The sequence below is a fragment of the Felis catus genome, chromosome C1, assembly GCF_018350175.1.
Source record: "Felis catus isolate Fca126 chromosome C1, F.catus_Fca126_mat1.0, whole genome shotgun sequence".
Classification (NCBI taxonomy): Eukaryota; Metazoa; Chordata; class Mammalia; order Carnivora; family Felidae; genus Felis; species Felis catus.
Window position 1 is genome coordinate 192,649,821 of NC_058375.1, and position 116,289 is coordinate 192,766,109.

Sequence of the window (116,289 nt, forward strand, 5' to 3'; positions counted from 1 at the left end):
CTGACAGCTCAGAGCCTGGAGCCTGCTTCCAATTCTGTGTCTCCCTCTCTCTCTGCCCCTCCCCCGTTCATGCTCTGTCTCTCTCTGTCCCAAAAATAAATAAACGTTAAAAAAAAAAATTTAAGGGGCGCCTGGGTGGTGCAGTCGGTTAAGCGTCCGACTTCAGCCAGGTCACGATCTCGCGGTCTGTGAGTTCGAGCCCCGCGTCAGTCTCTGGGCTGATGGCTCAGAGCCTGGAGCCTGCTTCCAATTCTGTGTCTCCCTCTCTCTCTGCCCCTCCCCCGTTCATGCTCTGTCTCTCTCTGTCCCAAAAATAAATAAACGTTGAAAAAAAAATTTAAAAAATAAAAAAAAATAAAAAAATTAAAAAAAAAAAGAAAGTACCCGTGTGTGAATGGATTGTATTTTATAAGGCGATGAATTGTCCTCACCCATGTCTTTCTTCCATCCTTATTAAGAAAGCCATCTGTTTTTTTCCAGCCAAACTGAATAACAAAATCTTTGTCCTGATCCATTTGACAAGTATAAAGCCAAATTTCTCATTCCCAAAAGCCACTGACAGTTGGCCCAGAGCACCAGAGGGGGAGCCAAATCAAAACCAGGGATGTACAGAGCCGTACCAGGAACCAGGAGAAAGCGGTGGTAGGTTATTCCCAGAAACTGTGTCACCGTGACAGCAAAGGAACAATCCAGGGGGGGGTCTTTGGGAGATAAAGATGCCAAAAACCAAGAACCAGTTATCATAACCAGGACAAAGAAGCTAGCTAATGAGAAGCAAAAGTGTTGGGACTGTCATCTTCACCATCATTCTACAAACCTACAGTCCCCTGTCTGAACCCCTGAGCCCTAGACGCGTCCTGGAATTCAGAATTTTGGGTTGTAGATATGGCAATTAAATTAGTTATAATGCATTACTATTTCTGCAGCAAAACACAGTAAACGGGATTCAATGGAGCCAGTAAATAACCTCGTGTCAGTCCAGGGTCTGGCTTTGCCACCATATGGATCTTGACACCAATGTATACACAAACAAAACAACTTTTGTGTTTTGTTTTGTCGTGGTTTTTTTGTTTTGGTTTGTTTTGTTTTGTTTTGTTTTGTTTTTGCTTTTTTCAAATTTGGGGGCTTTCAGAGTGACAAACGACACAGTGGACAAAAAGAGCACTTAGGGAATGTGAAGTTACGGAGTAGGTGAGGACCTTCACATACCCGGAAGATTGGGTCTTGGACGATGAGCGTCAACTCTGCTGCAAAAAGAGGAAACTGAGGCCCCCAGAAGTTAACAATATTCTCATAGTAATCTTGTAACCCGCTTACAGCTTGCAAACCACAGCTATAGGTGGGTACAGGATTTGGACGTATGTAGGAATCCTCCTTTTTCTGACTATAAAGGGAGTCACATGGCAAAGCCATTTGTATGCAGTGAATCCAGGTTTCCCAAGAAAATTTTCATTTGATGTTGATCTAATTTAACTATCCTCTGGAGTCTGTGTTCATCTCATATCGCTGCTTTATGGGTCTTGCCCATTGCTCCGAAAGGTCTCTATCTTAGAATTCTTCCTCGATGACTTTGGGTTACAGTTGAGTAAACAGGTCCTCTTACTCTGATACTCATCATTCATGCCAGTTACTCCATTTTTTCCTAACGACTAATTTTAGGGATTATATCTAAAGTTATTTAAAAACTCATTTGACTCTGCAACATCACCAGCAATTACCTGGACTTATGGTACCATGAGGCCTGCAAGAGAGAATTTTGTTTAAAAAACTAATTTTTTTTTAATGGTCCAAGAAGACAAGGCGATCGTGCTGTCCTCTCTTTAGTATGCAGATCATATTCGTGCATAACAATTATGGAAGTGCAACCAGACAATTACATGTCTATCCAAGCACGCAGGAGACAGCTTTACCGACAAGTATCACTATCCCCGCGCATTTGTGCCTTGTTCCCTCGTCTGATTCTCACTTCCTCCTGCAACCATCCCTCTAGACAGGGTGCCGCTCCAAAGTAGAAGTGCTGTGGAGTCAGATCAATGGCCTTGGCCCCCTCCCTATACTATCCTAATGATGCCTCCCCTCAGAATGACCAACTCAGCTGAAACCATGTAGGGAAGGACAGGAGGGCAGATAGAGAGGCAGAAAATATCCATTTACCCTACCCTCTCCCCTAAGCCTGCTTTCCTGAGCTTCCTGGGCCATCTCATCTATGACCTCACTTCTACAACCAGGCACTAGTCAGAGCAATTTAAAAAGACGTGACCCCTGAGGGGATTTATCATTCAGAGGCTTCTCCAAGTTTCCCGGTGCGTGTGCAAATTTCTCCCTAAAGTGGACAGATCCTTTAGGAAAAGAAACACCTACTGTTTGGGACTTGTTTTCCCCAACTATTGGTTTTCTACCACATAAATCATTAAGTCATTTGCTGCATCTATTTCCCTTTGGCCTTGAATGCTCTGAGAAGCTGGTTTCTCATCCTTGAACCCGCAAAAATGCAGTTGGCAGAGAATGGGGTATAGGAAGGCTGGGGGAAGAAGGAATAGTCCCCTTGCTAGTGTGTGTGAAGGCTTTCATTTGACTACTATTAATCCTAATGAGGGTTCTCCACCAAACTCCCTGTGCACTGAGATGAAAATATATGCTCTGGTATAGAGATTTCCTGTTACACTGTTGATAATTCATTGTATGATGTGATCAACTTATACTATAATAATGGCACTTATACATCACACTTTGAAGATGCTTTTTATTGACTTAATGTGAATATTATTGCCATCGTTTATTACAGAGAAGTATCTTGTAGTAATTGAAATACAATATGGTGTCATTAATCATCCTGAATACAAAATGTTAACTTTAAACTGGTCACACTGTATTAAACGCTCCCCTAACCGTAAAGCAATTTGATTTGCGAGTCTGTAAAAAGCTGGATGTTTAGGATTTAGTGTAACGAGCACGTGGAACACATTTCTCTATTCGATTTCTCAACAGTTTGCTTTACCTGAAGTTAAGTTTTACTGTTTTGTTTGGGTATGTTTTCCCTTCACTGGATACGGTGATTCGTTAGAAGTCGTTTTCCGGGGCGCCTGGGTGGCGCAGTCGGTTAAGCGTCCGACTTCAGCTCAGGTCACGATCTCGCAGTCCGGGAGTTCGAGCCCCGCGTCGGGCTCTGGGCTGATGGCTCAGAGCCTGGAGCCTGTTTCTGATTCTGTGTCTCCCTCTCTCTCTGCCCCTCCCCTGTTCATGCTCTGTCTCTCTCTGTCCCAAAAATAAATAAACGTTGAAAACAAAAAATTAAAAAAAAAAAAAGTCGTTTTCCTACAACATGAAAACAGGACTGTTTTCTTAATCTCTCTGTATTGACACTGAGGACTAACTAAACTACCTTACCCACATTTTCAATATTTAACACATTAGGACATTACATAAAGTGGAAAAAAATCACTGGAAATGAGACGGCGGGGGTGGGGTGGGGTGGGGGTGATGATTGCAGACCTCTATCCACACATCACTCTGGTGTGCCCTGTTCCAGAAACCCCATTTGTTGTCAAGTATTGACTGAGATTTTACAAGTTAAATGATGTGGGGTCTTATGTTTCTTTTCACACAGCTAAGTGTATCTGATGACCGTTGTGGTGGAAACATTTCCTCTTTTGTCTTTGGGCTGAGTGATATACAAAGGGAGAGTAGTTGTTTAATTTTGGGTATAATATTTACCTGGTTACTAAGAAACATTCCAGTCCATCTTTAACTCACCTTTTATATCAGACAAAGATTTCTTAGGCATATGACACTTTGTCTACATTATTAAATAGTTTTCTTTATTCCAGTCATTTATAAAAATAACTCATTGGGTGGCATTTTCATATTTTAAAAATCTGTACTGTAATTCCATTTCTGTTGAAAGTCTTTTTGTGGATTACAGAAGTAATGCCTGCTCGTTATAGATAGATAATCTGCAAAATACAAAGAAAAACTTAAATCACCCATGATGCCTCCAGGCAATATTTTCAAAGGCCCATGTAACCATTTTGAATCGTACAGAGATGTTTAAAACGCTCATTGAAGACGGTTTCCTTTCCTTTTCATTTGGAATAAACCGCTAAGCAGTTTAGGACCCTCTGTGTGATAGGTAACAGAGTGATTCCATGTCATTTTAAATTCAACTTTTGTCAGTAGTACCTCTCTTCATGGGGACGTTTATTTTTGACCACTTTGCAACGAGATTAAAATGAAAATGTACGAAGTGTCCCAGAAGGTAGTCTGCTTTGAAAAGCTGTTTACTTGCCTCAGGCGCGATTTGGGAGGGTAAAGGTCAAGGATGAGTCACGAGAAAGCCCCATGGGCTGTCCATTCAGACGGGCTCAATACTCTTTCATTTCTCTCTGTTTTCGTTGACACCAGCTGTGTCTACCTTAATCCTCCCTGTGAGTTTACATCTTTTTTCTTAATAATCTATAAGCAAACCATAGAAAAGGGGCATGTGTTGACTAGAAAGTAATGGTGGGGGAGCAGGTGATAGGAAGAAAAGGCAAGGAAAAAAAGTGTAATGGGTAGCAAATTCCTTTTTATACAATGTCAGAGAAGCCAACCGCATATTTAATGAGCCTTGGTTTGACTCAAAGCATTGGTGGAAGCTACGGTTCTTAAACATTAACCAATACCCGAAACAAGGGAATGTTAACATCCTAAATTTCTTATAAGAATCTCAAAGCACTTCCCGCAAATTACCTTTTCTGTAAGTGTAATAGGGGACACATACAGTTTCACGATTTTGAAGGCGTTAGTGACCATGAACGTTGAATACAATGAGCCTAGTAGATTATATGTAAGGTTGGTATTTTGCGTGCCTGCTTCCAGTAAATAGCACTACCTAAGTAAGATGTGCTGCCCTAAGCGCCCCCGCCCCCTTTCGCAAAACAGAAAAAAGTAGGGATGAACCGGCATTTTAATGGATTTCTGAACCCTTCAGTGTGAAAAGAATGGGAAGTCGGTGGTAGAAGGAAAACCGGCGCATCTTGGTCAAATCTCTTGGTCAAAAGGATATGTGAATGCGCTGACAGGATAAGAGGAGAATGTTTAAAAGAGAGAAAAAAAAAAAAGGAGAAGAAGAACAAAGACAACAAAAGTCCTGAAAATACACTGCCATGGCCAACTATCTGAAGAATCCAATTAAGAACTTATTAATCGAGTGACATCGAGGTTGGTACATTCACTGATGGACAATGCCTGATTGTGGCTCCACCCGCAGAAGGCAGCAGGTTGGAACCCTGTTTTGAGGTTTCTAGAAAAAGCGGTGCTGATGCTGTGATCTACAAGGAAACACGGGGCAACAAAAGCATCAAAGACAGAGAATACCCTAGGCAACAGCTAGGGAATTTTCAGCATATTATTATTTCATTTCTCGTTCAAAGGAAAAAAACAATCTTTAATATGAGCCGCCAAGGTGGGGGTGGGGTGGGGAAAGGAGGGAAGGGTCGTCTCTCCGGAGAGACAGGAGCACAGCCTGGAAGTGATGGGTAAGGCTGAAATGCTGAGTGCTCCGTAGTAACCCGTGGCAACAGCCATTCCCAGAACAGCTGTCAAGCAGTGACTTAAATGGATGACCCCAGTGCTGGGTTTGTTTTTATTTGGTTGCTTGTTTTTTAACCCTGATATATGGCTTTGAACACCGAGGAGCTCTCTTTTCTAGGAGAAATAAACTGGCAAATATTTTAGGTTCTGAATGCACCTTTTCTTAAATACCCAAGGGAAACAATTTTACTTCCAGAAGCACCAAAGAACCGGCTAATGTATTACCCTTAAAAGCCCAAATCCCAAAATTTAGTACATGCCATGTGCAAGTACTATCATTCTAATTAATGCTTTCTGCCACTTTCGAGAAAATAGTGCTGCGTGCCCCATTTCTCCCCTCCTATGCTAGCCCAGCAGAGGCACATTGCCTGGACCTGAGCCCTAACTCCTCCCCCAGATATTAGCCATGTATTTCAAGGCAGCCACGGACTGTCTCCGCACCTCAGTTTATATATCTAGAAAATGCGGGTAATCATGTGACCTACCTCTTAGCAATGCTGTAAGAATTAAATGAGTGCAGGTAAAGCACTCAGCACGGTGCTTGGCTCATGAGAAATGCCCAGTATAAGTTAGCTAGCTATTATTACCGTATTTTATCAAATGCAAAATGCCATCCCTTGTACAAATAAACCATTATTTCATGTGCCACTGAGAAAGGAACATTGGGGCGCCTGGGTGGCTCAGTCTGTTAAGCGGCCGACTTCGGCTCAGGTCATGATCTCGCGGTCCGTGAGTTCGAGCCCCGCGTCGGGCTCTGTGCTGACAGCTCAGAGCCTGGAGCCTGTTTCAGATTCTGTGTCTCCCTCTCTTTGACCCTCCCCCGTTCATGCTCTGTCTCTCTCTGTCTCAAAAATAAATAAACGTTAAAAAAAAAAATTAAAAAAAAATTAAAAAAAAAGAAAGGAACATTGATGTCAATACACAAGTAGGTAACACAATACTTTCTTGCAGTCCTTCATTTTATACTGTGTCAAAAGTTCTTCTAAACTTATTAGATACATATTTTATCACAGATCATTCTTGTACATATGTCACAAGGGAAATGTAAATTAAAGAAATACTTGAATGTATTCCTCAAACTTCTCAGCATTAGGGCCTGATTCTACTGAATCTCTTTTTGAATTATCAGAGCTCTGTACCAAGACCACCGTGGAACACTGCTGATCACACAAAACTGGGTTTATTAAACTTGCTGAGCAAGAGAACGCACCAGCTTGATAGCGTCTTAGCAGTGTTTTCAAGAGAGGAGTCAGGGGAGGTTACTTGTGGGGCTCAGGGAAGTCTGCAGTAGTCATAAGGTGGGTTGGGGCAGAAGATAGTGAGGGTTGGATGAGAACAGGTCAGAATTTGTAATGAGAGGAGTCGCTGGAAGCCAGTGATCTTAGCCAGGCGCGAATGGGTCAGAACAAGCTGATGTTAAAACACTTTCAACTTGGGGCGCTTGGGTGGCTTGGTCGGTTAGGCGTCCGACTTCGGCTCAGGTCATGATCTCACGGTCCGTGAGTTCGAGCCCGCGTCGGGCTCTGTGCTGACAGCTTGGAGCCTGGAGCCTGTTTCGGATTCTGTGTCTCCCTCTCTCTCTGCCCCTCCCCTGTTCATTCTCTGTCTCTCTCTGTCTCAAAAATAAATAAACGTTAAAAAAAAAAAATTAAAAAAAAAAAAAACACTTTCAACTTGGTTTGCTGTGCCTATCACGGTCTGTATAGTTTGTCTGCTTTGCCAGTCATTATGGTTTTGCAAGCTGTGGTTTCTGTTTTATTTCCTACCCATTGTCATCAACATCCATATTTTCCACCAACATCATGTTCTGTGTCCTTACAAGTGTGGGTGATGAAGGGGCACCTGGGTGGCTCAGTCGGTTGAGCGTCCGACTGCAGCTCAAGTCATGATCTCACAGTTTGTGGGTTCGAGCCCCGTGTCGGGTTCTGTGCTGACAGCTCGGAGCCTGGAGCCTGCTTCGGATTCTGTGTCTCCCTCTTTCTCTGCCCCTCCCCTGCTCACACTCTGTCTCTCAAAAATTAACAAAAATTAAAAAACAAACAAACAAGTGTCAGTCTTATTGCCCCCAGGACTTCCTTTGCAGTAGCTGGCACCCATTCTGGACACTGTAATACCCGTGTGCATAGTGCTGAGAGCCCCATCACCACTGTGACCAGGCTGATGATGATTTTGATATGCCTCCTGACTTCAAAAATCATGTGAAAATATGAAAAAAAAAATGGTGCATCTTAGAATCAAACAAATGCAGAAATAATTTGATAACAATAAAATCTACTTTTCATCTTGGAGAGTAGAACCGACTCTGTGTTCATACTCCCATTAAAGAACTGGCCAGTGTGGGACATGAGGTAAAAGGTGTATCCTAAAACTACACCATAAGAAGACTTATCACCTTACACGCCCTCTCTGAGCCCTAAAGGAAGTTCTTACTGCTTTGTTCTGATCCTTATAATTTTAGTATTAATTTTGTCTCCTCAATGGAGCAACTCACTAATTTTTCAAAGCCTTGTCTACTGGGAAGGTATCTGGTTCCAGAAAGAATGATCTAAATCATGTAGACAGGAAATGTCCACTGGGTTCTGGCCATGGAATTGCCATGCCACAGGATGAAACTAGAAAAGATAAAGACACTCTAAGGTACTTTTTAAATTGGATCTTTAAAAATTGGATGGATCTGAACTTCATTTCATTGTAACTTGCCCAATGGCGAAACCTAATAAGGAGCACAACAGCTCTCAGGAAGATAAGCCCAGGAGCAGATAATCCATCAGAACCCCAACCTTTGGACTTACTGTGATTTCCAAGAGACAGTGAGTCTGTGTGCCCATTAATGTGCTGGATGGGTTTGCAGCGGGAGAGAACTGAAAATCCACGTATATTATCAATACCAGTATAATACAGTATCAATCTCTAAAAGATTACCCAAAGTGTCAGGGGTAGAGATAATGGCTGTATCACCTTATGACCAGTAGGGGTCAAGGATGAAATCCCATCCCAGGAAGCCCTTTAAAGTTTCCGTACAGTGAATAGATGTTGGGGCTCCACCACCCCCCCCCAATCTCGAATAGGAATTCACATCAAAATAACACCAAGTCAGAAAACAAGTATAAGAAACCCAATAAGGATCTGCTTTCTCCACGACTATTTTGAGACTTTTTCTGAGATATGAAAAATCTGGGTTTTTTTTTCCCCCCTTTTCAACAAAAAAATGTGAGCTACCCCTGCATTGCTAATGTCCTGAACATATGCTTTGTCTGCCTGCTGGGTTATCCACACTGGGTGGCATCTTAGTTTGCTTCTGGATCAGGAAATGCTCTTGGCTTTAGGCTGTGCAAAATGGAGACATTCAAATAAAATTGTGAACTTTTTTGTGTTCATTTGTAAGCAAAATCCCTCCCCTACCCCTTTCCTAACCCAGTGTCAAATGGATTGTTTCTTCAAGTATGATTCAGATTTTCTTCACTGCAGATTATTCACCCTGTAGGGTTTCTTTATCTGAAATTATCCTGGGGAACCTTTGTGTTTGAAGTACAAAATGATATGAAAAGTCAAGTTTAAAAAAAAAAAAAAAAAAAGGCAAACCTAAAAGCCGAAGGCGGGTGTTGGAAGCAGGAAAATCGTTCCTTGAACTCCCCAGGAGTTGATCAAAGAGACAGCCATAAATTGCAACAAAGGCAGAGATCTACTCTGCTCTGAGCGCCAGCCAGAAACACTGGAAATGTTTCATTATTTATTTCATTAATTCTGTGATAGCAATCTCTACTGACAAGATTTGCAAATCTAATCATTTATTAATGAAACGTGTCTGGTGGATTGTGCCCAAGATCTTCCTTAGGTCCCAGCCTCTGCATGGCTAAAGCCCTTTGCTAGCTGCCGGCCTGCTCTCTTGCCACGATATGACATTGGGATTTCCAAGGTCCTCACCAGGGACTCTCTGAGCTCACAGGCACATTCAAAGATGGCTGCCGGACTCAGCCCTGCTCTAAGGACCAGTATGATGGCCACTTCCTGGTACGATGATAGCCAACACGATTACTTCTATTTGTAGAAAACATTCTCTGAGAATCACAACATCGAGTGTGTGGGTTTAAGCCATGGTGCAAACAGGAATGAATCTTTCCAGCTGTATCTGCATTGTTGCTACCCACCCTGATGCAGAGAAGGCTTAACCTGACTCTTGACTAAGACATTGATTTTTCCTAGAAATTTCACCATGGTTTCAGATATTTCAAAAATCTCAGCCTGTTTCCTTGGCAACCGTCTAAGCTTTATTCCCTATGAACCAATGTGGCATGATGCATCAGTAAACAGCGAAGCAGCAGCCACCCAACTTGCAGGCTTCCTGAAGATTTCCTGGAAAGCGATCCCTGCCCTGAGCTATTTCGCAGGCACTGTTGTTGATAGTCCACAGAGCGCAGCTAAAAAAATAATAAAAGTTCCATAACCGTGTGCATGGGGAACAACAGCGTTTATGGAGATAATGAAATGCAGAAATGAAAACCCCTCAGCAAAGCCCCTTTAGATGTGCCTAAGCTCTGTTCATTAATCTGTGATAATTAGACTTATTTGCAGAGGTTAACAGCAGTGGCACATGGTAATTAAGCACTCCCTCTCTACCAGAGGGATCGAAAATGCTTCTCGTGTGACGTGTGTCCACTCTTCAGGACATTTTATGCTGGTTTCACAGCTCAGGTGTCCTATAAGAGAAAGAAATTGTATTCTAGACAGCCATGACCAGACCTTACTTTCCATAATGAGTGGCACCATTGAATTTTAGTTGCAAGCTCCCCAGTGAGAATGACATAAGGTTAGAATTACTACCTCCAATCACTGACTGGCTGTATCACCTTGGGCAAGCTGTTAAATCCTTTTGCCTTAGTTTCCCCATGTATAAAATGGGGATTAAGAATACCTTCATCCGCGTGTTGTTGTGATTATTTAATAATGATAACAATGATAACAGCTAACATGCATCGAATGTTCACAATATGCCATGCGCTGTTCTGAGCCCCTTACATATACTCATATTAAATCTCATTTTACAAATGAAGAAATTAGAGCACAATGGATGGGGTACCTTGCCCAAGACCAAACTTTGGGAGCAAATAATTTAATCCACTTGGAAGCATCCAAGTCCCTGGTGAGCAAAGTCCCTCCAAATGGGCACGGACTCGTGGTTTTGAAAAATGTATTTGCTCTCCCTCCTCTAGAATGAGAATAATATTTATGCACTAAAATGACTTTATCCTTGGCAACAGTCACCATGTGGGTTTAGGCTAGGCACAGTGGCATAATCCTATCTATGAAGAAATCCATTAATAAAGAATTACTGAAATGCAGAAAGGAGATGTTCCACTTCTCCCTAGTTTTAGTAATTGCACTTAAATGAGAAAATATATGCAAAGCTCTCACTATGGTGCTCTGTGCATACTAAGTGCTCAATAAACAGTGGCTAGTATTATTAAAGAAGTGAATGTGCAGGAGAGCTGCACAAAGGATGAAACATATGTTTCACCTCACATATGCACGTGACTATGGACATACTCGAGTTTGCAGTCATCCTTAAGTTCACACACAGTGTGATTTTGATCTATTCCAGTCAAAGAGTAGATATGTCATCTCTGGCGCCAAAAAGGAAGAAATGAACGAAACTAGACTCCTATTTACATGATACACAAGAAGCACTCAAAATGGATTAAACGTAAGTGTAAGACCTCAAGCCATAAAACTCCTAGACGAAAACAATTGGTAAACTCCATGAAATTGATGATGGCAATAATTTTTTGGATTTGCAACCAAAACAAAGGCAACCAAAGCAAAAAGAAAAATATGGGACTCTACCAAACTAAAAAGCCTCTGCACAGCAAGAGAAGCCATCAGCAATAGGAAAGGTAACCTATGGAATGGGAGGAAATATTTGCAAACCACATATCCAATAGATAAGGGGTTAATATCCAAAATATATAAGAAACTCATATAATTCAAAACAAAGCAAAGCAAAACAAAAACCACTCACAACCAGTTAAAAAGTGGGCAAAGGACCTGAATAGGCATTTTTTTTTAAAGAAGGCATACAAATGACCAACGGGTACATGAAAAGGTGTTTAATATCACTAACCAGCAGGTAAACGCAAATCAAAATTACGGTGAGATATCACCTCACACCTGTTATGATGTTTACTATCAAAAAGAGAGGAAATGCTGGTGAGGATGTAGAGAAAAGGGAATCCTTGCATACTATTGGTGGGAATGTAAACGGGTGCAGCCACTGTGGAAAATAGCACAAAGGTTCCTCAAGAAATTAAAAATAGACCTACCATGTGACCCAGCAATCCCATGTCTGGGTATGTCTCCAAAGGAAACAAAATCACTGTCTCAAAGAGATATCTGTGTACCCCTGTCAGTTGCAGCATTATTCACAATAGCCAAGGTTTGGAAATAGCCAGGGTGTGGAAACGACCCAAGTGTCAGTCGACATATGAACGGATAAAGAATACGTGGTATATGTGTACAGTTTGATATTATTCATCCATTAAAAAAAAAAAAAAAAAAGGAAACCTTGCCATTTGTGACCTGGATAAAACTGGAGGGCATTATGCTAAGTGAAATAAGCCAGATAAGAAAAACAAATACTGCATAGTATCACTTAGTGGTGGACCATAAAAAAAAAAAGAAAAGAAAAATTGAACTCATAGAAACAGACTAAGATTGTGGTTGTCAGGGTCTGGTGTGGGTGGTGGGCAGGCTGGTCTGGTGTGAAGAATGAAGTAGGGAGAGGCTGATAGAAGGACCCAAACTTTCAGTTACGAGTAAGGTCTGAATATCTAATGTATAACATGATGACTACAGTTGATAATACTGAATTGTATAATTGAAATTTGCTAAGAGAGTGGAATTTAAGGGTTCTCACCCAAATAAAGGTGAGTATATGGGGTGATGGATGTGTTAATTAGCTCCATGGTGGGAATCGCTTCACAACGTATATGTATAGCAAACCATCATGCCGTTTACCTTAAATGTATTATAATTTTGTCAATTACACCTCAATAAATCTAGAGAGAAAAAGAAGATGAAGAGAAAAAAAGAGAAGGAGGGAGAAGAAGTTGGGGAGGGATCGGGGCCGGGGGAAATGGGGAAGAGAGAGAGGAAGAGACAGAGACAGAAACAGAGAGATAGAGACAGAGAGAGAAGAGAGAGACAGAGAAAGAGAGAAAAACAGGGAACATACCTTTAAAAAACAACTAAACTTCCCAGTCCTCAAATCTAAGAAAGGGGAGTTCAAGTCTCGGGTCCTAAGAAGAAGAGAAGGGTTTTGCCTGGCTTTAAGTTGTTACCAAATCAGAAAGTGGTAACAGAATGATAGCTGCTTTTCCTCGACACGGGGTTTGTTTTCAACTAGTATTTCAGGATAGCCTCACCTTTGTTACCTTTACTCGTTATTCACGTTGTGGTTGAAGCCATGCTCATAAGTTTCTCAAGGGCAGTCTAGAATCGGGATCTCCGCAGAGACATAAAAAGCCCAAAGCCCAAGCTTGGCTGATTTTCCACACACAGCTGGTACATTCATTAGCAGTTCCTGACTTCTCTCTCTGCACCAATGTGCAAATGGGCAGCATGGCGCTTGTTTTTGCAAATCCTCTTTTTTACTTTTTTTTTTTTTTTTTTTTTTTTTTGGCTTTTGAAAGACAGGCACTGACGCTTTCCACAAAGAAAGAAAATCCCTTGCAGCACCAAGGAAAGAATGAAAGGAGCTCTAAGGAATGATCTGGGAAGGTCCACCCATCCTCATTCACATGGGAAATCTGTCCTGCACCTTCCTGCCTCCCCTCGGATTGCCCTTACCTTTGTCCTCTGACCTGAATTTCCCCTGCGAGATCAACCTCATTGACCTTGTGGGTGCTGCCACTGTCCCAGAAAACAGGGCAATGCTGACCCCAACACAGCCCTGATTGTCTTGGAGGCGGGGGGGACATCTATGGGGGGGGGGGGAGTAGTTCTCTAAAATGGCGTGTTGGGGTGGGTTTTCCATTCATACACAGAAAGGGGACACAAGATTTAACTGATCGTTTGGGAGGAGGCCTTGTCATGTCACCATTCTATGGTTGCTGAATGAACTCAACGTCGCGGAGCTTTGCAAACACCCTTTGTACACCTCTTCACGTTGTCAGATTTCCAGCACACGCAGGATACTTTCCACTTTCCTTTCATTAATTGGACCGGACGGAATGTGAATTCCAGCCTTCACCTGATAGTTAACCTGTCTTTTCATTCGATGGTCCCTTTATTTAAGATTCCTTCCCCCCGCCAAGTTTTTGACAGCAGATCTGATGATCCAGATAAGATTCTATGTGTGATTATTACAGCTGCGTGTCTTGTGTTTGAATCACGAGAATCTAAGCTGAGCGATGAAGATTGGGAGAGATAGAAAAAGATTCCTCTTGTTAAAGTAAATTAATTAGTTGGATTTATACGAGGAGACAGAAGGGAGGAAGCCAGGCTGTGTCCCATATTAATAACTCACTTGGGAGAAGCCAGATTGGATTGAAAGCAAAAGAAGGGGGTGGGGGTGGGGGGGGAGCACCGTGCCACTTTGGAAGGGAAGTAGCTTTAGTTTTCCTCACTTTGCACTCCGTAACCCTCACACACACAAACGCACATCCTCATTCCTGACATGAAAATGATGTCATCTTTCTTTTTGACTCACCAACCAGACTACATTAATCCCCTGCAGCGTGAGGGCCAGCAGGAGGCTGCTTAAGGGACTTCAGGCCTGTGAATAAATGATGACCCAGTGGTTAGGGGCGGCAGCCTAGACACATTCAGGATGCATTAAAGCAATTAGCTGGAAAAGGAGCAAGAGCACCATTTCCAATCCCCAAGAAGGACCAGGCCGTGCTTGGAACGGGGTGACGAGCTGTGCAGCTGAGGGCTGGTAAGAACCACTTAGCAGAACAGCTCCACATGAGAGGAGGCCGGTGTTCACCCCTTGGCCTTATTTGATACTAGTGCCATTTGGGGGTGTGTGTGCGGGGGGTGGGTGGGGGCGCTGGATTTCAGGATCATAGGAGCCATGAAACAAACAAACAAAAACTACTTGTGCAAATCAGTGTACCCGAAGCAGCCTCGTCACAGATGAGCCCAAACCGTGGTTCGCAAACCGGTGTCCCGCTAGCTGAGTCTGGCCCACGGACGTTTTTTTTTTCTGCTTGGCCTGACTTTGGGCCAACATGAAAAAAAAAAAAAAAATCTGGAGACTTCACAAAACCCTGGCAAGTCTGAAAATGCCGGGCTGGCATTCCTTTACGACACCAATCTGCTAGAGCTGAGTGCCAGCTTCACTCTGATACCCACCTTGTGCTCTCCCGTTTACCACCGTCCTCAGCGCTCACTACCAGTGTGCTCCCCACCCCCCACCCCCTCATTTACTTCTCCACGGACCCTGGAGGCATTTGGGCTTGAGACCTTGACCTTAAATGGCTTCTGAGTTAGGCTCGCCCAGGAAGACCAGGTTAACATCCGGAGCTCGTAAGCGCAGTTTGCCCATGGACCCTCCCCAGCTGGTGGCCCTGAAAGGTTGGCCTCTGGCCTCGCACGGTGCCTCGTACACTCGCTCGGCTATTTCAGCCCGGTCAGGAGTGGTGGCCACGAAGCGACAATTAACGACAAAGCGGTACCCCAACGCGGCTTTCAATTCTGCGACAACTGCAGGCTTGGGCAGTATTGATGCCCACCAGAAGAAGAACAGTCAAAAATGTCACGAGTTAAATAAAATGCCAGCCAAAGCATCTCGGAGATCCAGAAACCGCTTGGCATATTTTGTGACGCGTACTTCACGGGGCAGCGGGGACGTGAGAAATAGCCCCGACCGAGTAAGAACAGCCTCGCCAAGGCCGACGGTTCTGATTTCTCTGAAGCAGCCCTAGCCTCTTTCCGGGACGACCCCTGCTTCACTTAGGTCAGGAAAGCTTTGTCTAGATTTTGTTTCTCGTTCAGATGAACTTCCCATTGGAAATGTCACTTAAAGACAAAAGAGCTCCAGTGACGTATGGAAACCAAATCGCACATCTTCTATGAAACTCCCTCCTCCTTCCCACCCTCCTCCGAACCTCAGATGCTATTCTCACTTCTGGTTTGTAATCTCCCTTCTTGTCCTCCCCAACCACTCGGCCCGAATGGGACTCAAGTGCTAAGTGGCTGCTCTTCCCCCCCTCCCCCCCCTCCCCCAGCTGGCCCACATCTCGGGTGCCCCTAAAAGGCAGCTTCCAGACGGCTACTGGCACCAGAGCCCGATGTTAGCAATCCCTTTGCTGGACACTAGAGGACAAGGCATGGTTTTAAAAGGTGACCGAGAAACCCGTGCGACTACACTGCCCCGAAAGAGACTGTAACAGACTGCGGTGAAAAGTACCCGGCACAGGGTCAGGAAATGAATAATTCAGACTTCCCTCCCATGCTGAATTAACCTTGACTCGTTTCATGCCCCCCCATCACCCCGACTTCTGCTTCTCTCCAGGCTGGAGTGGGCTAGAGTCATTCAGGTGTGCATTTTAATCCCTCCAGGAAACTTCTTCTGCTCTATTTGGATCACAGAAAGTGAGAGCAGGTGGATAACTTGTGCTCGCTGCCCTGAGGGAAGGGGTGTCATATGGAAGCCTAAAGTGACAGGTCCTTGGGGCACTTGGGTCCTTGGGGTGGAAAATGAACACCAAAAGTTTTTCCACTAATACTGATAGCCAGGAGGCGAAAGCAATTTGGGGTTTAGAAAAGGCCCCTCTTCCCGGGTTCACAACACTCAATTTTGTCTGAGCATTTTTTTTCCGGCCTCCTCACTCACATTACCCCCGACAGCAGCAGCAACCTCCTTCACCCTCCACCCCCAAATCCTCCCTTCTAACTCTGCTCTTGGAAGGCCGCAAAGGTAGGGATTCCCACCTGCTTTAAAGTCACCTCTTCTGTCCCACAGTACGATGACAGAGTGTGGTGGCCTCGTCCCCCTCACCTTCCATTCACAAAGCCATACAGGGAAGCACACTATGAAAGCTGTATCTTCACCTAAATCGTATTTGCAGGCCTTTTCTCTCTGCTGAGGTTGGCAGGAGGAGTTGGCCAACCGTGATGTTCGACATCACTCATCATCAGGGAGATGCAAATCAAACCCACAGTGAGATACCACCTCACCCCGGTCAGAAGGGCTGAAATAAAAAACACAAGAAATAGGGGTGCCTGGGTGGCTCAGTCGGTTGAATGTACGACTTCGGCTCAGGTCTTGATCCCGCGGTTCGTGAGTTTGAGCCCCACCTCGGGCTCTGTGACTGTGTGACTTAAAGGATATGCCACTGAAAGCAGACTGTACACTCTGAGACAAAAATACATCAGAGTTTTGCCTTAAGAAACCTGTTCTTTTGGTAAATAACATCACGATAAAGCAATTTCTGCAGGAATCCTTTCAACGTTGTCCAACAGAACCTTCGGCAATGATGGAAGTTTTCTTTATTTTTGTTGCCCAGTGTGATACCCAGTAGCCACCTGTGGCCATTGAGAACTTGAATTGCAGCAAGTACGACTGGGGACTTGTGTTTTTTAATTTTAATTTTAATGATTTTAAATTTAAATGGCCACACAGGGCTCATGGCTACTCTATTGAACAGTGCAGGACTAGAGGTCAAGACATATCCTATTCCTTGCTCCATTTTTTAAAAACTAGTCTTAAGTATATCTAACTTCAAACACATCCTCCAGAAATTCCTTCAGTATTATCAGCAATGGGGAAAGAAGGAAGCAAACATCGGATTAAGCATCCTCTAGGCGCCAAGATTGGGAAAGGTGCCTTTACACACGAACCTCATCTGTGCTTGGTTGAAACCTTACAACTCTGTTATAAATGATATTATTCCCATTTTATAGCTGAGGAATCTGAAAGTGATGAATTTCAATAAATGGCCTAAAGTCACTAGATGAATATCGGGCAGAAATGGAATCTGAGTCTTTGGATCCTGTCCAATAGTCTTTCCGTTTTAAATAAGTGGTCTTATTCCCACTGCTGTCCCCATTCCACAGAGAGGGAAAACGGGTCATTAATTACAAAAGAAAGTCCAACAATGAGCGGTAACCACAGAGGTTTGTGGTCTTTAGCTACAAGTTTCTATCAGATCCAAGCGCACGTTGGAATATCCAATGAACTTGTACTTCTTGGTACCAACAGTGGGGCAGGCAGATCTGGAATGATAGATTCAAAGTCACCCTTATTGCAACGGAAAGATGTTTGAGACCCACAAGGAGCAGGTTGACGTGTTTATTAGGCAAAAGCTGCGTCCAGAACAAGAAATTGGAGATGTTTCCAAATGAAATGGTGTAAGAGTCAGGGAGAAAGCACCCTTCATCCAAAATAGCTCAGAACCTTGACTCGGGGAGAAAGGAGAATTACCAAGGTTTGGGCAAGTTGTTAGAGGTATTTTTTTCTCTTCCCAGGCTACAGCCAGGACCCCTGGCTCCAGCACCAATTGGAGGGTAGTGAGGAGAAAGCTTTTCTCTGCTGGTAGCCATCCACCCAGAAGTTTCCTAGAAGGTGATGTTGATTGTAATTAGAGCCTCTTCTCCGGGAGGGTGGGGGTTGTCTCAATTCCCAGTCCTGCAAATGCAGCTGGTGGCTGGGAAGTTGCCGCCTGGCACTCTCTCCAGAGACAGTCTCAGCTGCTCTTCTCGTCTAGAATCATCACTTGGTTTAGTTTCCCAGGGAAGGGGTTTTGAGGGTGGGGCAGGAGGGAAGATGGGGGCGTTTGGCCCTGGAAGGAGGCAATGACCATCACGCAGGCAGCTTTTCACAGCGTGTGTCTGCCCCTGCCCTGGCAGCAGACTTCAGTTACTCCCTCGTCCCTTGCTGGCTGTTCACTTTCTACACCAATGAGCTCTGAGGTGACAAGTTCAATTCCCAGCTCTGTCAAACCTGCATTTTCTTCCCTGACCTACTTTTCCCGCTCTGCAGTGTTTGGAACAATGCCTCTCTCTGTTCCCTGTTTAGACCCATCTTTTGCCGGAGCTGGTGCAGAAGCCCAGGCCTTTGCCAGGCTTTTTGCCTTGAATCCCTGACAAGTGTTGATGGGAAAAGAAAAAAAAAAAAAAAAAAAGGAAGAAGGAAAAAAATCCTCTCATAAAACAGAGTTCAGCTCTCTCACAGATGCCCAGATTCTGGAGGGAGTAAATGCTCCTGTTGGTAAGGCAAGAAATCAAAAGGTCCTGCTTCTCTATTCACACCTCTCCCCCTTCCCCTCCCCCACACCCCAGCCTCCCAGGCACAGTGAGAAGCAGCTGAGGCAATGCCAAGAGCACTCCTGACCCCCTGAACATCAAAAAAGCCGCTGCTGCATTTACTGGCTCTAACTGAGGCAGGGTCCAAGACTGCTCTCCCCTACACGCCCAGAGAACTCCCCCTTGGGTGAGCGGCTCCTGAAAGGAACCCTGGGCAGCCTCCCTCAAAGGCTCTTGGGTACCGTCTATGGCTCTGACACCGCCAAAAGATTTCTCAGGCTTTATAGCCACAAGTTTGCTATAAAGAGAGCAGTGTGACCAGGGACCCCGTGAGGTAGCACATGTGAAGATTCTTCAAGATCTGTACGGCAAACGTCAGATCTGCAAATACATGTAGGCTAATCTAACCCTGGAAGAGGTGAGTGGTAGAGAATAGCAGTTAAAGCATAGCCATCCTTTGCCTACTGATTGCTTTCTACCAAGATTGCTCTGTGTGTTTTCATACGTTACTGAATGCCTGCTTGTCCTAAGACCCTACGAGACAAGTATTACTATCACGTCATAGACGGTGACATACAGGGCAGAGCATGGCTAGCCAGTGGTCAGGCGAGAGGCTAGGATAGGCACCCACGGAGGCTGCCCAGAGCCTACACCTCTTCCCTCCAGCCTTGGACTCTGCACCTCCACCCTGCTAACACTACCCTCTTCTGCTCACTCTCTCCCCCACTCTCCGTCTTACACTCCAAGATGGAGACGCTGGTGTGTCCTTTCTAGCACCCCAGCATCCCTCTCCTCCCACTCCACCAAAGCCCAGCTAAGACCACTGTGGCTCTGTTCCTCCTCGGGAGCATGAAGCAACGGGCTCCCCTGGAACACCCTCCCTATTTCCGTTATTCCAGAAGTTTTCTCTCCTAAGAGGATCTCCAAATACCAACTTGGAGACAGCTCTGTGCTGGGCACAGAAAGGGCTATGCCTGAGCTAACACTTTCGGGTCCCTTCTAGTCTAGGGGTACGTGTCTGTCTAGTCAGTCCTGTTGACGCAGGTGTCAGAGGACGCATCCTCTTGCCTGCTCGGTCCGCCGCTATGTGATGACACAGAGCTTAGAGCTGCAGGCTCTTCGAACTGTGAGAGAATTTGCCTCTGACATCCTACGGGGGAAAAAAACTCGGAAAGAAACGTCCCCAGGAACTTGATCAGCGAGTTACTGTGCCAATCCTGGAGCTGGCAATTTTCAGGTTGTTTGGTGAAAACAAAACCAAACAAAACTTTTGAGTTTATACAATTAACCTACCACTGGTTGGGTCTTCCATTACTTATGGGCCAAGGCAGCCGACTGATAGGGTTACCCAAAAGCAGCCCTCCAGAAAAGGTGCTCAGTGACAACTTGTGCTCCATGTTGGCCACCGCTTGCCCCACCCTGACGTGCACAGCATCGGTTCCCCTCCCCAAGAGTCTCCAGGAAAGCTACCCTGGCCATCATCCCGCCTCAGTTCCTGGCCTTTGCAATCCCCACCCCTTCTGCAGGGAAAGCCACTCCCCATATCTTCACGGGGCTGCTTTCTTCCCTTCACCCACCTCAAAATCACCTTGATAGAGACAATCCCTGCCACCCAACCTTGAGTAGCCACCCACTAACTGTGTCTTACGCACTATGTTTCCTTCATAGAACATCTCGTGCTGTGCAAGTGTCTTCATTGTTTAAAATTTCTGTGCACTGGACAGCGTGCCCATCTTACTCACCTAGAACATCACCTGGCTCATAGCAAGTGCTCAGACATTGGTGTCCAATCCCCTGCTCATGCCCAGCTGTGTTTGTTATGGTGTCTCAGTGGCTCCTTCTCCTCCCCACCTCTTCCTCCTTCTTCCCCTTCTCTTCCTCCTCCTTTTCCTTCTTTTTTTTTTCTCCTCCCTTTCTTTTTTCTTCTCTTCCTTCTCCTCCTTTGAATCCACCTGACGCCCTTTAGCTTTCCTTGGCGGTACAGATGAGCTCTTTTCCAAATTAACCCCCCCAAATTATTAGAATTGTTGCCCGTGTTCTACCGCTGAAATCCCAGTTTGATCATTTCCAGTGAGGCTTGGTTTTTCGGCTATCACTGTAAACTGGGATGCTTTGATGGAGTGGCAATGTGGGGATGTTTTTAAGCTTCTTGTATGCGTTTCACTATATCATCATGGTGGTTTTCAATCTTTCAGACATTTTAATCTATGCTTAATTATGCTCATTCCCAGAGGCTCCTTAAAAGCAAATGACACAATTTTTTTTAATCAAATAAATAATACACACGAGGCCTGCTAAGACTTGATAGAAGCCTGTCTGATCAGCTAAAGAGGACAATCGGGAGACAGGAGATTGGGAGACTCATCACCCACCCTTCTGGGATTTCCAGCCACTCAAGAAAAATCTTCAGAACCTGGGAAGGTAGGGTCTGTGCTCACCATGTACCCTGACTTCTCCTCTCAGCTGGGATGGAATCTGCTGAACCTGATTGCTCTCGGGGATCAGTTTACTGTTCAGAAGAGTATCTGTGGTTCATCTTCCTTCCAACACAGGTAATATGGAGCCCATCTGGCTGCTTTGAGAAAAGGAGAAGGAGGTTCCATCATAGTTAGTATGGCCTGTTATAACAAAACACCACAGACTGGTAGCTTAAACAACAAACATCTTTTTCTCACAGCTCTGGGAGAGTCCAAGGACACTTCCCAAGAAGTCTGGGGAGTCCAAGATGAAGGCACTAGCAGATTCAGTGTCTGTTGAGAGCCCTCTTCCTGGTTTTCAGATGGCCATCTTCTCATTATGTCCTCCCATGGCCTTTCCTTGATGTGTATGTGGTGGAGGGAGAGAGAGCTGTTTTCTGATCTTCATTTTATAAGGGCATTAATCCCATCATGAGGGCCTTACCCTCATGCCCTCATCTAACTCTAATTACTTCCCAAAGGTCTTACTTCCAAATACCATCACCTTGGGGATTAGGGCTTCGAGAGATGAATTTGGGGGTGGACACAAACATTCAGACTCTCCTGCTATTTCGTCATAATGACAAGAGTCAGTGTAAGATTAGCATTGGACGTCCCTTTCCCGGGCAATCTGGGACCTCTCAGCTTGTGAAAGGCATCTGCTGATTTAGCCTGTCTAAACCTGCTATGCTCTGCGTGTTTCCCTTGTTTTGAGCAGTTTCAGAAGGACTATCAGCTAAGGTTCTTCACCCTTATCTAGCCAAGAGGTTGGCATGGGCCCAAGCTGGGTCAACCTAGATTGCCATGGAAATTTTAATCTTGAACAGAACAAAGACCTAAACTGAAGATGACCCAAAACCCTGGTAACTTCCCTGAAGACAGTGTCCCTTACTTTCTGCTACCTACATTCCCAGGTGCTCATGCTTTCTGATACTTGGTCTTGGGCTTTGGCTCTTAATAAATGACTACTACATATCCTTCACTTAATTGTATTCCCTTGTGAGTTGCCAGGTTAATATCCATAACTTAACGATAAAAGGACCCAAACCGCCTGGGGCACCTGAGTGGCTCAGTGGGTTAAGCCTCCGGCTTCCGCTCGGGTCACGATCTCATGGTTCATGAGTTCGAGCTCCGCGTCAGGCTCTGTGCTGACAGCTCGGAGCCTGGAGCCTGCTTCAAATTCTGTGTCTCCCTCTCTCTCTGCCCCTCCCCTGCTCATGCTCTGTCTCTCTTTCTCCCTCCAGAATAAATAAACATTAAAAAAAATTTTTTTAAAGGACCCAAAATTATAGACTTTTGAACAATGAAGCCTGGAGTTCTACACCTGCTCCCACCACTGAGGCCTCAGAGTATGTTTATGTTATACACCCTCTACTAACTCTGGTAATCAGTGTGAAAAAGGCCCAAATAATTGAAAGAAAAGGACAAAAAAAAGCCTGGGTCACTCTGTCTCTGGTCGGCGGTGTCATTTTCAAGTAGAAAACAAAAATGGTAGTTGCAAGAAACCAAGGGAAAAGGGGTCTTTAGAAAAAAAAAAAATCTTATCTGCCTTAAAAGCCATGAATGAAATAAAGGAAACAGTGTTCATAGCACCTGACTCACATGATTACTGTGGGTCAGCCATCAATATGTAGATAGAAGGAAAATAATTGGCATAAGCTCCTTGAAATTTCTGCCTACAGTCTCCCCAAGGAGGCCTTGGGGAGATTCCGACAGCATTTGAACAGCTAGGGCTTAGTAATGAGAACTGACATTCTAGCGTGTAATACAAAAGACACTTCCCTTTTGGAACCAGGAAAAGTACTTTAATCAGCCAAAAAGTTGCGACTGTAAAAAAAAAAAAAAGAAAGAAAGAAAGAAAGAAAAAAGGGAAGAGGATAAAATAACCCCCTCTTTTATTGTTTCTCTACTGTTGCGGGGCTCAGCTCCTACTGACTGTTCAAGCCCCTGTGCCATCTTCTAGGCCTACCTCATTAATGCCATTTGCTCATTGCTATGCCAGAAAACCCAGCTGATTAACAGGAAGTCCTGAGCTGAAGGTTGCCTGGGTTTCAAGTCGCTTATGCACACAATTCACACTCCATGTGTTAGGAGCTCCCTCCTTCCCTCAAATCACTCTGTGAGACTGGAGAGTGGGAAATCGGCTTTGAATTGTCTCTGGCTCCTCACTGACCGGTCACACCCCAGGGTGCCTGTGGAATATTTGATTAGTTGTAAACTCAAAACAACCATCACAAAGAAAGATAAAAGGTTAAAACCACAAGCAAGGCACCCCAGAGTGAACAGCCTGAGACACTGGAAAAGGTAAGCTGAGAAAATACTCCGACCCCTCGAAGCAGAAGCTAAAGATAAAACAAAGCATGTTCCATGCCCAAGGCAGAAAATTAAAAATTGAGCAGGTTCCATTCTGAGAGGAGTATTGCAAGGTGAGGCCTCCTTCTTCATATCCCACCCCAGCCCCTGTCATCCTCTCTGGAGTCCAGTCTTACCTACTGGCATGCTGTGTCTCCCTTTGTCCCCTCGCTTCTAGCTGAGATGAATACTTCGTTACTAATAAGTGTGCCTACAAGTGTCATCAACAGACAATATTTTCAAGGCAATCATCATAGAAAACTTGAGTGAAGCATCACATCCTGAGGGCTTTGGGTATGCACTTTAGGTATATATAGACTCCTTTGTATAAACGGCCAAACACATCCTTTAACACATTTTCAGAATCTAAAGGCTGGAATATGGCCAAGGTCATGCCCCCTTCCCGAGGGCATCCACAGCAATTTACTGATCCATGTGGCTCCCTTGCCTGACTTGAGATATCTTTGAAAATACAGTCAGCTTCAGAGTGCCCTATTTAAAAAAATGGTAGAAATATGCCATGATGGCATTGTAGTTCAACATCTCCCTCTGCTCAGTCCTGTTCTATGATTCCCTCAACGATGGTGATCCCAAGAATACTCCCCCAATAAACTTATTAAAATATTTTTTTAAGCTGGAGTAGACTGAAGTGGTCTTGGAACCCACCTTCATATTCTGTGACTGTAGAAATCCCCTCTGTGATATCCTTAAGAGAGAATCAAGCGGCCTTCCATGGAAACTTCCCCGTGTTTGGGGTTCTACATTCTCATGCAGGAGTTAAAAGGAGGTGGTGAGACGTTAGGGAAGTCCATCTCTGACACCAAAGTAGACATCAACACTGTAATGTGATAAACAAAGGACCACAAAAAAGAGGACAGCTTAGCTTCTGGAAGGGGCAAAAGGATGATATGTAAAGGTATTAAAATGTGATGGTCCAATAAATATGAGTGTCCAAAGTCTAGCCGAGAAAAATCATCAAATGGTACCCTGGCGTCCTTTTCCTTACAAAGTCGAGCTAATAAAGGAATACAGTGGGTCCTTCTGCCAAGAGTGGTATAGAAACAACACAGGGAATTTATGATAAAAGGCCAAGGAAATGGGCAAGAAAAAAGGAGCTGAAAATACAAGGACACTACAGAGAGAACCGTTAAACAAGCATCATGCCCCTGGCTTATCTCCTTTGCACACTGAGCTCCCAGAGGCTTCCAACAGAGCTCAACACGGTGAAGATTGACACAGAAAGAGTTTGGCTTGTCACATATCTAGAATAGCAGGGAAAAGTAGAAGGAGAGGCTGTGAAACATGGAGTCAGACAATTTCTAGCAGTCAATCAGGATGTTAATTTTTGCAGTGACTGTCTGCAGATATGGTCCTCAAACTTTGTGATCATGGCCTAAACCACTCTGGGAAATACCAAGATGAGGAATAAGGGAGCTGGTGATGAGTTGGTGTAGGTCTTCTTTACGTGGGAGAGCCTCCATCAAGGAGCTTCAACTGACATTCGAGTCTGGACTGTTAAAGTCCACTTAGAGGGGCGCCTGGGTGGCGCAGTCGGTTAAGCGTCCGACTTCAGCCAGGTCACGATCTCGCGGTCCGTGAGTTCGAGCTCTGCGTCGGGCTCTGGGCTGATGGCTCAGAGCCTGGAGCCTGCTTCCGATTCTGTGTCTCCTTCTCTCTCTGCCCCTCCCCCGTTCATGCTCTGCCTCTCTCTGTCCCAAAAATAAATAAACGTTGAAAAAAAAAAAAAAAACTATTAAAAAAAAAAAAAAAAGAAAGAAAGACGGCGTAAGCAGATTTGCATAAGCATGTTACTTGTCCAGGACAAGACAATAGAGAGTGGGACCTCTTCTAGTCTTGACCCAGCAAAAACATTTCCAAACCCTTTGCTGGCTAAACCATTATGTCTGTGGCTGGATTTGACTCCCGGGGTGCCAATTTGCAACCCCCACTCTTAAAGATGGGGACCTTCTGAGATTACCTGAAGCAATCACCTGCTTCTACCACTGTTCGCACTCACGGATGGATCAGTCTCCCAGCTATGTTTATGTTTTATTCCATGTCAGAGAATGGCCTCCCACATGCCCCTCTCCTCTTTGCTGCTACCCTCCCTCTCACCATTTCAGGCTCAGAAAAGTAAGTCAGTGCAACTGCCAAGATGGAGGGGAAGGAATTGACGAAGTGGAAAAAGAAAAATGTTGAATACCAGTGAGCAAAGCACAAAAAGCAGGGTAAAGACCTCCAAGATTGTTCAGATGTGATAACCCAGTTCTTTATACAAAATCAGACTTCAGCATCTAAAGATAGCTTCCTCCTTCCTTCTTGAGGAAAAAGAAAGCATGAGCATCTATTGAATACCTTAACTCTACCAAGCAAATACCCAGCACTTTACCCAGAGGGGCCCAGAGAATGTGGGGTGGGCTGGGGTTATGATCTACCCTCTTCCTTGTAGGCCATACACACTTTGATTCTCAGGCCACCCGCTCGGCTGATTCATGTCATTGAACAAGACGTTATGACTATGAAGGAAGGAGCGCAGGAACCAAAGGAACCACCTGTGCATTAAATGTTTGTAACCAATAGTAACACAGAATAAAACTAAGAAAACACAGGCTTCAACTGTGAAAAAGAGGACGAGAAACTTAGTTCTATTCCCAAAGCTCCTAAGCAAGGCTTTGTTTCACCGATGCCGTCTATACGTCGGTTAGTACTGCAGAGGTCAAGGATATCGAGCTTTAACACAGCTTCCATTTCAAACTTCATCTTTTTTTTTTAATAATTTTGCCCCATATCTGGGATTATTTGTGCCTCAGCCTCTCCCTCATTTTAACCCCTTCGACTCTTAAAACTCTACATTCATTTATTTGACAAACATGTATTAAGCACGTCACGTGTACCAAGCCCTATTTTAGGTGCTGGAGATAAAGTAGAGAGAGGGGTCAGTAGAGAACCAGGTAGATAACCAAGGAGCTTATATTCCAAAGGGAAGATGTTTGGAAGCATTCGTTGGCTAAGAATATCTCCCTTTGTTAAAGTTAATTTTTCCACGCAACTTAAACCACCTTACTCCTTTAGAAAGGAGTTCTTGCATAGAAAGAACTTAGACTTTCCTGGGAACCAGATCCAAAGACTTACAGGTTCTAATACAAAATAGTATTATTGTCACCACAGTATTAAAAATAAGAATGCTAATGCAGGTCACAGCCATTGCTTACGCTCACTCAATGAGCTCTGCACAACAGCCTACTTCAGAATCTAGAAATGTTTGGAGCATCACTGAGGGGCGCTGAAAGGGAACTAGGGACAGACTGGTGAAAGGAGAAAGGAACAGAAGAGAAAGAATGGAGAGAAACAGCCAGGAAGGAGGAAGATACTAATAAAAAGAGAAATACAGAGGAGGTGGGGCTACAGAATGAAATAGAAAGAGAGCGTGTGCATCAGAGTGACAGGACCCATCAAACGATAGGACCAGGTCGAGGACACAGAGACACCAAATTTAAAGAGGTGCTCATTCTCAAAGTCATGCACGTGCCTAAATATCTTGGTTTCCCTTCCTAATCCCCGCCTTGGCACCCAGGACCCCTTTGTAACCACATCAGTGCCACTGGTACTCAACGCTGGGCTGTAATAAGTACAATCGCGTCTCACTTTCTCCCGATTGGACATAGATGCACAAGAATTGCTGAGACTCAGGTTCTTTCTACCTCTCATGCCATCTCCTTCCTGAAGAGGCTCTCTCATTCCCCTGAGCTCTCCCTCTTTTATGTTCAGGGTTGTTGTGCTGTCGAGCTCTTAGGGGATTGCTAGCTGTTTCACAGGGGCAACTTTTGTGTCTCCAACTGATGTTTGAGCAACTGGAGGACAGACGCCACGTCTGTCCACAAGGCCAAGGAGAGTGATGGGCACACAGTAGGTTCCAATTAAATGATTAAATGAACGATTGGTTGGTCGGTTAGTGGTGGTGCTGCTGCTCAGCTGTAGAGCTAGAAATGGAGATAATAACCTTTAGCTCATTTTTTGCAGGCCACCCAAGTCACATTTCCCCTAAGCAGCTATAGGTCACACACAACAGGTGTGCGAAGATCTAAGGGTGACACTGAGGAGGTATCAGAGACCCCCCTGGATGACAGTGGAAAAAGAAAGCAAAATACAAAACAAGTGTCTGTGTGAAAAGGAGGATGAGACTTGAGTCCACTAAGAAGTGGTTATCTTTTGCTTCAATAACAGAATGCCCAGACTGTCATCTCTCCCACTTATGAGGGTGGGGGGCTACTGTGCATGCAGCTGAAATGCAAAAGAACCTAATCTGCAGAGAAAATCCCCAATTTCCATTCCGGGTAGAATATTGTTAGCTGCTATGTTAAGCCCAACACTACAAAGGAACTAAAGTCTTTGGTTCTCTTTGTGCTTATGAACAGCCCCCTAAGCATAAGGGGGGAGTTTAGCCACTGGATAACACCTGTCTGGGGTGTGTTGGTCCTCTACATCAGCCTGGCCCATCGGCAGAGCAAGCGAGATCTGGCCTGTGCAGGTGAGTAGTAGACAATCGTCGATGTTTAGGAAAATCACCACCAAACACCATTTGCTTGATCTCAGCACCACTTCTGGATCCCTGGATCTGCAACCCTTTTTAGGCCAACCTGGTTTGAACAAGATCTCACCAGCGCTTGAGCCTCAGCTGCCCTTGCTCTGGCTTTCCAAACCCTGCATCGCATCTCACGGGCAACACAGCTCTTGCCCCCTGGGACATGCCGTGCGGCTGGTATCCTGACTGAGCCAACCCTGGTGGCCCTGTGAGTGCAGTGACCCAGACACCAGGAAACCACTGACAAAGCAGCAAATAGGAATGGCAGCAATTACAAAATTCTCCACCGCGCTGGAACCAGGTCTGCGTGTGGCTGGCAGATGAGGCCAGGAGACACCCCCATCCCTGCTGGTATTTATGCCAACTGATTTACCTGGGGCCTGAGGGGACCTCAAGGGAGCATGTGATTTCTGTGTACAATCGGGATCCAAACATATGGGCATAGCAGGTGGAATGGGAGGAAGTGGGGAAGGGAAGGCACCCTGAGTCAGTTTGCATGGAGGGAAAGCAGGGCACCCGAGAAAGGCCACACAGTGACGGGAAGAGCCTGGAGTGTAAACCAGATTCAGCAACACGTGCTAAAAATCTGGGAGAAGTCATGCTTCTGACTCAGACGGGTTGCAGGTAGTGGGGTGACCCCATCCCAGCTGCTCCACGTGCATGTGCCAGGGAGAGAAAGAATTCAGTGTATGAAATAAACCCTTATGAAACCCTATCATAACCGGGGGCGTATGCAACCCTGCTGTCGGATCTTCTGTAGCTGATCGTCACATGGAAGGAGAAGGGTTCTCCTCTTTTTTACCAAAGCTGCCAAGTTGTCAAGGCCTGTGTAGCTGGGGAGTAGTGGATGCCAGGACCGAGGCCAACCAGGTCAAGGTCAGAGGCTGGGGCTGATGTGTGGGCCCTGTAAGATACCCCTTAGGCACTCTCAGGACTACACTTTGGTGAAAGGGTGCTGAGGATGGAGAAGAGCTTTGCAAACTTTCATGGAGTTGGTGGAGTTGTGAATACCAAACATAATGGTACCTATTCCTGCTCACTGGCTGGTAAAGCTTGGGGATCTATTCGTTATGCCCACGCACCAAATATCCTAGTTCCTTTTTAAGGGTGTCCGGAGATATCTGATCTACCAGAACCAGCCATGCTGGTTCTGTCCTAGTGATAAGAGGTCAATAACTAGGGCACCATCAAGGACCTTAGCTTCCATTGGTCCAGAGAAGTGGGCTCTCTCCACGTAGAGAAATAGGAAGCCCTTCCTAATCACTATGCCCACAGTGGCCCTTTTGTTCCATCATGAAACCACCTGTGCTATCCAGAGCCTTCCTTTGCTCCAGCAAAGATGACAGAAAGCCTTCACTGTACACAGACGTCCAATGTCAGCCCCATCATCTGCCACATTCCAGTATTATCTATTGTATTCTGTGCATCTCCAGCCAGAGAGGAGGACGAGCCAAGCTTTCCACAGTGTTTTTTCATGTGCCTAATCATCCCAGGCATGCCTCTGGTTTCCTCCCTGGCCCTGCAAGCTCATAGTTTGTTTCCTTCTGTGGTGAATGTGGGCACGTCTCGCAGCTCAGGGTGGAGAGCCATGAATCATGAGCAAGAGGCACTAAGAACACTGTGTTTCTGCTGCTTCCCCCACAAGTCCCAGACAGCCTCGTGGGATCCAACTCTGACCCCAGTGGAGTTCTTCATCCATGACTGGTGCCTTCAGGAATGTGTCCGTGGGCAGCAAGAAGAGTTTCAAATGCAATAGAATGGGGCCACTGACTTTTTTCCTTTCTTTCCCGGCTGGATGGCAAGAGGACCCTGAAGGTTGGTGAACTGCACGAGTAGGTAGACACCGAGGCCCGAGGCCTGCTGCTGAGTCATTTCAATCCGTTTCAGATTCGATTTGCTCAGTGCATGGAGGAGAACAAGGCTCCCAGTGGAGATATCATATAGCTAGAGCCTAGAAGTATTTTCTTAATAGATGAAATTTAGAAAGAATTTGAATCTTCTGTGCTGGGGAGGTAGGTCGCCGAGCGAAATGGTTGGGAAAAGGAAACATTTGGCTCCAGCGATTCCAAAGGACATTTCACTGATCTAAATATTTGTCCAGCTGAATTGCTATGTCCACTGTCACCTGCCTGGAATCAATATGTTCAAATCAAACACAGTCATCGGCATCTGAGCGTGGAGAAAGAACTTCTTAAACCTGAGCTGGCAACTGGGAGGGTGAGAGAGGACTCAGACAAGGAGCTAGGACAGGGGAGCGCTTTGCCACCAAGTGGGGGACCTGCAACAACGGTCAATCCCCTAGAGTTCGCATCTGGATCCCGTGATTCAATGACAAGCTTCCGATCGTCGAGGTGCGGTGAATAACTTTGATAGTCAGGACAGCGTATGCATTTTTTGAGAAAGACTTTATCTGTTGGAACAAACACTTGTTCTTTTTGCTTTAGCCTTGAACCTCTCAGGATGCAGACAGACCACTGTGCTCGGAAGGCACAGACAAAGCTGAGCATACTGTTCTCCTCACTTTTTAAGGAGTTTTCTTAAGATGCCTGTGTCAAGGCCTTTTGATTCTGAGTCATATGAGTGTTCTCCAAGGGGGTAAAAAAAAAAAGAGGACTTTTCGATTTAACACTGTTTCTCACCAAATGCATGCAAGTTGGCACAACAGGTAGCCCAGATGTTTACAGCCCCTGCAGCGGGTTCACAGAGGCACTAGAACCTTCCTAGGCCCTGCCTTACATGCAGTGTGGAATTAGGTGGTGAACCCATGACAGTGCGGGAGAATCAGGAAGGACCAGAGTCCCGCGGCTCCCATCATCGACAGAGGAGTCTGCACATTTGTGTGGACAGCACTGTGCCCAGGGGCCGGTTCCTGCCACTCCTGTCACCACAGCTATGCAGCCAAGGACACGTCGGATCTTGTGACCCACCCTCTGTGGACTGAAGGAGAAGCGCTTCTGGGCCCTATACATGCTTTTTATGTGCTTGTCCGGAAAGGAGAACGTAGCAAGACGCAGTGACCATTTTTTGTCATCGTTCTTAATGTGGTAGAGTGATTGCAAAAATGTCCCCAACTCTTCACCCTGCCACGAAGCCACACCTCTGCAGCGTGACGTTGCATTTCCTCCCGCCAGTAAGTGTCTCCCTGCGCTTGTAAATCTGGACTGGTCTTGTGACTCACTTTGACCAACAGAATGTAGGGTCAGTGATGGTGTGCCAGTTCTAAGCCTCAGCCTCAAGAGGCATTGAGCACTTGTGCCCTTTCTCTTGGACCCGTGATTCACCTATGATTGTGCTCTTTCTCCTGGACCACGGGAGCAAGCTGCGCTGCTGGATGAAAGAGACACTGCCCCGGTCCCCCTGTCACTCTCGCTGAGAGCCAAACAACTGCCAGACTTCTGAGTGAGGCCTTCCTAGACCAGGCAGCCCTTGGCCCATCTGCCCGCTGACGGCAGATCCGAGGAAGCCAAATCAGGATCAACCAAACCTGGCCCAAGTTAGCAGCACTGCCCGGCTGAGCCGTAGACCTGTGAGCAAAAGCAAATGCCTGTCGTGGTAAGTCATTAACTTCGGGTGACTTGTAACACAGCAAGAGCCAAGTGTTACACTTACTCGATTCAGGGAGAGGGCACAGCATGACGGGATGGTGTAATACCACCCTTCGGGCGTCCACGTACTCATTTATTCCACAGATCGTGGTTGAACTTCTGCTCTGTAACAGGTACTGCTCCAAATTCTGAGGATGCAAGGTCCCTGCTCTCTTCGAGTTTGCATCCCAGTCTGGGAACACAAACCACAAATAAATAAATGAGTCAATAAAATAATAAAAATATCAGCTAGCAGTAATACATAGGGCCGCTGAAAGGGCATGTGATAAAGAGTAACTGTGTGGCTACTTTGGCTTTATGGCCAGGGAAGCCTTCCTTCCTGAAGAAAGACTTAACTTAGGCGAGAGGAGGTACAGAGCACAGAGGGCTTTTAAGCCAGGAAAAGAATTAAGATTTTCATGTCAAATGCACTAAGTGAGCTATTATCACTTTTTAATTTAATTAATTTAATTTAATTTAATTTAATTTAATTTAATTTATTTATTTTTGAGAGAGAGAGAATGCATGAGAGGAGGAGAGGAGCAAAGTTAGAGGGAGAGAGAGAGAGAATCTTAAGCAGGCTCCGTGCTCAGCACAGAGCTCGACACGGGGCTCGATCCCACAACCATGAGATCATGACCTGAGCTGAAATCAAGAGTCAGACACTTAACCGACTGAGCCACCCAGGAACCCCTAGTTATCACTTTTTTGAAACAAGAGTCTAACATAATGTGATTGATGTTTAAATGAATCCCGCTGGTGGCAGACATTGTTTTGTTGTTGTTTTTTAATGTTTATTTTTGAGGGAGAGAGAGACGGACTATGAGCAGAGGTGGGGCAGAGAGAGAGTGAGACACAGAATCCAAAGTAGGCTCCAGGCTCTGAGCTGTCAGCACAGAGCCCGACGCAGGGCTTGAATTCAGGAACCGTGAGATCATGACCTGAGCGGAAGTCAGACACGTAACCGACTGAGCCACCCCGGCTCTCCCAGACATAGAGCAGTTTTCAAGGGTCAAAAGTGGAAGAAGAAAATCGGTTAAGAAGCTCCTGCAATAATTTAGCTCGGGCCATGGTTACAGTAATTAAGATTAAGAGAAATATGGTTTAGGGGAAGAAATAATCGGTCTTGGGATGAGTTACGTGTGGAGTCAAAGGAGAGACTGGAATCCAGGGTAATGTCTAGATCTTTGTTCAGTCACTGGATGAACCAAGATGGAAGACATCAGGGGAAGGGCAGGCCCGAGGGCCGGGCTGCTTGAGTCTGGGACGTCCATCCGTTAGGACAGGGAGAGGCCAAGTGTGTGGGAGGCCACATGGGCCTAAAGTCCTAGGGAGGGGTCAGCACTGCAGAATAGGTTGGGGGTCACTGGCATGCACATGCCACAGGCGTTGGACTAGATGAGGTCACTGAGGACAGTAATTAGAAAAGCAGGAAACACAAAGATAAGCCTTGGGACACACCCCCACCGATGGGCCGAGCAGCTGAGAAGTCTCCAGCAAAACAGACTGAGAAGGAACAGAGAGTAAAGGAAGGGGCAAATGACGAGGGACATATGGTGTCACCAAAATCAAGAGGGCAAAATAGAGAGAAAGGAGGTTCTACTCTATGGTATTGAATACTCCTGACTGATACAGAGGACAGGAACCTTCCTGAAACCATTGAATTTGGCAAACATTCAAATATCTTGTGCCCTCTCTAGGACAATGATACACCCCAAACATAAAACGGATTGTGAAATTATTCTCTGGTCTCTCTGTCAAAGCAGCCTTCTGTCACTGGATAGTTGAATTACTTAATACCAGCTGTCCCCACTCCTCTTAATCTCTGTTCTCATAGGTTCAGTTATTCCTCAAATTTCATGATTTTCCAAAGGCCCAGAAATATGAAGACCCCTCAGGTGAATCCCTATAGGATTCTCTGGAATCTATAAGTTTCATGACAACAAAGATGGCATCCATCCTGTTTACACGGTATCCCAGCAGCCACTGCAGTACCCACCCACAAATAAATTCTTACAAAAGTTGAGTCCATGAATAAACATTAAATCCCATTTGACCTCCTATCATCAATACTGTACATGGCTTCTTCTGGTAACCAAGCTGCCACCACCTTATCCCCCTGTGGATGGATGTGAGGCATTTTTTCAATATTCTCCAAACCGAGGCTTCTCAGGGTTAGGATCCTGTCTCGCTCTTCAATCTGTGTAGCGTCAAGTGCTGCTCTAAGGCCAGTTTCCTGGTACTGCTAGTGACTTCTCTGATGTGGACTTCTCATTGGCCGACGAGACTTTCCTGGTGACCTGCCCATCCCCACAGTGGGGACAAATCGTACCCGCAAATTATGTCTGAGGGTCCCATCTCCCAGGACTTTACCTTTAAGATTTCATGAGTGTTTCTTGCTCTGTATTCAATTCACACATATGCATGGTCTGTGTGGCTGGATGCTAGGATGAGTCTGTGTCAGCTCGGCCCAAAATGTTGTCTGTGTCTAAAAGTCAAGGTTACAATGCCTAGCACCGATATCTGGGAGCATCCATGTGGCTTTTGGATCCCTGCAAGGGTATGACTTTTACCCTACAATTCTGACCTTGATGCTTGTGTGTGACTCAGTATCAGAGTTTGTGCTTCCAATAGTTCATTTGGACCCTCTCTCAGAGAGGGGCATTCGGTAACCATTCCAAATGCACCTAGAATAAATCAGCTGCTAATCTGAGGGCAACTCTGTTTCCCAGGACAAGCAGGTGCTAGGAGGCAGAGCGCTGAAAAGTCAGCCTCAGTTGATCTGAACAAAAGGCCACCCTTTTTCACCTTTAAACTGATTTCACCTAGAATCATGAGGGTTTTGGCAACTTTTAAAGGCCTTGGTAATTATTCTGGGCTCACCCCTGTAACTTTCTGCTGCCACTTTCTACCGTAAATAACTCATATTTGCTTGGCCTGTGAAAGGAAATTATCGCAGAAACAAAATCAGATTTTAGCTGAAGTCAAGACACATATTAAATCTGATGCTTCACAGATGAATACAAGCCCCTCCACCTCTGACAGGCTTCTCCTGGCTGTGTGCAGACACTTAATAAATGCTTTTGATGAAGGTCCCTCTGTCTTAAAAGGAAATTAGATTGTTCTGACAATATCTCTTCATCGCTAAACTGCTGGTTATTATCCAACAGCTTGTGATCCTCTAGGTGTTTGCAAATTGATTGTTTAATGTTTTGCATTCTTCTATGTCCACATTTCCAGGGTCAGCAGGCACATCTACAATTCCCAGTGTAGGTGATGTGTTTGTCCTTTGCTGGTCTTTGGGTGTTTCACTGAAAACACACACACACACACACACACACACACACACACACACACACTGTTTTGTTTCAAAACAATTTCCCAAGCTCTTCCTTCGTTCACTTCTTTGTATTTACTGACTACCAAACATGTATGAACTAGCACTGGGCTAATCACTGGGGATACATTGGTATGCAAGACAGCATAAAAGCTAGTGACTGTAATTTCAGATTGTAGTTAGGACCATGGATAAAATAAACAGGTGCTATGATGGAAAATAAATGTGACAGCCTTTCTGAATAGGAACATTTTAAGCTGAGCTCTGGAGAGTGCAAGAGGGAGGGACAGCCTTAAAAAGTGAGTAGAAGGAAGTGATGAATGCAAGGGCCCTGGGGTCCTCTTCTGGTCTAGCACCTAATGGAAGGCAAATGGGAGTGGACTTTGGAAAGAGGGTGAAATGAAGGTAAGAGGTGGTCATATTATCAGGAAGCTTACAGGTTGGGTGAACATCCATCCCAGTTTGCTAAGAACAGTCCTCGTTTAGACCGTTGGCCCTGAGTAATTACTGATAAGGCTCTTTATTCTCAAAAGTGCCCTGGTTTGCATAATAAATTATATGGCCATCCTATTTTTAAAGGGCAGGCCAAAGAGTTGGGATTTTATAATACGAAAGATAGAAAATCAGGAAGGATATTAAGCAAAGATATGAGAGAATTTGATTTGTGTTTCCAGACTGTTCCACCTGTAGTCTAAAGGGGGCCAAGCATGCAAGTGAAAGAGAGCTGTAGTAAGGTTACTGTAGTGACCCCGGGAAAAGTGGATGGTCAACAGAGAATCACATTTAGAAAATATCTTATGCAGGGATGCCTAGCTGGCTCAGTTGGTGGAGCGTGTGACCCTTGATCTCAGGAGTGTGGGTTTGAGCCCGCCCCATGTTGGGTGTAGAGATTATTCAAAAATAAAATCTTTAGAAAATGTATGTATCTTATGTTAGGCAATAGTCTATCATCTTTTTCCTTTTCAAGCCCTCAGTGCTGGTTCCAGTAGACTAGACACTATGGTGCTCTGTGGAGGCCCCACCCCTTCGAGACTGAGCCCTCTCTTCCTCCAGCTGCCAAAAGTGTTAGCTCTTGAAGGCTCACAGCTAAGTTCCTCCCCAGGAATTACAGAAGGGAGCTGCCTTACTCTAGGTTATGCCCCCTCCTGGGAACAGTGCACGTCTGATTAACTGGTTGGTATAGGGGTACAAAGGCCCCATCCCCTTGTCTCAACTTGGGACATCTCTGAAGGGCCATCCCAGCTCCAGAGCTCCAGGTAAAACCCACTGAGGCCTCTGTTGCGGGTGCATCACTGTTCAATCCCCTCACCCTCCAAACAGGGGCTATTCCCACCGCACTGCCCCCAAAACACTTGCATGCAAATATCCGCTGCAGAGTCTACTGCCGGGGGAACCTGGCCTACAATCCCAGTGTTAGCACAACTTTCCATTAAAATACGTCTTTGGTGTTACCTACCCTGACATCCCCACATCTAATCAGGAGGTAAAGCTTCCCTGGTGCTTTCTGCTGGGTATATAAAGAATCTTTTCCTATTGTCTTTTATGTCCTTTGTAAATTGAATCACCTACTTTGTTTTGACCTGGATAATTTTCTCGGCAAACAGTTGTACTGGTTCATGCTACTGGCTTCCTGTAAACTGGCACCCTTCCCACTTTTTGCTGCATTCCACATGCTTATTTCAGATCTTGCAAAACAACAGCTCTTCTATAAACACCTTGATTTTTGATTACCTAAATTTAGTTTCTTCTTTTTGTACTTGAATTATTTCCTTAGGGAATGTAAAGATCGCATAAATTCCCCCTTTATTTCTTTTATTCATGAGATTATTCCTGGTATTTCTATACAGTAATTTGAAATCTATTGAATACTGAAATAAATTACAGTAGGACCCCATTCTTCATAGCTCATTATCACCAAGAATGCACTGCATCATGGATTAAATCATGCTCTCCCAAAACATAACCACAACCAACAAAAGATGGATGCTGGGTCATTAGAGGATAATAAGAGAGAGTCGGCAATCTTTACAAAGTAACACATCACATCTTCACTCCCTCACAGGCATAAGAGGGATAAACAAGCATGCAGGTGGGGGGGGGGGATTCACCCTAGGAACCGGGAGAGGAACGTCCACACACTTTGAGCACAGGGGCTTGCTGATGCAACCTGGTGAGGTCTCTTAACTTGTTTCCAGTCACCCAGCCAGTTGAAGTTTCCCCATCCCACCTTTGCTCATTGTGAAGAGCAATGAAGAGCATTGTGAAGAGGGAGGAGGCAAAGACTTGCATATCTTATTTCTCCCCATTCATTCACTCAACAAATATTCTTGAGCACCTGCCATGGTGCTACGCCCAGGTAGCACTGTACTAGGCATAGAGCATGTTGGAAAACCATTCACGCTCCCTCCACCCCACCCTTACCACCGCCACCAATCATGACATACAATGTGTCTCTTGGTCCTGAATCCCAAAACAGTATAATAATAAAAATATTCCACTTTTTTGTTTTGCTTTTAATAAGTTTCCTTTCATTAAAAGTCAAAACTTCCATTTCAGGTTATCTGTCCTTAGCACAACTTCTACTGTGGAAATCTTTAATCCTCCAATTAAACTTTCCAGTTTTAGAAAGATTAGGTCAAAAAAAGTAGCTTCTTTAGTTGACCCAGAAGCAACCATTGTACCTAATACTTTTCAATCACTTGCTTTCACTTTTATTTCTGAAACATCGGTTATATGATGCACTTCTCACTTCCAGTTTATGTCATAGTAGAAAACATGTGGAAACCAGTTAGAACTTCAGCTCTGTAATTTATGAGCTGTTGGATCAGTCTCCTTAGTCTCTCAAAGCCTCAGTTTCCTCATCTGTCAAAGGGAAAGAACACATAATTTAAAGGATTTTATGAAGGTCAAAGTGAATCCTGGCAGTAAAGGCTTGAACCATGCCTGACACGTGGTACATATTCTAACCATAGGTTCCCTTCACCTTTCCTGCCCAGAATGTCCATTCATTCATTCGACAAATTCACGTTGATGCTTAAATTGTACAAGGCACTGCTTCAGGCCCTAAGGACATAAAATGGGTAAGTAGGACAATGTACCTACTGTTATGCAGCTTCTATTCTAGTGGGAGGAGACAGGCAGTAAATAAATAAAAACATAGCAGGCAGCGATAAGTGCTAGGATTAAAATTAATCAGGAAATACATGGGGTGTGGTTGTGCTTTATGTTGTGTGGTCAGGGAGGGCCTCTCTGGGGAAGTAAAGTTTGAGCTGTGACATAAACGACAAGAAGAAGTAAAGTCAACTGAACATGTGAAAGAGGAGCTCTCTAGAAAGAGGATGTAGCTAGTGGGAGCCCTCAAGAAGGAACGGACTTGGACGACTTTCTACAAGGAGTGGGAGAGTGGTGGGCAGAGGCCTGACCATTGTGGGCTACTTGGTCAGAGGAAAGAGCTTGTATTTTCTTCTCAGTGCAATGAGGAGCCTGTGGAGAATTTAAAGCAAAGGAGGAACAGGATCTGACCTACATGAATCTGAACCATCAGGAAGGATGGGCCAACAAGAGTAGAAGGAGGGAGATCATTTAGGAGGCTCTTGCGGTCACACAGGTAAGAGATGTTGGAGGCCTGGAGCACCATGGGGGCCACAGGGATGGTGAGAGGTACACAGGCGCTGGGGAGGTCTCAAAGCAACGGTCATCTACATGTCTGCAGTTGGGCTGAATGGAGGAGAAAAGCAAGGGGCCAAGGAGGATTCCTAGGACTAGACTAGCCACAGAGGTGCCATTTACTGAGACAGAGGACACAGGGGCAGGAGCATATTTATGGGAGAAAATCAAGATTTCAGTGCTGGACATTAAAAGTTTGAGAGGCCTCTTCAACATCTAAGGGAATATGACTATAAAGCAATACATAACAGAGTATATGAGTGTGGGTTTCCAAAATGGACCAGGGCTTAAGAGTAGGGGTATACATTTGAGAGACATGACTCTAACGATGGTATTTAAAGCCACAGAACTGGATGAGATTCCCCAAAGTAAGGATGTGGATGGAGAAGAAGAGGAGTCAAGGTGCAGATCCCGAGGCAAAGCAACACTTAGGGGTCCAGCCGAGGATTCTAAGGAAGAAAAGCCAGTAGAGAAAAACCAAGAGGGTGTGAAATTACAAAAGCCAAGAGAGTGTTAAGCAATGAGGGTATGACTTACAACTGCTACAGTCACTGGGCTTACTTCACAAGAACACCATTATCAGGAAACCAGCATTATACCCAATCACCCACCTGTCAACCCCAGGAGCCATTTCAGCATTCACTCCTCAGATATATCAGTGTTATGGGTCGCACTGTGTCAATAAAATAAGTTATGTTGGAGTCCTCACCCTGGTATCTCAGAATGAGACCTGATTTAGAGATGGGGTCTTTACAGAGGTAATCCAGTTACAATGCGGCCATCAAGGTGGGTCCTAATTCAATATGGCTGGCGTCTTATAAAAAGAGAACAACAGAGATACACCCAACGCCCAGGGAGACCGCCAACGTGAAAACGAAGGTCGAGATCAGGTTGATGGAGCAGAAGACAAGGAACACCAAAGATGGTCAGCCAACCACCAGAAGCCGGGAGACAGGCAAACACCGACTCTCGCTCGCGGCCTCATGGCCTTCGGAAGGGCGCCATGTCTCAATTTTAGACCTCTCGTCAGAATTCCGAGAAAATAAATTTCTGTTAAGCCACCCAGTTTGCGACACTTTGGCCAGGCAGCTTCAGCAAACAATACAGGCCTTCAGCATGCTGTCACAGCAGGGGTCTCCTCTCCGGGTGGGCAAAACACAAGCTAGGTTTCTGGGACAGTGTTAGCCACTGTGGGATCCCTCCGTGGGCTTTGTGCTCAGGGTTTGGAAGTGGAACAGTGTCGCCAGCCCTTGTAAGAACACTTGCAACACAATCACACGAGGTGAGTAGTGTGAAGGCTACAAGCTTTAGGGTAAAAATGAAGCAATATGCTGGAGGGAAGCAAATCGGAGGGAGCATGTCTATTCAATACGGAAGAAGCGAGGAAACCTGCCATAAAAGAAAGCATCATTGTTCATGTGGCGTTCGGCCCCCAGAAGTAACCCCAGATGGGGGGGAAGGTCCCCCTCCACTCTGCCTGCCCAAATGAGAGATGGCTTGTTTGGACAATGTACACACTTCGAAAGCCTCCTCTTTCTCTCTGACTATTTCTGTTCCCACAAGGCCCACAGTTTCTCTTTTTATCCTAAATTTATAAAATGCCAAAGAAAATATGACTTTTTAGAAGATTCAAAATCTGGAAAGTACCCTTAAGGTATTGCAGTTAAGCTGTTTTTGATGATAAGGAGCAGATACCCGCAAATGCGTTCAACTCGGATTGGGGGCCAGGGGATTGAAGTCAGGAAGCCCCATGAGGTAGTAAGAGAGACATTCTGTTGAAACCAAGATCTTCTGTAATACAAATAGATCACACTTACACAGCATGCCAGGCACCGTGATACATGCTTTACGTGTGTTAGCTGATTTCTTCCTCACAATAGCCCTTTGAGGGAGATACTGTACTTCTCCCCACTATACAGATGAGGAAGCCAAGGTAAAAACAAAACAAAACAAACAAAGAGTAACTGCCAGGGTTAAAAGCTAGCAAGTAAGGAGCCAGGATTTGAACCAAAATGGGCAGGCTTCAAGGAATGTTCCTTTAAGTACTGGTTTATGCTACTCCATGGGAATCCAAATGGAATGGAAGCAGATTAAGGATTTTCCCTTTCTCCCTCCTTCCGTCTAACTTTCTCCCCACTTCCTTCTCTCTCTCCTTCTCTCCCTCCACCCTCCTCTTTCCACTCTTCTCTTTACACCTCCCTCTGACTCTCTTAGTATTTCTCTTCCCCCTCTTGTGTATATACTCTGTTCTCCTTTGCCTACTAACTAGTTTATTCTTTCTGTATGCTCTGTGTTGCCTTTTTGTACCCAACAGCTTCTACTTAATCCTAACTCCTACTCCCTTGTACCTACAGCCTGGACATGGCCCACTTTGGCTACTCCAAACTCACACTGGTCACTACCTCACTGGGATTTCTTAAGAATCCCAGCGCACAAAGTCCAATTGGCTCTGTCCATGAGCTGCCCCCCAATCCAAATGGCTATGGCTACCTACTGAGTCATAGGGAATGAAATATGGCGGCCCACTCAGGGCAGCCACCAAGAATGATGCCTAGTAAGCAAAGCATCACCTTCATTTTTGACAGAAAAACTGTCTACTGATCACGTCTGTCACAGATAAGCCTGCCAGCCAAGTCCCCACTGCTCCCTGGCCCATGCCCGAGCATACGATGCCCCTGGTATAATAATGCTCACGCATGCTGTGCGTCTCTGTGCGATGTGGGTAGCTGACTGCAAGTGAATAAATGAGAATCTTGTCTGGCTCCTTCGAGAGAAGACAAATGGGCTGGAGTTGCGAGGCATATTGGAGAGAAGGGGAACCCAGGCATCGGGAGGAGGCATAAGACAGAGAACCGCATCGTTCCGTGAAACTCAACAGAGATCTGCCCCTTCGACAAAGCAAGGTCTCCATCTGTCTTGGGAGTAAAAGCTGGACACTGGAAAAGAGAAGCTGCCTTGGTAAAAAGTCAAAGGGAACTCAGCCTAGGCCAGGGGTAAGCTCGTATTTGAACTAGAAAGAGAAATTCGATTCTTCTGGGAGAAAGGGAAAAGATGCTGAGCTACAAGGAGGCTGGGCTCACACAGCCAGATTAAGACATCTTGCCTAGAGCACATGGCGTCTCTGTATCAGACTTCTGTAGTCCCCAAACAGTGAATCAGTCTCTGCAAGAGACACCTGCACTCTCAGGCCTGGATACAGAAAGGTATGCAGAAAGCAAGTCTGCTAGCAATTTCTTTTTTTTAAAGGTGACTCTATTCCAGATAAAGTATTCAAATGATACATTATTATGTTTCCACATAATCCCTTAACAGATTTGAACAGCCTTATTATAGAGTTGGACAGGTGTTAGTATCTTGCTTTATCCCAGCCTTCCACACCTTGCAAGATCATTCAGCCTTCCTCCTAGAAATTTTGCTCTCGTCTTTAATACACTGAATTACTGAAAATAGGTTTTCCATATACTTGGAGAGCAAAAATATTTTTCTCATTAAAAATAGAATCACAACAGGCACATAGATATCTAAACAAAGGGTACCCCAAATCTCATATCCGGACAGCGAATCTATTTTTCAGGACTGCCGCAAACATCTAAAAAACTCCCCTACCGCTCAAGCAGGATTTATGGAACTAGTATAATGTGTTGATGATTAACCTTGTCAACTTACTTCTCGAATAACCCCTCCTCGTTTATGCCCTGGTAGTAAAAGATTCCCTTCTCCTATGCAGGAAGTCCAGAATGAAAAGTGGGTTGTTGCCATGGCAACAGAACACAAGGCAGAGAACTCCAGAGAAGGGGGAGGTCTCTATACCCAAGGCCACAGCCACAAGAAAGCCCCAGGCCCAGAGTGGTGGCAGCGAAGCGAAGCAACCTGCTATGACTTCACACTGCCAGATGGCCCGCTGTTGACACAGGGTTCCCCCCAACTGCTAATTATTTGCATAACTCTGGATCATTCATTCAAAGGAAAATAAGGAATTCATTTAAATATGCATTGATATACTTACCAGTTTTTCTCTTTGAACAGCGTAGCATTGGAAACTTCCTCCACAAACATTTAACACAGTGCCTTACACATAGAAGCTACTTAAGAGGGGTGTATGTAACGATTTACTGGGTCCCTTCTTGAGCCAGGTACTACTCAAGATACAGAAATGAAAAAGACAAGTTCCCTCTTCTCAGAGAGGGTAGACATGCACATATAATCAAGATCCATATAACCTTACATGCCACCTTGATGCTACAGCCTTGCCCAAGGTGGGGGGTGGGGGGTGGGGGGGGTTCAGAAGACAGCCCTACCCTGGAGGAGAACACAAGAAAGGGGAGCGAGGCGCAGAGGGTACGTGCCCCATACCGCCTGATGTGAGTCCTGAGGATGATTGAAGAGCTAAGGGTGCTCCTTGATTGTTTGCTGTTTGTTTTTGTCTGCTCGCTCTGAGATACCCATGACAGACAGGATGGCAAGAGCGAAGGCCCAAAGGTAAACAGTAGCACGGTCCATGTCAAGAAAGCATAGGCAGTTTGCCGTCCACGAACAGGAATGTGCAGGGCCGGGAATGGCAGGAAGTGAAGCTGGATGCACAGGTCACCAAAGCGTTGACGGAGCGTGGAAGTCCCTCCCCTGGGAGAGCCTGGACTGTGGTTTCTGGACAATGGAGGCACCGACTTGGCGAAGCCTGCTTTCTGGAAGGACTCTTTCGCAGCAGTAGGGAGAACTGCTTAGCAGGTAGCACCGTACTCAAGAGGGCCAGCTCCAACGGGGCTTCAGACATCCAGGCAAGAGACCATAAAAGCCTGAGTCAGAGTAGGGTATTAGGGATGGAAAGGGTGAGGATAGATTCTAGAAGCATTGAGTAAGTAAAATCACATAGCTCCTCAACATGACTCACCTCCCCAAATCCCTAAGACCCAAATCTCCACCCTCCTTTCCATACCAATTCGAACACTAAGAAAAACCTGGGCAAAGAAGGGTAAGATTGGCAGCGACTGGGGCTCCTTCCATAGTACGTGGCTTATACATTCATTGAACCACTTAAAATGATCACAGTCACTTTCAACCCTATTGGTGAGTTGATGGACAGGCAAAAAAACATTTCTTTCGTGGATTTATTCCACTACACTGTTTCCAATCATTATGGGTCATGGGGGTCAGAAACAGAAAGGAGATTTTTAGAAAGATTCTGAACGATGTATCAGTGCCAACTCAGAGCGACAGACGAAACAAAACAGATCATGTTTTGCGTTGAGATAGGATCGTTCCTTTGAGGTTCTCCTAGGTTCACAGTGAATATTAATTTTTAGAGCATTCCTATAAAGTAGACAAGTGGCAAAGGGGTTTGGCTCCATTTCAGTGGGGGAAAAAGGAAAAGATGCTAGTGCTTGGAGAGATGAACTGATTTATCAGAGGCGAGGCAGGCTGGAGGCAAGCCTCAGGACAGGGTTTGGGCTTCTCGGTTTCCTCTCCTGGTTTTATCATCTCAACCTGTCCTAATGAGGTTATTGTACTTAACATAGCCTGTCCAGATCTCATCAGAAAAGAGGAAGCAAAGACCTGGGTAATTTTCCAGATAATTTCTTTAAGAGGAAAAAAAGCAACCTCTCTTCCCTCCAAATTGTTTCTAATTGATGCAATACAGGAAGTCTCACTGCTTTTTAATGAGTTCCCAAACTCAAATTGCGCCATTTAATTTTTTTTTTTTTTTTTTTTTTTTTTTTTTTGGAAATCTACATTTGCCTGAAATATCTCGGTAATTCGAGTAGAAAGGGAGGTTTTGCCTCAATTATGAAAATGACCTCAACTTGCTTCTTGGTGCAGCGATGGAACAAGAGGGCAGTGCACGGTATCCTGGCTGTAGGAAGCGAGCCCTTCCCCTGTGGCCTAGGATGGACCCCTTTTGGTGCTGAGATGGGGGCACAGGGAAACCCCGCGCGGGGGCTCGACACTGTGATCCTTTCCGTTGTCCACTATAAATTCGTAGGTCATTTTGCATGTGCCAGGACTCCAGTGGACATCGCCTGCGTTGCTGAGCTTATCCACAGCTGAAAATGTAAGACTTATGTTAGCGACTGGAAAAAAAATGACTCAGCTCTTACTGAAAGGTCAGCCTTGGATTCAGGTTTTATATACATATTGCATTGGTGGGTAAACCGAGCTAGCAGTGATGAGGCGAGGAAAGGATTGCGTTCCTTTTTTTTTTTTTAACCAAAGCACCCATCTCCACTCTTTGTCTCACTCCAGTCCCGTTATCTGTCACGCTGCTTCTGTCCCGCCTCATTCAGCCACTCTCCCCTGGCTCTTTTTTTCTTGCACCTCTCGGGATAGAGTCACCTGCTTCTGGGCGAAAAGCCTGCCTTCCGGTGCGGTCCACGGGCAGCATTTCAGGTAAGGAGAAGGAGCCCTATCCTGAAGTAGCAGCTTTGGAGGTATACTGTGAGTCTATAGGAGGACCCCAAGAGTTTGCCTTTTCACCGGACAAAAGCTTCAGATCTTGACTATGAACAGAGGCAGCTCCTCTGGGCTGGTGTGCCGGCTGCCCTGCTTCTTCCAGCAGTCAGAAGGGCCACGGACCAAAGACGCCCGCCAGGCCACCCTGATGCCCAGCTGGAGTGTGTCCAGGTGTTCTCCACACGCTGCTCCCCTCCACCCTGCCAGGCTCCCTGCGCACACACCCTGCGTGGAATTCGTGCTCTTCTGCAGGCACCCACCTCCCAAAAGGGGAGCCCCTTTCTGAGATTGAATCACTTCGTTTTTACATCTTAAACAATTACACATGATTTCCCAAAACGTGAGAGGAGTCAGCAGACTCTCTCCAAATACTGGGCTGCAAGGCGGTAAAGGCAGGGGAAGGGGGGGGGGGGCGTGTAGAGGAGGGAGGAAGGAGGGAGACGCATGGGGGAAGGAAGGCAGAGCTCTGGAGTCTTTGTTTCTTTCCCATCTGGCTGGGAGCCAGGGGCGGAATCCAAGAGACCTATCCTTTGTCCACTGATCTGACGGCCGTCCCACGTTCCCACTCGGCAGAATCCAAGCGGAATGCATTCACACATTCACATCCATTGCTCAAAAGCTTACTGAGAAATCTCAGTCTTCCTGTGCCTAGTGGAAGCAGGATTTCTGTGCAGCGTATCTGTTTTCAAGGTCACAGCAAAATGGAGAGTTCCACTCGCTCCGGTAGAGTCTGTCATTGTTAGCACTCTCCTAGTCCTCCAAGGAGACCAAAAGCATGTGCTCTGTGGCTTTAAGGGAAGAGAGAATCCTTCCCAGGCTCTCTCTATCAAGTCTGGTTAGGTTTTAGCATGTAAAGTTCCAGGCCATAAATAATTCAAAAGGCATGAAGAAGATTTTCTTCATTCTCCATCTATCCCTGCACACAACACCCCCCTCCCCTTTCTGGCTTATAACAAATGCTAATTTAATCAACTGGCAGTAAATTGCACTGGTTGCTGACTCATGCCAGACACAGCCCCTGTGGACTTGACAGAGCTCTGCCATCCCATTTGGAAATGAACAATAAAGAAGTGCGGTCCTGAGCTGTCCACCTTTCTCCTTTTGTCCTCCTTTTGTCTCCTCCTTCTCCTTCTCCCTCCCCCAAAAAGGATCCTTCAGGAACGTGTATCCCTGCTGTACATGCAGGCGGTTCACATCCCAGCCATGCTGTGGGCAAGGGTCTGTGCTCCGTGCAAGTTGTGTGGCCTCCCAGCTGCCCCTGGTGGTGGGGAGTCCCCAGGGCTCCTGAAGGCTGCTGGCTAGATAAAGTCTGAGCAGCAGGAGGAAGGAGGCGGGGGACCAAGAAGAAGGGTGGGAAGCAGAATGAGGCAGAAAGCCCTTGTTATCCAAGCTGTGAAAGTATGTGTGCCGCAAAGACTCTCGGAAACCCCATAGATAGTGCTGGGCTGAAAGCTGATTACCGGATGGAGTGCAGGCCCTTTTTACCTCACCGAGCCAGCAGGAGTGAGGATCCTGGACTCCTGGGGACAGCTGGGAATGGCAGGAACTCCCTTAGAGACAAGACAAGAGGAGCAGGTGGAGGGCCGGGGGCAGAGAGGATGGGACAGGAAGCAATGTCCCCAAAAGGAAATGACCAAGAGATAAGAAAATATCTATGGGAAGTCTAAAGTCCATTTCCTTTTCCTTTAGCTCTTTTATTTTAGCTATAAATATTTATCTTATAAAGAAGCCTTCTCCGTCCCCACCCCACAAGGATTCCTTGAAAACCGTCCCTGCCGAGATCATCCAAATATTTGCCGAGCACTAATGTATAGGAAGGAGATGGGAGGTTGTTTACTCTCTTGTCTTCAAATGGCCGCAAAGCACTTAGAGCGTTCGAGGCAGGATCGTGCTCGTTATTTTGTTTGCTCTCTCGTTCTGACCACCCCTCCTGCAGTGCACATCTGATAGCACTGGGCCCCTTCTGCAGGCAGGCTGGGGTCCATGCACGGCCACAGCTGACACTGTTTCCCCCAGACCCTGTCTCTGAGGTTTTGCACACAGTAGGTCTAACTGCTGCAAAATTAGGCATATTCTTTATTTTCATTACTTTTTAATTTTTTTAATGTTTGTTTATTTTTGTGAGAGACAGAGAGAGAGAGAGAGAGAGAGAGAATGAGCAGAGGGAAGGACAGAGAAAGAGGGAGACACAGAATCCAAAGCAGACTCCAGGCTCTGAACTCTTAGTACAGACCTCGGTGCCGGGCTCAAACTCAAGAACCTTGAGATCATGACCTGAGCCAAAGTCGGACGTTTCGTTTAACCGACTGAGCCGCCCAGGCACCCCCCGGCTTATTTTTTATTGAGCAAATGGAGTAACAGCAAAGCATCAGAACCTTCTAAAGGCTCTCACTCATCTGGTCACCAAAGCTTAGCCACAGTGCTGACTGTCCAAACCATTTTTTTTTGGTCTGGAATCGTCAGAGTAGTTTTATGTGTAATTGTACCCCCGCCCCCCATTGGTTTATAATCTCCTCCTGTGGGGAGTTTTTATGTCTGCCACGAGGCTGATCATCCCTCCAAGACGGCAGCCCCATCCATCTCCGTTTCTTTGGCTCTTTCGTGGGTGTGCATGCATGCGTGTGCACGCGGACACATGTGTCTTAGACCAACCGTGTTGTTTGCTTCTCCTTGAGTTTTTCTAGAAGGCTCCCTGCTGACAAACCAGACTGCATAATGGCAAAGCACTTTTGCCTTAGAACTTGGAGAATGCGCAATCAACTTCCTGCAGGAAGCCCAGAAAGGGGAAGAAACAAAAGCCTTCCGGTCCTCCGGCACCCCGGTCCCCGCGCAATATTCTGCGCTTCTTTCTTCTAATTCACGGCTCCAAGATTTGGGGGTCACTGGGGAGCCAGGGAAGACTGGCCCAGCGTAGGGGAGGCTTTTGCGTCTGGCACACAGCATTCTAATGGACGTGCTTCAGTGCCAAGAGTGGAAGGCGTGGTTCACTTTGTCCTTATTTGACCAGAAGGCTCGGCATGGAATGCTGCCTCGGTGCCTCAGCTGTAAAGTCCTGGGGCGGTCGTAAATAAACGCAAGGCCTGGTATGGCTTCTTGGCTAAACGTTTGCACAGTAACTCAAATGAGGCAGCAGACATGAGTCAGGAGAGAAAAATAAGCTGAAGGAGGGGGGGGGGCGGGCAGGAAGCTTGGGCTTCTCAAGCTTGAGAGATGGTACTTTACCCGGAGACACTCGCGGGGTCCCCAGGGACAGACTGAAAGCCCTCCCCCTCCACCACACCACCTGCCAGAGCCATTTGCCAGCAGCCTATAAGCGCTGCTAAGTGAGCCAGTGGCTTGTCCATACCCCTTGCATGAGGCCAACCAGGACCTTGCACGTTGCCGAGAGGGGCAATAAAAAGACACTAAATATTTTATCTATTTTGATGATTCGCAATTTGAACGAGGGCTCATGTTCAAGCTGAGAACTTGAAGCGGAGACATAACACTGGACCTGCAAGGTTAGGTCCAGTGGAAATGTGAAAAGACAATAGTAATTTCATTCCAGTGGCCATTGTTACGTGTTGAGTAGTCAGTGGATCACCAGATTTATCCTTGCCTCCCAGAGGCAGGAGGCCAGCAGCTGGTGGGCAGAGGTTATTAAGCTTCCCTGGTATGCTTTGTTTTCTCTACTGGGGACAGTGAAAGGAAGGGCTTCTTCCAGCCTCTACGTGCTACCCACCCAGGGTCTGAAATAAAAGTATGTGCTGAATGAATGATTGCATTCCTTCCTTTATCATTCATAATAAAACCCAGGGCTGCCCAGAACTTGTGCTTCTCCATTTTAAGTCTGTCTCGCTCCACTCCTTCAACTTCAATCACGTTAACCTGCTCCAGCTGTCATAAAAAAGTACCCCAGATCTGGTGGCTTCCACAATAGAAACTCATTTTGTCACAGCTCTGGAGGCTGGAAGTCCAAGATCAAGGTGTCAGCAGGATTGATTTCTCCCGAGGCTTCTCTCTGGCTGGTAGGTGGCCGCTTTCTCCTGTCTTCACATGGTCTCCTGGGTGTGTAAGGAGACTAGTCCCAGGGGATTAGGGCCCTCCCCTATGACCTCATCTCTCCTTAATTACCCTTTTGAAGGCCCCATTTCCAAATGCAGTAGCATTATGAGGTCCTAGGAGTTACACTTCACCATATGAATTTGAGGAGGACACAAGTCAGCCCCTAACGACAATTATGACTTGTGTGTCTCAGGACCAAGGACGATAGTCTCCATCTGCATAAACATTTTGGTAAACGCAGCCCCTGTCCCTGACACAGACAGACCCAGGATCTGCCCTGCTGTCTACTGACCCGAAGGCACCACCCGCCCACCCACCCTCCAAGACGAGACCAAGCAATTCCACAGCATTTCAGGTAGTAGTACCAGAAAAGAAGGCATTTTTCGAAGCACGAATTTTCCAGTCCATTGCTTCTCTGGTGAAGGAGGGAGGAGAGCAGGATTAAGTATTCTGGGGGCCTATCAACCCCTTGCCCTTTATTTCTCTGTTCCCACCAGCAGATTGCCTCACATTGGGGGCCTGTCCCCGTGCGGGAAGGTGGCTTCTGCCTGGCTGCCTCTGGAGCAACACCACACCTGAGCAGTCTCTTTTGGTCACAGAATGAGGTCCCATTTGTTTTGAACATAAATGAGGATTCAGCATTTGACCAACCCAAGTTGTCGGGAAACTCCAAATATCAGGTTTACACCTGACTCCGTTGCGTCTTGTTCTTCCTCCAGGAACCCAGCAGCCTTATCACCATTTCTCCGGCCAAAAGTCACCTGACAGAGCCTCTTTTCCCACGTGCTGAAGCGAAAGGCTGTCCCTTTTGAGACTTATACTTGTTAGGGAAGTCAACATCCACCCACTTCCAGGACAGGGATGCTGAGAGCCCTCAGGCAGTGATTTTTGGCCTCATCACTACCGAGGAGTGAAATGGATAAGAGTCAACAAAGAATATTCCTATGTCATTTTTTAATGCTTCAAATCTCCCCTTTAAAATTGTTCTGGTCCTAAATGCATGCTCCATGTGTGTGTGTGTGTGTGTGTGTGCGCACGCGTGCATGCACGCATGCTGCCGTTGTGTTGTTGTTGCTTGACATCCTCCTCTAAGCCTGCGTGCTGGAGGCATGACAAATTTGGTATTTCAATTCATATGCCCATTTGAATTCTAGAAACGCACACTGGTAGGTTTTAAGAGCATCTCCTGGTAAGTTAAGTCAGAGGTAGATACTGATGCTGATATAAACTCAAGCAGACAAGGAAAAGTAATTGTAAGAAAGGAGTGGGAAAATATCTCCCATTCATCTCCTTCTTAGCTCATAATTCAAGCCCACATTTCTAGAGATTACAAAATATTACAACAAGAAAGTCCTAAATGACCAAGACTCCAAGCCAAAGAGTCTAACCCCAATGAACAAATGTTCTTTGCTTACCCACTGACTACACATAGTCAGTGTAGAGCTGTACCTGGGGCAATGGTTGGACGTGCCCTTCTCTGTCCTCTGGTATTGTGGAATCAGAGTACGGAAACAGACACACAAACCATAATTAATGATGGAAAGCAGAAAAGGCTGGTGGTTCCAACTAAGTGGGACAGACTCTCAGTGCTATTGGGTTTTGGAGGTGGGAATGATGGGCACAGTGAAAGGGTCTCAGAGGAGGTGTTACGTGAGCCAGATTAGGGGCTTGGATCTGGTCCTGAAGGCAGCATGGGCTCACTGAAGGCCTTCGGGCAGGGAAATGACATTATAACAAACCTAGTGTCAGAGGTGAGTACCCCGGCACAGAATGCACTGGGGCTGGTGAGAAGCAAGGCTGAGAAACCAGTTTGCAGGCTCTGGCAGTGGCCCAGGCACCAGCAACTCCCACCTGAGCTGAGGGTTGGTAGTGGTGACAAGAGGGAGAGACAGATGCTCAGGAGCCATGAAGAAGAACAAGAGAACATTGGACAGGGTCCAGGGTCCGGGGTCCTGCTCACTGGCCAGCTCTCACAGGAGGACAGCTGTCCAGAGGGATGGTCTAGTCCTGGCTGGGCTGCTTTCTCACCTCCACCCCTTCCCCACACCCTACAGACACCAGAATCACCCAGCTCCCCAGTGGGAGTCCCATGCCATCCCAAGAATGCAGCCCTGCCCTCCCTGAAGAGACAGAAAGAATGTTCAGGGCACAGGGATGAATTATGTCAGGCCAGTTTTCAGACAACTCCCAGAGCTCCCTCTTGGCCGTTGTAATCTCTTCAGTTTCAACCCCAAAACCAGACCTCCGCCCTGATTTTCCCGAAATGGACCTAGTCTGGCTATGACCTTGGATCATTCAGACTTCAGATCACATACCTCTGTCCCCTGTTGAGAATTTTGAAGTGATTTTTTGTTGACCCTGTTAAGCATCCAGTGTCTTCTCTTCCCCTTCCAACAACCTTTATTTCTATTTGAATCTCACACATGATCTTGGGGCTCATGTGGTCTAGGTTAAGCTCAGAAGGGCATCCCATCCACCTGCACTTGTTGACATATTTAAGCTCCTGGCTCAAATGTTCCCTGAAGCCAGACACCTCTAAAGTTTTCATTTGTATGAAATAACTTTCCTGTCTTGTCTGACTTCTGTATTTTGTTCCTTGAACTTAAAAAGCGCCTGGCACAGGTTCCCCATTTAATTGTGTCACTGTGGGAAGGACTTTGGGAAGGAAGGCAGAGAGAGCACTGTCCCTTGAGGTCCAACTTTTGCATGAACTGGGAGAGTGACCTTTGTCGATGCTCTTCGTCTCTCTAGGTTCAGTTTCTTCAGTGGTAACCTGAGGGGTCAGACAAGCCAATCTCTACCGATCCTTTTAGCGCTAGCAACCTGACTCCACGGGCCCCACCGTGTTGCTGAAGCCCTAGAAAACCTGACCACTTACTTCCTGATCTGCCCTCAGGTGGTCTCGCCACTGTATCCCTGTAACCCCCACCATGACCTATGGACACCAGGTGGACTGCCCTTTCAAAGAGGCTGAGGAGTCAAACGTGGTTCCAGCATTTTGAACACACGTGGACAAGGATTGACAGCGTGAACAGAAATCAAGCACCAGTGTTCTCCTTCTCTGTGGGGGGCAGGGAGATACTGGGGAGAGGCAGGATGGCATGGGTTGGGGCTAGAAAGCAGAGTCACTCATAGGCATATTGAACTGGGGTGAGGGGGAGACAGCCCAAACGGAATGTTGGACTATCTGTTGGAGATTCCACACCAGAGGCGAGGTTCCCAAACTTGAGCATAAAAATAACCAGGTGGATCTGAGGTGGGTGCAGATTAACGAAGGGCCAGAGCTGGAAAGATGGACCCTCCCCAAGATATTCTGATGGAGATAGTGACAGAGAGGTGAGAGCTGCAACTGGGGGAGTAGGGAGAAAGAAGAAAAGAGTCTGAGGGACTTAAACCTGACAGACACCATGTTTTATGAGGAAAAGGTCAGTAGAAGTGAAGGAGGAAACAGAGAAGGGAACTAATTTCTTTTTTTTTTTTTTTTTTAATGTTTATTGTTGAGAGAGAGACAGAGCATGAGCGGGGAGGGGCAGAGAGAGAGGGAGACACAGAATCTGAAGCAGGCTCCAGGCTCTGAGCTGTCAGCACAGAGCCTGATGTGGGGCTCGAACCCACGGGCCGTGAGATCATGACCTGAGCCGAAGTCAGACGCTCAACCGACTGAGCCACCCAGGCGCCCGAGAAGGGAACTAATTTCTAGAGCTGTTGCTACCTGTCAGCCTCTTCCCATGCATTGATGTGTAGAAAACTGAGAATAAGGGCAAGGAAGCCAAGGAGGAAAAGCACAGCCCAGGACAGGCATCCTTGGCTTCTGTAATGGAGCAACGGGGACCGTGCAGAAGAGGGGCAGTAAAGCTGAGTCCGGGTCAGGTCAGCAGTGCCCAGATCCTAGTGCACTCCCGGAATGATGGATCCTGCTCTTCGGCATTAGAGATGTTGACCGATCATCTGGATGCCCTGCGTCACACCCCCTCACTTCAACTCGGACTCAACTCTGACAAGGCCCACCTCACGCTTGCTCCTTCAGAGAACACTCTTGGCTCCTCTGCCTCAGGGCCTTTCCTGAAGCTATGGGAGATCCACACAGGGAAAACCCAGACCCACAGAGGGCTTACTGCTCCCTTCGCCCAACCCTCAACTCCCAAGAGACAGGAGCCAATAGAGCAAGGCCCCAGCCTCCTTCTGAATACCTGCAGGAGACACGTGAGTTATGCACCCATATGTTGGCTTTTCCCCCTTCCCTGCCTCAGTCTCTCCACTCCTGTTTCCCAAGATCGGATCCCAAATAACTATGTTGACCCTGTCGTCCTTGACCGAGACTCTGCTTTCAGAAGAACACTGACCAAGACAGAGGGGAGGCGGCCTCGTGGTGGCAGCATCTCGCAGAAGCCCAAGTGCACGTTTCCTTTAAAGCCCCGCAATGCTCAACACACAGATTGGATTTCTGCTCCTCTCCGTAATGACCAAAAACTGAGCTATGTCCCGTGGGGCAGGCAGGGATGCAGCTTTGGATCTGGTCCACAGGCCTTCGGTCATAAATCCCCTCTTGAGAGAGTGCACAGGCAGTGCTAGTTCTCAGGACTCCTGGTGGGAAACACAAGCAGGCAGGAGCCCCAACTACATCATAGCAGAGTGGCACTTCCCCTTTAGAGGGTCACCTTCCACAGGACAGGGGCCATATCCCAGAAACCGACAGCCGCAGGAAGCCCGATAATGTGTTTGTTTTAGTCTGACACATCCCCACCGTGTTCTAGAAGCCAGGGCAACTTGCTGCTTTGTGAAGTGACTTGTGGCAAGTTTAATGGCAGCAGGAGTCTAACGCTAAGGTTATATGAGGTCCTTCAATCCTTTATGCCACAGGCTGGCACCTGAGGCATTGCCTACAACCCCAACTTCAGCACGTTCGGGGGAACAGCCTTTGGCTCAGTCCACCCTTGCCCTTGGTGTTGCAGCTGTGTCCTCTCCGTGGCCTGGCGCCTAACTTCCCGTCTCCACTCCACCTTGGACTTGTCTGGTGGTCTTGCTATTGAGCGCCTCCTCCGACCTGCAACAATCATCTCTCCTTAATACCACATTGCTTCCAGCCTTGGGAGAGGGGTGGTTGAGGGAAGGTTAGGGAGCCCTCCCCATTCTCCTAGCCCAACTTGGACTCTGACCCGTTGCATAATTTTCCACCACGTTAGGGCTGTACCAGGTCACCCATACAATGAAAGTAGTTTAGGTGATCACAAGGGAGTTTCAAAAGCCAGAAAAGCAAAACAAAAGCCCGGGCTCAATATCTCTATTCCTGAGCACATCAGCGCTTGCGGGCCCCCTCCCTCCGTGTCCACGGCCCAGCATGTTGCCAAGGTTCTACTCCTTTGGTCCTTTCCTGTCCCACCACCCTCTCTCCTCCAGACTCCAGTGTTGGGCTGCTACCAAGATGTCCTTCTCTTCCCTTTTGAAAATCAATCAACCATCTTTCGGCATAGGACCTTCTTGCCCTAAGTTGCATTTTGTGTTTTAAAAGTGTTTAATTTAAGAAACTGCCTTAGTAAAACAATTTGAAGCATAGGGACCGTAGTCAAGGATATGTAATGGCAGTGTATGGTAATGGATGGTCACTACACTTGGGGTGAGCAGAGCATAACCTGTAGACTTATCAAATCACTATGTTGTAACCGAGGTAACATTGTGGGCCAACTGCAATTAAAAAAATTTTTAATAAAGGCAATTTTAACTTTTCAGTGAGCCAACATCCTTCCTTTAGAGACCTAGCCCTCGCTTTTACCCATCGACAGGATCATCTAAAGATCTTTCTTAAAGAAAACGGACTGGAGTGGTGTTATTTCAGCATTAATCAACACTCAGACTTCAGCCCTAAGCTGGATTTGATGCATTGCCACCATTCCGTTTAACCCTCACAATAACAAACACATCTTTTACCATCTATAAAGGTTGTCGAGCCTTAACATTAAAAGAGAATAAAGGAAAGCCTATGACCCAACAGGAACACTTACATTCTCCACCCAGTGCTCGTTCAAAGCTGGAGATTTGATAGCCACCCTAGAGGCAGACTGGTCTGAAGGCCAGGCATCTGCATTCAGATTTCTCTTCTGTTTTTACCTTTAATCCAATGCCGTGGACAGAAATATGAATACAGGGCTGTATGTTTTTTGGGTGATACGAGGGCTTTCCAAGGCCGATATTGAGTTTATACGATGTTCACGTTAGGTGTCGATTATAGAACCTAAAAATATCCCTCCTAAGTTGTGGCTTTTCCATTTGGAAAGCTTTCTTCAGCACGAATTTTGCCAACGGACTAGAATTTCTAAATGGCCACAAAATTTTAAATAGTACTTTTTTCTTGGTCTCACTACCTTTGGAAAGAGAGGTCAGTCCCTTGGGCCCAGAAGTGTCACCCCTCACCTTCCAGGTTACCACTTAGCAGCCTCTCTCTGGTGCAGAAGAGGGAGAGAGATGGAGAGTGGAAGCCTGGCTTTCTTGCTAACCAGCCAGATAACCTGGGGCTACAAAACTCAATATCATTCATTTCGCCTTGGCATTTGAAAGCAGAGATCTCCCTGGGCCCATCATATGCGTCCTGAATTTCCCAGCTTTATTTTGAGCCCTATTTCATCTGTCGCTGCTTATACCTCTGCTCAGGTTCATGGTAAATGGTCTGTTTCTGTCAATGACTTTTTCATCTATGTCAGGGAAAGGCCCATTAGACAAATCCAATGGGACAAGTTCAGAGATTTTGTCAGTTCCCGTCACTTTCGGGTCTGGCTGTGCAGCGGAGCACAGACGCGAAACAGACTTGTCAAGATGGGCAGCTTCTCCTGGAAGAAGTTTATCTCAATGGAGAGAAACACGTGATGGGTGAAAAACATCAAAATACTGGTGCTTCATCCTGGGAACGGCACAGGGAGCTGAAAGAGCTGTCTGGGAAGAAATTAAAATAAGTCAGAGCCTCAATCCCCTGGGCCCCGAGAGAGCCGGGAGACAACGGTACATCTCCAAGGCTATTCGGTGGGGCTTGGCAAGAGCCTGATAGAAATGAGAAAGCAGTCATTTCTCATCAATTATTTTCAGCTCATCAGTAATCCATAATTATTTGAGAGGAGAAATGAAAGACAGTATTTTATGTCTTATTTCACGGAGAAAGCAGAAAAAAAAATACCACATTTTCCCATTGCCACATTAACCAAGCCCCCTGCACCGCCCCTCCCCCAGCTGCACACCCTCAGACCAGCCTCTGCCCCAGGCTTCACTGCGGGGAGGCAGTGACCTGGGTGCAGTGTGAGAGCAGATCCTCCAGCCCGCTGCCATCCCTTCCCCCACCGCCTTGTCACACATTCACTCCCAGCACCATCCCGTGCCTCCTATGCCATCAGTTCCTCTCTACTTGGTCCTTCCTTCAGCTTACAAACATGTGACATGCTGAAGAGCTCCCGTGAAAAAACCAAAAAGCCTCTGAACTCCATTTCCCCTTTTACCTGCCGCCCATTCTTCTGCTTCCGTTTTAGCAAAGTTGCCTTCTCAGCTTCCTCCTCCTCCCGTTGTGTTGAACAACGTTCAGGGAATAAAAACTTGTTATCATGGTTACCAGTGATCTTCACTAACCAGAGTCAATGCTCCGTTTCACAGCCTTTTCCCTAATTGGTTGCTCCACGTAAACATTAGGATAATATAATGTAAAATAATAATATAATAATAATTATGTAATGTAAAATAATGTAAATAATGTAAAATAATAATATAATATAATATAATATAATATAATGTAAAATTATACAATATAATATGTACAATACAATGTAATACAATGTAATATATTTTCCTGCTTATCTGTTCATTATCTCCCCACCCGACCATGATTATGAGCCATTCTCATGGGAGAACAGCGACTTTGCTCTTTACAAGGTATCCCCAGCTCCTAGAACATTGTGCCTGGTGCATGTTAGGTCCTCAATAAGTGCCTGCCAAATGAATACTTGAATGAACAAATCAATCAGTAGATTAAGGGGTTACAACAGGGAGTGTGGCTTTGCTGGTACCTGTGTATTAGTAAAGAGTAATAGAAGTAAAGAATAAGAATCAAATTTCTTCGAGACATAGCTATTGTGTCTATAGCCTAGTATTTTTTTTTTTTTTTTTTTTTTTGCATATAGCACAAAAATGATTTCAGGAGCAGAACCCAGTAATTCATCCCCAACATGTAACAGCCGGTGCTCATCCCAACAAGTGTCCTTTTTAATGCCCCTTGCCCATTTAGCCCATCCTCCCACGCACAACCCCTCCAGCAACCCTCATTTTGTTCTCCATGTTTAAGAGTCTCTTTATCCATTCATCAGTTGATGGACATTTCGGCTTTTTCCATAATTTGGCTATTGTTGAGAGTGCTGCTATAAACATTGGGGTACAAGTGCCCCTATGCATCAGCACTCCTGTATCCCTTGGGTCAATTCCTAGCAGTGCTATTGCTGGGTCCATCACCTGATGAATGGATAAAGAAATTGTGGTTTATATACACAATGGAGTACTACATGGCAATGAGAAAGAATGAAATATGGCCCTTTGTAGCAACGTGGATGGAACTGGAGAGTGTGATGCTAAGTGAAATAAGCCATACAGAGAAAGACAGATATCATATGGTTTCACTCTTATGTGGATCCTGAGAAACTTAACAAAAACCCATGGAGGAGGGGAAGGGAAAAAAAAAAAAAAGAGGTTAGAGTGGGAGAGAGCCAAAGCATAAGAGACTCTTAAAAACTGAGAACAAACTGAGGGTTGATGGGGGGTGGGAGGGCGGGGAGGGTGGGGGATGGGTATTGAGCAGGGCACCTTTTGGGATGAGCACTGGGTGTTGTATGGAAACCAATTTGACAATAAATTTCATATATTGAAAAAAAAAAGAGTCTCTTATGTTTTGTCCCCCTCCCTGTCTTTATATTATTTTTGCTTCTTTTCCCTTATGTTCCATCTGCTTAGCATCTTAAATTCCACATAGGAGTGAAGTCATATGATATTTGTCTCTTTCTGACTAATTTCGCTTAGCATAATACATTCTAGTTCTGTTCACATTATTGCAAATGGCAAGATTTCATTCTTTTTGATTGCCAAGTAATACTCCATTGTATATATAAACCACATCTTCTTTATCCATTGATCATTTGATGGGCATTTGGACTCTTTCCATAATTTGGCTATTGTCGATAGCAATGCTATAATAATTGGGGTGCATGTGCCCCTTCGAAACAGCACACCTGTATTCTTGGGATAAATGCCCAGTAGTGCAATTGCTGAATCGTAGGATAATTCTATTTTTAATTTTTTGAGGAACCTCCACACTGTTTTCCAGAATGGCTGCACCAGTTTGCATTCCCACCAGCAACACAAAAGTTCCTCTTTCTCGGCATCCTTGCCAACATCTGTTGTTGCCTGAGTTGTTAATGTTAGCCATTCTGACAGGTGTGAGGTGGTATCTCATTGTGGTTTTGATTTGTATTTCCCTGATGATGTGTGATGTTGAACATTTTTTCATGTGTCTATTAGCCATCTGGATGTCTTCTTTGGAAAAGTATCTATTCATGTCTTCTGCCCATTTCTTCACTGGATTGTTTTTGGGGTGTTGAGTTTGATAAGCTCCTTATAGATTTTGGATACTAACCCTTTATCTGATATGTCGTTTGCAAATATCTTCTCCCATTCCATTGGTTGCCTTTTAGTTTTGCTGATTGTTTCCTTCACCACGCAGAAGCTTTTATCTTGATGAGGTCCCAACAGTTCATTGTTGCTTTTGTTTCCCTTAATCTCCAGAGACATGTTGAGTAAGAAGTTGCTGTGGCTGAGTTCAAAGAGGTCTTTGCCTGCTTTCTCCTTGAGGATTTTGATGGCTTCCTGTCTTACACTGAGATCTTTCATCCATTTTGAGTTTATTTTCGGGTATGGTGTAAGAAAGTGGTCCATGTTCATTCTTCTATATGTCGCTGTCCAGTTTCCCCAACACCATTTACTAAAGATACGTAGCCTAATATTTTGCAGTGGTCTGGGAAGTGACGCTGTCCACTCTCAGGAATGGAGTGGTGGGGCAAGCAGAGGGGAGCTAATACTTTTATATACATTTCATATACATTTCATATACTTTCATATACATTTGAATAGTCACTTTCATATACATTTCTTCACTTCACACAATCTTATAAGATGGGTGCTAGTATGATCTCCATTTTGCAGATGAAGAAATTGAGGCAAAAAGAGAAGCTAAATAGCTTGTCCGCATTCACCCAGACATGAGTTCAACATGAGGAGCCCAGGCAGTTTTCTAGCTCCTTAGTGCTCAACATTATGAATTCACATAAAATTCTGAATTCACAGAAAATCAAAGGAACTGAGCTGATAGAAATAAACATAAGTCAAGGTTTCCAAAATAAAATACACATTCGTTTGAGAATATTTGTATGGCTGTTTTTATTGTCAAAGGATATCAAAATGTCACTGAATTCAATACAACGATAGAGTTCAAAGTGATTTTATTGTTTGTTTCCTTTTCTAAGCAGACTCACCAGAGGCTTATAACCATTATTCACAGGATACATGTAGTTGTAGAGTAGCCATCTGGCTAGGGCTGCGAGATAAAATACAGGACATCCAGTTAAATTGGAACTTCGGATAAAACATAAATAATGTTTTAGCATACATACGTTGCAAATGTTGCATGGGACATACCTACTCTTAAATATTTATCGCTTATCTGAAATTCAAAACTAGCTGTCCTTCATTCCATTTGCTAAGTCTAGCAACCTTACACCTGGCCAAATGCTCCCTCACCCTTCCCAGGCATGTCCCCTCACTCTGCCAGACAGGTTTTATTGAGGCAATAAGGACAAAGAAAAGACGAGAGAGAAGGACACTTGGTAAAGACTCTGAAGCAATAAAAGCTAAAACACTGCTGTTTTGCTATTTCTGAAGGGGGGACCAGGACCACTGTGAAGTGCATTTCAAAATGGGTGAAGTTCACCTTCAGACACGTTTGAGCCCCACCCTTGGCCTCTTGGGCCTTCTGACTGCTGCTCAGAAACTGAATGACTGTGGCGATTCTCTTACATTCTCTAGTTTCCCCATCTGCAAAACAGCAGCCGTCTTTACATGTTAGAAAGGAAATAAAGCATGATAGGACTTCTGCTGACATGGTGGCTGGCCCAGACCAGCCTGAACCCCTTTTTTAAAAGTTTTATTTTTTTATTTTTTTAATGCTTATTTATTTTTGAGAGACAGAGTGTGAGCAGGGGAGGGGCAGAGAGAGGGAGACACTGAATCTGAAGCAGACTCCAGGCTCTGAGCTGTCAGCACAGAGCCTGATGCAGGGCTCAAACCCACAAACCGTGAGATCCTGACCTGAGCCTAAGTCAGACGCTTAACTGACTGAGCCGCCCAGGTGCCCCCAGTCTGAACCTCTCAAACAGAAGCTCGAGTGATCTCACGAAAGCAGCCATGTGCAGAGAGTGTATATGTGTCTGTGTAACTACAGATAAGAGAGAGGAGATGAGGCCCAGATGGGACAGCATGTACAAAATGTTTAATGGGGACAGAGGATTCCATACTGACCTGTTTTTTAACAACAATAAAAGAAACCAGATTTAGAGTAAAGTAAAAACTTGACAATTGGGGCAAAGCAAAACTAGTCTATAAATCACATCCCCTGAAGTTGATTTAAGTGGTGAGCTGAAATGCATGCTAAGTGAAAAAGAAAATATAAAGACTGGGCATAAACACAGCTTGGAGTTATGAGCAAATTGAAGTTACAACGAAATTAACCCCATCAATACCTGCTACTAGGTATCTTGAAGTAGGACGCTGCTATGAACTGAATTTGCTTCCCTCCTCAAACTCCTATGTTGAAGCCCTAACCCCCAATGAGACTGTATTTAGAGATAAGACCTTTAGAGAGGTAATTAAGGTTAAATGAGGCCAAAAGGGTGGGACCCTAATCCAATGGTACCAGTGGCCATCTAAGAAGAGGAAAGAACTCCTTCACCCCACCATTGTGCACCTCCATGCAAGGACACAGCAAGGAGGTGGCTGTCTGCAAGCTAGGAAGAGAGCTGTCGCCAGAACCTGACCTTGTTGGCACCCTGATCCCAGACTTCCAGCTCTCAGAATTTCTGGGAGAAAAAATTTTCTTGTTTAACCCACCCAGTCTGTGGCATGTTGTTACGGCAACCTGAGGAGACTAAGACAGACAGGGGGGAATTAAACTCTGTCTAGAGGAGCACTGACACACCTACTTTAAGAGCCTTATTATGTGAAAAGAATATGGAAGAAGAGAGAGAAAGGAAGTCAGTAGGATGGATAAAAACAACCTAGAAGTTAATGGAATAAATAACTAGGAACAAAGCCTCTTTTCCAGTGTCAGGACCAGCCTTGGGTTTATCAAGGTCCCAAACAAAAGGAATTGATCACGGGAAATGAGACATTTCACTTAGAGTGCACACATTGAATTAGCAAAGGCAGATGGGCAGCCCTGGGAGAGTTTTCAGCACCAATTAGAAAGATTTGAATTCCAACTTTAAAAATTCTGAGACCTTTGATTTATTAACGTATCCATTCTCATTATTCTTTCACTTGGGTTACAAAGAAAAGGAACAATCTCTTGTCCAAGGTTCACTCGTTCAAGGCATCACATTAGGAATGGGAGGATTTAAGATTTGATGACATGGGGTTCCTGCTCACAAAGATGTGCAGTTCTGTAGAGTGGATGCTCAAATCTGAGCAATGCCAATGTGGGTTTGGAAAGACGTTGGATGAATAAGACTGGATGGATGGATGGATGGATGGTTAGGTGGATGTACGAATTGGTAGATGGATGGATGAAACAGTGACCGTGACAAAGACTCACAGAAGAGCTAAAGTCCTGAAATGCTGCTGTCTGGCTATGTTCAACCTATTTAACCATAGGCATTGACCATTCTCTGAAGGATAACACCCTGTTCATGACTCCCCCACTATGAGCACCTGACAAACAAGGACTATCTTATTTGCATTTCTTTTCCCAAAAGCCTATCTTTAGCCCCCTGACCTGGGACCCTGTTAATCCCATTGACTTTTTGCCAACATGGTCTGAGTGGTCCTGTTCCCCTTGTCATTACTGGGAGCTTATTTAACAAACTCATTCATTCATTCATTCAACAAATATTTCTCAAGTGCTCGCTATATGCTATGCACTGTTCTAAGTTCATGGGATACATTAGAAAGCAAGCGTGCTTACACTCTGCTGGGAAGAAACAGAAAATAACCATTAAAAAGAAAATATGTAGTACATCAGATAAGCACTACGGAGAAAAAAGGATGGCAGAAAAGAGGGACAGAGCAAGCCAGAGTCAGGGGTGCCATGTTTAAAGGTGCGGTCAGGGAGGATTCATCAGGAAGGTGACGTGAGAGGCAAAGATCTGAAGGAGTTGGAAGAATGGCCCATGTCACCCTCTGGGGGGGAAGGTGGGAGCATGCCTGGAAAGAAAAGGAAAATAGTAGACAGACTATTGCATCAGGACAGAGGGTGAGAGGGAGAGAAAAGGAGGACATGATGTCCGAGAGACAAGACGAAGGGAGACCAGTATAGGGTCCTGTCAGCCCTGGTAAGGATTTTGGCTTTTACTTGGAGCCATTGAGGGGTGGTATGACCTGATATAGGTTTTCACAGGATTAATCTGGATGCTCGATTGAGACTGAGAAGCAGCAAAAACAGGTATTTTGATAATCCAAGTGAGACGGTAGCTCCAACCAGGTGCTGGTGGAAGAGGTGGTGAGAATCCGATTTTTAAATATCTTTGAGAAGGAGAGCAGATGAGTAGCATTTGCTGATGGTCTGGATGTGGGGTTTGAATATACGGAGATGCCCCTTCCCAGGCACCCTTGGTATCAATACTAGATGCTGTCTGGCATCTTCTACTGAGGGGCCTCAGTTAACTGATTGCCAGCCCGGTTTGAATTGGGATCCTTCCAGCACCACCAGTCCCTGGTCCCCTCTCCCAATTAAGTGTTATTTGGGTTACTGGTCACTCCATCCCTACACCTTCTCCCAACTCCTCACAGTTGTTTTTTTTTTTTTTTTTCACACCCAACCCAGGGTCCATCCTATAAACCCTCCACTTCTACAGCTCCCCACTTCCACTCAGATTCCCACCAGAATGGGAACTATGGGTTTTGAAGGAAGAAAAGGTTTTAACTAAATGAAAATGGGTCTTACTGGGGAGAGTGATTCCAAGGCAGGATAACGATTAAAGGGAAGCATTGGGCCACATATTGTAGCACCGAGATGATCAGAGCAACAAGGCCAGATGTTGAAAATTAGCACCTTTCTAGCTTCCTAGCCAACACCTGTTTCCAGATTTCAAGACACTTTAGGTCAAAATGAGATGTATACAGCTGGCATCTGAGATCAAGAATTGATACCTAAAGGTAGAGGCTCTCGCAAACTGTTAGTCTTAGTTACGATTGTTTAGGCAACAAAGAAATAAGGGAGAGAGAAGAAGGAATAATCACTTTTTTAAAAGAAAGATCGGCTCTTTCCCATGAACTGGTTTTAAAAACCAGCAATGGGTTATGATCACATTCTACACAATCTACCTAACTTTTAAGCCATCAACCTCCTGTATATGACTTGATGATTTAAGACAGGACTTTTCTGAAGCAACAGCTAAGAAAAAAGTCCTCTCGGGGAATGAGGCAGAGCAGGCTAAGTCTAACCAAACCACCTTTTGGTGTTAAACCACACACTGTGTTAAATATTTTGCCTCATACTTCATGCAGTAGAGCCTGACTTCCTGCTTTGCAGATTCCCGATCAGGATGTCCAGGCATTCAGAAATGCTGGGGGCTGTGTGTGCACGTGTTGTTGTCTTAAAGGACCCAACACTATAATTCTTGCATTTGGAACTGTTCAGTGACTTCAGTTTTGCTACTATAAACCACCGAATCCTCAAAGATTGTGCCGAGGAACTTTGGAGGCAGGCTTCCAGCCTCCTGGTGGAATAAATTATAAGATGTGATGAAGTAGTTATTTTCTAGGGCTTGTTGTGTTTTTATTCCTCCTACAAACAAAATGCAAACCACCACAAATTAAATAGATTCCTCAAGGTCCAAAGGAGGCTTCTCATGCTGTTTTTTTGTTTACTCAGCGGTACTGTTGAAAAAGATGTTAAAGGGCCAGCCTCAGAAGGAAACGATTTTAACAAAAGGATGTGAATGGGAAGCAGAGGACTTGAAGACCTTACCCCTCAAGAAGTTTGGGTAGAAAAGTGACAAGGTGGGTAAGCACGTTTCAGCCCCTTCCTAATGTCTTTAAGTGTCTCCCTCTAGGTCTTCCAGTCTACGAAAGCAACAGATTGTCCCAAATGCTGGCTCACTAGAACCTTCCACTTTGCCTTCACCTTAATTACCCAGATAACCCTGCAAACAGCTGCTACGATGACGGACTATTCCACCAGACACTACTCGTCGCCCGTGTCCCTGCGGAGGGTGACATGGCCAGATTCACTGTCAACTAGAGTTGCTGGCACTGCGCTCATGATGTTGAATTTGTGGGACCAGGACGTGGAAACCGGAACTCCAAAATCACACCTGGGCAGCATCTCCACGTGCTGACACCAGGTGCGGGGCCCGAAAAAGTCATAGTGTGGCCCATAGTGTGGCCCCACGTGCCTTTCTAGTTTCCACGTGTTGAACAAGAGGTGGAATCTCTAATGACCAGACCTCCCTTCCATACCGTGCACTGAATATAACTGGGACGCCACGAGCGTAGGGTAGCCCCGTGGCATCTCAAATAGCTCTGAGAAAGTCCCTCCCTCCTTCATTCTATGCCCCCATCTGCCCAACTCTGCTCCTGACCCTCCCTTGACATTGGCTGATCAGAAATAGAGGGTGCTGGACGGCTTTGGGGGTACCCACCTACCCCCACGCCTTTTTTAGCATCTGCCCCTCCTTAAGGCCACTGTCACGGGGCCTGATGCATATTCTCATGTTTGTGCCAAATGAAACATGCATAACAGATAACTTATTCAAAATCCAAAGTCTAGTTAGTGTAGCAATAGAAACTAATAGGCATCACATTCTTCACATTCTATTCTCCTTTAACACACCTCTGGATAGAAATTATAATGGAAGCCAGAAGTTACAAGCTTCAGTGAGCCGATTAATGAGAAACCTTGAACGTTTGGGAGACAATCAACACAGGTGTTTGAATAGACAAATCTTTCAGTGAGAAATTACATCTTGATAAATGGTTGAGAGAATTATTATGGAATATTTACATACCAGTTACCATAATTTAAGCTGCATCAATCCACTGTCTGTCCTGTATCTTAAAGCTGGGTTTCTAGGCCTGTTTCTTGCTGCAAAGAGACTTCTCACGATATGCAAAAGCGTGTCTCAACAGTTCTAAGAACTATTATTGGATAGCCTTGAAACTATAAATGCTCATTATGGGAAACCACATATATTAAAGTTTGTTTTAAAAATCTGCTGTTGGGGGGCGCCTGGGTGGCTCGGTCAGCTAAGCATTCGACTTCGGCTCGTCATGATCTCGCAGTTAGTGAGTTCAAGCCCCGCATCAGGCTCCATGGTGACAGCTCAGAGCCTGCAGCCTGCGTCACATTCTGTGCCTCCCTCTCTCTCTCTGCCCCTCCCCCACTCACACTCCATATCTCTTTCCATCTTCAAACATGAATAGATGTTAAAAAAAAAACTGTGTTGTTGAACTTTGTGGTTTATAGTAGAAAACAATGTGTGTTCAGTTTACTTGTTCTGATCTATGTTTGTTATAGGAGGTTGATAGAAACCACCAATCTTGTGATAATTAACTCAGTATTAGTTCACTCCTTTAGATCTAATCTACTTAACCACTATAAAGGGGCTGTGCTGTATCTCTTAAAATTAAGAACATAGCTAAAGGCATTCCTGCTCCTAAAGATTTATTTTACAAGTATAATGAAAGTGTTGATAACAGGGTAGCTTTTAAACACAATGAGAACCTGATTTGCCGCATTAGTAACAAGATTCTAGAGATGCCACACCACTTTCAGAAAATGGTGTTCAGAAAATGGTGTCCTCTGTGTGTATTTTTTTTTTTTAAATAAACAAGTGGGTAAGTTGAAAAACGAAAAGAAATTCCCTCAAAGGGTAAGTTTCATGACAAACTGATGAAGATGGGAGTATGGGCATGTGGGACTGGACACAAAATACCGAGCTTAGCAGGTGGTATACACGAGGTGATCGATAAATGCACGCTGAATCTGACTCGAGACCATTGAAGTTCCTTTCTACTGAAGGTAGTCTGCCTATTTCTAGAGACAGAGGTAACAAAGGTCAAATGCAAGAGTATTCTCTGGAATGTTATCTCACCTTCTCCCAGGCCTAAAATTCCTACCTTTTCCCCAAGAGGTAGGTGTGAGAAGAAAGTCTACTATCTGAAATGTCCCAAGAAGAGGACAGGTAGGTGGTTTCTTCTCTAACTTGGGTCACCTCTCTCTGCTCCTTCAGGAGCCTCTCCCAGGTCCCACAGCCATGAGCCTGGCTTGGGATACTTGCACTGCCCCATTAACCCCTTCCTCTTCCTGAATCGGAATCAGCCTATGCCCCGAATTTACACACCTGTCTTGTAGACCCTCTGCTGTGCTGCCCAGTTTCCCCTTCAAGGCAGAATCTGATGCTGGAAGTGCCAGCCACCACCCTCCTCCAGCTCTTCTGGTCTTTCTCAGCTAAAGAGACCCTCCTCACCCATGGCCACACTCTTCCCCAAAGGCCCACAGCCCTTGCTGAGGGAGGTGGCCACCGGACCCGGCTCCGATGGACAGCACTCCCACCAGCATTCCTGGCCACGCTGGCCATGGCCTTTCAGGACCTGCACCACAGCTCAGTTTCTTCCCCTGCCTGGCCCTGCTTCCAGTTCCTTCCCTTCACAGGTGTTAGAGTTGATGAGCACGCTGTTCCAGAAACTCTGGCTCAGCATCTGTTTCTAGAGAGTCCTGGGACAGCTGTTACGTATTTCAATCTCTTCATGAGATTACAGCCAAATGATCGACCTGACAAATAAATTCAGTTAGAGGGAGACGGATGTCTGGAAGCCCATGAGACTACAATAGTGGTCCTTAATGTTTGAGCCTTTCGAAGTGGAACCCTGTCTTCAAATAAGACCTCTGCAAAACTGTAAAGCAGAATTAAATAAATAAATAAATAAATAAAGTGGAGCCCCTCAGTTGAAAGGTCCCAGTGTCCCAGAGAGACGAAAGCCAATGGACTAAATAGCTCAGACATTGGAATGCACACGGGGCATTTGAAAACTACAGATGTCTGGCCCTCACCCCTGAGACTCAGTTTCAACACTGTAAGTCCTTCAGGTGAGTCTAGTACACGGCTTGGGCCGAGAGCTCATAAGCTGTAAGACACCCCACTCTCTGCAGGTCTCTGGTTCCATAACACAAGATTGCCCTTTCTCCGATATGGACATTTAAAACAGGCCTCCATCCCCAAGACTAAAGAACTAACTCTAAGCCTTTACACTAACAGAGGGATTCGGGGCGCCTGGGTGGCTCAGTCAGTTGAGCATCGGACTTCAGTTCAGGTCACGATCTCACAGTTCATGGGTTCAAGTCCCGTGTCGGGCTCTGTGCCGACAGCTCAGAGCCCGGAGCCTGCTTCAGATTCTGGGTCTCCCTCTCTCTCTGCCCCTCCCCTGCTTGCACTCTATCTTTCAAAACTAAATAACTGTCAAAAAAACTTTTTTAATACAATAAAAGTAGGGAGATGCTACGTTGGCCTTACCTGGGCTTCCCAGGGGCAAATTCCACAGCAGACTTCAGTAGGACACCTGGCTTTGTTGTCACCCAGCCTCTATCTAACGAGTTACATTGCATAGCTTTCTTTTTGAAGAAAGCTTTCCTTTCACCATTAAGAGAGTGAAAAGGAAAACCACGAAAGATATTTACAATACATACATCTAACAAGACTCATATCCAGAACGGATTCTTTTAATTGCTGCATATTATTCCATAGCATAATATATCATAGTTTATGTCTAACCCCTAGTGATGACCGTTTGTTATTTCTCTTTACTATCTAAAGCAGTGTGGAAAAGAATACACTTGTATTGAAACACCTCTTTGAGTGTTTTCCTAATAAATTACCTGGAAATGAATTCATGGGATAAAGCAGAGAGTTTCAAACCACAAAGGCCGTGGAAAGATTTTTTTTTTCTCAGATGGGTTTTCTCCCAACTTGCAAATCTCATTCTGAAACTAATTGTCTGCCCTTGCTTGAGCCTTACCGATTTTCCTTGTTTTGTTTTTGGTTTTTGGTTTTTTGTTTGGTTTTGTTTTTTGAAGGCCCTACCACAGCTTAACCAGAGTACACGGGCTTAAGGAGAAGACTTAAGAATTCTGATGAGGGGGAATAAAAGGACATAAGAAAATGTTTAGACAAGAAAACCTCCAATATTCTCTCAAAGATTTTCTTCTTGGCTTCTCAGCTTTCTAAAAGAAATTATATTTATGTTATAGCGATTGACTTGAGCAGTATGTCTTACATGTTGATGGTGGTAGGCAAGGATCCTAAGGTGATAAAATAAGAAATTTATCAAGTACCAGCTTCAATTAACTGATTAATTTTTTGGTTAGTAAAGAGAGATCAGACATGAGAGATCTCTCATTTTCACCATTATTTATGGAAAGCATTTTTCAAATGTGTATGAATCTACTTTCTTGCTTTGGTAAATATAATACCCTGAATGCAGCTGAGTGTTTCTTTATAGGTATAAAATCTTAGGATCCTCAGGATCATAAGTTGAACGTGAATCTTAGCAAACACGACATTGATAAAGAAAGTGTTCCTGGAACATTTTGCCTGATGGTAGATTCTATACTTCTTCAAGGTGAGGACTGCATTCAGATTCTGATTCCATCAGCTATAAGGTTTGTGGTCTTGAGGGAAAGCATCTGATCCTCGGTGTTCCCACCTGCATGCACTCAGATGGTTAGGAGAATGGAAGTTCCTAGTATATAGCTCATGGCTCATAGCAGAATTCAGTGAATGTTCCTTTCCCTTCTCTGAAATCGTTTTTTTTCTGGAATCAAATTTAAATGAGTGGAGGACATAGAAATGAATTTTTCTGATATTAGGGCATAAAAGAAAACAATTAAAAGGCTAACATGATTTTTTGTGAATTGCATGTCTCATCTGAAAGTGAGGTGACCCGGAGAATTCTAGCATACTGAGATTTCTAATTATTTGGTTCCCATTAGTGACTGGGCAAACCTTCAGGCAAGCACCTTGGCAACATGTATCCCATTTCCTTTGTCCCAGCAATCCTATTCTACTAATTCATCCTAAGGAAATAATTGAGCATGAACAGAGAATGAATGAACGAGGAGGTTCACTGGAAGGTTGTTATAACATTAGAACATCAGAAACTCATCAATGGGAGATTAGACAACACATTCAACAAAATATTATCAAATCTTTAGGAATTATAATGTAGCTTCATAGTTACAGACTTCTCAGATGCCCACAAAATATTGTTAAATGGATAAAGCAAGTTACAAAATAGTATATATTAAATACTTTATTCCACTTTTGCCAAAAACGTATGTAAACTGGATGTATGTACACATAGAGAAAAAGTCTTGAAAAATACACACCAATATGCTCCTATATTTATCTCCAAGTGTTAGAATCATGAATGACTTTTCCTTTCTTGTTAATACCTTTGTGTTTTACCTGAATTCTTTTACAATAAACATGTACTATTTCTATAATCAAAAAATAGTAAAGCTGCTTTTATTTGGAAACTTTAAAAAACTTTGGTTGAAAAAAAGAATGCCGGGGCGCCTGGGTGGCACAGTCGGTTAAGCGTCCGACTTCGGCCAGGTCACGATCTCGCGGTCCGTGAGTTCGAGCCCCGCGTCGGGCTCTGGGCTGATGGCTCAGAGCCTGGAGCCTGTTTCCGATTCTGTGTCTCCTTCTCTCTCTGCCCCTCCCCCGTTCATGCTCTGTCTCTCTCTGTCCCAAAAATAAATAAACGTTGAAAAAAAAATTAAAAAAAAAAAAGCCAAATGGTAATTCTGTATTAAGAAATCTGAAAAACCCAGCCCTCTACCGATCTTATCTCATTCATTCTCAATTAGAAAGGAGAAGTCTCATTGCTGCTGTATACAGCAGAATTTCTCAACCTCAGCGCTATTGACATTGGGGCTGCATAACTCACTGTTGTGAAAGATTGTCGTGTGTGTTACAAGATGTTCAGCAGCATCCCTGGCCTCTACCCACAAAATACTAGTGACACCATTCCCTTCCCTCTGACTTATGACAACCAAAAATGTCTCCAGACATTGCCAGATGTCCTCCGGGGCTAACCTGCCCCAGCTGAGAAGCACTGCTCTAAGAGAACTGGACGTCTGGGGCACCTGGAGGACTCAGTTGGTTAAGCTTTGAACTCTTGATTTCGGCTCAGGTCATGATATCTCGGTTCGTGAGTTCGAGCCCTGCGTCAGACTCTGCACTGACAGATTCTCTCTCTCTCTCTCTCTCTCTCTCTCTCTCTCTCTCTCTCAAAATAAATAAGTAAACCTGGATCCCAGGGACTGGTATAGGCACCATGAAACAGTAGTAAAGGAGAAAAATGAGAACCTTGCTTTCATGGAGCTTACCTTCTGTTGAGAAAAGCAAACCCTAATCATGTAAATTAGTCACTAGGAGTATGTTAGGTAGTGATGAATGACAGAGTAGGTACTATGGTAACGGTAGCAACTAGAAAGGTGTTGGGGACACTATATAGGTTGGTCTGGGAAGATCCCCAGAGGAGGTGATACTTGAACTAAGACCTGAATGACCATAAGGACAGAGCCAAGCAAAGATCAGTGGGCAGTATGCCCTCGGCAGAAGGAACAGAAGTGTAAAAGTGAGTTGAAGGAGAGCTTGGAACTGTATTGATGACACTACAATAGCAATTAGGAACACAATAAAAGAGCAAAAAGGAAAGAGTGTCAACTCTTGTTCTTAACAACACGGAGAAAAGGTAAATAGAAAAGTGATTTCTAATTTTTTGATAGTAGAGTGAACTATGCTGAAAATTAAACTCAGGAAAACCCTCACATCAGGACCTTCTTGAATAATGCAACTGCAAAATTTGTGTTCGGGGGAATTCTGAAAACAAATTGCCCCCCGAAGCTCATCAATGACTCCCTATCACCCTTTAGTACTAGGAGGGGGGGGGGGGTGCCAAGAAGGTGTCACTGAATTGCTAAGGCAATAAATTGAGGGGATAATCTTTTCCGTGGTTGGTATGCCCAGGGGGAGTGGGCCAGCAGATAAAATGATAACCAGATTTAGTTGACAATTTGCTTTGAGTAAAATGTCGAGCTTGTAAATAATTTAAAAATAGCCTGTCATTCAATTGCAGCGTGTCCTTTAAGAAATTTTAATCGATGCAAAACACATTTCCCAAACACAAGCTTCTAACCCCTGTGAAACTAGCCATCGGTCTAAACAAAAAGCTGTGACACGGTCAGAACAGTGTGCGCGATGGTTATGAAGGAGACTGAATTAAGCTACACCCCCGGAATCCAATATTATGACAATATCCTGCAACCTAGGAATTAGCTAGTGCGACAATCTGTAATGTGGAAACATACCACGTGCTCAGCTTTTTGCTCAAGGGCACTGAGAAGCTGAGGTTTCAATCCACTCATCAGAAACAATCAACATGCACATAAACTCTATGCGTTCTGGCTGCAAATGGGTTGTGTACTTGTTATATTTGCCAAAAGCACAGCATTACAGAGAACGAGAAAGGGAGGGAAAGGTGGAAGGGGAGGAAGACAGAGCAACTGTCTGAAATTAGGGGGTAGTGTCACCTTGGCAAGAAGGACAAAGAGGCACAGAACGGGATGTGGGGCCGGGGGCTCTCTCCTTACTCCCGTGCCATCACCAGGCGAAGCTAGTGTCCTGCTGTCCACGTTGGAATGGAGAGAAAGAGCCGTCATGCCAGATGTGAGAGGAGTGGGAGGCACCTTTTCCAGGCCAGGTGCTTTCCCTCGGTACAGCAGGAAGCAGGGGTTTCTTCCTTTGTACCTCTCCAGTGCTGCCCAAGCCCACACCACTAGGTCACACCGCCTGGTGGCCTTCTCTGACTCAGCTGTTCTTTTTCCCTAGGACTTTTTCTCAAAGGAAACCAATCATTGTCCAGCCCGCGGTGGCAGGAGACGCAGCAGCAACAAGGACAAGAGAAAGCTCTGTTCCTTTAGGCTGAAACTCCCGGAGAAGGTTTTTCACTTTTTCCCTGCTCAGATCTGGAGGGTTTTTTCTGTCTTTCTCTCTTTCTTTTTCTTCTTTTCCCCAACATTGACATGGATCATGAAGGCACACCCTAAAATGCCAGTGCGGGAGCTCCGCTTCAGGAAGTCAACCAGCCCCGCTGGAGAATAAGGACGCTTTCTGAGTTTAGCCAAAGTTGGCGAAATGTTCGTTTTTAATGAATTGCTTCTCATTGATTATCAAAACATATATGTATTGATTTGATCCCGCAAATCTTAGATGCTAAATCATCTGCAAAGCTGTTAATCCTGCATAGATTTAAAGATAATAGATAACGGTGCATTATTCATAAATGCTATGCAGCAGGATATCCATTATACAGCTGTTAATCTCTCGCAATATCATTTTCATATTCTTCTGTTATTATTTTATTTAAACCAGATTGTCAAAAACGTCTGAAATGTTGATGTTTAAAATCCGTAACAAAACACCACTTCTTTCCAATACAACCCTGGAGACTGCGTGAGAACGTTGCCTGCTTACCTCCACCTCTGGCCCAGTTCATGTAGAGCCACACTCACAACGCCTTGTGTACCTGCTGCGAGGCTGTGTTATCGACCGTTGAGTGGTTTCCAGCCCGTCTTTGTCCCAAGGTCAACCAGAAACAAGCTTCACTGTCTGTCTTCATGTAGGTAGGTTTCTCCACTAGTAAGCCTATTTAAATTCCTTTGCAGGTATTGAACCAACTCTGCTCAGGCTGCGGCCTCCTGGGGCCTTTCACTGAGGGCTAAATATAAATAAATACTCATATAGGACAGCTTTTGATGAAACATTAAAGATGACGCTGGTTATATGGCTTCCAGATTCTCTATTTTCTCTATGAAAAATCCATGGTGGTGGAGACAACCCTAGCCCCGGGAAGGGAAGATTTGTAAATTGCTGCCTATGGACCCCCTGGGACTTAATGGCACAGGGCAAAAAAGCAGCTGATCTTGGCAAAGGAAGCAAGATAAATAAAATTAGCTACTAAATCAGCTCCCCTTAAAATACCAGCTGTCAACTTCCCCCAACATTTATGAATTTGGGGGCATGTTACCGTCACACCGTGTCTCACCCAGGACCAAGTAGCACCGCTCCTTTCAGTTGGGAAAGGGTCCCCTGGTCCCCCACATAGGAGAGGCTAAAGCAAAGGTTTGCCTTCTTTCTTTCCCCTGCTTCCCCTGGTCATAAGTATAAGAAAGAACCCAATCCAGGCGAACCAGTATTTATTGCTATAATGATTGTAATTGTTGTTGTGTATCTTTAAACTATGCTCCCAGGCATCCCGTCAAAGAATGGGGCTGCTGGTTTCTACAGGAGATTATCACACATGCCTCTTGGAAACTACCCATCTGCTCACAAAAGTGGATCCGCCGACAGAGTTGGAGGATGGGTCTGCAAGAGCAGAAATAAGGCAGATACGGGATCTTGCAAACTTGGTGGGGGAAGGGGGTGATTTATCCCTCCCCGGTGACTCCCCAGTGGAGCCCCCCGCAGCTTCAGGAGAGAGGCCAGTGTTGCTCTAGGAGGGCATCTTAACTTGGAGTTGCAGGCAAAAACAGGCAGCAGGCAGTAACAGCCTAAAAAGCTAATCTTAGCCCGGACCGTGCACCGATCACTCTATAGGTGTTGCCTCACTGAATGCTCAGAACAACCCTCAAGGTGGCTCCAGGTTGGCCACCTTGCTCCTGTCCTGGGGAGAAACACCACACAGCCTTGTAAGTGGATTAAGACACCCTCCTCTCGCCAGACGTGAGGGGGAACTGCAACCACAGTCACATCCCGGCAGCAACCGTTCCTACCCGAGCTGAAAGCGTGAACTTCCAGCTGCCTACGGGTCCTTCCAACCTTGTGAGAACCCAGGCCGGGACTCTAAACATCGCTGGGCAAGTCCTCCGGGGAGAATCAACTTGAATCACAAGGGAATCACATACAGCACATGAGAACCTTAGGGAAAAATATTGACAAGTCCTACAAAGTCCTTCTCCTTGCACCCACATACATCTTTTTGAAGCCAGAGAAGAGAACCTGAATGGGCTCAAACACAGACTGGCTATTTTACTCTTAATTTACACCTAACTACATCCTTCGGCTGGAGGCCAGGTGAGATTCCTATTATACTTTATAGAAGCAAAACTGTGAAGCCTTTCTCTTATTCTGTTGTTGCTTCTAAAGAAAGAAAGAGAGAAAGAAAGAAAGAAGAAAGAAAGAAAGAAGAAAGAAAGAAAAGAAAGAAAGAAGAAAGAAAGCTTACAAAGCTGAATCCAAGGTAGGCATATAAAGACCATGTGTTGGCTCATTAAAAGAGTAATTTTTTTGTTATTATTTACTTAAAAATACATGAAGCTTTTCTACAGTGTTTGGATAAGAACCGTGTATAATCCACAGAAAACACAATCTTTACCATTCCAGAAACAGGCAAAATATCAGAATACAAATAGGCTAAATCGACACTCCACAAACTGAATGGAGGACTTGAGGCGAGCAAGCCAGAAGGATTGGCACAATTCGTGCTGGGGAAAAAAAAATCTACTTTTCACTGAAGTATAATATAAATCATAATGATTTACTCTTATAAAGAGCTTTCCAGTGATATTTGTTGGAGCTTCCCAAGGCAATGAAGTGAGGAGTGGTCGTCCCCATTTCCAAACTCAAGCCAACTAAGTGACTCGTCCAAGGTCATGGTCAGTGGTGAAGAGAACTCAGGCTGCACATCGCCAGTTATTTGATTAATCCAAGAAAATGGAAGTCATCACGATTTTTCCACTTGAATTTTCAGTCTAAGAGCTGGTCATCGACACAAATGGAAACATACATTCATAAATGACCCTCACCCTTGACTCCACGGGGGCCCAGGTGGAAGGAAATCACATGCACACATGCCTGCATTCTCCAAGCCACCTTTTCAGTTTCTCATAGGAGGTGGGGATCGATGGGCAAGGACAATCCTTAAGAAGGGCTACTTGCAGGCAAAGGGGATCAGCAGTGACAAGGCAGAGTGTTTTCCTCTACCTGTCCTTCCCAAGGGGAGGGGTCTGGTTCTCCCCTCAAGATGCTCCTTTCCTTACTAAATTACCATGCTAGGCACGTGGTGACAACACAGAAGGGTTTTCCATAAATTCGAGTTTTAAAGGGGATAATACTCAATGTTAAATCGTTAAATTAAATCATTCTTTATAAGACATCTTTACAATTTCAAGCCACTTTCCCAACTAGAGCTGCGTAGTAAATTAATTACTACATTAGTAGTTCATTGGTGACTCTTGTAAACACGCTTTTACTCAAAACAAATACACAAAACTATTCTCCAAATGTTTGTTCACATATTTCGAATCCATTAAAGTACTTGTCATTTTAGGGAGAAACGTATTCTTGGTAATTTCACTGCCTGCCTCATTTTGTCCTGGGAAGAATTATGCTCATCTTCTGGTTGGTGTATAGGATGATTTATCACAGCTGCTTATGTGCTCCTGGAAAACGTAATTGAGAACTTTTTAGAAGTTAAGCGGGGTCAGGAAAGAGTACTTATTTCTCTGCCCCTCCCCCATTCATGCTCTGTCTCTCTCTGTCTCAAAAATAAATAAACATTCAAAAAAAAGGGGGGGGGGCGCCTGGGTGGCTCAGTCGGTTGAGCGTCCGACTTCAGCTCAGGTCACGATCTCACGTTCGTGAGTTCGAGCCCCGCGTCGGGCCCTGGGCTGACGGCTCAGAGCCTGGAGCCTGCTTCCGATTCTGTGTCTCCCTCTCTCTCTGCCCCTCCCATTCATGCTCTGTCTCTCTCTGTCTCAAAAATAAATAAACATTAAAAAAAAAAGAGTACTTATTAATCTAGTTAGAAATTTCAATAGTTTTATTTTCACATATACGGAGAAGAAAGATGAACTAATTCTGTCATCCCTAATGGCAGAAAATATGAAAGGTAAAAATCTCATGCTAGATAAACACACAAGTCATGTACATTATATCTAGTTGTGCCTTTTCCAAAAAATGTTTCTCTTCGCTTTGGGAAGCAAATGCTTAATCTTATAAAATTAAGCAATGTAAAAAAGAGAATATACTTTAGCAAGACCCCCCAACTAAGATGGATAAGAAGTATAATTTAGGTAAAAATGTCTCCTGTACCAGCCCTCAGAAAGTATTCTGTGCTCAAATTCTCTATGAGTATTTCAGATTGGTTTTGTATGCAATTCAACGTTTTTCTAAATACACATACTTAATGCACAGCTGAAAATCACAAAGCATCAAAATATCCATGTATAAGGAGCAGATTTTTGTAGTAAGTATATTTATATGTCTTATATCTGCAGAAGCCATTTTCTCCAAACCCAAACTTGGCATAACTAATTTGATGAGCTCAAGTACACTCACAGAACAGTGGGAATATCTGAAAGAATATTTGATATCATGCATAAGCCCCTCAAACAATGCTTTCTGGCTGCTGTATTTCTGCGAAGAATGTTATACACACATTTATGTGACACCTGTGTATACCCTGTATACACAGGCAGAGGCACATTGAAAGAGAACTAAACTCCAAAGCTAAAATCACCCAAATACCCATGAACAGTGAACTAGGTAAATAAATTGTGCTATATACTGACAATGGAATACTAAGCAGAAATTATAGTGCATGAATTATTATTCACCTTGCAACATGAGTGAATGTCACAGCCATAATGTTGGGCAAAAGTAGCCATGCATGCAAGGAACAGTGTATTATTTCATTTCTGGGAGGTTTTAAAAGAAGCAAAAATAGGGGCATCTGGGTGGTTCAGTCAGTTGAACGTCTGACTCTTGATTTCAGCACAGGTCAGGATCTCTACAGTTCATGAGTTCCAGCCCTGCGTTGGGCTCTGTGTTAACAGCACGGAGCCTGCTTGGGATTCTCTGTCACCCTCTCTCTCTCTCTGCCCCTCCCCTACTTGCACTCTCTCTCTCTCTCTTTCAAAAATAAGCATTTAAAGTAAAACAAAACAAAAAATAAAATAAGCAAAAATAACCTATGGCGTTTGAGGTCAGGATAGCGGTAACCCTTGGGGGAAAGAGACAGGGTTGGGGGGATAGGTTATGAGGGATCTTCTAGAGAACCTGGTATCTTCTGTTTTGTCATCTGTAGGCTGCTTAAACAGTTTAGTTTCACTTTGTGAAAATTCATCCAGCTATACACTTAGGGTTTCTGCACTTTTCTGTATGTAAGTTATACTTCAATAAAAATCTTACTTAAAAATATATATATAATACAGCTAAGATAGCTCTCTCCCAAACACAGCTGACCCAAAGTGCTACATAGGGTTCAAGTAGGGGAACAGGGAAGTGGAGCTCTCTGTATTTTTCAGAGCCTCAAGGAAATGGGCACTCATAATCATGAGAAGAGTCCTCATCTTCTCCTACTGTTGGTAAACAAAAGATCACTCAAAGAAGGGGGAAGCTCATGGTCTCTCTGAGCCAAATATCCTCTAGCCATGACCCAGTCACACAGAGCCAGGGATTCCTCGGAGGGGATGTCCATGGTTCTAGTTAGATGAACATTTGCCAAAAGTGAGGACAGTCTCACTGTCCAGAAGAGACTGTGCTGGATGGGAAAGAGCACCTTCTGCACCGACCTCTGAGCATAACTCGGAGTTGAGAGGATGTTGTAAAAGCAAGATCATTGTTCTGCTGCCAGGATTAAGAAGTGGAGCCTTTTCAGGACTCCTGGGTGGTTTAGTCGGTTGACCGTCCGACTTGGGCTCAGGTCATAATCTCATAGGTTCATGGGTGGGAGCCCCATGTCGGGCTCTGTGCTGACGGCTCAGAGCCTGGAGCCTGCTTCAGATTCTATGTCTCCCTGTCTCTCTGCCCCTCCCCTGCTCAGGCTCTGTCTCTCTCTCTCTCTCTCTCTCTCTCTCAAAAATAGATAAACATTTAAAATATATATTTTTTTAAAGTGGAACTTTCTCACTTGGTCTGAACTTTCTTCAAAAAATGCATAAAAGCTAATGCATCCTGGTCTGATTCCACTTGGGGAAAGGAACATGGAGCTCTCCTGTCTTTGCCCAGGCCATTGCTCTGTCTGGAACCCAGAATCTCCTAAGTCAGCAAGACAGGGAAGTTCACAAATGGGGAAACAAAGCCCAATGCTGACATTGGGATTGGGTGGCCAACACCAATATGAAAATGGACAACCAGAAGAGTCAAGAGATAAATAGCCCGTCATCCAGCAAGAATAGGCAGGAGAAGTGAAGGCCATCCCCAACTCTGGCTCTGCTGTCTCTTTATATCCTATATAAACTATCTTACTTTCCTGAGAAATGGGTATGGAATGCTTTCCAGAAGTGGAGGCGAGAAATGCTGATGGTTGTGAAGAAAGACAAGATTCTCTTGCCTCTCTGGCATGTATCCATGCTATGCCAATGAGAAACATCTTTATCAAGCCTGCCATCACCCTGATCATGGCCCTCTGGTTTCTGGCAAGAACACACTAGATCTGTAATCTTCAGTTCTTCTAACCCCATCACTTACTTGCAATGTCATCTTCACTGATAATTTAACCTCTCTGGGCTGCAAATACTTTGCCAGCCAACCGAAACTGCCCTTATCGTTCTTCAAATACTCAGAGGAGCAAGATAAAGAATGCCTTAAAAAAGGGGGGGGGAGGGGAGGGCGGGGAGGGCAGGGAGTGCCTGGGTGGCTCAGTCGGTGATCAGTCATGATCTCGTGATTGGTGAGTTCAAGTCCCACATCGGGCTCTGTGCTGACAGCTGGGAGCCTGGAGCCTGCTTCAGATTCTGTGTCTCCCTCTCTCTCTGCCCCTCCCTCACTTGTGCTCTGTCTCTCTCTCAAAAATAAGTAAACATTAAAAAAAATTTAAAAAGGATGCCTGTATGTTGCTTTGACAATTGACAAACCTAAGTGATTCTATGAACTTGAAGGCTACCCTTGCTTGCTGTGCCCTCCCTTCCCATCTCCTCCTATAAGCTCCGCCCAGCTCCTCTAGGAGGATTGAGTCCTGCCTTCCATAAGAGGTGGGGTGGGACATATAAACCTCCTGAGTTAAGGAGAAGCTGGGTCACTCTTGTATCCTTTCATTTTGAATTATTGGCCTCTAGCTGCTACCCAGCCTCCTGCCAGAGTTTTGACCCCCTGGTATTTTCCCTTTCCTTGACTTAAAGTGACATTACAAATTCCCAATTATATAAATCCAGGTTTTGAGGAAGTGATAATTGCCACATGATGATAAAAAGCCATTTTAATACATATTTTTACCATGTTTTTTTTGCAGGGGAGGAAGGATAGTTGCCACCATTAACAACTTAGAAAGAGGAACATACTTCACAATTAAAGTGTTGGAAGTGAGAGCTCAGAGAAGGTCAATGAGAAACTGAAAGTATTGCTGAGACTGTAACTCGAGCAAAGGGGAAAGTAACATTCAATTTCACCCCAAAAGGGTGATTTTACAGCCACATGTTTTAGCCAATGCATCCATGGTGACAGTGAGCTACCCTGTAGATTACATTCTTCCAGCACTTTCAGTAATGCCAACACAGTACTGCGAAAACAAACGCTTCTCTTAGTCGAGCATGTAATCACCTATTTCCAGATGAGAGGCACAAAAAATGGTTAAAAGTTTGGAAAATTGGACTCATGCAGGAAGGCTAATGGAATTGGCTTCATATGTCCCCAAGAAGAAGCTAGGTAGGAGAAGGGGGCTCTCAACCCTGTATGGGAAGGAACATGTGCAACCAGTGGTTCCATGAAATAACTGGAAGCAAAAGCAAGACCGTTAAAGAACAACCAGATATACTTTGCTTACATTTAAACAAAAATTGTAAACCTTTGTGTTTTTAAGCTAGAAGAAGATTCAAAATGATCTCTAACAAATACCAAAAGAAGCCTCATATCTGCCTGGAAACTTTGGAGCAAAATTATACCTGGCTTCTTTTCTGGGTTGGTGTGATTAGCAGCAGAGAGTGGAACAGGAGGACTGTGAGGAGTAGCACCAAAAGTTGTCATTTTAAGACCTTGACTACCATTAAACTCAGCAAGATGGCAGCAGGCTGATCAGAAAATACCAGTGGCCCTCAACACCGCTTCCTCAGTTCCCATCCAAATGTCCTCACAGGCCCATGTCATTTTCTCAAGCAACAGGGCTGCCCTGAACGGATCAGCTCCATAAAATAAGTTCTTTAGCTTGACTTTCCTATTTCTGTAAATGACATCACCTTGTTTTCAGTCATCCTGGCGTGACACTTCAGTCATTTTAGACTCATCTGTTTCGCTCACTCCTCACTGGCACTGTGTCAACAATGCCTATTGAGTCTTCCTTCTGTCTTTTCCATCTCATAGCCATCCCTTCCTTTCCATTCCCAGGGCCAACATCCTAGTTCCAGTGATCATTAAGACACATCAGTTTTAAAAAATAATAATAATTTGACCGTTCAGTTTCCGTCTCCTAAATTCCAGACTCTTCCTCAGTGTTTCTCAAAAGGTGGCCCAGGGATTACCTCCAAGAAAATCACCAAGTGAGCTTATGAAAAATGCAGAATTCCCAGACCCCAGACTTCTATCTTAAAATATCTGGTGTTGGTTCTCAGGGATCTGAATTTTTAATAAGCTTCCCCCATGTGATGCCTGTGTATCCTAAGATTGTAGAGACTTTGCTATATCCATTCAACCCTCCAGCAGTGTATTCGTTTATCTAACAACATGTGCCACAGTTTTTCTTTTCATCGAGCCATTCCATACTTTAAAAAGTCTTAAGTGTGTTCATCAAGAGTAGGAAGTATAAATAAAATATGATGTATTCATACAATGGGTTACTATAGAGCAATAAAAAGAATCAATTATTGCTACACACAACAGTGTGGCTAAATCTCACAGGTAATAATGAACAAAGGAACTAGACATAAAAGAGTATATACAGGATGATTCCACTTAAATGAAATTTCAGAACAGACGACAGATATAATAGTGGCTTGGGTAGAGGCACAAAGAGCACCTTCTAGGATGCTAGAATTATTCTATAGTTTAATCTTGGAGATATTTACATGGATGTATATGTGTGCATGTGTGTTAAGAAACATTTACTGAGGGTTGTGCACTCTTATATGTGTAGGTTGTTCCTCAATTAATATAATAATAAAGAAATGCAGTTATAGTCTTCTGAAAGGGAAGAAAGGAAGGAAGGAAGGAAGGGAGGAAGGAAGGAAGGAAAGAAGGAACAAAGGGGGGAGAAGGAGAAAGAAAGGAAGAAAGAAAGATAGAAAGAAAGAAAGAATGGGAGGAGAGGGGAAAAAAGAAAAATCTTAAATCAGCACTGCCCACGAGGTAAAGTTCAAACTTCTTACCATATCTTGTAAGACCTTCCACAATATATCCATACGCTAATTTTTGAAACTAAAGTCCCACCTTCCTCATATAAAAACTCTTCTCTAGTCAGACTGACCTACTTGTGTTTGATTTTATTGAATAAAACTCATGGTTTCTTACCTTCCTCTTCCACTTCTCTTTCATCTTCTTTTGCAATCACACCCTCGCTCACCTAGAATGTTTCTTTTTTTCCATCCAAATCTTAACCACACACGAAAGCGCCATTCTGTTTCCTCATGACTCCTTTTCCTGATCACATGTCGTGGGTTGAATTGTGTTCTTCAAAAATATATGCTGAAGTGCTAACCCCTGGTACCTGTGAATGACCTTATTTGTAAACAGGGTCTTTGCAGATGTAATTAGTTAAGATGAAATGATACTCGACTAGGGTGGGCACTAAGTCCAATGCCTGGCATCCCTATAAGAAGGTCTTGTGAAGACACAGAGACACACAGGAAGAAGAATGCCATGTGAAGATGGACACAGGGATGCGTTCATCAGAAGCCAGGAAAGATTCTCCCCTAGAGCTTTCGGAGTGAACGCTGCAATTTTGGATGTCTAGTCTCCCGAACTATGACAGAACAGACGTCTGTCATTTTAAATTGCTCAGTTTGTAATAACTTGTTACGGCAGCCCTCAGAAACGAATACGCCACTCCTATCCTTGGTCACCCTCTTTTCCTTCTCAAATTCTATAGCTCCTAAATTCTAAGCAAATCATTTCACCCCTGTGGTAGCCAGCCTCCCCATAGTGCTGCCCACCCCATGGTATTAATACCCTTGTGTAGCCCTCTCTCCCATACTGAGAGGGCTAATCTGTGTTACCAATAACATCTGATGGAAATATATGGTTTCTCAGGCTGGGCTGTAAAAGACTGCAGCATCTGCCTTGCTCTCTTGGACCACTCTTGGAGGAGCCAGGTGCCATGTCATTAGAACACTCAGGAAACCCTATGGAGAAGTACACATGGTAACAGTCATCACAAACTCCCCATTTATGAGAGTGAGCCAACTTGGAACCATATCCCCAAGCCTAGTCAAACCTTCAGATGACTGTAGCCCTGGCTGAGATCTTGACTATAACCTTGTAAGGGTCCTTGAACCAGAACCACCTACCTAATCTATTTCTGGATTCCAAAGCCACCAAAACTGTATGAGATAAATAAATATCTCTTGTTTTAGACCACTAGGTGATGGGGCAATTTTTTTCAGCAGCAAGAGATAAATAATACAACTCTTATTATCATATACTAGAACATATTTCTTACCTCTTCTTAGGAAAATACTTCTCAACTAGCTTGCAAACTTATTGAGGGCTGGTATCATTTCTTAGGTTTCTTTGTATCTCCAACCGTGCCCAACGATTTTATCCCCATGCAGTATACCCCAACAGATAAGCTTTTAAAATGTTAAATTGAGCCAACAAGCATATCTCTCATTTAAAGATCAAGTTTATGGTAACTTCAGTCACAAGCAAATCACTTGAGAAAAGCTGCACTTGAAGCCATTTTGAAGTCATCCCTTTTTGTCTCCCACCCATTTCCCTGCTTCTCTTCCCTGTTGTTGCTTGTTGGCTTCTGAAATGTAGGTCACCTCCAGTGGCATGACCTAATTAGGAGATGTAATTTAAAAGAAAGAAAGAAATCCTCTGAGATGGTGGATTTGAAACAAAGAAAAGTGGTTCTTTCATTTTATGTTTTTGGCAATAGCTTCCCTACTAAAGTTATCCCCTTACCACCCCCAAGCTACACAATTCGTAAAGCACAAAAAAGAAAGGTAGAAATGAGTTCAAGAGCAGCTGGAAATGATGAATTTATAATGATCACAGAAGGAGTAAGAGTAAGCTTTCCTTCACTGAAGTGGCTCTGTGGGGCTGCTTCTTGGCAACATAGTGAGTGAGACTTGGGAGGGGGCAGTATTGGTGACGCTGATACAAAGCACCACATGTTTCCTAATCTAACCACTCAGAAAATGCCCTGATACCTGTTGTTGTGTGTGTAACACAACACGACGCCACATACAAAGCATGCAAACAATAGAGTTTTCTTCTGCATACATTTGGCATTCTTGTTTTAGAAGAGAGAAAAAGGGTAAGCAAGCTAAGCAGATTTTAAGGGGTCATCACGAAACTAACTTCTGGGGGAAGTCACTGGGCCAGATTGGAGTCAACCCACCTCCCTCATTTGTTTCCTCTCAGACGCACAATGCTGGGTTCCTGTAAAATGCTTAAGTGCTTTCTGAATCACCCCAGAAACACTTAACTACACTAATCATAATTGGATACATGATTTATTATTTCTTTGAAAACTGATATTCCATGTTTATCATTAGACGATACCATTTATCTAACAAAACTCAAAAGCCTACTATGTGCAGGACCTGTGTGATGGCTGACATTCATTAAAGTGGAGACTATTATGTATCCCCTTTTACAGCAGTACAGAAGGCTAAATATCTTACCAAAGATCGCAAAGAAGAGGTAAAGCCAAGAAGCAGACCCAAGCAGTGCTCTTAATTCCCCACATAACTTTAAATTAACTTAAAAAAAAAAAAGTATGTTCTTCATCTACTTAGAATCAATGGCCATTTACCATAAGCAGCCTATCTGTTTCTCTCTGCAAGTACCTTCCTGATTGCAGGAAAGAACCCCAGACACTTTTAGCCTTCTTTCCATCCCAACACAGCCATGGGAGATGTTATACTAATACTCATGGCTCACACACAGGTTATTCTCCCTGTTGCCTAACAGGGCAGTGGCAGTCTGATATCACTCCCTAGAGAATCACTCCCTAGAGTTGAGGAATACCACTTTGGGCATGACAGCATGAAGAGCCGTGCAGACCCACTCCTCAGGCAAAATTGCTTAAATTATTTTTTTTAAAGGCGATTTAAAGTTTGTGGAAATATTTCTTCTGGTAAACAGCAAAGGTAGTAAAATTCATTCACAAAAATCTATTGAATCTCCATAAGAACTATAAGAAATAGTAGATTTGAACCAAGACCCACAGCCTTCCTCCCATCTCCCAGCTCACTGAGGTAGACTCCACTCCAACCTGCTGTGGCCAAGAACCCAGGAGACCTTCTCCTTCCAGCAACCAGTCAGCGGCTGTTTCCCTGGGACTGGCAGGATGTTAGTATTTCTCCCCTTCCCCTAGTTATGTTGAGGAAGTATCAGATGAATGTGGCCAACAGGTGTGAGCACCCTTCTTCTACCCAGACCCCCACTCATGCCACAGAGCCTCTACCTCGGTCGCAAGGCTGCTGAGAATACTATGTCCTCAATTATGTTTGTTTGACTCGGTTCCATGCCATGAGAGGCAAGCTAAGGAGACCTGGGACTGCTACCCTTCCCACGCACCAAGCATTCAGCTTCTAAATCGCTCAGAAAGGAGCACACCATTATCCCTGCCTCTGGCACTAGAACTGCGGCTCACAAAATTTGCCCAGGGGAAGTAGTAGATAGTAGCGAGCTCCAGATCCCTCCCCAAAGAAACAGACATTTGCAATAGAATGTGAAGAAATTCAAGCCTAAGGGTGCTCTCAAAATAGTGGAAGTTATGGCAAAAGGCAGTTGGAAGAAGATTAATAGAGTCATTGGAGATGGAGAGTAAACTGCAGGACATCTAGTTGGCTATAGAGAAATGGGTGAAAGAGACATCTTACCCTCCTGGGGTAAGAACAAATTGCAAACACCTGACCTCAGAATTTTCCCTTCAAAGGAGCCTGAATTTGATTGGATTAGTCTGTGAAGCGATTTATGCCTCAGGGCATTGTTGAAAACAACAGAGCAATCAGCCAGCAATTAATTGAATTTAATAGCTAAGTGTAGTCAGGAAAAGAGAGTCCAGGAGAGCTCAGCCAAAACCACAATCATCCCATGGTGATGGTGAGCACTGCACCCCTGAAGAGCAGCATCAGAGACCTAACACTGTGGGAGGGGTCAGATGGTGAAAGGAAATAGATTTCACCAAAATTATCCAGCCAGTCACCAAACAAGAAACAAGCAAATAAAAATAACAATCCCTGGAGAGATTAGCACTTACAATTGCGACACTACGTTGTCTAATGCCTGCTTTCTAATAAAAACTTACGATACATGCAAAGAAACAATAAAGTATGACCTTTAGTGCTTTGTACAAAACAGTCAACAGAAACTGACTGAGAGTAACCAGATGCTGGATTTAACAAAGACTTTAAAGTAGCCATTATAAATATGCTCAAAAAACAAGGAAACCATGGTTAAATAGGTAAAAGTCGGTATCCTGACAATGTTGCTCCAGATAGAGAAGATCAATAAAAAGATAGAAATAATTTTTTAAAAAAAGAATCAAATGAAAATTCTGGAGTTGTTAATATAATAACTGAAATGAAGAATTCACTACAGGGGTTCAACAGCAGATTTGAACTGGCAGAAGAATGAGCAGACTTAAGGATGAATTGATAGAGTTCAAGCAATCTGACGAAAATGGAAAAAAAGAAGAAAGAAAAACAGAGCATCAGAGAAATGTGGGATACCATTAACTGCACCAACATATGCATAATGGGAGTCCCAGAAGTGGAGGAGAGAAAAAGAGCAGAAAAAATAGGTAATCTCTACTTCCAGAAAGCACAATGAACTCCTAGGATAAACACAAAGAGGGCCACAAAGAGTAAAAATGCAGCAAGCTGGACAAAGAAATCTTGAAATCAATGAGAGAAAAATGACACATCATTTATAAGGAAACTCCATTAAGATGAAGAGGTGAGTTCTCAAAAGATTTCTTGGAGGCCAGAGGACAGTGGGCTAGCATATTTAGAGTATTCAAATAAAAATCTTTCAAACAAGAATCCTATATCCAGCAAAACTACCCTTCAAAAGTAAAGGCAAAATAAAGACTTTCCCAGATAAACAAAACAAACATCTTGCTGCTAACAGACTTGCCTTACAAGAAATACTAAAGGACATTTTCTGTACTGAAAGCAAGTCATTCAAATCCATACTAGCAAATAAAGAGCACTGGTGAAAGTAATTATATAATTATAAAAGATACCATAAATGCACATTTCTTGTCCTGTCTTCTCTTAACTGATGTGAAACTCAATTGCATAAAACAATACGGATGTAGTGTATTGGTGAGCCTACAACATATAGAACAGTAATATATTTGTCCCCAATAGCCCAAAGGAGGTGGGTGGGAGCAAAACTGTCTGGGACTAAGGAAAGTTTCAGATGATAACTCTGATTCACAGGAACAAACACAAAGTCTCATAAATAAAAAATAACAAGATTATTATAACAAAGCCTATACAAATATACTTGGCCTTTCTTCTCTTAGCTTCTCTCAAGGAAAATAATGAAATATGTAAAAAATATAACAAAAGAAGTAAAAAACTTATAACCTGAAAAGTACACAAAATTATTATAATAAGTTAAAGATCTAAATAAGTGGGAAATCATCCCATATTCATTAACAGGGAGACTTACTATTGCTAAGATGGCAATATACCCCAAACTGATCTACATTTCTCAATGTAATTTATATACCATCAGACTCCCATCTGTCTTTCTCTTAGAAATTGACAGGCTAATCCTAAAATTCACAGGAAATTGGAAGGGATCAAAATAGTCAAATCAGCCTCAAAAAATAAAAAGTTTGGAGCAGGAGCTTGGGTGGCTCAGTCAGTTAAGCATCCAACTCTTGGTTTGGCTCAGGTCATGATCTCACAGTTCATGGGTTTGAGCCCCCATCAAGGTCTGCACTGGCAGCAGGGACCCTGCCTGGGATTCTCTCTCCCTCCCTCTTTCTGCCCTTCCCCCACTTGTTCTGTCTCTGTCTCTCTCAAAATCAATAAATAAACTTAAAAAAAAAAAAAAAGGTTGGAGGATTCACAGTCTCTGATTTCAAAACTTACTACAAAGCTACAGTAATCAAAAAAGTGTGATACAGGCACCTGTGGATGGCTCAGTCAGTTAGGCTTTTGACTCTAGTTTTCTTTTCAGGTCATGATCTCACGGTTTCATGGGTTCAAGCCATGCATCAGTCTCTGGGATGACAGTGCAGAGCCTGCTTGGGATCTTCTGTCTCCCTCTCTCTCTGCCCCTGCCCCACTTGCACTGTCTCTGTCTGTCTTGAAATAAATAAATGTTTTAAAAAAGTACAATATTGGCATATAGATAGACATAGAGACCAATGGAATAAAAGTGAGAGTCCAGAAATAAACCCGTATGTCTCTGACCAACAGACTTTTAATAAAGGTGCCAAGACTATTCAATAGGAAAAGAGTAGTCTTTTCAACATATAGGACAACTAAATAGTCACAGGCAGAAAGTTGAAATAGCATCCTTACCTTATACCATATAGGAAAATTAATACAAAATGAACCAAAGGCCCAAATGTAAAAACTAAAATAATAAAATTTTAAAAGAAAATAGAGGAGCAAACCTGCATTACTTGGGATTTGGTAATGGATTCTTATATATGACAACAATAGGTACATTGGACTTCACCAAAATTTAGAACAGCTGTGCTTCAAAACACACTATCAAGATAGTGAAAAAACAGCCCACAGAATGGAAGAAAATATTTGCAAACCATGTATCTGATAAGGAACTTGTATCCTGAATATATAAAGAACTCTTATAACTCATTAATACAAAGACAAATAACCCAATTTTAAAATCAAAGGTAAAGAATTTGAATAGATATCTCTCCAATGATGTTCAAATGGTCAATAAGCACATGGAAAGATACTCAACACCATGAGTCTTCACAAAAATACAAAACAAAACCACAGTAAGGTACCATTTCATGAAAACCTAAGATGGCTATAATCCAAAAGATGGGTTATAACAAGTGTTAGTGAGGATATGGATAAATTGGAATCCTTATACTCTGCCAGTAGGAATTTAAAAGGCCACTTTGGAAAACAATCTGGCACTTTCTCAAATGATTAAACGTAGAGTAGCCATATGACCCAGCAATTCTACTCCTAGGTATATAGCTAAGAGAAATGAAAGATATGTCTACATAAAAATTTGTACATTACCGTTTATAGTAGCATGCTTCATGATAGCCAAGAGGTGAAAACAACCCAAATGTCCATCAACTGATTAATGAATAAATAAAATATGGCATGGCCAAACAATGACCTATTATTTGGTCACAAAAAATAGAGGTATTGATACAGTCTACGACATGGGCGAACCTTAAGAACATTATGCTAAATGAAAGAATCCAGTCCCGGAAGACCATATATATATGATTCCATTTATATGAAATGTCCAGAATAGGCAGATCCATAGTGATAGATAGTACATTAGTTGTTGCTTAGGACTAGGGAGAATGTGGGTATGGTAAGGCAATTATTCTAAAATTGACTGTGGATAGTTGCTAATAGCTGTGAATACACTAAAAAAAAAAAAATGTACAATTTACTAGGTGAATTCTGTGATATGTAAACTATATCTCAGTAAAGTTGTTGGGTTTTTTTAATTGCCTAACATTCTACAAAATATGTGACCAACACTCCTCAAAACTTCCAAGTTCATCAAAGATAAGAAAAGTCTGAGAAACTGTCCCAAACCAGGAGAGGCTACGGAGATATAATGACGAATGTCATGTGGTATCCTTGATGGGCTTCTGGAACAGCAATGACACAATCAGGGGAAAACTGAGCACATCTACACAAATTATGCAATTTAATTAATAGTATTGTAATGTACCAATGTTTGTTTTTTATTTGGAACCAGCATAGTGCTGCTGTAAGATATCAACAAAAGGTGAAACTAGATGAGGGATATATAGGAACTCTCTGTACTATCTTTACAAACTTTTCTGTAAATCAAAAAATATTTTTAAAACAAACATTTACTTAAATTTGGGGAAAAAAGGAATCACTATCCTGGATCAATGTTTCCCAACATCTCTTAATTTTAGGTGTTAGCTTAAGATGATTGGAAAGGCCAATGAAAAATTATTTGCTTTAGAAAGAGAATACTGATAGAAAAGACAGGAGGGGAGGGCATCACACTGTTTGACATCATTAGAAGGAAAAGAAGAAGTACAAAAACGTGTGGTGGAAATTGGCACCTTCAAAAGTCAGAGGAGAGTGACTTGAGAGGATGAGGGCCCATGGCTGATAGGTGGAAGGGGCCAGGCAGGGACATTGGGTCAGAAAGTTTCCCCATGGAGAGCCTGCGTGACTCAGTTGATTAAGTACCCAACTCTTGGTTTTTGGCTCAGGTCGTGATCTCATGGTTCGCGAGTTCGAGTCCTGTGTGGGGCTCCGAGATGACAGTGTAGAGTCTTGACTCTTGGCTGCTTGGAATTCTCTCTCCTCCCTTCTCTCTGCCTATCGCTGGCTCACATGCTCTGTCTCTGTCTCTCTCAAAATAGATAAATACACTTTAAATTTAAAAAAAAGTTTCCCTGGAAATTGCCTATGCAGGAAAGGCTTAAGGTACAAAGACCTCACAAGACCCTCAACATTCCTCTCCAAGTCTCAAACTCTCATTCCCCATCCCACCCCACCCCCCAACCAGACAATTCTTTGTAAGTGTCCATTCCTCACAAAGCACTAGAGGGGATACAGACAGCCATAGACATCTTTTCTCCCAGTATCTCCCACTCGGCTAGTGTCCTGCAAGTCATATGTACTTTGGGAAATGTTTTAGGACAAAGTCTTACAGGAATATCTTACAAATATAGACTCCATTGCCAAAATAAGCAAATGTTCGGGATGTAGGACTCTAATAAAAATAGCAGGACAAGAATCTGATCAGAATATAGAAAAGAAATCACTTAAAAGACGTTTATCAGACATTTGCTACAAACCATATCTCAAAGTCAGGAATTGGGGATAAGACATGAATGCACTGTATTGACCACTGAGAACTCACAATCAAGGTGAATGTGTATGTGAGGTGAGAAGGTGAGGGAGGGGGTGGTCCAGAAGAGAGAACTCAAAAGAAAGAAGGAAAAAGAAAAACAGATAATACAATGCCAAAGGGCTAATAATAAAAATCTAAGCCAATTTCTTGCCCCTCCTCCAGAAGCTTAGATCAAAAAAAAAAAAATTTTAATAAATAAATAAACAAACAAACAAAAAAACACCCAAGGTTGTACAGAATGTAGAAGAGACATGAAGAGCAATTTGCCTGATACTCATTGACCATTAACTACATATCTGCCATAGCCATGCTAAGACTTTGACATGCATTATGCCACCTAATCGCACAACTCCTCAGGGAAGTACTTTTTTTTTTAAAGATTTTATTTGTAAGTAATCCACATCCAATGTGGGGCTCCAACTCACAACCCCCAGATCAAGAATCACATGCTCTACTGACTGAGCCAGCCAGGTGCCCGTGGGAAATACATTTTTAATCCCCATTTCACAAATCGTGAAATGATGGTGTAAAGTGGTTGACTGACTTGATCAAAGACACACAGACAGGCAATGTTGGAATTCAGTCTTTTCCCAGATCCATGTGCTACATTCTACGGAACAGCTCCTGGCCAAAGGGATGAGAGCTCAAATAAACAGATTACTTCCTCATTTTAAAAGGAAATTCTGCACAGGGAGGAGAGAAAAAAAAAAAGTAAGATCTAAGTCCTACATGCTTAAATCCATCCTTGAAAAATAGAGTCAGCCTCCGTTGATGAAGGAAGATGGAAACAGAGGAAAAGAGAAATGGTAAATGCACAAGTGTTTGCCCCAGTCCAGGAAGACCCTGCTTTTCTATAAGAGGAAGGTGGAAGCAGCCTCAGCTCCAAGTTAGCACTTCCCATGCCAGATATTGACCCAGGGAGACAGTGACACAGCAGAATGAATAAATGTGTACTCAGAGCTATTGTTGCCTTAGAATCACATATGCACCCAGGTAGTGTGTCTTTTAAGGTGAGCAGGAGCACGGCGTGGGTGTAGTGCATAGCATTTGCCAATGGTAGTGAAAGAAGGGGGGAAATGTTATGTTGAACAATTGCAAGGAATCAGAGAAGTTTAGTAGAGCTGGGAGATCGTAAGCCCTTTGGGCAGAAGCCTTTTGGCTGCATCACTGGATGGATCTTCTAGTTAGCTACATATGTGAATGCTATAGGTTCTGAACATATTATACACAGTATGTAGAAACAGGCTCATTTATAGTAATGCGTGGAATTGTCTTGGCTCTATTTCTCATGCCGGCAGATGTTGTAGCCAAAATAGGAGTAAGCATGGCACCTGAGGCACGTTCTAAGAGCTGTCATTCAGTTTGGTATCACCCAGCCATTTGGGGACAATAGGGCTCTATTCAACCTATATATTCAACTTCCAGACCTCACATCTCTTCATCTTATCCCATCTTCCCCATTCTAAGATCAAACCTGGCTCTCTTACTTGTCACTTTTGCCTGTTGCTAATGTGATTTCACATAACATAAATCTGAATACATGAATTTTAAGAAATTATATATGAGGTGTGAATATCTTTGCATAGATGGAATCCACTTGAAGAATCCTTTTATAAAGTCACATTTTCTTACATTTACGGATGAGAATTTCATGATAGATTCTCTTTCTTAAGCCTATTTAGCTTATCCATTGTGTACTCCAAATCAGAAAAATATGACTTTGCAAAAGCATGTACGCTGTGTAAATTGCAGGTCGCCCCTTTATTGAGGTGGGGGTATTGGAAAAAGTTGTTGAATTGGATGCTGTTTAGGGGAGACATTCTCTGGGGATCTAGTTATTGCTACCAACAGTCCTCAGCTTCTGCTGGAGTGTCCCTTCACCTCTGCTTGTAATTTTTTTTAATGTTTTTTTTTTTTTGAGAGAGAGTGTATGCACATACTCAAGGAGTGGGAGAGGGCAGAGAAAGGGGGACAGAGAATCCAAAGCAGGCTCTGCTCTGACTGCAGCCAACCCGATGTGGAGTTCAAACTCACAAACCATGAGATCATGACTTGAGCCAAAATCAGATGTTCAACCAACTGAGTCACCCAGGCGCCCCCTACTTCTGCTTTTAATGCTGAGTTCAATTTTCAGTGGGAAAAGTACAGGACATTAGCACTGGGGAACAAACTAGAAAGCGTTTTGTCTGACCCTCTCACTTTATAGATGAAGAATCCAAAGCCAAAAATGTTTAGTGGCTTATTCGAAATCATATGGCTTTGCAAGTTTGGTAAACATCCCAAATCTCATAAACATTTTTTAAAACTTGGGCTCAGCCATCATGGCCCAATCCACTGGGGACATGAAGTGGTTATAGAAATTTCTTCTCTTTCCCAGCTATAACCCTGAAGGACATTGAATGCTGTTACCCAGGAAAAAATAGGGTATCAGAAGCTGGTACAGGTTTTGTGAGGCCTGAAGTTTGTATCAAATAAGGTACAAACAGAAAAGAATGTAAATTTAGAATGAGGAAATAGAACACAGCTAATTTTAAAGACAGGATAAATATCACATCTATAGCAAGTACCCCCTCCCAAAAAAAGTAATATTTTTATTAACTCCCTGACATGCCTCTATAATGCTTTTCCTTCTACATTTTTAGCTGCTTGTTCTTTGAAGACTTCTTTAAGTGACAATGATTTGTCATATTGTCATATCTTTCCTAGAGAGAAAACAGAAGAATAATTCAGTCTTTCCTCTAACATGGCTGATCAAAATTTGCCTTTTATTATTGATAGTTTAGAAACATTTTTTCAGTTCCTGAAGTCATTCTCGGTATCGTCATGTAAACTATTACAATGGTTGTCAAATTCGGGGAAAACTTTATCAAGTTTCTATCATATGTAAGAGATACAGGATTTGGAAGAATCTTCCAGATACATTTGAAATGTTTTTAGTCCCTGAATACACATGTATTCCCAATCTTAGGCTTTGGGTTACTATGGGAACCACACTTACCCCAGTCAAGAGGGAATCTGCACTTTACAGGGCCACATTCTGTCTCTCCTCTCTTTGTGTCCCTCTACACAGACCAAGGAGTCTAGGGGGTCAAGGATAAATGTAGGCTCAAAACCCATGCCTCCCACTTCTTGAACATGTTCCAAACATATGGGACATCAGAATTTCTTGTTCAAACAGGGCCTATCTAGGGGTGCCTTGGTAACTCAGTCAGTTAAACGTCTGGCTCAGTTTTTGTTCAGGTCATGATCTCATGGTTCATGGGTTCAAGCCCATCATTGGTCTCTGTGCTGACAGTGCAGGGCCTGCTCGGGATTCTCTCTCTCAACCTCTCTCTCTGCCCCTTCCCCCCCCCCCCTCTCTAAGCCTCTTCCTGGGATTTGTCCTTCCAAGGGAAGACAATACTCCCAGTGTCAACATTCCTTGGCCAACCTCAGAGCCATAGACAGAGCCCATGCAAACGAGAGACCCTAAAGCTTAAATTTTACTAGCTTTGTAGCAAATCGACCTGTACAAGGCACCCAGAGTCTCTGCAATGAAGCCTATTTCTTCTGGCCCCCAGACCAATCTGGAAACGCTCCACCCCACCAAAAAGTACAGTCTGTGAAAAACCCCACTGTCCCCTTAGCATGGCAACCATGCAGGGGAGGCAGGTGGAAAAAGCTGAGAGAGATGGAGGTGTAGACACCTCTGAACACAGTGAAATCTTCCTAGGTGACAATTAAGTGGCAGCAGACATGTTGGCTATCTAGCCTCTTGAACCACCATGGCTCCATCCTGACATCCCCAGAGGGGAGCCCCATTGCTGCATGATGCCTCGACTCATTTGGAACAAGTTGGACAACTTTTCCTTAAACCCTTCCACAGTCTCTTCCTCCTTAACCCCATAAGGTAACACATCAGGTACCAATCCCTCCTCAACCCCTCACAGCCCAGGATACTGACAAGGTGACCTCCTCTGACCACAGTTAATGGGTGGCTAACCTCCACTGTCTTCGTGCATTGTGCATTGCAGTGAGGTAGGAAGAGGAGCGTGGCATAGCAGTGCCAAGGAGGACTGTCCACACTAGTCTAAAGTGAAAAGACTTTTTAAGACAAAGGGGATTCCTCTGCACCGAGCATTGATTGGCCAAACAGTCACTCTCTCACTTTCTTCCCCTTCTAATATGCTGGCCCCTATGCCCATGCTTCCTTCCAACCACTACCCCATCTGCCCAGAGGGCATCCCCTCTGATGAACAGAGCAAATTCTCTTTATAAAAGGCCCTGTGCAACCCTGGGCAAACCAGCAAAGTGGTCTAAAGCCTTCTCCGGCTTTCACCCCTCCGCACCTTGCCCATCTCGTCCTCCCTGGTGCCTTCAGGAGTTCCGGCTCTCGCCCCTGAGACTCCGAGGTCCAACTTTCGGGCACTGTTATTCACATTCAAGTATATGCAATTAATAGCACCCCGTGCCTTAAGCAGATGTCCTTAAACAGAGGACAAAATCTTACTCAAAAGGTGTGAAGTCAATGAGCTTTAATAGAATGTCTAATGTATATTTAAGAAAAATGTCCAGGCATCTTAAAATAGGGCATCACATGTCATCATCAGAATCCCCTGCAGTGAGAAGAAATAGACCAAGAGCTTTGGAGTTAGTTAGCCAGGGTCAAGGGGGACCTGGGAGGGGCTAGGTGACTCATCACAAAGGTCAAAGAGTAGGAGGGGGAACAACCCGTCACTGTCATGAATTCTATCTCGCTGGCTCCTCCCCTCCCCTCACACACACACACACACACACACACACACACACGGAGACAAATGCCTTTGGGATGGGGGGGCAGTTCCCGACATGGAGCTTAAGTCCAAGCCTCTCAATTTGTATTCCCCCGCGCCGCGAGGGGCAGCCAAGTATAGGCAGGGGGTTGGGAAGAGCTTCTAGCAGGAGAAGGACAAATTTAAAAGGAAAGATTTACGAGGCCATGAAGATGTTTCTCCCAGACTCCTGAGTGCAGGAGTATGACTTATTTATTTTATTTTCATTTGTAACCCAAACCTTCCCTTGACTCCCATTGGCCCCAGCTGAGAGGAGAGAGAGGGCCGGCCGTCAGGCGTTGATCACCGGGCCAACGGGAGACAGTATGGTGTGATGCTGACGCGGCCCACTGACAAGCCAGCCAGAGACCCAGGGGAGCAGCTCTGAGCTAAGCAGCCAGAGCCAGGCAGGTAGGGAGCTGACAGCTGGGGAATTGCTAAGAGGCGCCGGGCTGGTGGGGGCAGGCTGGTGAAACAGTGGCCTCGGAGAAGGTGCGATTTCGTGATGCACAAACACTGTTGTTTACCTGCTTCCCGTTGAGTCCTCTCCATTTCCCCGGCTTCCTCAGGCTCCATGCTGTAAATCTCTCTCCCTTCCCCCGCCCACATGATCACAGGTTAATCCTCCCCGCCCTCCCCCCCCCCCCCCCCCCACCAGCCCGCAATCTCTGTTTCCTAACGTTTCTCTCCCCCACTCCTTTTGGGAAGGGGAAGGGAGCATGTGAATACACATGAATAACCTCAAAATCTCACTTAGTGGTCGGCTGGAGAGGGACCGTCTCTGCTGTCCCCCAGGCAACCTCTTGAATTGGGATCTGCAGGGCACGAAGAAAGGACAGGCTGGGGAGTAAGAGGCCATCTGTGCTGGGGATTCGTGCACCGTGGTGCAAAGGCACAAGGTGCATGTACTCTGGAAGACCTTGAGGACTGCCTGGTCCACATGCCCTGGAGGGGGGCATCCTGGGGCAAAGGGGAGCCCCGTCACCAGACTGGAGCAAAGCTTCAAGCCTGTGGGTGCGTCCTGAATCGTCTTCACAACGGTGCCCCCATTTACTGGTGCACTTACTGCCCATTTGTTGAGATCACACGATCCTTTGCAAAGGCCTCCCATGTGGGAAAATCCATCATCCTTTTCATGCAAAACCAACAAACGAAAGCAAAACAAGACTTCACTAATCAGGTTGTATGTACACTTCTTGCCCTGCCACTTTTCTGGATAATGCTCAGAACAAGGCGAAAGCCCTGCTGACTTCTCTCTCGTCACATAACCACCCAATCTCCCTTGTCATATCATTCTTGTCACATAATTCAATTCTTTCATGTAGCAGACATTTATGCTACTTGAATACCACCTGCCCCTCCTAACTAGAATTCAAGTTCCATGAAGGCAGGAACCTTGTCTGTCTTAGTCACCATGAGCACACAGAAGGTACTTGAGAAATGTCTGCTAGATGAGTAATGAATTTCATGAGCAAATGAATGAGGGCAATCTCAGATTATTCACTTACCATCTTTGAGCCTCCGTTTTCTCATCTTTAAAGTATGACTAACATGGGGAGCCTGGGTGACTCAGTCGATTAAGCGGCCGACTTCGGCTCAGGTCATGATCTCGCGGTTTGTGAGTTCAAGCCCCGCCTCGGGCTCTGTGCTGACAGCTCAGAGCCTAGAGCCTGTTTGGATTCTGCGTCTCCCTCTCTCTGACCCTCCCCCGTTCATGCTCTGTCTCTCTCTGTCTCAAAAATAAATAAACGTTAAAAAAAATTAAAAAAAAAAAAGTATGACTAACAATAACACTCTTCCTTATTTCGAAGTAGTGGGGAGAGTCTGAAATACAATATGCATTTGAGACCCCATTTCCTAAAATACGGAGCCTGAGGCAGGGATTAAGTATTGGTGCTCTATGTGGCAGGTGCAATCCCAGAACACTGAAAGTGAGAGCAAAAGGAAAACAGACAAAAAGAATGGGCAAAAATGAAAAGATGATGAATTACCACATTGATCACTGTTTCACAAGAACCCACTAAAGAGCACCACCCATCACGTGGCCAGAGCATCACAGCAGCACACAGGACATCTTATATGGAGAAGCAATACCTGGAAGCAATTCATCGAGGAAGGATGGAACACGGGCTGATACTTAACCATTAGAGAACTTACTGCCCACACTTCCAGACTGTCTCATTCAACCTCCACCTTGAAAGCACTCAGAAGGTCTACTCCGACGTCCTTTGACATGGTATTTCATCCAAGTTTGGAAAAGCCAGAACCTCCGGGTTTGTGGTAGGTTGGCCACAAGTGGTGACACCCTGCAGCCCCACGAAAAATCCCTCTGCTTCGGGACGGGCAGCTCCTTCAGAATACGCCGCTGGGGGTTGGGGCCGGGCAGGGGCGAGGGGGGCGGGGGGGGGGAGCTTGCGGGGAGTGAGGATGAGGAGACTCCAATGAGGATGACAGGATACACATAAGTCATTTTCGATAAAATATCTGAAGGTGATTTTAAAGCTGTAAAGCCCCAGCCAATGAAAAGTGATGTTGTTTCAATGGTCTTTTTTTCTTTTAATTCAAGTGTGTTTCCACCTCCTAGTGTTTGCACTTGTATGAGGTTGATAAGCTTTCAACTAGGCTGCACAAATGAAGTCTTTCCTGTTTCCACTGCTGTTATTGAAATAGCACCTCTCTGAAATAAGCCACTTCATCTCTTCGTAAAAATCCTTCTGTCCAAAATAGAAACATAAATGGGTTCTGTTAAAGTGGAGTTATTTTCTCTCTATGTTTGGTTTGTATTATTGAGAGAAAACACCACAAATATGAGTGATCCATATGGGAGACACCTTTCAAGCAAACCCCTTGTCTCTTGAGTCTCCCTCCATCACCGCTTTTTTATAGCTTCAGCTTCTGAGCCCATTCTTAATACTGGTATACTGTCTACACAGTGATCAATTTCAACACACCCCCAACATGCCAGTTAAATGTTAAGAGCCCAGAGTCCATGTAAGGGTCAGAATGAGACTATTTCCTAGCCTTAAATGCTCCCCATCAACAATTATATAACTTGCTGACATTTAACCCCCTCAACAGGTTTCATCTACAAATCCAAGACGCTTACTATTTCAGGTCAGCCTAAATGGGAGTCAGCCTAAATTGAGGACCCCCATGGGCTTGGGTTTTGGCCACCTTCTAGAGTCCAGTAAAATGAAATGCCTGGCACATAGTAGAATACACACACATACAGAAAGGCACGCACGCACATTCATTAAATAAGCGAGTGAAAGAATAGATGTCGTCAGTTTAGAGTAGAAATTAAAACGTTGAGAGCACAGGCTCTAGACCCAAAGTTTCTGGGTTCAATTTTTTTTTTCAACGTTTATTTATTTTTGGGACAGGGAGAGACAGAGCATGAACGGGGGAGGGGCAGAGAGAGAGGGAGACACAGAATCGGAAACAGGCTCCAGGCTCTGAGCCATCAGCCCAGAGCCTGACGCGGGGCTCGAACTCACGGACCGCGAGATCGTGACCTGGCTGAAGTCGGATGCTTAACCGACTGCGCCACCCAGGCGCCCCAAGTTTCTGGGTTCAAATCACAGCTTTATCAAAAAACAGCTATGCGACATTGGAAGGCTTGCTTCACTTCTTTGTGCCTCAGCTTGTGCCTTGGTTTTCTTACCTGTAAAATGTGGATAATAGTCACAGCTACTTCAGAGTTTTGTTGCGATCGTGACATGATGCATGGAAAGTAAGTGTCTTAGCCCAGTGCCTGGTGCCCAGTAAACAGGAGATAACAGTAAGCTCTGATGACCATTCTGAGTGTGCCACCAGCTCCCCACCTGGCCCATCTAAATAGGGAGAAGGACATGCTTTTCTATCATGCCATCCGCCTTCATTGGCTCAACCAGATCCAGGTTTCCCCATGTTTAAAACCCAGTGCAAAACCTGCCTTTAAAATTTTGTGTAGCCAAAGGGAATCTCACACCGGGTATGGCATTTATGTCGCTTTGTGATACACTGTGTTTTTAAACGTGGTGCTGTCGATTGATTTAAGTATTTTATTGGACAATTTCACTGTTCTTGTGCCCCGAGGCTTTTTAAAGCAGGGACCAATTTTTTAAATCAAATAGATAAATGTAAAGTCGTTGCATTTAAAATAACAGCAGCACAAGGAGTAGGGCCAGAATTTCCACTTGGGCTATTTAATTATTTGCCGAAGATAAATTCAGAGGAACAACAGTGAGAGATGGCGGTTAGATTCGGCCACCAACATCCTAAGCCCTTTCCCTGATGTCACGTAGGCCCCAAATTCTACTTCCCTGAAGTTATGACTAAGATCTGGGCCACATGGGATATGTTCATCTTCCTGGGGAGAGGCAGTCTGACCTCAACTATTTCTCAAGCCCCCTTGGCATCCGGTAGTGGCTCCCCACCTCAGTGACAGAATAATGGATAATGAGTCACCGTTTTAGACTATTCCTACAAACTGTTGCCTGCAGCTATATTGCAAGCTGCAAATCATCTTAATTTTAGTACAAAACATCTCTCTACTGTCCAAAATAGAAGCTGTTTTCTTATGGAAACAATGTAGTTAAAGGGCTTTAAGTTAGCATCCTTGATAGTAGAACATCCTAGCCTTACGCACTTGATGTGATGCAGTATGGAGTACGTGGCAATACTTTTAAAGAACGCTTGACAAAGATATTTAACCTAAGTTGAACCAAGCCTTTGGCCTAACTTAGCGGTTTATAAGAAATATCGAGGATAGACAGAAAAATCCAGTAATGCCATGGTAACACGATAAGAAAAATCCAGAATGGGGGGAAAGTTCTACAAAATAACTGGCCTCATCTCTTAAAAAGCGTGATGTCATAAAAGAAAATGGGGATGAAGCTGTTGAAGATTAAAGGACCCTGGAAACACCAACCGCAATGCACAACCCTGAACGTGTCCTGGCTTGGAAAATAACAGATATAAAAGATATCTCAGGGACTGTTGGGGAAACTTGCATTTACCTATTAGATAATGTTACAGAATACTGTTAATGGTCCTAAATGTGATTATCTTGAAGAATGGATTTTTAAGGAGATACATACTGAAATACCGAAAGATGAAGTATTACATGCAAATGATCAGTAAAATATTAACAATTTTTGAATCTAGATGGTCAGGTATATGGGTAAGCAACTATACCAGCCTTTCAACTGTTCTGTAGGTTCAAAAATTGTCATGATAGGGGAGCCTGGGTCGCTCAGTCGGTTAAGCGTCTGACTTTAGTCCAGGACGTGATCCCATGGTTCATGGGTTCGAGCCCTGTGTCAGGCTCTGTGCTGACAGCTCAGAGCCTGGAACCTGCTTCAGATTCTGTGTGTGTGTGTCTCTCTCTGCCACTCCCCCACTCACACTCTGTCTCTCTCTCTCAAAAATAAATAAACATTTTAAAAAAACATAAAATAAAATAAAATAAAATAAAATAAAATAAAATAAAATAGAAAAGAAAATTGTCATGATAAAAGAACTTTTGAAATTAGATTTCCCTGCATGAACTTCTGGTGTTCTTAGCAACTTGGGTCTTGAGAACTTCCGTTTCTACTTTAGGATTTGGGGATTGGTCAGGGGAGGAAGGGCATATCTTAAAATCTGGCTTCTCTGCCCTATTCAAAGCACCATGGAATTTTTCTGTACTCTTACTCATCACTTCAAAGGAAGTGTGTGATCATTATTCTTTCCATATAATCTTTGCTAAGAGTTCGGTGAGCAAACAGATCAGGTACACAATATTTCATGTATGGAATGTATCTGGTTCATTATTTATTAGACAGAGCCTATGTAATTCTCCCTCACCATCCCTGATCAAATATCATATTTCTGTACCCTTCCGTAATGCAGATTTCAAAGTCCTAGACCTGTTAAGACTGGGGTCATTTTCCTATGTTTCTCATAAGAAGATTAGTTTCTAAATCTAAGATGAAAGAATTTCTCGGCACAATAATTGATATAGGAAATACATCTTGGAACCAAATGCACAGTTTAATCACCGTGGTGGAGGAGAGGACATTCATTTGATTGATGAAATAGAGAGGAGCCAGGATTTGTTTAAATTGGCAAAGCCAGCATTTTGGGGGGTTTCTGCGTCTTTTACAAGTCATAATCTTCAAAGTTGTTATTGGCGATCACGAATCACAAGCATATGAGGTCCCCAGTGGTTCTGTCACTCTTCCCGTGCCTGTCTCTGGGTGTTATAACCAAAACTGGGCACAGGTGTACAGGAATTACTCAGGCAGAAGTCAAATCAGGACCCGGATAACTGGATATACTTTGATTTATTCTTATGTGGAAGATTTATTCCCCTGGAAAACACTGTCGTCTGCCACTTTCTTTAAAGCACTCTTCTACCAGCAAAATGAATCCCCAAATTGCAGGACCTCAACATGTAATCTCATCTATGCTCCTGTTGCTGAGACAGCTCACCAAGAAAGTATCTTATTTTTTTCCTTAAAACCTAAAAAGACAACTGTGGTTATTCATTCCATGCCACGTTTTTCTTTCTTCTTTTATTCTTTGAATTGATTAAATACCCACTGCGTGGCAAGCACTGTTCTAGGTACTCAGAAGAGAGCAGACAACATGAGAAAGTCATGATCCCTGCCTCCTGGAGGTTGCACTCTAGGGCAGGAAGTGAAGGCAGGTTAATAATGAATAGAGAACAATGAAGACTAGATTCCTTAGATACATTAGATACCTGGATACCTTAGACACCATGGTCCAGAAAGGCCTCTCTGAAGAGGTGACTTTGGAGTTGAGACCATTGATGACAGTCAGCCACATGAAGATCTGAGCAAGGGTATCCCAGACACGAGCCAATGCAAAGGTCCGGGGGCAGGAGCAAGCCTGGTGGATTTGAAGGGCAGAGAGAAAGCTCAAGTGACTGGAGCGTGGTGAATGACAGAGAGTGAAATGAAATGTAGGTCTTGGTTAGGAGATTGGACTTTATTCTAATTGCACTGGGCAGCCATTAGGGAGCTTGAAGCAGGAGAGCGGCATGATCTGATTTACACTTGAAAAAGACCTCTCAGGCTGACGCTTTTGATCAGGGACTATCTCCTCACATTTAGCCCAAATTCCTCCTGCTGCAATTAAAGTGCATTTTCTCTCCTCACAGTGAACAGATGCTACTTGATGCTGATATTAGTTCAGATGCCTGAGGAAACATCAGATGGCTATATCAGGATCCCCACAAGGCTGGAATAAATGTAGTAAGACCGGAGTGATCATCGTCATCTTGAATTACAATCAGATGCCACTGGTGAGAGTAAGACTGGGGGTGTCTCCAGCACCCATTCCCCACCCATGGCTGTGCCAGCTCCCTCCTGGGTCGTCCTCCAGGCTCTTGCATTCTTACTGATTCTCAAGCCCCACCTGCCCACCAAGCAATCCAAGGCATCAACAACACAACATCATGGAAGACTATTTCTAGTATTCACGGTAGGCAACATACTGTTGCTGTAAAAGGATATTACAAGAGGGTGGGTGGGACTTCCGGTGGGCTCCCTTCAGCAAAACAGCAATTTAACCAGTGAAAATTATGAAAATAAAAACGTTTTTTAAATTCCGCAGAAATTGTCCCAAGGGTATAGAGCAAAAGGAGAAATGTTATTGAAGATAACCTATTAAGTTTCATACAAACAGCAAGGGTCCATGGTATTTCGGCCATGACTTGCTCCTGGTTCCCTCTCCTAGGGCCATGTTGCAGAAACTGTATCCCAGGCTCACTTAGCTATGATAGGGGTCTCTTCTCCCTGAAGTACACAGTCTGAAACAATGATTTCAACCCAGGAGGGGCGCATGGCCAGCAGTATTTCTTATCTCCCCATCTAGTGTTGCAGAAACTCTGTTCCTAGCAGGCATGACCTCGAGGAGGCGGCTGCCTTCCCCAGTCCTACACCAGTTGTAGTCCCCTGAGAATATCAGGGCCCTGATCACTCTTGCCTTGGCTCCATCATAGGAGAGGCTCTACATGTTGAAGGGCAAGCCAAGAAGGTTCCATCATAGGAGAGCCTCTACATGTCGAAGGGGAAGCTAAGAAGGCAGGGCCTGGCACTGCCTCCCCGCCGCCCCGCACCCCCCCTCCACTGCCGCATCCAGCAACCTGAGTGCACTACTAGAACTCCTAGCTGTGATGCAGTGACACCAGGGACCTAAGTAGGGGGTGAGGCACTCTGCAGCTATGCCTAAAGGGGCTGACTCTCTATTTAGAACAGAGAGTAGAGAACTCCATGCCAAAGGGTGTTGTTGACAATGATGGAGACCTGGGTAGAGAGTAATTAAGAGGAATCGCAAAGCTCCAGGATACAAGCAAGACAGCAGAGCAGCCAGAAGTTTAATAGAACCAGGAAAGAGCAACCAGGAAGAGCCCTCCTGGGGTCACAGTCAACGCAGGGCTCAAGTGTTGCCGGCGCAAGGGGCTTAAACACAACCTCTGACCAGACAGTGAACAATAAGGAGACTTGACCCAAGGGTGATTCCTGGGAAGCAGGGGTTAAGGATAAAATCACACTCACCCGTGACAAACTGGAAGATTATGGGCTTGCCCAAGGCTGAACCCTCTTGGGAGCAATCAGAGAAAGGACCTCCAAGGTACTAGTCCTTGGCTGAATGTGGGGCTATAAACCCAAATTCCCTGAACTGTGATTCAGCCTCTAAGCCACACAAAAGGTAAAGAGCAAAAATCTAACTGGCTAAAAGGGCTAAGTCCAACCTTTGACCCATAGGTAGCTTATGCCAACCCAGACCCAGAGATGACCCTTAGGTAGCCAAGCTAAAAGGCAAAAACAAGGAGGAGCAAAAACAAGCATGGACACTGGAAGCGGCACACTGTGGGGGCAACAGATGTCACGAGATTAGTTCAGCCAAGCCACTAAACAAATAAATAGTTGACCAAGACAACAGCCACGACCACCACTCCTGCAGAGCAGGGGAAGGAATCAGTACGGCAAGTTCCTAGAATATATTATCAAAACGTCCAGTTTCAGCAAAAAAATTACAAGACATGTAAAACAACAGTAATGAGCACACCCAACTCATAGACCTTGGTTTCTAATACCATTTTCCAATAAAAAGAAGTGGTTTCCTTGGAGAAATGACTGATTCTAGGGCAGGGAAAGGAAATACACAAAACAAGCCTAGTGCATCTTGCGGTGACAAAATAAAGTACTAAAAACATTGGAACCCTGTACTGACAGGGATATGCCAAAGGGACATGGGAGCCAAGTAAAAGAGGTCCCAATGGCCAAAGTTGGAACAATGTTAGCAAAAAATAAATAAATAAAATCATACTGGATTGTAATACATAGTATAAAATAAAAATCCATGAGTCCTTGCTGTTACAAAAAATGATTGAATAAAGAAATAAATGGGGGTGGTGTGGGAGGAAAGACAAATGTCCTGGCAGGAGAATTTCAGATAATTTATGTGGCTATTTCACCCTTAACAACGGGATCATAACTCCTCACTTCGTAAGTGCGGACCGCTCATAGTGACTTCCTTCCAAAAAGTCAGTGTGGAATTGAGAGTTGGGAGGAGGGGAACGAGGTGGATAACTTTATGGTGGGAAAACCTGAAAAACATTATCTCAGCCAAGTGACCAAGGTCAATATCAACAATGATAAGTCATGCTGATAATAGGTACCATTGATATGATGTAATAAAGGTGGCACTTGGGCTCTGTAGTTCTCCTCCCAAAATCCCATAACAGTAGTCTAATCTTGACAAAAACATTCGGCAAATCCCAGCCGAGGGACGTGCTACAAAATACTTGACCAGTCTTCTTCGAAACCGTCAAGATCGTCAAAAATAAAGTCTGAGAAACTGTCACAGCTGACACTGATTCTTTATTTGTGACAAATGTACCATGCTAATGAAGAAATTAATAATAGGGAAAATTAGCAGAGGGACATAGGAGAACTCCATTCTCTTCTCGATTTTTCTATCAGTCTAAAAGTATTTTAAAAGTCAGGCCAGGGCACCTGGGTGTCTCAGTCGGTTAAGCGTCAGACTCTTGATCTCAGCTCAGGTCATGATCTCATGGTTTGCTAGCTCCAGCCCCATATCAGCCTGACAGCATGGAGCCTCCTTGGGATTCTCTCTCCCCCTCTCTCTCTCTCTGCTCCTCCCCTGCTCACACGCAGCACACGCTCTCTGTCTCTCAAAATAAACATTTTTTAAAAAAATAATAAACGTAAAGTCAATTTTTTAAAAGGGGTAGAAAATGATAAAAAAAATAGACACAGAACAAAAACTCAACATGTCAGATATAAAACCAACCATGTCAATAATAACTTTAAATGTGAATGAAATGATCCAATCAGAAGAAAGGAATTACCAGATTGGCTTAAAAAACAAAAACGCGGGGCGCTTGGGTGGCGCAGTCGGTTAAGCGTCCAACTTCAGCCAGGTCACGATCTCGCGGTCCGTGAGTTCGAGCCCCACGTCAGGCTCTGGGCTGATGGCTCAGAGCCTGGAGCCTGTTTCCGATTCTGTGTCTCCCTCTCTGCCCCTCTCCCGTTCATGCTCTGTCTCTCTCTGTCCCAAAAATAAATAAACGTTGAAAAAAAAACAACAACAACAACAACAAAAACGCAATATCCAGCTATCCACTATTTATAGGAGATATACTGTAGATTGAAAGATACGAATAAATTGAAAATAAAAGGATGGGAAAAGACAGGTGATGCAAACAGCATGGGGAGCTAGATGGCTGCACTAATATTAGACTGTATCAACACTGTGGTCACCCTGCTTCCTGCACCAATTATTACTGGCCCCCTTGCAGGATGGACCCCCATCCCGAATTTGGATCTGATGTCAAGACCAATGTATCATAAGGAGTATGAAAAAGTTTATTACTTACATAATGAGGTTCCTGAGGATGGCAAGGCAGGCTTCTCAAGCTTATTTGAAAATGGGCTGAGAGAGTCGGAGGAGGCTGGCCTAGATTTTTTTATTGCAGCCGGGCAATGGGGCCAGGTTGAGGGTTCCCGGGCACTGTCACGATAGAAATGCGTTCACTTATGTTAGAGAAACTCCAGGTGAGAGAGCATCTTCAGTGTCTCCAAAGAAGCGACGAATGTGTCCCGAAGAAGAAGAGAATCATTAGGCATTTACTAAGTCCTGCCTTGAGCTTCAACACATGAGGGGTGGGAAAGCAAGGTCAACAACGTGAGAGAGAGAATAAAAAGGAAGCGGAAAGATGGCCATCCACCTTCTGTGACTGCCGGCTGTCCATCTGCAGCTTGTGCCTCCCACAAGCTGCATGACCTACGGGAGATTCATACACTAGGTCTTTACACCCAGGCTCTAAAGGGAGCAGACCCTAATGCGATTGCAGTCCCTCTCTCTACGAGCTCGCCTGGGCCAGCAGACAGAATTGAGGTCAGCAGAGAGCACTGAGGGAGCACCAAGAAGCTGCTATCCTCACAGAACCTTGAAGAACAGATCACCTTCTGAATGGAAGGAAGCATGTGTGCGAAGGCAAGGTAACCGCAAACGCATGATAGGTTCAACGGCTTGCAAGACATTTCACATGCACCCTGTATTCTTTTTTTTTTTCAACGTTTATTTATTTTTGGGACAGAGAGAGACAGAGCATGAACAGGGGAGGGGCAGAGAGAGAGGGAGACACAGAATCGGAAACAGGCTCCAGGCTCCGAGCCATCAGCCCAGAGCCCGACGCGGGGCTCGAACTCACGGACCGCGAGATCGTGACCTGGCTGAAGTCGGACGCTTAACCGACTGCGCCATCCAGGCGCCCCGCACCCTGTATTCTTGACTAGCCCAAAAATGTTAGGACATGAGACTTAGGCAAGAAGGAGATTGTGCAGGACCTGGTTTAAAAAAAAAAAAAAAAAAAAAAACGAAACCAAGAAAACACCTGCCTTTACTTAACTTGGAAAAACATAGAGAACCGTGGATGGGTTTTAAGCAATGTCAGCAAATGAGGTTTGCATTTTTTTAATGTCCTTCTGGAAGTAGTATGGATGACTAAAAGGGACCAGATTGGAGATAGGAAGACTAGATAAGAGACTGCAATACTCCAGACAACAGGGGTTGAGGGCCTGAGTCAGTTTTCACAGGGAAAACTAATCTAACATTCTTTCCACAGCATCCTGAAATCACACCATGACGGTGATTTAATCATATGCATTAATTTTTACTATTTCTGTCAACACGCAATCAAGTGAAGACAGCGTATTGTTGACCACCAATTATTCTCTGGGAATCAGGTTACCTGTGGTGTGGCACCCGGGTGTAACCTCTTTTACTCCACAAGCAGTGTATGTCTTCAAGGGTCAGGCGCTGTTACAGTTTCTAGAAACAAACAAGACCCATGTTCTTGTAGAACTTACAGAGAGGACAGATGTTAAAAAAAAAAAAGGAAACAAAGTCATTTCAGGGCAATAAGAGCTGTGAAAAAAAAATCAAACAGGGTAGCAAGTTGAAGAAACAGCTGTGGGACGTTCTGAATCTGGGTGCTTAGGGAGTGGCACTTGAGTGGCTATGATGGAATCTGAGAACAGCGGACCCCAGACAGAAGGACCCCCCTGGTGCCCTGCTGAGCCCTTCGCTAAGGTTCCCTCAGTACACTTCCCAAAGCTGTATCTTGCAAGATGACTCACAAAATCATTGTTAACTATGCAGAATTCTCTCGTGCGGTGGCATAGGGTTTTAGAAAAATATAAAGTCATCAAGCACTTACCTTATGCCAAGATTCAGCCCACTGATGTGCCAGGTAAAAATCTCTGAGGACACATGGGACTATAATTTCTCTTCTATCTTGTATGTTGTCGATATTATATGACTTCAACCATACGATGTGATAAGGAAATTTTCCTAATGTCCCGTCCTCTTTCTTTCTAGGAATACTGTTTTAATTAACTTTCTTCTTGGCAAAAGCGGGACCTGTAACATTTTCCCTAAAGAAAGGAATGTGAAATGTGTCATTCTCTTCTCTACCTTTAGAGACGAAATTACTTGCTCTCGTATTTTTTGCCGTTGTTCTGGAAAAAATCAATTGGTTTACCAGAGAAGACAGTAGGCTTTAACAGGATGCACCCAGAAGTAGTAATAATTATTCTCTTATAATAACTAACAGTTTTTGAGCGTTTGCTATATGCCAGGCATTGTGCTCAATGCTTACGTGACTGATTTAAATATTACAACAATAAAATGCAGAAAGCATTTTTATATAAATTCTGCAGATGGAGAAATTGAGACTTAGAAAGTTTAAATAACTTGTCTATGACCACATAGACAGATGTTAGAAACTGAACTCAAGCAATCTAACACCATATTTGCACAGCAAAAAATCTGACCATCCCCAACTATACCATGCTGTGTAGATGGTGGTGGGATTGGAATTAAGGAGAAGGTCCTTAGAAGCTGAAGGAAAACCAGCCAAGGAAAAGAGAGCTTTAAGAAGGGCAATTTTAAGGAGTTTTCAATAGTGTCACATGACCCTGAGAGCGAGAGCCTTCTTAAATTTTGCACCCCAGGCACCTTTCTTGCCTCATGCTAGTCCTGGCTCTGGGGAGACAGAAGCACTTGTACACGATGAAGACAGACGGGTACCCGGGGGAGGAACACATAGGGTTTTGTGTGTTCTACTAAGAATTTTGACTTTCACTCCGCATGAGATGGGAAGTTGTTGGAGGGTGTTGAGGAGAGAAACAGCATGATCTAATTTAAGCCTTAAACCCTTTGGCTGCAGGTTGGTAACAGGTTGTAGGAGGACGAGGGCAGAGCTGGAAGACCAGTTAAGAAACCATTGCAATAATCCAGCAAGAAGTGATAGTAACTCGGACCAGGTGGCAGTGGGATGGTGAGAAGCAGTTGAATTCTAGACAGATTTTGAAAGGAGAGCTGACAGAATGTGCTGTCAGACCAGATGTAGGATGTGAGAGAAAGAGAGGAGTCATTACGACACCAAAGATTTGACCCTGAGAAACTACCGCAGAATGTCAAGGAATCCAAGGCCTAACATAAAGGCTGTTGGATCTGAACATCGGAGGATGCTGGGTGATCTCAGTGAGAGAATTGGGGGGGGGAGGGGCGGGGTGGAAGTAAGGTTGAACTCAGTCCTAAATGAAGCATAAAGAAGAAAAAGTAATGAGTGCCATCTATTCTCGCGACTGTTTATGGAAAGGAGACGTGGGGTAGCTAGGAAATCTTGGGTCAAGGGGAAGCTGTATATGCTTTTTTAAGACGGGAAAGAATTGCGTCTATGTGCTTAGGACAAAAATTAATAATAATAATAATAAGTGGTTGAAAACACCTGCTAGAGAGGTGATAAAACATGATCAAGGCCAAAACCACAGCTTCAACGATTTTTAAAACATGGTGCCCAAACTTTTCCATTCTAGTTGTGCATAGCCTAGTGCTAAAATAGATTTTAGGCCAACATCTGATTGATTTCACCCCCCCAAATCTTCTGCCTCTGTCACACATTGTGTTAAAGAATAGATCTACTTATGTTTTCAGCCTTGTCCATTTCTTCATGTAGTTTCTCTGAGAACATACACCACACAGTTATGAAATTTTAAAATCTCTCCTTTATTTTTTTCAACAGAGAGACTATTACTTGATCTTTACCTAAAACATAAATCTTAAAATTCAACTCTTTCGTTCTCGAAACTTTTCCAGCATACTTTAAGATTTCGTCAAGTTTTTCCACTTAAGAAAGAGATAATTAAACGTAGTTGAAAACTGCCTTATCATTGCAGTAGTTGTATAATTTATTTTTTTCCATTGGGCAATGTGCTTAGCAACTTGCACATTAAGCCTTCTATTGAGATTATATTAATATCATAAATATGCAAAAAGGAAACCACTCGGAAAGTTCAAAATAATAGCAATAACCTTTCCCTTGTATAAAACCTTTTATCTCAAGATCTCCATGCTCTTTCCCAACAGACATGAGTACCCTGCCCAACCACTTTTGCAAGGGGCCAATTAAAATGCCAACCTCACTTTATCTCCTGATTCAAAATGCTAGTAAGGATCACAAAGCAAACGCCCAACACAATCATGATCTTAATTCTTAATGTTTCCTACGGCAGCATTTATAATCTTTAAGAGGGCCGAACCTCCAGTCTGTAAGAAGTCCCAAGTGGTTGTGCCTTTTTTGCTTTATTCTTTTGCCATAGCTGATGGGGCATGACAGAGGGTAGGGAGTGGGGTGGCTGTTGCCCTGGCAAACTCTCGCACATTGACTCGAGAAATACCCGCATCGCTCACACAGAGACACCCATGCGCACTGATGCAATCATGGCTAGAAATGAATCAGGGCCCTTGAGACAAGAGCTCATGACTCATGCTTTCTGAAGAGCCCACGGGACACCCGACAAACCAGCTATATCACGGTCATTACCGAACAAAGCACAGGTGAGCTGTGAACAAAAGGAAAAGGGAGGGGCTGATCCATTTGGTTCCAGGGTTTGGAACATGTCATCTTAAGATTATTGTCAGGTAATTATGGGGTGTCAGGAAGGGAAACTGACCTTTGGCCCAACTCACACATGCAAACTCACTGTGAGATCTAGGGTGACTTTCTTTGCTTCTCTGCACCTAGTTTCCTCATCTCTACCGATGAGGACATTATACAGTCACATCAGGGAGACTCCCTCCCCTTCCAACACCCTATGAAATACTCATAGTCATTATTTCCTGTTCCCTCAAGAGAAATGCGTGGTGTCACAGGAAGAAGGGGAGGGAAGTGGTCTTCAAAAAGTATTTTAGATTTTCAAGGAAGCCCAAGTTTTCCAGCTTCTTTCAGCACTATTTCTTCCATTGAAATGACATACCAGCATTAACAAGGGAGAGGAAAAGCCTTTCTCTCTTCATCCTAAGTCCTACGAATGTCTGCGAAAGGCATTTTACCACCACACACACACTTCTGTGCATAGAATAGGAGCATTTCTGACAGCCTCCAGCCTCCCGGAAACGCCTAATGTGGAGTATCTCTCACCACAATAGCTAATTCTGTCCTGTCACCACCTTCTGAGACATTTTCCTCAAAGTGTCTTTTTCCTGGAATTGCATTCCTTTTAGAGAAGGTAGTCAGCAGGACGTGACCACTGGTTGACCCTGGAGCTGGCAACCGGGGGCTCCTGACCTCCTCGCTTGTCCTTGGAATGTACATTCTGCCCACCGTACCCACAGTGGGAAACGTTCCAAGGACATAGCCTTGAAGCATAATGTGTTGTTGAGACCACCTGGATGGTACACATGATGGGACCCGGGTAGGGTCTCTATATAAACTTCTAAGATTCTGGCGGTGGGTGTGGAGATCTTAGTCAAGCCTCAAATGTAATTTCCCTTGCTCATTAATCCTGCCACCTACCAATCTGGAGAGGTGTGCCTCTTTCTTCAGTCCCTTCTTGCCCTCTGTGTATGGGGCCAGTTTGCAAACCCAGGGAGTCATTTATTAAAGACGTAACGAAACTCCATAAACATCAGCCTTGTTTTTCACCTGAAGTAGAGGTGAAAAAGAAAGATGACCTTCCCCAGCTTGGGTCCAGCCGCATTTAGGACTATGACACACCTGTAAGAAGGTTTGGAGGAGGAAAGCCAAGGAAGGACCCTTGAGAGAAACCAACAGATACTCACACCCAGGCCGTAGCTACCGTGCTTTTAAGAAAGCAGGAGGAGGAGAGTTGTTGTCCCAGATTATTTCTTTTGATTGTTGCCACTGGAAACCAAGTTTCTTCAACTGTGGAGGTCATCTCGGGTCCTAGTTACCCTCTCCAGTAGGAAGAACAAAGGTCCTATTGGAGTCACTGGAGACAACTGAGTTGAGCTGAGCTGTAGGCTGATCACGTTTCGGAGTTTGCTCGTTACCAACGCCATGTTGGTCACCCGCAGACCATTACCACAGGAGAAACCTCCTCACAATGTCAAGATCCTACTCTGCTCACAACCACTTCCTGAGGTTCTTTGAAAGCTGCACGGTAAACAAAACAAAACACAACCCAGACGCATCACATCAGAGAGACAAGGCACCAAAAAAAATTGGAAGAGGAAGCAGGTGTCTGAAATAGAGGAGATTTTTGATTGGGGTGAGAGAGGCAGCTGTAGGAGAAAAGGAAGTTGGTTCTTTCTATTTCCAGAGAAAACGGGAAATCGTTTTTTGAAGATTTAAACCAATATCAGATCCGAACCAGATCCGCCCACTAAATATTACTCTGGAAGTGTATGGTTCCTCAAGTATTTGGGTGTAGGTATTTTCCACTTTCACTTAGCATAGTAACTGTATGTCTAAAAATGACCTTTGCAAAACCAACCAGATGAGGCACTTTATTGACTCTATCAAAGAACATCCCTAATGCACTGAAAAAACACGATTTACAAAAGTCTGCTTTTTCGTAATACCCTTCAGAAGCACAGTTTTTTATAAAAAGTGAATACTCCTGGACTCAGGCATTAAAAAAATTGTCAAGATACATAATTTAGTGTGGTTCAAGGAAATTGCACATTCGTATAGAAAACAAGGACTCTGTATTAAGAAAAAAAAAGAAACTTCATGGACTTGGTTTTACCTCAAAGTATATTATTTACAATTGTGCTCGTCCCACAAATGTTCACACACAAACTACCTTGCTCTTTATATATCCACAACTATTCCATGCTTTTTAAAAAATATTTATTTATGTATTTATGTATGTATGTATGTATGTATGTATTTATTTATTTTGAGAAAGAGAGAGAAAGAACACAAGCAGGGAAGGGAGAGAGAGAGAGAATCCCAGGCAGCCTCTGTGCTGACAGTTAGACTGACTCAGGCTCATCTGACAAACCTTGAGATCATGACCTGAGGCAAGATCAAGAGTCAGATGCTCAACTGACTGAGCCACCCAGGTGTCCCTATTCCATGTTTTTTATATGACCCAAATTATACCATCTCTGTAAGAGGTTTAGAGACAGGTTATGCATAGTGCATGTGGATTTCAACTATATGCCCCAATGACCCAGGTTCTTCTGAGTCACAAATGGATTGTCTTTGTCTTCTAACGATCCATGTGATCTGTAGCAGAAATTTTCCAGATGGTGACCGATGGAATGACCAACTGTCCAGGTTTGCCCAAGACTGAGGGAGTTCCCAATATGAGTCTTCCAGTGTTTAAAACTGGAAAGGTCCCAGGCAAACTTAAATAACTTGATCTCCCTAAAGAGTTGAGGAAGAAATGAAATTAGTAAATTATATTAGTGTAATACTCACCATAATTCCGGTCACCAATTCCGGTCACCATAGATCATCTGATGCTATGTGTCTGGGGATAGCGTCACACCTCACAGATAAGGGCTCAGTCCTATAAGTCTGCACCCCACTTCCAACGCTAATCTTAAGTCTAGATTGTCACTTGCACGTCTGACCCACCAGCTATAGGTTGGAGTCCCAACAACCCCTTGGGTTTGATTAATTTGCTAGAGTGTATCACAAAACTCAGAGAAACATTTTACTGACTAGACTACTAGTTCCTTCCAAAAGGAGATAACTCAGAAACAGCCAGAGGGAAGAGGTAACGTATGGTGAGGTACAAGGGAAAGGAAGTGGGCTTCCGTGCCCTCTCCAACCCACCATTCCATGTATTCACCAACTCGGAAATTCTCCAAACCCCCCTCCTATCCTTTTGGATTTTATGGAGGTTTCATTACATAGGCATGATTGATTAAATCATTGGCTATTGGAGATTGAGTTCCCCAAAGGTGGGGTGGGGATGGGGGTAGGAGTGAGAGTTCCAACTCTCTAATCATGTGGCTGGGTCTACTGGCAACCAGCTCCCACCAACCCTTAGATGCTTCCAAAAACCACCTCATTAAAATAACAAAAGGCACCTATATCTGTTCTCATCACTTAGGAAATTCTAAGGGTTGTAAGCTCTATGCCAGAAACAGGGACGAAGACCAAACATATATTTCTCATTATAATTTACAATATCACATTCACACACATGCTTGTCCTCTCTCTCTTTGTCTCTCTTTCCCTCTCTCTCTCTTTCTCTCCCTTCCCATTCCATCTCACTCTCTTAGAACCAGATTCTAGTTTCCAGGTGGATATAGGTCTAAATTCCAGCTTTGCCATGACTTTTTTTTTTTTCATATAAAGTTCACTTATTTGGGGAGAGAGAGATCGTGTATGTGTGTATGAGCAGCAGAGGGGCAGAGAGAGAGAGGGAGAAAGAGAATCCCACGCAGGCTCCACACTGTCAGCATGGAGCCTGACTCGGAGCTTGAACCCACGACCCATGAGACGATGACCTGAGCCTAAACCCGAAGTCTAATGCTCAACTGACTGAGCCACCACCATAGCTCAGTAGTTACGCCCCACCGGAACTTTTTAAAAATTCTGGAGCAAATAGTTAAACTTCCCCGGTAGTGCTTCCTTATTTGTGAAATGCCAAAATGTGTTAAGGTTGTAACAGTTGAGGAATGCCGGGCACATACATCACATTTTATGTATTGAAGCATTATTATCTCACAGATCGTGCAGTTATGGATCCTTTAGACTTGTCGTGCTCTGGTTAGAGTGACACTGATTTCTGGCTGCGTGGTGGGCCAGCTGGGATTAACCCTCCTACCACAGGGTCTGTGCTGGGCCATAGACAGATCAGTCCTTGGTCCTTTCATTTGGCCACCAAATGGGTAGAGCTGAAGCAATGTCCTGTTTACCCAGAGTGTTTTCAGTTTTGCTTAGCCAGTCTCTTCAACCTTTGCCTTATTGTTTACATGTGAATTACACACACGCGCGCGCCCCCCCTCCATGCACCCATAGGTTTTTTTATACTGTTAAGATGGGAGCAGCCAAATAAAAATTGTTCAGCTGTGTTTCTCAACAACTTAGGAGGTATGAGGAAAAGGATGTGGCACTCAAGAGGAGGGACAGGGCCTGGGACCCTGGGACGGAGGAGGGGAACTATGGAGAAAAGAGTGTGCAGAAAAGAGATATTTTTGCCTCAGGGTTCCTGCTAACAGCAGCTAGGAAGCCCCACCATTCAGGGTGTGTGAACTTCCCGGTAATTTCCCTAGGGAGTCCCCCCCCCCTACCCAGACAGCCTTTCCCCCCAGATTCAGGAGGAAACTGAACTAGGTAAATTCCCAAGCAGGGGTGCCGGGTGGGTGGTGACCTAAAGACAGGCTGGGACAAGTTTCCAGGTGGGTTTCCCCTTCCTGCTCTGACAGCCACAAATGTAAGCTGAGCCAAGATGGGGGTGGGGAGGGGGCTGCCTCAGCCAGGGGCTGTTGGTGGTGTTTTCCTTTGTCTCTCAGCTTCCTGTGTTTGAAATGAAGGAATCTGAGGCTTTCTGTGACCACTCTTGTCTGGGATTCTTTCCTCAAGAGGTGTTCGTGAATTTGTGAGGGTTGCCAGGAAAGAGTGTGAGTCATGGCTTCTGAGCAGACAACGTTAGGTTTTAGAAATTCCCAGAGATATGACTTGTTTATAAGAAAGGAAACAGCTATTCTGAGCTGCCAGGGGAAGAGGAAAACACTGCTCATTTTTTTAAATGCCATGTGGAAAGGTCATACAAGTGGCCGAGTGTCAGCAAGAACCTGGTATAGACACTGATGTTAGTTCATTTGTCTGCATCTTAGAGGATATTTCTGGGGCTTGGCATTTAAAATGCAAGACCCATGGCATTGAAATT

The 116,289-nt window shown here is 44.4% G+C and overlaps 2 long non-coding RNA genes and 1 other non-coding gene across 4 annotated transcripts; 1 reads left to right on the forward strand and 2 right to left on the reverse strand.

Annotated features, from left to right (window-relative positions):
• Positions 1 to 3,479: 3,479 nt before the first annotated feature.
• Positions 3,480 to 42,791, reverse strand: LOC123379253. The gene is made up of 4 exons (XR_006583493.1): positions 42,460 to 42,791; positions 31,816 to 31,983; positions 21,255 to 21,391; positions 3,480 to 3,953 (listed from the first exon to the last, which is right to left on the reverse strand). It is a non-coding gene; the product is annotated as an uncharacterized LOC123379253 (long non-coding RNA).
• LOC109502828 lies at positions 29,375 to 42,073 on the forward strand. 2 transcript variants are annotated; one of them, XR_006583492.1, is made up of 4 exons: positions 29,375 to 31,758; positions 38,100 to 38,207; positions 38,598 to 38,734; positions 39,135 to 42,073. It is a non-coding gene; the product is annotated as an uncharacterized LOC109502828 (long non-coding RNA). The 2 variants fall into 2 exon arrangements; XR_002161688.3 differs by having other exon boundaries at positions 29,376 to 31,758; positions 38,598 to 42,073.
• A 10,080-nt stretch (positions 42,792 to 52,871) lies between the features above and the next one.
• Positions 52,872 to 52,956, reverse strand: TRNAR-UCG. The gene has a single exon. It is a non-coding gene; the product is annotated as a tRNA-Arg (tRNA).
• Positions 52,957 to 116,289: the final 63,333 nt, after the last annotated feature.